The 139072-nt window shown below is 43.8% G+C and overlaps 16 protein-coding genes and 2 long non-coding RNA genes across 21 annotated transcripts; 10 read left to right on the forward strand and 8 right to left on the reverse strand.

The window, feature by feature from the left end:
* Nucleotides 1-14883: 14883 nt before the first annotated feature.
* Nucleotides 14884-17697, reverse strand: LOC4344077 (probable mediator of RNA polymerase II transcription subunit 26b). The gene is made up of 9 exons (XM_015792375.3): nt 16979-17697; nt 16836-16904; nt 16668-16750; nt 16507-16559; nt 16287-16408; nt 16159-16204; nt 15755-16062; nt 15522-15663; nt 14884-15318 (listed from the first exon to the last, which is right to left on the reverse strand). Exons 1-9 carry the CDS (start codon nt 17375-17377, stop codon nt 15188-15190), a joined length of 1353 nt encoding a protein of 450 aa, XP_015647861.1. The 5' UTR covers nt 17378-17697; the 3' UTR covers nt 14884-15187.
* Nucleotides 17698-28540: 10843 nt separating this feature from the next.
* LOC4344078 (stomatal closure-related actin-binding protein 1) lies at nt 28541-34285 on the forward strand. The gene is made up of 13 exons (XM_015790112.1): nt 28541-28721; nt 29883-30228; nt 30362-30490; nt 30707-30799; nt 31325-31465; nt 31765-31833; nt 31951-32034; nt 32528-32708; nt 32799-32915; nt 32989-33047; nt 33339-33473; nt 33609-33758; nt 33914-34285. The coding sequence occupies exons 2-13, from the start codon at nt 29941-29943 to the stop codon at nt 33950-33952; spliced, it is 1485 nt and encodes a 494-aa protein (XP_015645598.1). The 5' UTR covers nt 28541-28721; nt 29883-29940; the 3' UTR covers nt 33953-34285.
* A 1434-nt stretch (nt 34286-35719) lies between these two features.
* Nucleotides 35720-38843, reverse strand: LOC4344079 (gamma carbonic anhydrase 2, mitochondrial). Its single transcript, XM_015789841.3, has 5 exons — nt 38645-38843; nt 37934-38077; nt 36973-37098; nt 36575-36726; nt 35720-36109 (listed from the first exon to the last, which is right to left on the reverse strand). Exons 1-5 carry the CDS (start codon nt 38757-38759, stop codon nt 35825-35827), a joined length of 822 nt encoding a protein of 273 aa, XP_015645327.1. The 5' UTR covers nt 38760-38843; the 3' UTR covers nt 35720-35824.
* Nucleotides 38844-40185: 1342 nt separating this feature from the next.
* LOC9268360 (probable carboxylesterase 18) lies at nt 40186-41376 on the forward strand. Its single transcript, XM_015789182.3, has one exon. The coding sequence runs from the start codon at nt 40211-40213 to the stop codon at nt 41294-41296; it is 1086 nt and encodes a 361-aa protein (XP_015644668.1). The 5' UTR covers nt 40186-40210; the 3' UTR covers nt 41297-41376.
* Nucleotides 41377-42675: 1299 nt separating this feature from the next.
* LOC4344080 (probable carboxylesterase 18) lies at nt 42676-44955 on the reverse strand. The gene is made up of 2 exons (XM_015789180.3): nt 43627-44955; nt 42676-43021 (listed from the first exon to the last, which is right to left on the reverse strand). The coding sequence occupies exons 1-2, from the start codon at nt 44765-44767 to the stop codon at nt 43008-43010; spliced, it is 1155 nt and encodes a 384-aa protein (XP_015644666.2). The 5' UTR covers nt 44768-44955; the 3' UTR covers nt 42676-43007.
* Nucleotides 44956-51022: 6067 nt separating this feature from the next.
* Nucleotides 51023-52200, reverse strand: LOC4344081 (probable carboxylesterase 18). Its single transcript, XM_015792359.3, has one exon. The coding sequence runs from the start codon at nt 52181-52183 to the stop codon at nt 51116-51118; it is 1068 nt and encodes a 355-aa protein (XP_015647845.1). The 5' UTR covers nt 52184-52200; the 3' UTR covers nt 51023-51115.
* Nucleotides 52201-53250: 1050 nt separating this feature from the next.
* Nucleotides 53251-57696, reverse strand: LOC4344083 (probable carboxylesterase 18). Of its 3 annotated transcripts, none has more exons than XM_066312410.1 (3): nt 56423-57696; nt 55946-56060; nt 53251-54697 (listed from the first exon to the last, which is right to left on the reverse strand). In XM_066312410.1, exon 1 carries the CDS (start codon nt 57602-57604, stop codon nt 56516-56518), a length of 1089 nt encoding a protein of 362 aa, XP_066168507.1. In that variant the 5' UTR covers nt 57605-57696; the 3' UTR covers nt 53251-54697; nt 55946-56060; nt 56423-56515. The 3 variants fall into 3 exon arrangements, with proteins under 3 accessions (XP_066168507.1, XP_066168508.1, XP_015647846.1); XM_066312411.1 differs by having other exon boundaries at nt 55938-56060; nt 56423-56445; XM_015792360.2 differs by having other exon boundaries at nt 54557-56060.
* A 4833-nt stretch (nt 57697-62529) lies between these two features.
* On the forward strand, nt 62530-63610 carry LOC4344084 (dirigent protein 5-like). Its single transcript, XM_066312030.1, has one exon. It carries the CDS (start codon nt 62691-62693, stop codon nt 63288-63290), a length of 600 nt encoding a protein of 199 aa, XP_066168127.1. The 5' UTR covers nt 62530-62690; the 3' UTR covers nt 63291-63610.
* A 1665-nt stretch (nt 63611-65275) lies between these two features.
* On the forward strand, nt 65276-66300 carry LOC107281693 (dirigent protein 5). The gene has a single exon (XM_015790809.3). The coding sequence runs from the start codon at nt 65428-65430 to the stop codon at nt 66049-66051; it is 624 nt and encodes a 207-aa protein (XP_015646295.1). The 5' UTR covers nt 65276-65427; the 3' UTR covers nt 66052-66300.
* Nucleotides 66301-66587: 287 nt separating this feature from the next.
* Nucleotides 66588-69227, reverse strand: LOC4344085 (ATP synthase mitochondrial F1 complex assembly factor 2). Its single transcript, NM_001422990.1, has 4 exons — nt 68808-69227; nt 67435-67609; nt 66998-67275; nt 66588-66921 (listed from the first exon to the last, which is right to left on the reverse strand). Exons 1-4 carry the CDS (start codon nt 69210-69212, stop codon nt 66814-66816), a joined length of 966 nt encoding a protein of 321 aa, NP_001409919.1. The 5' UTR covers nt 69213-69227; the 3' UTR covers nt 66588-66813.
* Nucleotides 69228-69959: 732 nt separating this feature from the next.
* LOC4344086 (bZIP transcription factor 60-like) lies at nt 69960-73416 on the forward strand. The gene is made up of 2 exons (NM_001422991.1): nt 69960-71327; nt 72811-73416. Exons 1-2 carry the CDS (start codon nt 70082-70084, stop codon nt 73269-73271), a joined length of 1707 nt encoding a protein of 568 aa, NP_001409920.1. The 5' UTR covers nt 69960-70081; the 3' UTR covers nt 73272-73416.
* Nucleotides 73417-76163: 2747 nt separating this feature from the next.
* Nucleotides 76164-79304, forward strand: LOC4344087 (uncharacterized). Of its 2 annotated transcripts, none has more exons than XM_015790200.3 (7): nt 76164-76313; nt 76917-77018; nt 77094-77332; nt 77433-77691; nt 78103-78282; nt 78681-78836; nt 78918-79304. In XM_015790200.3, exons 2-7 carry the CDS (start codon nt 77016-77018, stop codon nt 79092-79094), a joined length of 1014 nt encoding a protein of 337 aa, XP_015645686.1. In that variant the 5' UTR covers nt 76164-76313; nt 76917-77015; the 3' UTR covers nt 79095-79304. The 2 variants fall into 2 exon arrangements, with proteins under 2 accessions (XP_015645686.1, XP_015645687.1); XM_015790201.3 differs by having other exon boundaries at nt 76253-76640.
* Nucleotides 79305-79455: 151 nt separating this feature from the next.
* Nucleotides 79456-84446, reverse strand: LOC4344088 (uncharacterized). The gene is made up of 7 exons (XM_015792065.2): nt 83174-84446; nt 82270-82595; nt 81993-82177; nt 81730-81900; nt 80945-81145; nt 80378-80629; nt 79456-80280 (listed from the first exon to the last, which is right to left on the reverse strand). The coding sequence occupies exons 1-7, from the start codon at nt 84373-84375 to the stop codon at nt 79822-79824; spliced, it is 2796 nt and encodes a 931-aa protein (XP_015647551.1). The 5' UTR covers nt 84376-84446; the 3' UTR covers nt 79456-79821.
* Nucleotides 84447-97914: 13468 nt separating this feature from the next.
* Nucleotides 97915-100803, forward strand: LOC136357180 (uncharacterized). The gene is made up of 2 exons (XM_066312143.1): nt 97915-98107; nt 99643-100803. The coding sequence occupies exons 1-2, from the start codon at nt 98071-98073 to the stop codon at nt 100467-100469; spliced, it is 864 nt and encodes a 287-aa protein (XP_066168240.1). The 5' UTR covers nt 97915-98070; the 3' UTR covers nt 100470-100803.
* A 4028-nt stretch (nt 100804-104831) lies between these two features.
* LOC4344089 (uncharacterized) lies at nt 104832-110390 on the forward strand. The gene is made up of 7 exons (XM_015792172.3): nt 104832-105233; nt 107250-107449; nt 107609-108250; nt 108631-108781; nt 109177-109326; nt 109418-109590; nt 109831-110390. The coding sequence occupies exons 1-7, from the start codon at nt 104957-104959 to the stop codon at nt 109936-109938; spliced, it is 1701 nt and encodes a 566-aa protein (XP_015647658.1). The 5' UTR covers nt 104832-104956; the 3' UTR covers nt 109939-110390.
* A 1833-nt stretch (nt 110391-112223) lies between these two features.
* On the forward strand, nt 112224-114843 carry LOC136357461 (uncharacterized). Its single transcript, XM_066312723.1, has 4 exons — nt 112224-112581; nt 112905-113798; nt 114140-114289; nt 114402-114843. Exons 2-4 carry the CDS (start codon nt 113109-113111, stop codon nt 114783-114785), a joined length of 1224 nt encoding a protein of 407 aa, XP_066168820.1. The 5' UTR covers nt 112224-112581; nt 112905-113108; the 3' UTR covers nt 114786-114843.
* A 3726-nt stretch (nt 114844-118569) lies between these two features.
* Nucleotides 118570-120803, forward strand: LOC107281551 (uncharacterized). The gene is made up of 2 exons (XR_001547399.3): nt 118570-119030; nt 120277-120803. It is a non-coding gene; the product is annotated as an uncharacterized lncRNA (long non-coding RNA).
* A 14544-nt stretch (nt 120804-135347) lies between these two features.
* On the reverse strand, nt 135348-137878 carry LOC107281742 (uncharacterized). The gene is made up of 3 exons (XR_001547506.3): nt 137789-137878; nt 136546-136578; nt 135348-135841 (listed from the first exon to the last, which is right to left on the reverse strand). It is a non-coding gene; the product is annotated as an uncharacterized lncRNA (long non-coding RNA).
* Between the last annotated feature and the right edge of the window lie 1194 nt (nt 137879-139072).

Here is a 139072-nt window from a genome sequence, read left to right on the forward strand (position 1 = left end):
TGACGAGGCAATCAATCAATATGCAATAAGTAAACTGATTATATTGAGATATACTCCCTCCGTCCCGTAAAAAACCAACATAATATCATATGTGACACATCCTAATACTTATAGACATACATATGTCCAGATTCGTAACACTAGAATATATCATATCCAGTCCTAGATTTATTTTCTATAGGACACTACTTTACTACTTCCCCGTTCTAAAATGAAACTATTTATATTTTAAAAGGAAGTATTGCTTATTTAACTCCAGAATCCGGATATGTGTACAAGGCTGTTCAAATTGATGCCATTTTAAACCATACAATTTTTTTTGGCAAAGTTGTTAAAGATATGCCTATATATTTAGGTTTTTTTTTTGCCAAACTTTGGCAAATACATAAGAAATCATGCTAAAATTTTGATGATATTATCAACTTACTAAAATTTTGGTATTTGGTAAGATTTATATTGGCTATAATCTGAACAGCCTCTACGTGTCAAACTCTGGATAGTTTTTTTTTAGCTTATGAAGGTTGCATGTTGTAGGCTTGAGAGGACAGTTGTAACGCTCCGCTTTTCGTGAGACGTTAAAAACTAATTTGGCAAAATCTTATATGCGAAAATTTCCGTTCTTTGTGGGCGAGTCTAAGTTGTGCCAAGATCTCAATTCAAATCCGTCCTTGATCCCTCTCGTCACCATCAAAAATTGCCTCCTCGAAATTCCTCTTCCAACTCAAGTCTCCAAATCAAACTCTGAAATTCTATCCCTCTCTTTGAATCATCGCCAAATACTTCCCCAGATCCAAAATATCCAAAACCCCATCTTGAATCCTCCGTCTACTCCTTCCTCTCATCCAGATCCCAATTCCAAAATCTAAGTCAAATTCCAAGTTCAAATTCTCTTCGAATCAATCTCCTCCGAAAAAGTCTATTATGCCTCCCTCGGATTTTTGTGGGCCATTTTCTCCTCGGCCCATCTCCTCTCAGCCGCTCCTCCTCCTCCTCCTCCTCCTCCTCCCCCTCGCACGTGCGTTGCGCGTGTGCGCTCGCTCTCTCCTTCTTCCTCGCTCTCTCTCACCCTTTCTCTCTCTCTCTCTCATTGACTCCCGCCGACGCCGCCCAAAATCCCAGCCACGCTGCCGTTTCTCGCGCGCATGGCCGACCGGCAAGGACGCCGCTCCCACGCGCCTCGCCTGCCCGCCGCCCAAAACGGAAGGGAGAGGCTTCCCTTTCCACCGTCCTCCCTCACTTTTTCCCTTCTAAACCCGGCCTCTCTCCTCTCGCCCTTGTCTTCTTGCGCGCGGAGGCAGAGGACGCCGACAACGTCCTGCCGCGCCTGTGCCCCCACCTTGACCGCGCCACGCCGATGCTCCCGCGCCCGTGATTCAATTCCCGCCGCACGATCCACCGCCTCCACCGCCCCTTCGCATCCTCGCCGTCGCCACGTTTCGCGCAGCCCACGAAAACGCCGCACCCGTCCAAGAGTGGGAGAAGCAGCTGCTCTCCCTCTCCTTCCTTCTTTTCTCGTTTTGGCAAGGGACCAAGCCCCTTTCCCCCTTCTTTTCCCTTTTGCCCGACACCGCCGGCGTCATCACCTGCCGCCGCCTTGGCTGCACGTGTCGACGACCGCCAGCTCGTCGCCCTTGCATCCCTTGACTGCCAATGTCGGTTTTCCTCCTCCAAACCGACCTCTCCCCCTCCGCTATAAAAACCCGAGCCCCCCTCAACGCCTCGACCACCCACTCGTTTCCTCCCACAGCGCCATTGCCGCCGAACCACCATCCCCGCCATGCTGCCGCCGTCCTCGCCTCCCTCCGCCGTCGCGCGTGCTGGTGAAGCCGGCGTGCGCACGAGGAGATGACGCGGACTCCGGCCGCCCTCTCTCCCTCGGCCCGAGACCGAGGTGATCCCGCCTGTGCCGTCGGACACCCTTCCCGGCGATCTCCCGACGTGGTAGCCTCCGTTCTCCCTCCCCACTCTTCCTTCCCCCTAGCTTGCGCGATTGCTAGCCTAGACCTTCCCAAATGCGCGAGGACGCTGCCTCGAGCCCCGCCGCCGCCCGGCATGGCCTCGCCGCCAATGCCGTCCGCTCCCGGAGGCCGCCGCTCGTCGCCAGCTGTCCTCGGTGCTCCTCTGTCCCATCCGGCGCCGAAAACGGATTCCTTGAACCCCGGATATGCTCCCACCCCTTTTAATCGAACCCCCGTTGCTCCGGTGAAGTTTCCCCCTTTTCTCGCCGCCGGCGTACGCCGCCGCGATTCGTCATCGCCGGCCTCCCTCCGGCGAATCCGATCCGGTGGCTCACTTCCTCTCGTCCGTCCCATCGTTCCGGTGTACTCCCTCTCTCTCGAATCGTCGCGACGAGCTCCGGTGAACTCGGCCGCCGTCCGCCGTCCATCTCGGCCGCCCCTTCTTCCTCCTCCCGCCGGCCCGCGTGGCTGCCACGTAGGCGCCACGTCGGCGCCACCTCGGCTTTGACCGAGCCGAGCCGGTCAGCCGCCTCCTTCCTCCCCCCCTCTCGCGCGCGGTCCACGGTGCACCAACCGGCTGCGCGTGGGCCCGCCGCATCCCTGGTCCATCCAGTGCACGCCCGTGAACCGCGCTCACCCGAAACCCTAGCGCTGCCCTCATGCGCCGCTCCCACGGAGAGCCGCGCCACTGACAAGCGGGCCCCACCCGGGACCCCGCAAGGTGGATACGGTCCACCCGGACCCATCCCCCTCTCTCCTCCCGCGCGCCCCGCCCGCTTGGGCCGCGCCTTGCCCGGCCATGGGCCGCCTCCCCGCGCCCGCGCCCGGCCCATTGGCTCGGCCGCGCCGTGCTTATCCCTTGGGCCGTACCCGAGCCGCCCAAAGAAGTCTAAATCCCATCCCTCCTTCCATTTCTTATCCAAAGGATTAATAAATCCTTTTTTTTTCCTTCCTTTGTCCCATAAATCAATTCCTTATTCCCAAAATTCCACAAATCATTTCCTTTGGTCCCGCGCGTCAGTGACTGTCAATAATATTCTTGAGAATATTATTTCTATAAATTCCATAAACCATTTCTCCTATTCCAGAAACTCCAATTAAACTTCCAAAATTCATATCACCTAATTCGCAACTCCGATTGACTCCGTTCCACTTCCAGTAATTCCGTAAAATTGAGATCTATTTATTGGCACTACTAATTAGTCTAAATAGGATCTTTCTTTTGGTCCTTTGTTTAGGTTTTCGATTGTTTGCGTATAGTTGCGGTTATCGGATTTTCGTCGATCGCGGGTTTCCTCGAAGATTCGTGAAGCTTCGTGAAGACCTTGAGCAAGGCAAGTCACCCTTTGATCAATTGCCCCTATAATTGAAAATTCATTATTATTTTGTTTGCAACTTGCATTATTAGAATCACACACTTAACTTGCTTGGCCTCGGTTTGCGTGCCAAAACCGACGGACCTACCCAGTAGTCGCACTAATTTCCGTAGGTCATACTACCCTGATTCCTTGTCGCTCCACCCTTGTGGTACCTCGGTATTCGTGTTCTCTGAGCACGTATACCAAATATCCCACATACACCATTGTTTGTCGAAAACTTGGGAAATGGGTTTGTGAAGCCTTCAAAACCCGACATGTGGTGTCGGTGTATTTGAAAATAAAATGAATTGTGAAAACTCGCGATGCGGGGGTTGTGCCTATGTGGCACTGTCCCGTATTCGCATATAAGGACCGATTCCTGTGGGAAACTCATCGAACATAATCAAAGTGCAACCACAAGGTGGAATGGGACACCCTGGCTAAGTAACTAGTCGGTTCAGGGAAACCTCGCATGCCAATAGTTGGGAACGCCGGGGCGGGGTCGGACAAACCGGGTTCCTGGTAAGGCAAGGACGAGAAGCTTGCTCACTTACCGATCAAGGTGGTTGGAGTTTGATTTGTGAACGCCTAAAATGGCCTATGTTTATGTGAGGATTTGATCCTTCTATGTGGCATGAGGTAACCCTGGGTCGGCTTGGGAAAGGCTTTGTTGCGAACCTCTGATACCGACGGGTGTTCGGAATAAGTTCGTATCTTGTGGGTAAAGTGTACCCCTCTGCAGAGGTTAACTAACTGTTCGAACAGCCGTGCCCACGGTCATGGGCGGATGTGAGGTGGTTCCCGTTGCGTAGATTTGTTTGCCTGTGCTTTGTGAAAAGTTGTTGTGGTGTGGGAATCGTAACCAGAATCAGCCTATGTGGCAGATGGATGACCTGAGTGGTCAGAAACGAATCTGTGTGATTCGGGATGTCTGCGGGCATCATAGACTAGGCTTCCCGAGTGGAAGCGGATTGTTGTGCTGCTAGGCAGCTGGACTCTGGGAGTCCGAGAAAATGAAAAAGGCTCTGGGAGCCGATTAATCAAGTGGAATGGCTCTGGGAGCCGATAAGTAATGATCTGACCCGGGAGGTCGGTACATTACCAAATGAGCTGTTGAAAAACATCTCTTAAAGTCGAATCGAGACGCAAGTCTCTTTTCGGCCCAAACTTAGAAAGAAATAAATCACTTAGTGATTTCAAAATGTCTTCAAATAAAAGATTTGCAAAACAACCTTACCTCTCTTCCAAGCTTGCATTAAACACCTAAGTTCTCGTGACTTGCTGAGTACGAAAGTACTCACCCTTGCTCTATATAAATATATATATATATAGTTCCTCCGCCCTGAAGAGAAGGCAAAGTGAAGTGAATATTAGGGTTTCGTCCTGGTTCCCAGCCGTCGCCTGTGGTGTTGGGTGTTAGACCGTTGGTTCCGCTGCTGCTGCTGCTGGTGGTGTTTCCTCGTCCGCGTCGTCGGTTGTATTCTCGGGCTGTCTGAGCTGCAACCTAAGTTAAGGTAAATAAGTCCTCTATTTATTTTAAGGATTGCTATGATTCATATTTGTCACCGTGGGTACCAGCACTATGTCCTGGGACTGGTACCGAGATCGCGGTTTCGTAGGAAGCGGTTCACGCCGTTTTCCCTACAACACGCTCCTATCAGGTGCCGTTGTACGGCGGTATCAGATTGGGGTGTGACAACAGTTATGCAACTTTTTACAAACTATGGATGGAGATTCACAAATAGACTTGAATAAATGTGTACTTCTTATCTCGGTTTGGTCTTTTATTTTGTTGGGTGTGTTTAATTTTATTTTGAACTATACTCTTCGTTTATAATAATTGACTGTAGTTATGATGAGCAAAGTTCGAAATATTTCATTCCATTATCTTAAAAAAAATATGAAGATGGTGTTAGTAGTAGCATATGTTCGCTCTCGCTCAGATAAACACAAACAATAGTAGGAGTATCGTCGTGGACATGGATAGCACAGTAAAGGATCAGAATTTCAGAAGATATAGACGTGCCAGCCAGGGGCCCCTTGCATCACATGCCGATGGACGCAAAATAATGTGTGTTGAGTTGGTGGCTAAAGGCGCCAAATTCATCGGTGCTGCACACTGCACTACACTGTAACGCTGGCAGTTTGCATTTGCAGCCGACCAAGTCAAAAAGGATGGCATCCGCACCTTCTAATCTCTCACTTTCTCATAGCAAAAGACACCAAGGCCATTGTTTCTCTGATTCTCCAGGCCCTGTTTATTTTTTTTTCCAAGGGGTAAAGGTAGGAGCTCTGCCGATTTCATTAAGGATATTCGGCTCTATTAATTGTTATCTGCAGCTGGTTAGCCATGACTAAAATTTAAATCTAATATCTTATCAGCAGCAGTAGTGCAGCTGACTGGAGAAGTGATGATACAATGTAAATTACCCTGAGATTATTTCCAGGCTTACCTTGATTATGCTTGGGGAGAGACATTACCAGGGAGACAAATGATATTTGGGGCCAGTTCCCTGACGGTTCCAAACTCTGTCACACCATGTAGCTGTCTTTTTACCATGTCAACAGCTAGAACATATGCAGGAGTAGTAAACAATATTGGTACCAAAGCATGCTGGGAGTGGGTTGAGAAATCCAGAGGTTCTCCAATTTCCGCTCTGCGTTGGTGGACACACTCTTGTTGTACTGTGATAATCTGTGATGACTTGTTCCGCAGCAGTTTCTTACGCATCTGCTCTTATAAGCTGATGATATCTGCGTGAACTGGCAAAAGAACTAATCCAACTATTTGCAAACAAATATTCAACATTTACACGACACATAGCTTTGCTTAGTTTCTTTCACCCTTCCCTTAGGAGTCCGCTCGGTTTAGCCAAGTTATTGCATTCTTTGTACCCCCACCCATGTAACCGTCTCGGAGTGTGTACAAATTCTTGCTGTTGTTATTGATGTTGTTCTTATTGTTGCTGCTATCCTATAATTCACCAACTCGTTTTACTCATTATCATCGAACAAATCCAACGGTAAATCGATCATCTACTGTAGAACCCGATCCGGATCATCCAATCGAATAGCAATCAGCTCCGGTTCAGGCAGCCACAAATCCTCCGCTCCAATGGCGAGATGATCGTGAGATAGATATGGGATCTCGCGGCCACTGCAGTGCAGTGAGCTAGTGCGCCGCTGATGTGGCAACACCTTGGGCCGAGTTTAATTAGTTCGGAAATTTTTCTTCAAACTTTCAACTTTTTTATCACATCAAAACTTTCCTACACATACAAATTTTTAACTTTTCCGTCACATCGTTCCAATTTCAACCAAACTTTTAATTTTGACGTGAACTAAACACATCCTCAAGTGGACACAGCTGCTTTAGCTGGGAAAAAAAGAAAAGAAAAAAAAATCTCTTGCGCCTTGTGGTTCACATCGATTTCACGCGCAATTTGACGGATCACGCATCAGTGCTGCTACGTCGTCCACATAGTTAATCCTTGCACAGCTGCTGCTAATTAATCAGATACTCATGAGATCACAAGCTAGCAACGTTTATAGATGGCGGATTTTGGATATCGATTCGCCTTCAACATGATCTAGACATGATGAGGCAACAAATCAGACAATCAGTAATTGCTTCTTTAAGACATTGAATTTTAAAAAGGGAAAATAAGAAAAAAAAACAATGGGATTTTAATATGAATATAAGTATATATCAAAAGGAGGATTATAAGACATGGGAAAAATACAAAAACGAATATTTGATTACATCGCAGAAAAACATATGAATCAGATGAGAGAGAATAAATTTTCAAATGATTTGAGTTTTTACTAACTTTTGTCTAAAATCTGTATAGTATCGTGCATTCTATAGAAATTTTAACGAAAATGATAGGATTTAATTCTTTGTATCAAATACATTTAAAGAAAATTCCCTTATAAGTTTAAAATCTCTAATTTTTTTATGAGATATATATGGGCCTAAACCGATGAGATATATGTGAAGATTATATTCAAGTCAAACTCGCTATCCGACTTGTTACAACAAATCAAAGTTGTACACCTTTCGTCTAAAAAAATTAACTTTTAAAGATAAATCCAAACATGTAGTGGAAGTTTTTTTTATGTGACAGGAAGAGTACGTGGGTACGTGTGAAGGTTTGGTAATAGCATCTACTTGCTAGGATTAACAGAAACAATAACAATACTGTCTTCGTTGACACAGGAAAGGATCAGAATTCAGAAGATGGATATAGACGTGCCAGCCAGGGGCCCCTTGCATCACATGCCGATGCATGCAAATAATGTGTGTTTGAGTTGGTGGCTAAAGGCGCCAAATTCATCGGTGCTGCACTACACTGTAGCGCTGGCAGTTGCATTTGCAGCCAACCAAGTCAAAAAAAAAAAAAAAGATGGCATCCGCACCTTCGAATTTCTCACTTTCTCCTAGCAAAACGCACAAGGGTCCGTTTGGGATAGTTTCTAACTGTTGCAGTTTTTTTCAATCAAAAGATCTTCCAAATAATTTATTTTTTTTAGATTTTAAGAAGATATAGTTATAGAATCTAGAAAATAAACTAGAATCCAGAAGCTGGAAAACCCAGCTTTTTTTTAGTTTCTGAGAAACTGGCTACCACCAGTTACTTTTCAGAATTTTAAGCTCCCTAAACAGTCCTGAAAGCCGGTGCTTCTCAGATTCTCCAGGCCTGTTTAGCATAGATTTTCGGCTCAATTGTCATCTGCAGGCTAGAATAAGACATGTGTTCGCTGTATAGCAAAAATCATCGAGGCAATTAATCTCGCGTGAAAAACATATATAGTACCGATCGATATCGGATTAATTAGTTCATCATATTACTTCTGCTTCACGCTTTGGGTATCACTATCAGCAGTTAACAACACCGTGTGTTAGGTCAGTTGAGTATACGCAGAGGTGATCAAGTACTTGATCAAGGCCACAATTAATTCGAGACACTGTTGGGTGAGAGTGTTGCTACAGTGCTAAATGATACCTACCCACTATACATGCTCCATCAAACAGTTGAAAGGATCATAACAACCAGCTTAATTAAGGCCCTGTTTGGAACATTAGCTCAGGGCTAATTTTGAGAGCTAATGTTTAGTCATGAATTGGTAGGCTAAACATTAGTCTAGGGTGGTATGTTTGGATCCATGGGCTAATTCAAGGCTAAAAGGTGGAAAGGGTAAAAAGAGAGGAGAGAGAAGGAGAGACAGTTGCTTTTTTATGGTCCCACACAAAATTAGCCCCTATAGCACCCTTTGGAGGGGCTAATGTTTTGAGGGGGGCTAATTCATATTAGCTCAAAATTATCCCACTTGTTTGGATCCTGAGGGTTAATTTGAGGCTAAAAGGTGAGGGCTAAACATTAGTCCATAGAAATTTAAAAAAATTTAAAATATAAGTCACGTATAAATTACTATTCATATTATCATCTGATAACAATAAAGTCCTACTCATAAAAAAATTTAAATAAGACAGACGATCAAAGTTGGACACGAAAACTTATATTTGCGCTTAAAATGGGATGGATAGATTACTACTTATATGTAAGTAGAGTCAACAATGAAGCCAAAGATGTCTCATGGAACTAAGACGACGAAGAGCGTATATTTGGTTGTTGGTTAATTTGTCGAGGTGTGTTTTATGTTCAACAGTGGTGGAGCCAGAATTTTTTCAAACCTAGGGCTCAATTAGTTGAATGTATAAAGTTTTACCTTTATCTTCTAGTTTTTAAAAATTTAAAATAAAATTTCAATAAATATTTAGGATCAGGACTAGTGCTACAGCCCTAGCTGCCCTACTCGTGTCTCCGCCCCTAATGTTCAATAGTAGCAACGTCTGCGATGAAGTTCAGATGACCACCCAGTCAGCCCGGGAGCTAGATTCACTACTAAGCATAGAACTAACAACTTTTCTATTTCGTATACAGCTAATTATAACTTAAAACCCGTTATACTTATTAATGATAAAAATAATTTATGTGTAATTTTTTTATATATGTGTTTTTATTTACTCAAAAGTTAATACTATAAATAAATTACAATGAAAAAAAATCAAAATCAACTTTGTAATTAAGTTGGAGTAGATCCTAATCAAAATCAATGTGAGTTGGAAAACTCAACTAAAGAACTTAGCCTTAATTGCTTTTCTCGTTTGATCTGATTCCGTGTTCTAACCGCCCAAGGGAAATTTAATCATCCAGCCCTAGTATCATTGTTCTGAATCTCTCTACACCTGTAAAGTGATCAAGGAAATTAAGAAACACGGTGCACTGATGCATGGTTCATCAACTAACTCTCAGGGACCAGCGATGATGCAGACGTAATATACTCCATCATGCATGTGATACTAGCAATTCTCTCTTCCATTCACTCTCTCGTCTAGTACATTTGAGTTAATCAGTCAGTTTGGAATCACTTTACAACGAAGTTAATCACAGACAAATTCAACATGCTTAAGGACGGACAAAGATGATTATCAAAGACATTAAACTACTACTCTTTGTCATCTGAGGATACTGTAGTTTTATACTGCAATTGCAGCAACATTATACTATTAACGAGACCTGTTTTGTCATTGCGAGATCCACTCCAAAATTTTCAAATGCTCGTGGTTTTGCAAACAAATTGTAACCGAAGACAGACATGGGTGTCAGAGCTGTCGCCGTTGGAAGGTGACATGATCGCAGCCGTCCACTCCATCGGCCGCTGGCTAACCAACCAACCCCGTCCGCCGACATGCTGCTGTCCGCCTCCTGCCGACTTGTTCTTGTCTTCCTCCTATGCTCTTAACTCTGAATTTTGTTAAGAGATAGAAGGACCTGTAGTAATTATTTATCAATAAAATTTTATCAAATTTGTCATATCAAACATCTCGCCACATATTTCCCACAATCAGAGCCCTTTGAATCGTAGGAATGAAAAAACGGAGAAACAGAACAAATATAGGATTCTGACAGGAATGTAAGTGTAAAACAGTGGATGCAAAACACAGGAATGATCGTTTGATTGGATCACAGGAAAAGCACAAGAATCGAATGAAAGAGATAGACTCAAAGAATTCTTACCAAGAGGTTGACCTCTTGCTAAGTTCCCTTCAAAACCTATATGCAATAAGCCATTCCATAGGAATTTTGTAGGATTTGAAAAACTTCAATCATTTGAATCAAAGAGCTACATAGGAAAATTTCCTATAGGATTTCAATCCTATGAAATTCCTTTGATTCAAAGGGGCCCTCAGTTTATTGGAACGGGATCTTGTCACAACTAATGCTCCGTTCGTTACCAGGGGTTCCCAACCTCCCTCCCTCGTTTTTCGCGTGCACGCTTTTCAAACTGCTAAACGGTGCGTTTTTTTGCAAAAAAAAAAATTCTATACGAAAGTTACTTAAAAAATCATATTAATCTATTTTTTAAAAAAAATAGTAAATACTTAATTAATTACTCCCTCCATCTACTTTTGATAGTCATATTTCCAAATCTGAAAATTTTATTTTTGATAGACATATTTCAATCCAACAACTTATCATCTTAATGACTTTCTTGGATTTAATGCATGACTCTTCATTCTTCCACACATGATTGGCTACATGGGCATTGAGAAATGTAAATATTAATGAATCGTTTGTTTACGAGGAATGACTAGTAGCATATTTAAATGGATGATAAGTAGAATTACTTATCCTTGGTCTGTGTGCCAAGATGAAATATGACTATCAAAAGTAGATGGAGGGAGTATATAATAATAGGTGCTTTGTTTTGCGTGCCGGGGAGGAGGGGTTCCCAACCCCTCCTCCCGAACACAGTCTAAGTGCTTCTAGCTATGAAGTTAGGCATGTATTTGTCTTTGTACTGTTAGGCATGTCTTTGTACTCCGTATATAGTTGGCATTATTCTTTTTGGATGAATGGTGTATGTTGTAACCAGGTATATTTCTCTAAGGGTCCTTTGAATCGCAAAAATAAAAAACTGAGGAATAGATAAAAAAACATAGAATTTTGATAGAAATACAAGTGTAAAAGATATGATTAAAAACACAAGGAAGATTGTTTCATTGAAGACAAATAAACGCATGAATCAGATGAGAGACTCAAGAAAAATTTCCCATGAGGTTTGACCTCATGTAAATTTTCCTCCAAAATCTCTATCAAATTATTTCATATAATTTTAAAAGACACATAGAATTTCATAGATTTTTTTATAGGATTGAAATCCCCAATTTTTTTTATATTTTTCAAACTAATTAAGGGCTTCTATGCGTTAAACTTGATTAACATAGGACATGACAGATTGTAGCAAGTTGTTACCGGCAACTAATCAGACCCAAAATGCCACTAGAATTCGCCTCTCCAGTTTAATTAGGATCAAATACTAGTAGCACTAGTTTACAGTACACTTCAGTCCAACAAAGCGACATGTATCATTTTGAAACTTTTTTTTAATTGAAGACCCAACATATTATTACTTGGGTGTGATTTCGACATGAAACTAACGATTATTTTGGTCTATATGATTATAATCGGTTGCTTCTTCTCCAATCCGTGTCCAGCTTTAGTTCTCACTCGAGCTGTCGTGATATAAAAATCAGCTGGATTGTTAGAGCAGAACACCCGTTACTAAAAAACAAGGGCAATTTTCTTTTTTCGTCCAAGAAAAAACACGAAACAGAAAACCGAAAGGAAAGCGACAGCAATCAGCATCCGATGCATTTTCTTAACTAGATGCGATTGCGTATCGTCTATGTTAATTAAAGTGAGAAGAAAATCAAATCCCGTCATTAGGCGGCGAAAAACGAGCGTCATTTGATTTTTGTTTTTTGTTTTTGTTTGTGTTTGGCGTAGCCGTGTGGTGTTTCCAACACGATATCATTATCAAAACTAGTGCGTTCTGCTCCGCCGTCACGAGCTGAAGATATTGACCTGACCTGCAGGATCTCAATCTCTTCGGTGCCCGGCTGGCTGCGAAAAGTTTACTTTCTGGCAAGCATAATACTCCGTTCTTCCCAAATTAATCATTACATAATAAAATTTAAAATTTCTCCAATTGATCGTCATATAACTGAATGGACAAAGATTTTATCAAAATACAATTAATACATGATGGGAGAATATGTGCATGCTAAGATACAATTAGCATAGTGTTTTAATCGATGCATGTATTGTGGAAGAATATGTGCATGATGTTTTAATTGATATGATTTAATTATCCTTAGTCTTGGTGCATAAATATATATGATGATCAATTTATGCATACTATTAGTACAGTATATTCCTTCCTCGGTTTCAAAATATAATAAACTTTTCTTTTAAAAAAAACAGATTTTATTCTAAATATAACAAGATGTAAATGTTATTTTTGCCACTAAATTACCCATACTACACGTACTATTCTTTGACTTTATTATAGTCCGGTCATACACCTCGCCGTTTCAAGAAAGCAAATAAGTATTTTTACTCTTTTTAATACTCGTGTAATCGTATAAAAATTATTATATTTTTAAACGGAGCAAGTACTAATACTATAGTGGGTTTGTTGTTTGCTTCAGCTATTTTGCGACAACCATCTTCTAGCGGCTGCAGAGAAGTTGCAGCCGCAACAATATGCTACTATAGTTGAAATATTCAAGAAATCGTTCGGCATTTAAATCGAGCAACGTCAACAAAAATGCTTCGGAAGAAAAAAGAACAATAAAATGCCGCATATGCTGAACCTGAAGGGAGAGAATATATCAGATCTTTCATTAATTGCAATGGAAATGTACCAGTACTACTCTCCCTTTTTTAAAAAACTTTTAAGAAAGATTTCAAGTACTCCATAAATGCAAATATGCTCAAGTGTATACACTTTCGGCACCATCATTTCGTTTATACGTTGAATAAGCCAAACGGTATATTTGCGAACAAAAAGTAATTTATGAATAGAATTTTTATATACGTGTTCTTTAACATTTTAAAAGCAAAAGCTGAAAAATAAACTTCGATGAAAGAAACCCCAAAATCAGTTTCAAATTTAAAGTTGAAAATTTAAATTTTAGCTGATAAGTATAAGATGATGCATTTTTTTCCATGGCCACACATGGGACACAGAGATAGTGAACACAGATGATCATAGCTGGGAACTTTCAACGCCACAAGTGCAGTGCTTCGAACTTTGAAGCAGCCAAGAGAGCCCCCCCAATGCTGTCCATTCCCTCCATATTTAAACGCACCCCCCGACGTGGTACACACATGACACTGACGGTGGGCCCATACCTAACCGCCGCAGAACTGGGGCCCACCCGGCAGTCACCCGTACAGTGCTAACGCAAGTAGAGCAAGCTCCTCGAAGCAACAGCACAACTGCTGCATGAGTGAATCATGGCCGATGAATGAAATGAATGAATATGATCTGTTTGGATTTATTTTTTGGGGGGTCAAAACAGCCGCAAAAATAGTTTATAGTGTTCACACAAAGCCTGCTCATTCTTACTCTGAACTTGAATTTGGAATCCATCCACAAGAATGGACCGGATTGACTTCTATCCACCGAAATTCAGCCGTCCAAGGTCATTCATTTGGACCCCAACTCCCAAAGGGTGGAACTCAAGTTTCCTTCCAAGTTCCAAGAAGCAGCACAAAGGTACTCCCGCGCTAATAAACGGTGTGATTTTTTAAAAAACTTTCCATGTATAAATTTCTTGTCAATTTTTTTATATCAACTTTATAATTATTGATTCATTTATTTGTACTCCCTTCGTACTCGTAAAGAAAGTCGTTATGGACACAACAGAATTTTGACTTATTGTTTCTATAAAAATATTTATTAAAAAGTTATATATGTATATTTTTATGAAAGTATTTTTCAAGACAAATCTATTTATATAAATTTTATATTTTCAAACTCGACAACCTAATAGTTATTCATGATTTATATTCCCAAAGTTTAGCTTAAATATTGTTCTAGACGACTTCCTTTACGAGTACGAAGGAAGTGCCCTCGAATGGTCATTACAAAATCTTTTGGATATTCAACCATTTTAGGGCCGCATCAATTGGCCTAATAAGACAAAGCAAAAGCTAAAATTTGAATTTTCGAAGTTAATTTTAAGATATTTTCAACGTAATTTGTTTTCAGTATTGACTTTTAAATCGCTATGAACAAATGTATTAAAAAAATCAATAAATTATTTTTTATTTTTAACAAGACAAAAAGACTTACGGAGAGTATGGTCCTACTATTTTTGACAGTGTGATCTTGACCATAGGTAACTTCATAGTTAATTTTTCCTGGCATCAACTAGAATTTTGAATTTACCAAGAAACTTTCACTTGAGGCTATGTACAGTCTGATACGTTGGCGTTCCAGTCCAAGTCTTCGCAGGGGGGACAAGCTACGCTGAATTCAGCGAAAAGACAGACCCCAAAAGGTCTTTGAGCCTGAAAAGCAGGGCGCAGAGACCCAAAGTAGGCAGCAAACATCCTCATTCCGATGGCAGGGTAGAAAGCAATTTGCATTTCAACCGAGGAAACACCAACACAAACAGCAAATTTAGGGGCTCAAGATCAGGATCGGTATTGCAGAAACTCATCTCGGATTGGCAGTAGCACTATCTTTACAAGTTTTTTTGACAAACCACTAGGAAAAAAAAACCAGCCATCGTGATCAAAAGGTTAAAAGAGAGTGCAAACCAGCAACACAGCTCTCAAGAAGTGTTTGTGGTGTGTGTGTGTGGCACTGGAAGCAAGTTTTGAAGGAAAGCCTTATTGCTGTTTATGTACTTGGCTGGACTAACTTTAGCCGAAAAAAGAAGAAAAATTTGGATGGAATTGGGAGATGGGAGTCTATGATCCCTTGGTGCTGGATGATGGAATTGGTGCCTCATCTTGACCAATTCCGGTTGTTGTTGAAGTTGCTGTTATTCCTCGGCCTGCCATTAGGCTGCCAATTCCGGTTCGCTTGTTTCGGCAAATTTTGTGGATCCACCATTTGTATAGTTCTCTGCTTCTTTGCTGCATTTACACAAAAATATAACCATGACTCGTCGCATATAGAAACTCAAATCAATGAAATTTACTGATCAGCAAAAAATAGTAGTAGTACTATAATATTCCAAACAGAGGACAAGATATTGTGGTTCAAGTAAACAAATTCCATGATCCAGTTGATGTTGCAACAAGTGATAATAGACCCAATTTCATGGCGGAACACATACCGTTATCAAATTCTTGGTAGCCTTCCTGAAGTTTTCTCTTTGTCACCTCTAGCTTTGCACTATTCGTGAGTTCAAGCTTTGCATTCTTCGCGAGTTCTAGCTTTGCCCGAACTGAATTTTCATCGTGATGGCTCGCCGATTTCTACAGCCATGGCAAAGAATTAAGACCTCAAACAAGCATTTGCATCAATCAAATAAGCATGTATATTTTGTCGATAAAGCAATATGCTCACATCAGATGGCATAGGTTGCGATCTGCCTTGAGCTGGCGAGGCATCTTGATGCTGCTTAGTCCTCGGTTGAGGTCGCCCAGGACCGGACTCTGGGTTTGAGGGCCTTGCAAGCATCGCCGCGATGAATTGCTCTCTCGTCTGCCCATTGCTCAGTTCCTGTGGTCTCGACTGCCTCATCGCAGATTGTTCTTGCTTCCAGCTCTGGTCTGGATCATATTGCTGGGCCATTGGCGGCAGCGGCCTTCTAGCTGGTTCTTGATTCCTTGTATACAGCCGGCCATTATCCCTGCCGCCATTGCTCCTCGTGTCTACAGATAATCCACAAAACAATCAAGATGTCAAACACCAGCTAAGAAGCCAACAACCATCACAAAAAAATATTGAACAAGGGTCTGATCACTCACTTCCATCATCATCCATACCATCGAAGAACTTGGAACCTTGGTTTTCCTGAGGAAAACTCAGAGGGAGCTGTGTCAGATCATACCAACCAGATATGATTTCGGATGGATGTGCCGACAATTCCAATTACCTCAGATAGGCGGATGGAAGTGCTCGGCGTAGCGAAGAGAGCGCCCTCATCCATGGAAGGAGAAGAGAGCCCCCGTTCATCCTGCTCCAAGCCAGAGGGATGCATGGATTGAGGAGTATGATCTGTGTATCATATCATTGCAGAATGCTTAATTCTCTACTAAATCATGATACAGAGGTTGAAACTTAGAAACGATGAACTGTTCTTGCTTGCTTCCTACCTACAATGGCGTCGCGGCTGCTCATCCACTCATCGACTATGCGCTTCCAACCTCTGCATTCGATTCGCAAACAAACATGTCAACGAATGCAACTGGCTAAGAAAAACAAATTCGATTTGAATATGAACAATCCAAGACGAGATGGGAACACATGGCCATACTCGATGAGCAATCGAACAAGGTGACGAATCTGCTTGGAGTTGTGCTTCCGGTAGCTGCTCACCGCCTTCCCAATCTCGGTAACCTGCAAAGACGAATCCGCATGAACACACTAGTCAACACATGAGCTTGGTTTGGCATGGCTGCGGCGGCGGCGGCGGCGGTCTCACCGTCAAGGTGTCCACCGTGAGCTCCAGCTGCTGCAGTCGCCGGAGCAGCTCGAGCAACGTCGCCTCCGACTGCATCAACATGGCAGAACAGATTCAGTACGAGAAGTGGAGGATGGTGAGAGAGAGAGGAGGAGGAGGAGGACCTTTTCTTGGTCGTTGAGGAGGATGGCCTTGATGCGCTCGGTCTCGGCGGCGACGGGGTCGTCGTCGCGGCGAGGGACGGCGCCGTCGTCGGTGATGACCTCGGCGCGGTCGGAGCTACAGAGGCTAGGGACGCTGGCGGCGCCCTCGGGGTGGAGGAGGAGCTGGGCCGTCGGCGCGTCGGCGGCGGCGGCGCCGCCGCCCGCGGGGGGCCCCGCCGGCGGCGCGCCGGGGACCAGGTGCGCCGTGTAGAGGCGCTCGGCGATGGCGTCCCGCCTCGACCGGAGCGCGGCGGGGTGGTCGGACGCCGCGACGGCGATGGCCGCGTCGATGGCGTCGAAGATGCTGTCCCCGGCGCCGCGGAAGAAGCCGAGCCAGTAATCCATCGACGGCGGCGCCATCGCCGGCCGATCGCCGCCGATCGATCCGCCGCCAAGAAACCACAGATTAATTTACGTTCTCTTTCGATTCGATTCGATTTGATTCTGTTCTTCCGTTAAAAAAAAAAAAAACAAACCCCCAGAGAAACTCCTACAGATTGCCACTCTGCGACGCAAGAACTCGCCACGGATTCGTGGGCGGCATTACCATCTATCTACTCAACGCACGCTGGATTGGAGACGCAACGCAACCAAAGTGAAGAAAGAAAGAAAAGGTTTTTCCTTTTCTTTTTCTTGGTGTTCCTGGGTGCGTGACTAAATTCTGATTGATCCCTCGTCTCGTCGTCCCCCCTACCCTGTGCGTGCCTATCTATCCCAATCCCTCTCGCTCACCACCACCACGCCGAGAGGTAGAGGAGAGAGAAAGAGAAAGAGGGGACACGCCAAATTGCCAACCGAGAGAGAGAGATTGTGGTGGTGGTGGTTGCGAACTTGCGATTGCTCGCAGATTACGAGCCGCAATCTCATCCTGCTTTGCTCCAGCCGATCAGCTGTATCACCTCCCGTGTGGCCGTAGCAATTTACCGTGCCGGTATGGGAATGTGTTTTTCTTACTTGCTCTAGCTATTTTTTTTAAGCGAATCGGTGAGCCGCTAATTTCATTGAATATAGAAAGAATAACTGTACAAAAGAAATAAGCTACACACGCACAAGATAGATCTTTTGGTTTAGACTAACTTGAAATTAAGCCAATCGCTGAGACTTCTCGCGCCGCCAAGGCCCATTGCTCTAACTTGAGCTTAGCCTACAAACGAAATTGCTATGGGCACACACGGATTATTGGAGTTTGAACTGCTTGTGTTGTGGGGAAACCACTGGTGGAAGTGAGGGGAACTGTAGGGGAGAGAGGGAGAGATTGAGAAGGAACAATGTAGCTATGTAAATGGAATATATTTGCTTTACTTTCTCGTTAGTGCGTAACTTTACCACTTGTCGGAATCCGCTACATATCGGGTATTGTTTTGGCTAGTTGCTGTCTGTGTTGCAAATTAGGAATTTTTGTTGAAAGAGAGTTAACGGTCGAAGATAGTCATTGATGATAAGTATAAGACGCTGGATGTGTTTGATTGGTTTCTCATACTTGTCTTTTTCGTGATTAGTGATTGTACTATGGTAATTTCTCATTACCTGTTTGAGATAAAATCGAGAAGAAACGATGTAGTTACATAAATAGAATATATTTGCTACTTTCTTCTTAGTGCACAACTTTACCACTTATCGGAATTTGCTACATATCGGCTATTACTTGGCTAGTTGTTGTCTCCGTAGCAAATTAGAAATTCACGTACTCAGTGAGTTATTTATCAGAGATAGTCATTGATGATAAGTATGAAGCGCTCGATTGATTTATCTTGCCTTTTTTATGGAGTAGTGATTGTAGTGTGATAACACCTTTTTGAGATATAAAAAAATTGATGTGCCTTTTACCACTTGTTGAAATTTGCTATATATCAGCTAATTAGTTGTTGTTCGTACACCAAATTAGCTAGGAATTATTGCTCTCGGAGAGTTACCGATCAATATTGATGATAATTAAGTATGAGATGTCAGGTGTGTTTGATTGATTTATCTTACTTACCGTTTTTATGGAGTAGTGATCGTATACTACGATGATTTCTCATCACCTTTCAGATAAAATCTAGTAAGTCTTTTTAAAGAGAAAAAAGAACTTGTGGTGTGTGATCAAATGGCGTCTAAACATTCAAGACAAATCCTTTTCTACACAATAAGTTACATATGCTATTGGTTCCCGCCAACATTTCAATACTAGATTATTTGTCTCTAATTTGTGAAAAGGAATCTACTGAAAAAGAAAATAACAGGTGAGAGAGCACATGTATTATTTTAGTGGAGCTAATTCATTTCATAACAATTTCAATGTCCATTCTCGCATAAATGCGGCATTTAATTTCGTATATTTGGAGAGGAATAAATCATGATCGAGTTGGTTAGGATCAGAGGACGTTAATATCATCCAATTTTAGTTGGTCCAGTTTGTACGAGGGACCACCGTTTGCCGAACAGCAAACAAGTTCAATTATACTTGTAGTATATTCCAACTGCAAAATGTACTATTATTTTTTTTTGCGGGGATGCAAAATGTACTATTAGTAGTACGATAATTAGGATTAATACCACCGTGAATATCTTTGCATATATACATGGACTTGGTTAGTTTTTTTTTTCATGCGGTTTGACTTCGTGCATCTTCTGCTCAACACACAGTAATGGACGCCTAAGGTTAAAAAAGATCTGTAGAAGCAGTCTGTCAAACATGACATCCAACTATCCGAGAAGCAAAGCAATGCTAGTACTCTGCTTTGACCAAAAGAAAAAAGAAAACGAAATAGTGACCATTGATCAAGGCAAAACCAGATGCAAAAATGCTGGAATACCAGTACAGCATATTTCAGTACTATATTATTATACTTCATCCATTTTAAAATATACTAATACAATTAAACAATATCGAGTGTAATGAATTTATATTCGTTGCAGTAATAGTTTAGTGTCTAAATATGGTGTTAGATAGGAGTAATTAGGAGTGGTAGTACAGTGCTGTATAAATTGATCTTTTTACAGGGAAACGAACCACTGCATGAAAAAGTGGGAGGAGGCCGATTAGAGCAGGTACAATAACAGGCTATAAGCCAGCTGCAAATATATTTTAAGGAGATAACTGAGGAGAGAGAAGGGTAGTGGGCTACAGATTTGTAGCCAGCTGTAGCACGAACTCCAAGACGCAGTGTGTGTATGATAGGTGGGACCATATATTAATAGTGTAGTATGTAACTATTGTATAAATGAGCTATTAGATTGGCTATAGATGAATTGGAGCTGGTAGTGGGCTATACTATTGAACTTGCTCTTATGGCGAGGAGTTATTACTGCTGCCGGTTGTCAAATTTGGGCCTTTTCTAGGTTGACTGACCGCTAGCAGCTACTCCTACTCCCTACTACTGGTCAGCTCACGCCGTGAACCCAACCAACCTGACGTCACCCCCCGTGCCACCGCCACTGCCACCTCCATCCCCACGTCAGAGCAGTGGGCCACTCGCTGCAGCCTTTTGGTTGGACGGCCGCCGGCCCAAGCCCAAACAAACCCCCGCGCGCCGCGCGACGGCGCGGAGTGGCGGTGGCGGTGGGTTTTTTTTCGCCGGGGGGAGCAAACCGCAGCAACCCACATGTCCGTCTCGCTCGCCGCCTCGCGCTCGCGCACGCGCACGCGTACGCGTAGGGCTCCATCGGCTACGCGCTGCTGCTGTGCTGTGGTGTGCTGTGGCAGACTGGGTCGAGGTCGGCGGATGCGCGTGCGCGTGCGTGTGATTCTTGTGACGGTGCGATGGATGGGGTCAGGTCAACACAGGGGACGCGTGTACGGGAGAGTCTCGGCCAGGCAGGCTAGGCTGCCAGGTGTTCCGTGTCTTCCCGCCTATAGATGGCAATGTACCCATAACCCGAGACCCGACGGGTTTTTACTCTATTAGGAGCCAATCATGTTCTAACTCTTATACCCATGGGTCTACTAACGGGTGGGTATGGGTCTGTTTTTTACCCACCCGTACCCACCAACCCGTTGGTAGAAAAAACCCGTTGATTGAATCTAAAACTATTAGTATTATAACTCTCAACGACTACTAAATCATAGCATAAAACTCCTTTCACATCTTAAAGCATTGCTTAGTCTAGTTATATGAAATTATTATTTGATTTCTTGATTATGTAATATGGTTGTATAATTTTTTTACTCGCCTTTGAACACTAATATTAATAGCATTGTTGCTAGAGAAAATATTGATAGTTTACAGCTCTAATATGGCTAATTATAGTACAAAACTATAAATATTACAAGTCAATTATATGGGTATGGGTACCCGTTGGATACCCGTTACCCGCATGGGTATGGGTATGAGGACAGTTTTGTACCCGCGACGGGTGTGGGTATTTAAGTGGGAGTATTTAGACATCGTGGGTGTGGGTATGGGGCAAGAGAACCCGATGTGTCGGGTGGGTGGAGTGTGTACTCCCTCCGTCCCAAAAAAAAAAGACAAACCCTGGTTTCCGTGTCCAACGTTTGACCGTCCGTCTTATTTGAAAAATCAATGAAAAAAATTAAAAAGACAAGTCACGCACAAAGTATTAATCATGTTTTATCATCTAACAACAATAAAAATACGAATTATAAAAAATCTCATATAAGACGAATAGTTAAAGTTGGACACGAAAATTCAGGGTTTGTCTTTTTTTTTTTGAGACGGAGGAAATATGTATCTACCAGTTTCATCAAGCCCCACGAATCTCGGAGTCGCGTTGCGTTGCACAACGGAGCACCACGAGGCAAATACTGTAGGCTACTACTACCTGCCCAGGAAAGAGTTGTGGCTAGAGAAAGAGTTTGTACTCAAAGTCTGAAAGGCCACATCGAAGGTTGGAATAATGGAGAAAGAGTTGTGACCAGAGAAGAATAATGGAGAGTGCCAAATATATACTATACTGAAAGGCCACATTACGATGCTAAACTGCTCAGGTGACTCGCTGACAGTAGTACTTAGGACACCTACAATGGTTATATATAGGCTCTCTACGAGAGATATATGTCAGCATATTTTCCTACTTGGAAGAGATTAAATGAAGAGAGAGAGCAAAGCTATCTACTAACCTGGAGATAGTCTATAGAGAAAAACGAGGCAATGGATTAGAGAGCTATAGATACCCATGTAGACATACTATTGAAGTGGTTTACTATTAATCTAGTATATTGCTGAGATGTACATGTTTTTATAGATAATACCTTACTTTACCATTGCGGGTGCTCTTAGTACTACTAATATGCAATTTATTGTGCTTGCACTTAGAGAGTAAGTTATTCCTGCAGGGGACGGGGCATTGCTTATCTTGCCAAGGAAAACAAAACATGCATGGAACACGTTAACAAAATGGACCAACCGAAGGACATGCGTGCGTGTCGCCCACGTGGTTTCGATGGGACCATCTCTTTCGGTGGAGAAGAAAGCCTAGTACAGTAGTACTAGTTCTTCTAAGTGCAAGTTTAATAGTATATCCAACTACTAGCTTCAAATCATCTATAGCCAATGTAATAGCCAATTCGTACAATAGTTGCTTACTATACTATTAATACCTGGTCCTACCTGTCATACACACATTACGTCTTAAAGTCCGTACTGCAACTAGCTATAGATCTATAGCCCGCTACTTTTCTCTCTCTTTCTTTACTTCTTTAAAATATGTTTATAGCTGGCTTATAGCCTGCTATTATCTACTCTAACACTACTATTCATTATTTGCTCCGCACGAGTACGGCTACACTAGTGTATTCGTGGAATCCGCTACTCCTACGTACCACTGAGCGTGTGATCCGCCGCCGTTTACGCCCAACGGTTCGTTACGCTTTACTACGGAGTATAAACAAAACACAATGAACCACAGTTGCTGAGCTGCTGCGTTCCGTGTACTGCTACTACTGGTCTGCAGTTTTCAGTTTTTCTTTTATAGGGTTTGCAGTTGTAGTTAGTTGAGCTCTTGAGCGACACTGAATTTGTCAATCTTTGACTAAATTTTGCTTACATTATAAAACGGAAATCATATCCTCTAACATTAAACAGTAATATTAAAAAAACATTAAACAATAATATTGTAAGCTGATTTTGTGTCGTTATAAATATAGCAATGTCCCCCATTCCCTGAAACGACGCCCCGCCCCGGGGATGGAAGAGGCTTCTCTGACATAAAGTTAGGGCCTGTTTAGCACAGCTCCAGCTTCACCTCTCCTAGAGCTAGAGCTCAGCCAAATAGTTTCAGCTCCACTAAAACTGGGAGTGGAGCTGGGTGAAGCTCTCTCACAAAATGTACTAGAGTTGTGGAGCTGGGTTTAGGCAGCTCCACAACTCCACTCTAAATTTAACTCTTAAAATTATATTTAGGAGTTGGAACTGTACCAAACAGACCCTTAGAGAAAAGTGGGGCTCTTTCACTTTACGTTAGAGGAGCTCCGTCCCCGGGGACATGGACGGTTGGATGCGGTTTTGCCGCCAATCTCCTCGCGCTGCATGACCAAAGCTTCGGCGGCGGAAACGCCCACGGCGCGGCTCGGCTCGGCTCTGCGGAAACCGGGAAAACTTTCGGTGTTATCAAGGGCAAAGATGCCGGTGGAATCTTAGCCCGTGGCGGTGGCGTGAGTGTGACCAGGAAGAGAGAGAATAATCACGATGCGAATGCGATTGGGCGTGGACGAGCCGGAGCCGTGTGTCCATGGGCTCGATTCTTCTATTCAAGGCTTTATATGGGCCTTATCGAAGCGGGGACCCAGAGAGAAATTAGGAGTATCATGGGCCGAGAGCCCGACAGAGCAATGGGCTGGGCCCTTTCGTACTGTAGATTTAACTTAAAAATTAGGAGTGTGAGTCTGGACGCAAGTTCTTTTCTTTTTTTTCCTTTTTGCAACTTGGAATTTTCGATGTGTAGACTAGTAGTGGTACGCACTTGTAATAGAGTGGGTTCCCTCTGAAATCAAGGTTTACAAAGTTACCAGTATTATAGTGCTTCCTCCGTTTTACAATGTAAGTTATTCTAGCATTTTCCACTATTATAGTACTTCCTCCGTTTCACAATATAAGTCACTCTAGCATTTCTCACATTCATATTGATGTCAATGAATCTAGATAAATATATATGTCTAGATTCATTAACATCAATATAAATATAGGAAATGCTAGAATGATTTACATTGTGAAATGGAGGGAGTACTACACAAACGACGCAAGAACCCAGCCAGTGTTGAAACCTGCTCATCTGGGGAACTCAAGCACATGGTCTCTACCACAAAGCTCTAATTTTTCTCTTGTCATTTTGTCATTGTTTTGTCTTTACGGTTAGATCAATAGTGGTCCTTGGGTTAGGATGATATAAAGCTTGTCTGCTCTTATTCTGACCATTGGTGCTACTGCTATCCTGCATCAGGTTTCCTTCCAACTCCCCCCTCTCTCTGAAGCTCTGGGACTTTGGATTGCTAACAGATTGCAGATATGTAGCAGTAAAAATGCAGTATAGTTGTATTGGACAAATTAGGAGTACACATGGTAGGACATAGAGAATACTGGTTCAGAAAAAAAAAACACTCTGCACGGCATTACCGATTATCATGTACCGATTGTCAATTATGGCACTATAATGGAGAATACTGGTTCAGAACACCTGCAAAGGTACTACAACTACTGTACGTCTGTCACATGGATCACCCCTCAGGTGAAAACTGAAAACCATCTTGGTACTACACTGTGGATTTTTCACATTTTGGTCCTTTTGAAAAACTTATTTCGCAAATAGACCCCTAGAAAAACTTATCCCAAAAATGGTCCTTTTTGGGACGCCAGAGTGGCTGGCGCCGTCGTCCAACAGGATGGCGCCAGCCTCTCTGGCGCCGTCCCCTTGCCGATGTGGCGGGGCGATGCTGAGGTGGCTAGGGAGTGCGCCAGAGTGGCTGGCGCCCCCCCCCCCCGAAATTTTTTATTTTTGTTTTATTTGTTTGATATTTTTTTCACGCTTAGGGACACACAAAAACCAACCATAGAAAAATTGAACTCAAATGGACGTAATATGTGACCTGTAGAATTTTTCCTCTCCTCTCCTCTCTCTCCGAACTAGTGCAAAGGAGAGATGTGCAACTTTTTTATTTTTATTTTATTTTTTTGATATTTTTTTCACACTTAGGAACTCACAGGAATCAACCATGTAAAAAATAAACTCAAACGGACGAAATATGTGGCATGTGGAATTTTCCAAAGTTCTACCGAAAAACTTCTCTCCTCGAAAACACAATCTTGCAAGCGGAATTTGGAGGTTTTAATATCGCCGAACCCAGCAAAGCTGGGAAGAATCGGATGTAACATTTTCTGTAGATGTCCGTGCATATATTATTTGCCTGATTCTGAGTGCGTATGAGAAAGTTACGCCTATTTTAATAGATAACATATTTTGTCCGTTTCGGTAGAGTTTTGGAAAATTCTACAAGTCACATATTTTATCCGTTTGAGTTTATTTTTTATACGGTTGGTTCCTATGTTCTCCTAAGTGTGAAAAAAATATCAAAAAAATGAAATAAAAATAAAAAAAATTGCATCTCTATGTACTGTTTAACTTATATATGTCATTTCATGTGGTTATATTTTGAATTAGATTAAGTAATTTCATATAGTGGTAGAGTGCATTATGTTTAACATGCTGATCAAAGAGTTTTACTAAAGGAATTATGGTCTAATTTTAGTGAAGGTGCAAAGTAGACTAAGTGGTATGCTAGCTATTTTCAGACTTAGTTAAGTGGTAGTTCGAGTTTAAATTTTTTTTGTGGTTGGTTGTATCGTGATCCTAAGTGTGAAAAAACATCCGAAAAAATAAAATAAAAATGACACCGTTGCAACTCTATATAGAGAAACAGGAATGGAGGCGGCGGCGCCAGCATGGCTGGCGCCCTCCTCCTGCCACGTCGGTTCGCGTGCGCCACGGTGGCAGGAGGACGGCGCCATCCTCTCTGGCGCCGTCCTGTTGGATGACGGCGCCAGCCACTCTGGCGTCCAAAAAAGGATCATTTCTGGGATAAGTTTTTTCAGGGGTCTATTTGCGAAATAAGTTTTTCAAAAGGACCAAAATGTGAAAAATCCAGGTACTACACTTGGGCTGTGTTTAGTTTACATCAAAATTAGAAGTTTGGTTGAAATTGGAACGATGTGACGAAAAAGTTGGAAGTTTGTGTGTAGGAAAGTTTTGATGTGATAGAAAAGTTGGAAGTTTGAAAAATTATTTTGGAACTAAACACGGCGTTGATAGATTCAGAATTTATCCTTTCACCTTCTTTTGTCCCACATTGATCTGCCTTCGTTGCCATTATTTATGTACTACCAATGTTGGAGTACATGATTGCTTCAAGTTGAAGTGTTGAACTCAGCTCAGCCAGAAAGATACAGAACCTGAATCACCAAATACTCCAATGTTGGAGTATGTTATTGGAACTTATGATTGTTATCAGTTCAGGACATCGTAGATAATGGACACCCATGACTTCTCTTCAATGGATAATCATCCTCTTCTTAAATCCACGGCCATTTATGCATGATTGCAGACATGACAAGGATTCTTTTTTTTTTTGAAGACACATGACAAAGATTGCTCCTTGATTATTCGACTTGAGTCGTAACATGGCTAATCAGCTACTGTACTAGCTAGAGATGTACTCCTCGATGCTTGTCCAGTTTCATCTCTAGAATTATATTTTAGGGGACAAAGAGAGGATATGCTCGTAGATTATAATATTATTGGTAGAAAGCAACTGAAGCATTTTATAGTGATTGGCTACTCTAGTATAGCTAGTAGTAATTGTATGTCTTGTGTCGAAGAAATGCGTGGTCGCTGTTATGGTGTGACATGGATCGATCGATCGATCGATCGGATCAACACCAGCAGCTGGCGATTGGCGAGCATGGCGGCTTCATGACCCCGGCGTTTGGATTTATCAACAACACATGGTTAATTTCTAAAGAGATATTGTTCATTTACTCTTAAGCTAAATCTATAAGATGTAGTTAAAATTTAAATTTTAAAACTGATTTGATGGTTTTTTAATTATAGTTTTATTTCTTTTAATAAGTGTTATAGCTTATAATCGAGTGCAGGCGAAGCGATTGGGCTAGCACGGCATTCTCAGAGCGAGTACAATAGCATGATACTTCCTCCGTTTCAAAATGTTTGACACCATTGACTTTTTAGTACGTGTTTGACCATTCGTCTTATTCAAAAAATTTAAGTAATTATTTATTCTTTTCATATCATTTGATTCATTGTTAAATATGCTTTCATGTACACATATAGTTTTATATATTTCATAATTTTTTTAATAAGACGAACGGTCAAACATGTGCTAAAAAGTCAACGGTGTCAAACATTTTGAAACGGAGGGAGTAAAGTCAGTTGTAAGCACATGTGGAGTAGAGAAGAGAAGAAAGAAGGAAAGCGATCTACAGATTTATAGCCAACTGCACAACAAACTCCAATACGTTGTGTGTATGAGAGACGTGACCATATTTTTTTTTGATCAAGGGCTGCGCCCCTATTCCGTTACTAGAAATGAGCAGAGCTAAAAGGTTCGAGGCGTGACCATATATTAATGGTTTATAGATAATATAAACAAACTATTAAATTAGATATAGATAATTTAAAGTCAGTAGTTGACTATACTATTAAACTTGCTCTTACTTATGTTAGCAGATTTGCAGATACCAACCGCGCTAGCTACATGTATAGCCCGCTGTTCCCGGGATCGATTCAATCAATCCTGCGAAGTCAAAGCCGAGCACATGCGTAGCACCAACGAGATGCAGCTGCTAACCACATCTATTACTCTTGTTTGAAAAAAAAAGAGGAGAAAAAAATTAAAACCATGTGATTGACGATGCTCTTATTAACTTCTAACTTGACGATGCTCAGAGGCGACGCAATGTCCTTTTTATTTTTGGTGAACTCTTCAGCTTTATAAATAACCACACATGTGGCTTGTGAAGACTGACAACACAACTGAACAAACAACTTCCTACTAGCAAGTTAGCACTACATGAGAACCCTGTGAAAAATCATGCGTCCCAAACGCCCTGAAATCAAATTGAATATTCCAATTTGCAGATGAAGTTCAGCTCCCCTGAAAATTCAATCAAAATGAAAAAAAATACGAAGAAGAAAAATTCGAAGTGCAGACAGAAACAGACAAGAATTATCCCAACTTCCTACTACTACGGAGTACTACCGGTGGAAGGTGTGGGGTCCACGACGCGCCCCGCGCCATCAACGGAACGGTCGCGAAACCCCTTCCCACTATCCTCCGCCGTCCGATCGAGATCCTACGGCCCGCAGCGCCGCCCGGAGGGAATCTCGGGGGGAGCGGAGTCGAGTCGTGTCGTGTCCCCGGATCGCACTTGCCCCTGTGATGACTCTCACCTGACCCGCGATCCTCCGGTGGGCCCACTGACATGTGGGCCCCACTTTTTCCTTGGTAGGGCCCACCCCCGCGTCGCCAGTCGCCACTGCCATTCAAAGCTCGCACCCGCTCGCGAGAGAAGAAGAGAGAAAAGAGAGGAGAGAGAGAGGCAAACCCGCACCAAAATCTCTCTCTCTCCCCCAGATTTGCGCCACATTTTCCTCGCCGAATCAGCCTCGCCGCCGTGGGTGCAGCTGCCGCGGGATCCCGGCGAGCGAGCGCCATTTGAGCCGGCTGCCGGCGGGTTTGCGTTCTGGAAGCTCCTTGGTAAGACCTCTAGCTCCCTCTCCTGTTTTCTCTGTGCGTTTTTTCTTTTTTAGTTTCTCTCTCTCTTTTTCTTTTGTGTGTGTTTTTTGTTTGTTCATCTTTCTACTTACTGCTTTTGAATGGCTGGACGATTGGGAGGCAGATTGGCAGAAGGTTATATTTTTTTTCTCTCTCTCTGTTTATTTTGCTAGTATGAGTCTGCTATAGTGCATTATTTGATGAAAATTTAAGCAAATTATATATATTTTTGAAACAAGAATTGTATAAGGAAATTAGTACGGAATTGCACTCGCATTTGCGTGGAGTGGCGAGGTGGTTAGCGCAGGAGTATATACTAGCAATGATTTGCCAACGAACCTACTAGAAAACATGTCCCGATAGTGAATTGAATTCATGCGCCTTTACTTCAGTTTTAATTTTCGTACGAGTGCCGTGTAGCCAGAAGCCCAGAAGAACTGTGCATGAATTGAATAGCTCTGCTATGTCTAAGCTTAAGTTTACCCATGAATTCTGAACTGTGTTGTTTAGTTTCATTTGTAATAAAATTGCAAAGGTCTTTCAGCTCCAAATTATTTTTGTTGTTCGCAAGATTAGAGTAACTACTATTTTTTGGCTGATGCCAGCTACAATGTTTGAAAATTTCCAACTGTACTTGATGCTACCTGGTGATTGGTTAACCTTTTGTTCCCCACCGATCACTTTAATCATACATGAACGTCCTTTTTCCCTATTCCACTGACAAATTTGCACTAGTAGTTTATAGCTTTACCATCTGGTACTACTAACTGTCCTTCATAGTGGAATTTAAGTGTAACAATTACTTGGTCTGTAGCCTCCAATACAGATTTGTAACTTTGAGTTTAGTGACCAGTATTGTTTATACTTCAATACTTGCGACGCATGAGGTTTGGTTAATTGGTTTGGTGGTAGCACTTGTGTGCAGCTAGATGATACTATGATATCCAGCACTTATTTTGTTTGAAACCGACCAGCACTTGCTTTTGTCTTATATTTTTATTATCTATGGACACTGCATTTTATTTGTACTCTTTCCTTTTTATTTTTTTGATGGTGTTGACTTCCCCTAATGATTATGGATGCACATTTTAAACAAACTATAATTATCGAGCATTTCAACTAATGATAATTTACTGTGGCCAGCTGTAAACTATTGAGGGGTAAAGCCTGCTATTTAGTCAAGGTTGAGGGTGCTGTATAAATGACGCGGGCGTCCACAATTGATTTCGGGCGGAAGACACATAATGATGTCCTCTGGTCAGGGCCATTGCGTCCTGCAAACTTCATCAGAAATAAATTCCCTACATACAAGAAGAGTTTGAATGGGATAGTTATCAAATTGACAGATGATCAAGAAATGCCATCTCTGAAAGAGGCTGTTGCCAAGGAAACAGCAGACCTACTTCATCGGAGTCAGCGCCTTTCAGTCCGTGAGCTTGCTATGAAATTTGAGAAGGGTCTTAACACTGCCACATTGTTGTCTAATGAGGTATGGAACTTTTACCTGTTTTAGGCCCTGTCCTCCTGAATGCTCTTTGACGATTGGCCCAATACTTGAATGAATGGAGTTATATAAATCAAAGTTGTCTATCTGGCCTCACCTTGAAATCTTGAACTCTCAGGTTAAATGGAGACAAGCTGCTTTATTGGAGCGAGACATCCTTCTGAAAAATCTAAAGAGTGTATTAGAATCGCTGAGAAGTCGAGTTGCAGGGAAACATAAGGATGAAATTGAGGAGTCCCTTTCTATGGTTTGTTTCTTGTTATGAACCATATTTTGATTTTTCACCAAGGATTGTTGCTACTCAATTTGTAACTTTTCTAATGGTGTTGCTATTTATCTTTAATTGTGTTGCATGTGTTTTCAAAAGAGGCTACTATTCTGTCCTTTTTTTTCCCTCCAAGCTCCATATGCAAAAATGGTGCCTTTTCTGTGGGCTGTTTTAATAGTTTGGTACTTTCTATAGGTGGATGTTTTAACAGTTCAGCTGTCTAAAAGAGAAGACGAGTTGCTGCAGCAAAAGGCAGAGGTTGCCAAAATTGCAACCTCATTGAAACTGGTGCGTCCAAAATTTCTTGTAGTTCAGTAGTGTATGCATGCTATGAACATCGGTCAACATACTTTTAGCATCTTGTGACATTCACTTTTGGTTTTTTATTGTTATAGCAAAATGTCAGGTTCCATTGTTTTTAAGTGTTCTCTGTTTCGCTAAATTGCTAGTAAGGAAAGTTGAGTTCTTCCTATGAACAATATGCAGTACTAATGAACAATAGAATGCTTCTTATGTTGGGACTGTATTATACTATGGAACTGAACTATTGAAGTACTAGTGGTTTCCCTTCCAAAATACAGAGTGAAATTTCAGTCACATGTAATCACAGCTTATTGAATAACACGTTTTAGGACTTCCACCTGATTTCCTCAATATGGTTCAGATATAAGCATGCTGACAATAATTACTGTTTTTTTACCGGCTTCTTGTAGAATCGTGTTTAATATCGCCTTGGGTAGATCTATCCATTGGTATACCTTCATGTGTTCATCCCTTTTCAATCATTGCTTGTTTTTCTGTATTTTCATACAGGCTTCTGAAGATGCCAGGAGAATTGTTGAAGAAGAAAGATCTAACGCTCGCATAGAGATAGATAATGCTAGAGCTGCTGTACAAAAAGTTGAACAATTAGTTAAAGAGCAAGAAATTGATCCTCAAATAAATGGGAAACAGGTAGGTGGTAGGAACACTATGTTCTTTTATTTTATTGAAATAACTATGAGATATATGCAACATTAAACATTGATGTATGAAGTCATAATAAATCATTTTTGTTGGTAGATATCTTCTTCTTGTTACATTTGTTGTCATTTCCTACATGTCTTAGGCACTTTCAACCCTAAACCCCTAATTTCCAGCTGCCTGTGTCTTGTGATTCATTTATGCTAAGAGAGATTCCATATTTAGAGTTCCTCTAGTTTCAAGCTGAATTGTACATATCTGTTTACCATTTCTTTTTGAAACCTTGTTAGGATGAGGATGAACTTAAGGAAAAGGCTCAAGAAGCACGGAGAGTGAAAATGCTGCATTGTCCCAGCAAGGTAGAATGCACTTATTATGTCACTCTACATGTGAAATTGCAAGCCTATGTTGCATACTTGATCGTATGGTATTATGGTTTCTAAATGACCAATTTCAAGTTTTTAATTATCTTTTAGGCAATGGACATTGAAAATGAGATTGAAGTCCTACGTGAACAATTAGCTGAGAAGTCCTCAAATTGTGTTCATCTTTTGAAAGAGGTATGGTTAACACATGCTGATTTTGGCAATTTCAGTTGTCATTTCTACAGTAGGCCAGATTGAAACCAGCTATTGCAATATGAATTTGCGGTGAATCACACCGTGCACTGTGGAGCATGTTGAAAACAAAACACCGCAAGAGCTCACCAATTCTATGTCAAAGTTTGCGAAGATAGAATCATATATCAACTCTGTAGCTTGCTTTCTTTCTTTTAAACTTGTGCAAATAAGCAGAACGATGCCAAAGAGCGTGTAGTGGTTTGTTATTGCTGCTTCATGCCTACTTTTACTGTCATTGTTTTTCTATAGGAGTTATCTTGCTACTTGGATGATCAGCCGTAAAAGACAAATAATAGTGTCTTTAGATCGAATCGTTTCTTTTATTCTATGTTGCTTCTCAAATCTGTGAAGTTCCCAACATGAATAATTTCGGTATGTAGAGATCAAGATCTGGTATTTATTTCCATGCATGATTGGCTGTCCTTTTTATCAGTTACACCTGCATCAAAGCTATGAGGAAAACGATGTGTCCTCGTATGAGCTGGAGGGCCTTGAAAGCTTAGGCTCAATGTTGCGCATAGTTTCCCAGAGTGATGGATATGTTGATTTATCAAGAAGTACAATACAGTGGTTCCGTGTGCAGCCTGAAGGAAACAAGAAAGAGATAATTTCAGGTGAAACTATTTCCATCAAGCAAAACGATCTTGTTTCTACATACGATGTAACACTGATGACTGTTGCTACTTGCTACCGATCTTCTATAGGTGCCATAAAGCAAGCATATGCTCCAGAACCACATGATGTTGGGCGGTATTTGCAAGCTGAGATCAACCATTGCGGTGAAATCTCTGTCGTGAAGACTGCTGGCCCTGTGGATCCTGGTTAGTTTTCCTGACTGGTAACATTAATGCGCTTTTATTATTATGACATGGCTAACGTTATTTTGTCGAGCAGCTGCAGGATTGGTCGATTACGTAGAGACTCTTCTAAGGAATCCTGAAACTGAATATAATGTAATGGTTTTCCTTCCTTATCCATTTTTGTTTCTGCATTATACCTACATAATTTGTTATAAATCTTGCTATTTACTGAGTCTTGTCAGATATTTTGGTTTTCATAATTTCCCAGTTGGCATGCCATCTGCTGCTTTTATGTCAAGAAATCATTCTATTTGGATGCTTGTATCAAATATTCAGTGTCACTAAAAATAATAAAAGAACTGTGTATTTACTGCTCATGAAGTCAGCTTTACCCACTGTTACTAGTCATTCTTTAAGGACACCTATTTTTGCCCCTTATGGCAGGTTGTTGTTCTTCAAGTGAATGGAATCAAACAGCCTACCGATTCAATTCATGTTCTTTCCATCGGGAAACTGCGGATGAGACTCGCAAAAGGGAAGACAGTAATTGCAAAAGAATTCTACTCCTCAACGATGCAGGTATTCTAGGCAACACTTTTAGCACTCATAAGATGGTGTAGAAACTTGCTTCCATCTCACTGATGATAGCTTTCATTCCACATCATTGGACTATGATATAGTCTAAAATTTGCGTTGCATTGTTGTTCATTTCAGCTATGTGGTATGAGAGGCGGTGGAGATGCTGCACCCCAAGCGATGTACTGGCAACCGAGGAGAGACCTGAGCCTGGTGCTGGGCTTCGAGACGGCCAGAGAACGCAACTCTGCAATCATGCTCGCTCGCAGATTTGCCATCGATTGCAATGTAAGCAACCTGTCTTGGAGGAAGAAAAAAACAACAAGAAGTTGTCGCACTCTGTTGCTCCAGCTCGAGGAATTTTGTTTCTTCCCCAACGTTTTTTTTGGACTGTGTTGTGCGCAATGATCACGGAGTAATTAACTTTGCTTGTCCGAATGCAGATCATACTTGCTGGTCCTGGGGATAAAACTCACTGGTGATTGATGAAGACGAACTGTACCAGCTAACCTCTTGTACGAGCTCAGACCCTGTGTTTGGAATCATTGTACATCTGTGTCGTTGTAGTTAGATACTCTAATACATATCTGATCTGTGAGGTGTATTGTAGTGAGGGGTAGTTTAGTAGTAGTAGGTTCGCCAAGGCATCGTTTTTACTGCCTTGCGGGTCAGTCTAGTTTAGTTGGTACATTATATTTCTCATTTCTGAGAGAGAGACACCCACGCATGTTGTAGCTGTGTCAGTACTCTAGTGTATGTAACTTTGTTCATGAAACTGTTTACCAAACATAATGGACTATCCCCCTTTCTGCTTATCTTGGCTCTCTGTTTGGAGAGCTTATGGTAGATGGTGCTTCTCATAAAATCTCGACCTCTCTTGAATAACTCAGTTTTTTTAATTCTCAATAGCTGTTTTTCGAAATGTAAAGCTCTCCTAAGAGCAAGTTTACCGCGGAACGTGCGTGAAGCGTCATCACTGTTGTGGTGCCGTGCAGCGCAGGGCTCAATACTGGGTGAGTTGGCCCTTGGCCGGTCCTCGGCAAGATGCCAAGATGACCTTTGGGCAAGACTGCCACTTGTTGTGACTGTACCTTGGAAGCAACTGGCTTTGTTCGGTCAATTCCCATGAGGCAGGGATTCGAGGGAAATTATTCCACACCTATTGTGGTGTTGAATTATTCTCCCTCAATCCCCTTCAATCTCCCTCAAACCGAACAAGGTCTTAGGCCCTGTTTGTTTTAGCTTAAGATTATTGTAATCTAGATTATTGAACTAGATTACTATAAGCTAGATTATAATAAGCTAACATAAAATAAGCTGCTAGCTGTTTGTTTCTCTAGATTATTATCTGTTTGTTAACTGTTAGCCACCCATTAATCTAAAAAAAGCACCTTTAGAGTGGCTTACCAGATTATAGTAATTTGACTTATAGATTATAATAATATATTATAATAAGCTATCTGTTTATTTCAGCTTACTTCTAATAATTTAGATTATAATAATACTAAGCTGAATCAAACATGGCCTTAAGCTGGAAAATAATCCTGGGAGAGCAGGTAAAATTAATCCATACTTGAAAAAAACTGGTCTCATAGGATTATTTTCTCTTTTAAGGCCTCGTTTGAAATAAACGAAGAAAACACATGAATAGAAAAAAAATGCAGGAATATGATATAGTGTAAAGTTGATAACTAAGAAATTCAAAACACATGATAGAAGAAGTTTAGGCTGTTTACATGAAAAAAGAGAGAGAGAGAGAGAGAGAGAGAGAGAGAGAGAGAGAGAGAGAGAGAGAGACGGATGGAAGGATGAAGCAAAGGGAATCTTCCTTTGGATCAAAGTAGATGTTTTATATTTCCTAACAAAATGGAGGAAATGTTTTCCGAAGGAATTCAACAACCCCATTCCTTTGTTCCAAACAAGCTCATAGGGAAAAAAAGATCCAAAGGATTGCAAACCTCCAAAAATCCTTTAAAAACCAATGTTCCAAACAGGGCCTATGCTTGTATAGCTCGCTTATTACTCACTGATCAGCAGGGAGCATCTTCCTTCAGATTGCTCGTCTTCCATGACTCCTCTAGTCCTCTTGAACGCAGAAATTTTACAGGAATTTTGCATAAATTAGTTCTGCACCCACGAAAATCCTCAAAATTTCTACTTTCTGAGCTCACTGACTTTTTCACACTACAGCTATTTAGTATCAAATAACTTGAACTTCACATCTATCAAGCAAGCAAGTCAAAAGCAGGGGAACCAATTGACTTCCTTTTCCTCTACGGACAGACAAAACTGTCATAAACAAGTCAACATGTAATAACAGCAAAGCTTCCCAAGCGGGAGCTTTAAGAAAACACTCAGTGAGCAACAGCTTTTTGAGCCTTGTTTGGGAGGATACTGTCCGGGAGGATAAGCTCTGGTGGGATCTCACGGACCACGCCGAGCATCGAATCGTACTCCTCGTCTTTGTGCGCAAACTTCTTCCTCAGCATCTTCTCGAGCTCAATCTCATCGAAGGTCTTGGCATTCTCGGCTGCGTGGACTTGAGCCAAATTGATATAGTTTGTTGCTGACTGTGCAATGAACGCCATCTCCTCTTCAGTAAGCTTTCTTAGGAACTTGGCAGGATTACCAACCCAGACCTAGCAATGTCAGGAAACGATATGGTTTAATAAAGCCATGCAATGTATTAACTTAACCATAAAATATAAATACAAAGCATATTTAAATCTTGCAGCTGTTCACAACAAGTGTGGAACATAAAACATGGACATCAGTATAAACATGCAGCCAGCAGCTTTGTTTAGTAATCCTCCAGTCCCCGATTACAGTTTTATAAATAAGGAAATTCATGCAAAATATGTGTCAACACATCATAACTGTAAATTAAGGGAAAAATGCAGACTAAACCTCTACCTCAGAATCATTCAATTGCATTATTCGAAAACAATTAGGTATTTTTCTGAACAAAGAGCATGCCAATTTTGTAATCATATACCAGCATCTCTGAGAATTACCTCATTACAAAATGTTGGCAGTTGATTGCACATTTCTCATATAGCAAGTGAAAAAAAAAAACTTGCTTAGCAAGAAAATAGGAAGGTAACCTCTCCAGAAGGAATCCTGGTGTTTTGCTTTACAAGGGATCCTGCACCAACCATGCTGTGCTTTTCAACCACCACTCCATCAAGCAGAGTGGCACCCATACCAACAAAAGCTTCATCCTCGACGATGCATGCGTGTAGAACAGCACTGTGACCTGGCAGAAGCTTTATTGTTTAGGTAGGTGCATAGCACAGTGTCACAGTGAATAGTCCATGCGAAATGAAGCTCAGAATTTTAACTCGTAAATCAATCACAAAGCAGCAATGGAAACCATATTTTTACGATTTTATCAGGTATAAATGATGCCATGTGGTTAATGTCTTCCAGAAAAGCCAAATCACAACTTCAATAGCATATCAGAGTGTATATTACGAATTAAGATAGGAAGTGCTCTACTGACCTATTGTAACACTGTTTCCAATTATGGTTGGGAGAACCTTCCCACTGATATTAGCTTTTGAAACATGTACAAGGGAATTGTCTTGTATATTTGTTCCAACTCCAATATGAATGCTGTTGACATCACCTGAGGACAAAAGAATGAAAAGGAGCTAAAATGGTTATCACCGCACCGTGGAAGTATCCAAAGTACAACTTCAACACTATAGTTACTGAAACTTTAAATATCAATATGCTAGGGTTAACCCAGTATGTATGACAGCACAAATGCCTCACACCATGATAAAAGATCATATGGTGTAGGAGGAACGTTATCATGTGAATGAAGCTGCTTGAATCCTTTTTCTACTTGGATTTGGTTGTAAAGGAGACCATACAGGCATTGGTCAAAACCATTCTCACCTAATTGTTTTCTTAAGAGCTACTAGTATGTTACTCCCTCCGTTTCATATTATAAGACTTTCTAGCATTGCCCATATTCATATAGATGTTAATGAATCTAGACACACATATATGTTTAGATTCATTAATGAATATATGAATGTGGACAATACTAGAAAGTCTTATAATATGAAACGGAGGAAGTAGTACTTAATGCTTTATGGTTGGGAGAACCTTCCCACATCATCGTTGAGAGCCCAACACATCATCGTTGCAGGTTAAAAACTCGAACTTCATGTGAAGTGTCAGTTGAGAGCCCAACAATGAAAAGATGAGTGTACTAGAGCTGTTTGATAAAACTGTGCATCTCCGTACGACTGGTGGTTCTGTCAGTTGTCTATGTAGTACCATTCATCATAACAATGAGTGTACTGCAGTCAGAAGCAAGTTTATTCCAAAAACAAAAATGTACAGTAAACAAGGTGTAACAAAGAAAGAAATGGGAAACAAATTATCAAGACAAAGCCCATGCTTACTCACATGTGTAATAATACTACAGTGTATATCGACCAAGAGTTTACCTCTTAAAATGGAGCCATACCAGATTGAGGATCCATGTCCAATCTCAATATCACCAATCACAGCTGCACTGGGAGCAACAAAAACATCCTTGTGGATTCTGGGCTCTTTCTCAAATATGTTCATGATTGTGCGATGCCTTGGCACTGACAAGGGCATACAAAACGGTAACATGATAGTCAGGCTCAACCATAAAGTTTATGTACCTTGCTAAATTCATTAGCTCGTGGTTATTCTAAAATGACCTATCTAGACATAATACCAAAACCTTTTTGATACAATGTCCAATTTATGCTAATTCAAGGCCCTCTACAAGATGCAGCATGGTGGAAATCAATCAACACCAACTACAGCACCACACCTAACTAGAAGGTGGAACAAATGACATTCTTCATGATGCTACGCAACAGAAAATAGATGCATAACCACTCGAAAATTGGCATGCCAAATTGCCAATGTGACACTCCCACAATGGGCAGTATGACCGCAATAACCAATATGCGCAATCCTTGATTTACTTGCTGCAGTTTTCACACACGAGATCGATCACTAGTTGAAAACCTGGAATGCAGAACTTCACAAATAACCGACGATAATTTAGGCTCATTTCGAGACTCCTCGAATCCAGTCACCCCCTATCCATTCCTACCAATTTCTTCCCAATAACAACTGCCAAATTGTCAGAGAGAGAGACGGCGGCTGCTGCTGCTTACGCTGCTCGTCGACGCGGAGGCCGCCCTGGATGGTGGATCCGAGGCGGTCCATGGCCTGCCCCGTGCCGCGGATCCACTTCCCCGCCGTGTAGATCGCCCGCCCCAGGGTCCCCATGCCTCGTCCTCCCCGCTTGCTCCCTCCGCTGTCCGGACCTCGCCGCCGGCCGCCGCCCGCCGCCGAGGTGAGAGGTAACTGTGTGAGAGAGAGAGAGAGGGAGAGGAGGTCAAACAGCTTTTGGCCCAGGTTTTTTATGGGCCTGGATCCGGCCCGATCATCACAGAGGCCTCGCGGCCTATTGAGATTTGGGCCCAGGTTTTTATGGGCCCAGCCTGTTGCGCGAATTCTAGAGTGATCACGGCCGTCCAAAATTCGATTGAATTTTTTTCTTTATGTTTCAAACGATTAAACAGTACTCCATCCGTCCTAAAATATAAGTATTTTTAGCATAGTATCAAGTCAAATATTTGTAACTTTGACTATTAATAGCAAAAGAATAAAAAGGATCAATCATGTAAAATTGATGTTACTAAATTTATCATTAATGTAACTCTTTTTATTTAAAACATATTACTTTTATAGATATTATTGGTCAAAATAGCATCTCATAGACTATGTCAAAGTCTAAAAATACTTATATTTTAGGACGGAAGGATTAGTAATAGGCTCCCTTGTTGGGAACTTCGGATACGGGCTTAAAATTTGAAGTGAAATATTGGCTTACCCACATGATTGGCTAAGAGTTCCAAATCGCTCAAACTTAACGTGACTGATTATGTTGCAGTCATCTACGGACTGCAGGGAACTGGAGTCTTGGATCCTGCTTGCTTTGCATCAACAAAAACAAAAATCTAAAGCTTTTACAACGTGCACGCATTCTGCAGCTGCCGTCTGCCGATCATCCGCACCAGGACTACAGAGAGTGTGCAACCGAACAAAAATAATTGACCCTGTTTGGATGGTGTTACATCGGATGGATGTTTGTACAAAGTATTAAACGTAAGCTATTGACAAAACTTATTCTATCCTAGTTAATTCGCGAGACAAATTTATTGATCCAAATTAATTCATGATTAGCCTATGTGATGTTACAATAAATATGTGTTAATTATGAATTAATTAGGCTTAAAAAATTGTCGCGCGAATTAACACTCATTTATATAATTAGTTTTATTAAGTAGTGTATGTTTCATACTACATCAGTCCCAAAATACTTGTCGCTTTGATTTTTTTCTTGCAACCTTTGACCATTCGTCTTATTTAAAAATTAGTGTAAATATAAAAACGAATAAGTCACACTTAAAGTATTTTTATAATAAAGCAAGTTACAAACAAAATAAACAATAACTCTATAATTTTTGAATAAGACGAATGATCAAAAGTTATGTAAAAAACACAAAACGACAAGTATTTTTGGACGGAGGTAGTATCTAAACATCCTATGTGACCTAGGAGTATGTGACTGGGACGGACAACAGTGTACAACCTTTCGTTGAACAACAGAGACGTACACGTACGCAATGTTGCACGGGTCACAGATATAAAATGCACACGCTACAACGCAGCGGATGTACTCATTGCGTTGGTGCACTGCACGCATGCAGCGAGAGATGCCCGCCGACGCTGACATGACGCGCCGCCGCCGCTCGCCGTCGCTACCGTGCGCGGTGCGCGTGCAGGCGGCCGGCTTCGCGCTCGGGCACCGCCGGGACGGCAGCGTCCGGCGCCTCGTCTTCTCCCTCTTGGACATCCACGTCAGGGCCAAGCGCCGCGCCGGCGTCCGCTCCGTCGACGTCACCATCGACGCCTCACGCGGCCTCTGGGCGCGCGTCTTCTCCCCGCCGCCGACGAAGGGAGAGGCGGCGCAGGCGCTCCCGGTCGTCGTCTTCTTCCACGGCGGCGGCTTCGTGCTCTTCTCCGCCGCCTCCTGCTACTACGACAGGCTCTGCCGCCGCATCTGCCGCGAGCTCCGCGCCGTGGTGGTGTCCGTCAACTACCGCCTCGCCGGCCCCGCGCGCCGCTTCCCCGCCGCCTACGACGACGGCCTCGCCGCGCTCCGCTACCTCGACGCCAACGGCCTCGCGGAGGCCGCCGGCGTCGCCGCCGTCGACCTCTCCAGCTGCTTCCTCGCCGGCGACAGCGCAGGGGGCAACATGGTGCACCACGTGGCCCAGCGCTGGGCGGCGGCGTCCGCCGCCTCACCGTCGTCGTCGACGACGCTCCGGCTCGCCGGCGCCGTGCTGATCCAGCCATTCTTCGGCGGCGAGGAGCGGACGGAGGAGGAGCTGGAGCTCGACAAGGCGGCGCTCACGCTGTCGCTAGCGAGGACGGACTACTACTGGCGGGAGTTCCTGCCGGAGGGCGCCACACGGGACCACCCGGCGGCGCACGTGTGCGGCGGCGGCGAGCACGACGTCGAGGTGGCGGAGGCGTTCCCGGCGGCGATGGTGGCGATCGGAGGGTTCGACCTGCTCAAGGGGTGGCAGGCGAGGTACGTGGAGGCGCTGCGCGGGAAGGGGAAGGCGGTGCGGGTGGTGGAGTACCCGGGCGCCATCCATGGCTTCTGCTTGTTCCCGGAGCTCGCCGACTCCGGCGAGTTCGTGGAGGAGATGAAGCTGTTCGTCCAGGAGCATAGAACCAAGCGTGTGCAGTAGATGGCTTGTTGGCCCAACGCTGTAATTGATCCAGTGATTATGATGATTCCAGCAGAATTTACGAGATTATTTTTCGATTACACGACAGGCTCATATGTATGCACATGTACTCCCCCGTCCCAAAAAAAAAACAATCTAATTAGAGATGGGATATTACCTAGTCCAGCGTATCTAAACAAACATATGTCCGGATACGCTGGACTAGGTAATGTCCCACCTTCATAGGTTGGGTTTTTTTTTTAACGGGAGGAGTATATGACAACACACATAACAACACAATCATACGCCACCAATACTGTGAGAGGCACTACACGAGAAATAAATTTTATTATTCATTCCTAAGGAATACTCGATGGGATGAGAAATAAATAACAACCTTGAAGATGAGTAAATATCATAGAGCAAGTTTTATGTCATTTAAGAGATATGCGAGAAATGAAGACATCACATGGGAGACAAAAATCCATCTGCGGTTATTTGCTGCCTTTTGTTATCATAATGGTTGCCACCTGCTATTCGTTGCCTTTCGTCGATATACGATTATATTACTATAGTGAAGTGTGTGTCGATGGGTTATACCTCAATCACATGATTCGTTCATATACAAATTGTTTGGAGGACGTAGGAATTGATTGTTAGGAGGATACAAACAAATCTGTAAATGGAGCAAGGGGAAAGGGATTTTTATATAGGTAGACCCTTGATGACGAGTAATAGCATTATTTCTGTTGACCGGAGCTGGTGTTGCCATCGTATATCAATCTATCACAAGTACAAAGTAGAGAATAACCTAATCTAGTGTACCAGCGTATCAATGTAAAGCTCGAGTATGGTTAGTCGTTGGTTAGCTATTTTTGGCTTCCTCGAGAATCCATTCGGCGAGATTGGAGGTTGCTCTATATTTTTTTTATTAGGCTTGTCCTTCACTTCTGGGATCTTGTACTTATATTTTTAGGTGTTTCCTTTTTAAGTAGAACTAAGAAGATAAACATAGATACGATCGTCGGTTTTGAGGGCTCTGTATTTATTTTATGTGACTCATTTCTTATCTATTTAGGACTTCCGCTATATGCACGAGAGTTGTTTCCGTACAAATGGTATATGATGGTCTTGCAAAGCTAAATACATGTGTATAGGGTACTACATATTTAGAGCACTCACGGTCTAAATTTAAAGTACTTTTGGTTTTGGCATATATATTTATCTATTCATTTTATTTAAAAATTATGTAAATATGCGAATATAATAAATCATACTTAAAACAACTTCAATAAACAATACAAGTCATAACAAAATAAATAATTTTGTAACTTTTTTTTTAAAAAAATATCAAACATACATTCAATGTCACTGGCGTCCTAGAGTCTCAAAGGTCACTCTAATCTCAAATATTCTTTTCAGCATAAAATATATAGTAAACTGAGACCGAACAGGATGTATCTTTTTACAATGAATACGAATGTGAATAAAAAAATCTATCCAGATTCATGAAATCATTATGTATCTCATCTAATTTCAGGTTGCTATATTTTGAGATCTCCTCTACGTCTTCGTCTCAATCTCCTTGCAAGCGACTACTACCAGAATGGAAAGACTCTACGTAGTCCAGGACACTGCGTGTGATACACTTCTTGTCTATCAGGTGGGTAACTGGGCACGCATGGCAGATAGTTGCTGCCTAGGACTCGCCAAGAACGTGCCACACAGGAGTTCAGAGAAATTCATCTGGAGAAAATGGCAAAACGGTAAAAACAAAAACGAATACGAAACTCACAACTCACAAGGAAAAAGTCTAGGGCCTGTTTTGGGGGAGCTTGTTCCAGCTGCAGTTTTTCCTAAAAACTGATTCTGCTAGAAGTTGCCTCAAACAGTCCACAACTTCTGAGAATCTGTAGTTACAAATTCTGAAAAATGAACTAAAAAATCAGAAGCTGGAGAAGCTGGGTTTCAGAGCTTTTCTAGATTATCAAAAACTAGCTACCAAACAGCTGCTTCTTATAATTTAAAGATCCCAAACAGGCCCTAGGAGTAGTATCTCTCTCATGATTCATTACTTGATACATACAGAAATCATACAACCCCACTAGCTAGTTTATTTAAGTCTATTGCATACTACTCTGTCGAAAAAAAATCCTACCTACGAACCTAAAGCATGTATCCATGTTTATAGGTAGGATTGATTATTTTTTTTTTTGACGGAGGGGTATGTATCTGTAAATATTTAAAATTTTCTCCTAAATTATGCAGAAGCCAGCATGATAGCGTCGAATTCTGCGTGTGATTCGATCAATTGGACACTTAAAAAAAGAACAAATATAATTAAGCCATACGGTTGGAGCTATGCTCCTGGACGAACTGCTTCATCTCCTCCACGAGCTTGCCGGAGTCGGCGAGCTCCGGGAACGCGTGGAAGCCATGGATGGCGTCCGGGTACTCCACCACCCGCACCGCCTTCCCCTTCTCGCGCAGCGCCGCCACGTACCTCGCCTGCCATCCCTTGAGCAGGTCGAACCCGCCGATCACCACCATCGCCGGCGGGAACGCCTCCGCCAGCTCGACGCGCTCGCCGCCGCACACGCGCGCCGCCGCGTGGTCCCGGGTGGCGCCCTCCGGCAGGAACTCCCGCCAGAAGTAGTCCGTCCTCGCCAGCGACAGCGAGAGGCTCGCCTTGTCGAGCCCCACCTCCTCCTCCGTCCGCTCCTCGCCGCCGAAGAAGGGCGATATCAGCACGGCGCCGGCGAGCCGGAGCGACGACGACGGCGAGGTGGTGGACGCCGCCCAGCGCTGGGCCACGTGGTGCACGATGTTCCCGCCCGCGCTGTCGCCGGCGAGGAAGCAGCGGGAGAGGTCGACGGCGGCGCCGAGCTCGGCGGCGGCCTCCGCGAGGCCGTTGGCGTCGAGGTAGCGGAGCGCGGCGAGGCCGTCGTCGTAGGCGGCGGGGAAGCGGTGCTCGGGGGCGAGGCGGTAGTTCACGGACACCACCACGGCTCCGACCCCGCGGGAGATGCGGCGGCAGAGCGCGTCGTAGGGGCGCGACGCCGCGGAGAAGAGCACGAAGCCGCCGCCGTGGAAGTAGACGACGACCGGGAGCTTCACCGCCGCCGTGTTCGTGGGCGGGCAGAACACGCGCGCCCAGAGGCCGCGGGAGGCGTCGATGGTGACGTCGACGGAGCGGACGCCGGCCGCGTCGGGACGGGGGCTGGCCGCGGCGTGGAGGTCGCCGAGGTAGAAGAGGAGGCGCCGCACGCTGCCGTCGGACCGGTGCGCGGCCGAGAGCGCAGCAAGCTGCACGCGCACCGTCCACGGAAGCGGCGGCGGCGACGACGACGACCGGCGGCTGCGGTCAACGCCGGCCATCTCTTGCTGCACCAAGTGTGGAGGAGAGTTTTTTTTTTCTTTTTGAGTGAATTGCAGGAGTGATGTGGTGCTTTGATCTTCGATGTGACCAATGCGACAAATCTGTCGCGCCATTAATTAATGTTTAAGGACAAGTTGTTCGCAAGTTGCACACGGCACAGTGGCTGTGGAGTTATATTTTATTTCAATTTGTTTGTTTAGTTTTACTACTAGTATAAATTATTGTTTGATAAAGCTCAAACTGTAATAAGAGTGCCAAAGTACTGAAAGAGAAGTGCAGATGACTCAAGAGTTGCAAATTTCTGCCATATGTAAAAGCTTCTGTTCTTTATTGTGTAGATATATTTTGACCCTTGAATATTTGAACATTGGTAATGGTAATATGATGTAATCCTAGTTGGCCAAAATCATGTCCAATTAGCTCAAATTCTCTGTCCATATCCCGCAAATTCTCAAATTTCCTTCGTCTCTTCGGTTGCTTCCCGTTCATCTTCTCCATCATCGTCGTCATCGCATCCACAGTCGCTGTCCATAGCCTTCCTCTTCGTCTTCTCCACGACCGGCGTGTGCACAGCCGCAGGTGCAAGGGTTGTCGCCGTTGTCGTCGATCTCGCACTCGACGTAGCCATGGGCAGCGAGCTCCGCCTTGACCCACTCCTGCTGCTCCTTCCAGTACTCGTTCAGGTGCCGTATATATGGCCTCCGCACCGTCGGCGTCCAAGCTGCAGGAGCGCCTCCTCCTCCGCCTCGCTCGCCGCCAGATCTTCGCTCTGTAACACGGTCGCGGGGCGGACATCGTGACAGGATGTGCGGTCGATCTGCTCCTGCAGCATCCTCCACTTCCTCAGCTTCTTCATTATCTTCTTCATCCCTTCGGCTTGCGACGACCAACTCCAGTTCATCGCCGGCAGAATCTGGATTTGTTGGGATTTTTCTGATGGATTCATGGATCGCTACGGGACCACGCCATAAATGGGCCAGAATGCCCGTGTTCTACTCGGCCTCGGGCTCCTAGTTTCCTTTGTGAATTCTCCGCCGCGCCCATGTGTGCCGGCCCAGGCTCCCACCAAATACTTCTCTGTGACTTGTGAGGAGGAAAAAGTACACCGGAGATACCTACTCTTGTCGCCGATTTACAAAATCATCCCTTAACCAAAAAACCAAATACAATGTATCCTCCAACTTTTAAAACCAGTGCAAACAAAATCCTTCGATGGTATTGTCCCCAGTTTCAGCTAACAAGGCACCAATGTGGCTCCTTCGACTAGATCTTCATCTCACATGGCGCTTATGTGACGGTTTCATCAAGAAACAAATTATAAAATAATAAAAATGGGTGGGCCAATTGATCAGATCCCCTTATTCCTTTTCTCTCTTCTTCCTCTCTTTTCTTGCGTCAGACAGGAAGGAAGGACATGAGGACGATGGCGAGGTATGCACCTTGCCCTTCCCCATTTCTCTCCCAAGCTTCTCCACTCCTCCGCGGATGACCCCGCCCATCTCCTCTGCGCCATCCAGCTCCTATTCACCGCCGGTGCCCTCCTCCATGGTATGGTCACCGTGGTTGCCTCCTCTCCCACCTCACCTCGCCAGCCTCCTTCGCTCCCGACGCTTCCCTCTACCCAGCGCCGCCATGTCGCTCGTCGTCGGCCGTCGGACCTCCTCCTCTCCGCACCGGACAGCCAGCCCACCCAAATGACGACAAGAAAAACGAGAAAGGGTAGAAAGGGAGAGAAGAGGATAAGAGAGAGGGTAATGCCGTGGTCACCTTGATATGTGGGGTTCACGTGGGTTCCATGGTGACTCAGTCGTCATGTCGGACAAAACCAGGATCAATGTTGTCTAAGGACCTGGAATGATCTAGTTTTGTAAGTTGAGGGATCTTATACATCTGGTTTTTTTAGTTGAGTGACGATTTTGTAATTCGGTGACAAGATGAGGGACCTCGGACGTACTTTTTCCGTACGAGGACACCTTGTCTCCATATGGCCCATCAAAAGCCCATCACCGTCGTTCTCTTCCTTCTTCCCACCAACGCATCCTCCCTATTCTTCCCCAACGTTCAAGTTCAAAGTTCAAACAAGCAGCCATGGCTACCAAGAAACCTCCAATCATGCTGTTTAACTATTAAAACTGGTAGACAGCAGGCTAGTATTAATCACACATAATCATATTAAAAAATATAATGCAGAAATTATCAGTGATCGAGGTTCCAGCCGTCTAATTTCCCGAACAGATTTTCTTCTCTTCAGTTTCGTCCTCATAACAATCATCGTCTCCTTCTTGTTCTTCTTCTTCTTCTTCCTCCTCATGGTCGGCAGCATAGGCGCAGCCGCAGGTGCAGGGGTTGTCGTCGTCGTCGATCTCGCACTAGACGTAGCCATGGGCGGCGAGCTCGGCCTTGACCCACTCCTGCTGCTCCTTGTGGTACCGGTCCATCTCCCGCTTGGCCACCGCGTCGTCGGCGTCCACCCGCCGCAGCCTCTCCTTGAGCGCGTCGCTGATCTGCAGGCGGCCGATGTCCACGTCGTAGCGCGGCGGCCGGGCTGGCTCCGGCGACCACGACAGGATGAGGTCGATCTGCTCCTGTGGCATCCTCCACTTCCTCAGCTTCTTCTCCTCCTTCTTCTCTTCGCCGACGTTGTTGACCTCGTCGACGGCCATCTCCGTCGTCGCGGCGGTGGTTCGATCGATGCTGGATTAATCTTGGATTGCTTGGGGATTTTTTTTTTCTGCCATAAATAGGGGCAGAAAGGTCTCCATGTTCTTCTTGGTTTCCTTTGCGAATTCGGATGGAATAAGTTCACTTCATGACCCTCAAAAGTGATCGAAATCTAATCCATGACCTCAAATTACAAAACCGGATATCTTGACCCCCAAACTCTTAATACCCGTGCAATTTTACTCCCAGTGCGGTTTTGGAGAGCGGTTTCGCTGACGTGGCGCCTACGTGGCAGCATTGACTCGGTCTTCTTTCCACGTGGTGTTGACGTGGCGCTGAGGTGGCATTAGAAATAAAAAAAATATGCGTGGGACCCATCTGTCATTCACACACAAAATAAAAGTGGGGCCCACTGACATGTGGGCCCCACATGTCATCCTCTCTCTCACTACCCTTCTTCTTCCTCCTCTCTCCGTTGTTTCTCTCTCTCCGTTGACATAAGCCGCCGGCAGGAGGGGGCTCGAGTGCCGGTGGTGGTGGGTGGGTGATGGAGTGGTGGTGGCGGTGGGCGGTGGACGGTGTACCTCCGGCGACGGGCGCAGGAGCAGCTCCTTCTACCGCACTGGGCCTCGGGCGACTGGGCGACGGTAGGCGGTGGACGGTGGGGAGCACGGGCGGCGGGAGCTAAAGAGGCGGCGGCGGCGGCGGACCTCGGGTGTGTAGGCGACGGTGGGCGATAGACGGTGGGGAGCACAGGCGGCGGGAGCTAAAGAGGCGGCGGCGGCGGTGGGCTGGATCGTCCGGCTGCTGCCCGCCCCCTCTATCTCCTCCTCCTCGTAGTCGTCGCCGTCGACCTCCCCGACCATGCAGAGTACCAGATCGAGACCAGCCGTCCGCCGCCCCTCGTACGCCCGCCGCCGCCGCCGCCGCTCTCGTCTCCGACCTTGTCGGCTGCGGCCATAGCCACCACCCACGGGACGCGTCGCCGCCACTCCGGGTCAGCACGCGGCAGCGCTGTCGTGAGCGCGAGTGCGGGAGGAGGCACCGGCGGCGGCGGTGGCGGCGACAACACGAGCTCGGCGGCTCCGCCTCTCCCCTCTCCCTTCCGGCCCTTACACACCGCCGCCTCCTCTCATGTCACCCATCACATCCGTTTCCTCCCTCACCTGCTCTCCTCTCCTCTCCTCTCTCCACTTGGCGAGGCCGCCGCCACCGCTTCAGCTTCCTCCGCCGCTGCCGCCGCTCTGGCGCCCGCCCGCTGCCGCTCCAGCCTCCCATGCTCCCCGCGGCCGGCCGAAGGAGAGAGGAGAAAAAGAAAGAAAGAGAGAAGGGAGGAAGAAGAAAGGGAGATAGAGGATCCCACGCATATTTTTATTTCTAATGCCACCTAAGCGCCACATCAACGCCACGTGGAAAAGAAGACCGAGTCAATACTGCCACGTAGGCGCCACGTCAGCGAAACCGCCCTCCAAAACCGCCCAGGGAGTCAAATTGCACCGGTTTTAAGAGTTTAGGGGTCGAGATATCCGGTTTTGTGGTTTAGGGTCATGGATTAGATTTCGATCACTTTTGAGGGTCATGAAGTGAACTTATTCCAATTCGGATTCGGCCTCTCGAGCAAATGCTATTATGTGGGCCTTGTGTTGATATGGGCCGGTATCTCGGCCCATTAAGAGCCTGTAATAAAAGTACGAAATGTTCTTCAAAATGTACTGCTGTACTTTTGAATTTAGTTTCTCTATATACTCGTGTAAGTCGATCGCTCTCGTTTTAATACTGATTTAATTCTCGTCCCGTTTCCCCTTTTTTTTTGCGACAAAAAAAAGTCTGAAATGTGCCGATGTGCTTGTGCTCCACGTGAACAGAACCGTGTAGTTTATTTTATCCTTAAGAGTGTCACTTTTAAATGTGACAATTAACTCTTTGACATTGGACCCACATATCATGGAGGGGAGGGGCCACCGCGCACCGCTCTCCCCCTTGTTGCCGCGCCGCCACCGGCCTCCTCCTCTCCAGCCAAATCAAAAAGAGGGAGGTGAGGGGAGAGAGTGGGGCAGCCGCCGCCCCTGGCCTCCTCCCCTCCAACCAGATTTGGGAAGGAAGGGGGAGTGGGGCGCTGCCACCGACGCTCCATATGCTGCCTTGCTGCCACCAACCTCCCCTCCTTGACTCCACCAGACTGTCACCCGCGAAAGTCGCCGCCGCCGGATCCACCACACGCTTGACTCGCCGTCACCAGATCTGCCACCCGCTTGATTCGTTGCCGCTGGATCCGTCGGTGAAGACGGAGGAGGGGGGTGTGCACCAGTGAGGAAGGAGGAGGGGTGCACGCCGGTGGGCATCTGCAGGGAAGGAGAAGGAGAGGGGTAGGGAAGGAGTGCGTACCGATAGGGATGGAGAGGGAGTAAAGAGTTAGGTGCGGTGGAGAGAGCTGATCTTTTAATATGGCAGTCCTCTTCAACCGCCAGTGGAAATCGCTAAAGTGAGCCGCCAGCAAAAAGATACACTTTCGTTGGCCAGCGAAGATCCATTTTTGCTGGCGGTCTATAGCCCCATTGTCGCTGGTAGTTTTCACGTATGGCCGCCGGAGAAAATAATAAGGTGACGCCATAAAAGATCGATTTTGTAGTAGCATACGCTCCTAAAGTGTTCGACTTTGGCACACGTGAAAAAAATCATTAAACATTTGTTTTATACAAAACGCCCTCTACTTAATTAGAAAATATCATTAAACAAAAGAGTGTGTTTCATTTTGGACCGTGTAATAGACGACTAAAGTTGGAAATAGAAGTTGTTTAAACTTACGAAATAATTGTATGATAACACAATGATTATATTTTCTGGCCCAATAAGGGTGCGATTGTTTCGGCTGGGGCGGTGGACGGTTTAGTCGCACGCAAAACGAGAAATGCGATTAGTATATGATTAATTAATTATTAATATATAACTTTTTTATGAATAAATTTGTTGGATTTTTTTAACAACTTCTTTATAGAAAGTTTTCGCACGAAATATACCATTTGGCAGTTTGAAAAGCGTGCTAACAGAAAACGAGGAGAATCTAATCCTATAGGCTCAAAACGAGAGCCTGTAAGAAAAGGATAGAACCCTACACGAAAAGTGTTCTTCAAAATAGCTTTTGAATTTGATTTTTTCTATCGACGTGTAATGCGTCGCGTACGTCTCAAAAGTCAGACTGATTTTACTTGTCGCAAAAAGTAATTCTTATCATGTTTCAAGGCTGTGTGTTTAGATCTAAAGTGAATCCAAACTTCAGTCCTTTTCCATCACATCAATCTGTCATACACACATAACTTTTTAGTCACATCATCTTTAATTTCAACCAAAATCTAAACTTTGCACCGAAAACACAGCCTTCCTCTCTCTCTCTCTCTTTTTCTCTTGTCGCGTCAAAAAGAAGTCAGAAATGTGCAGCTGTGCTCGTGCTCCGCGTGAACAGAATCGTATGGTAGGTTAATGTCTCCGTCAGCATCATGGGATCCATGCGATGAAATCGGAATAAAAAATACGCTGCTAGTAAAATCGGTTTTATTTTATTAGGTATGTTTAATTCATTTAAACTACGTTCAGTGTTTGGGTGTTACTTTTATAATAATTGGCTGTAGCTCTGATGAGCAAAAGCCGAGATGTTTTATTTCATTATCTAAAAAAAGTAAAATCTGTTTATTTCACAGAGCAATTCATCATCGCAAAACTTGATCAAATTTCAGCAAAATATATATGAAATAGCAGTCCAGGTTAACATTTTGAAATGCCAAAGGTAAATAAAACGCTTCTAATTAAGCATTCGATTTGGGCGGCGCGTTGCGCTCCATGAACGCCTTCATCTCCTTGACGAGCTCGCCGGAGTCGGCGAGCTCCGGGAAGACGTAGAAGGAGTGGATCGCCGCCGGGTACTCCACCACCTGCACCGCCTTCCCATTCCGCCGCAGCATCCCGGCGTACCGCCGCTGCCAGTCCTGCAGCGTGTCGTACCCTCCGACCACCACCATCGCCGGCGGGAACTCCTCCGCCAGCTCGGCGTTCTCGCCGGTGACGTGCGCCGCCGGGTGGTCGCGGTCGGCGCCCTCCGGCAGGAACGCCCTCCAGCACCAGTCCGCGCGCGCCATGCTCACCACCGGCCCCACGCCGTCCAGCCTCAGCTCCGCCTCCGTCCGCTCCTCGCCGCCGAAGAACGGCTGCAGCAGGACGACGCCGGCGAGGCGGACGCGGCGGCTCGAGGAGGTGGTGGCGGCGGCCCATCGGTGCGCGACGTGGTGGGCGATGTTGCCGCCGGCGCTGTCGCCGACGAGGAAGCAGCGGGTGAGGTCGACGGGGACGGCCGCTACTACGTCGGCGGGGAGGCCGACGGTGGCGAGGTGGCGGAGCACGTCCACGCCGTCGTCGTAGGCGGCGGGGTAGCGGTGCTCGGGGGCGAGGCGGTAGTTGACGGAGACGACGACGGCGCGGAGCTCGCGGCAGAGCCGGCGGCACAAGGCGTCGTACTGGCTGGAGGCGGCGGTGAGGAGCGCGAAGCCGCCGCCGTGGAAGTAGACGACGACGGGGAGCGGCGGGGATTCCACGGCGCTGCTGCTCGCGGGGGAGAACACGCGCGCCCACAGCCCGCGGGACGCGTCGACGGTGACATCGCCGGAGCGGACGCCGTGGGCGTCCGGGCGCGCCGCGGCGGCGCTCTGGCGGTCTGCGAGGGAGAAGAGGAAGCGGTTGACGGTGCCGTCGCCGCGCTGCACGATGTCGACGGCGGTGACGAGGGCGAAGAGCTGGAGCCGCACCGTCCACGGCAACGCCGGCGGCTCGGGCCGCCGGAGCTCGTCGCCGGCCGTTTCTTGCTCCTTCTCGTGCCCCATTTCGCCGGTTTCTGTGCGAGTCATTTCAGTGTCCAGAGGACACTATATATAGGTGAACCGATTAATTTTTTTTGGAAATAAAGGGGGTGTTTAGTAAAGTTTCGGCGTGTCTCATCAGGTATTATATACGGTGTGCCATAAATGTTCGGCACTAATAAAAATACTAATTACAGAATCCGCCGGTAAACCATGAGATGAATTTATTAAGCCTATTTAATCTGTTATTAGTAAATATTTACTGTAGCACAACATTGTCAAATCATGGAACAATTAGGCTTAAAAGATTCATCTCACAAATTAGTCACAATCTATACAATTAGTTATTTTTTAGTCTATATCTAATACCTCATGTAGGTGTTTAAACGTTCGGTGGGATTTGGGGTGGGATCCACACAGGACCAAAATTATCCCTTGATTTTTACGTGAATATTCCAATTTGATAGTAGAAATTTGAAATACCGTGTAACTACTCGTACTACCTAGAATTTAAGTCCCCAGCGCCGAATTTAGCCTAAATTGGCATTCATGAGTCATGACCATATCGTCGAACCAATGAACTCTAGCTGCGTTCAAATTTGACAAATTGGCACTTGATACCTCTCATAATCTCATGTACAGGTATTTTAATGCAATTCCATACGACCATATATAGCTCCGTTGCTTCTGTTTGTTTTGAGTATAATTAGTACGTCTTCAATTTAAGTTTTATAGTTGAACACATTGGTACTACGTACGTACAACCCAATAGCTTCAATGCGATATGATTTTGATCCAATCTCATTATTGTGTACTGCTCAACTGATGAGCACATAGCCACACGTTTGTAGCGATTTTTCTTTGTTTGATTGAAGGATATAATTAATTAATCCAGTAGCCTTTTGCAATGATGTGTATCTGATTATCTGATACGTACATTTGTGGTTGTGGTTAACGTCTCAAGTCTCTCGCAACGACCATGCTTACGTTGATGGCGATGCATGGCTGCCTATTGGGGACTCTTGAGGAATATCTTCTTATTGTTATTGTATATATACTCACATAGTTATAAAAAAGTTTAAAAGGATGTATTAACATGTAATATATCACTTTATAAATATATAATTTAAAATTTAACTTGTACATCTCGCAACTAAAAACAAACTAACAAACTATAGTTGGATCTTTTTTTGCTGAGATGAGCTAAAGCATCATTTTTTTTCCTTCACTTTTTTCTTCATAAAAAACAAACTAAAGATGTTACTCCGATAATTTCCAACGAGACATAGTCCCCATTGGTTGGCAAGAGCTTAGCGGCAAAAATAATTAATGAAATTTTTTTATATATCCATTACTTATCGACTTAAAAGCTAAATAAAAAAAAACTACATTGAGAAAACTTTGAAATTAAATTTAAAATTTTATAGCGATAGGTCAAATGATGAGGCCCTCGTCACTAAGCAGTGGGCTGCTTGGACGTGATGCATTCTTCCACGAACGCCCTGATTTCACCAACGAGCTTCCGGTGATCGTCGGCGAGGAACTCCGGGAAGAAGTAGAAGGAGTGGATGGCCTCCGGGAACTCCACCACCCGCGCCGCCTTCCCCTTCCGCCGCAGCATGGCGGCGTACCGCCGGTCCCAGTCCTGCAGCGGGTCGAGCCCCCCGACGACCACCATCGCCGGCGGGAACGCCTCGTGCAGTTCGGCGTCGTCGTCGTCGTCTCCGGTGACGACGTGCGCCGCCGGGTGGTTCCGGTCGGCCCCCTCCGGCAGGAACGCCTTCCACGACAGGTCCGACCGCCGCGTGTTCAGCACCGGCGCCACGCCGTCGAGCGCGCGCTCGGATTCCGTCCGCTCCTCGCCGCTGAAGCACGGCTGTATGAGTATCACGCCGGCGAGGTGGACGACGGGGTTATCGGTCGTCGTCGTCGTCGTCGTCGCCGTGGCCGTCCATCGCTGGGCCACGTGGTGCGCGATGTTGCCGCCGGCGCTGTCTCCGACGACGAAGCAGGTGGAGACGTCGACCGGGCCGACGTGGTCGGGGAGGCCGGTGGCGCCGAGGTAGCGGAGGACGGCCTCCCCGTCGTCGTACGCGGCGGGAGCCCGGTGCTCGGGGGCGAGGCGGTAGTCGACGGACACGACGACGGCGCAGAGCGTGCGGCAGAGCGCGTCGTAGGCGCGGGAGGCCGCGGAGAACAGCGTGAAGCCGCCGCCGTGGAAGTAGACGACGACGGGGCGCGGCGACGGCGACGGCGAGTAGAAAACGCGCGCCCAGAGGCCGCGCGAAGCGTCGACGGTGATGTCCGTCGAGCTGACGCCGGCGGCGTCCGGCCGCGGGTCGGCCGGCGCCCGGCGGTCGAACAGGGAGAAGAGGAAACGGTTGACGCTGCCGTCTCGGCGCTGCGTCGCGTCAATGGCGGCCTCGAAAACGCAGAGCCTGAGCCTCACCGGCCACGGCAGTGCCACCCGGCGGCGCCGCCCGTGCGCGCCCGCCATTTCTTGGCTACTCCGACGGTTCTACCTTTTCGTTTGGGAGACTGATAAAAAAATGCAGGTTCAGAAACAAAATTCAGAGAAGTTCAGGAATTTTATCTTTCAGTGTGCAGCCACAAAATTCAGAGGTTCAGAAAGTGTTGTTTCAGTGTTCAAGCAGCCACAAAATTCAGTGGTTCAGGAAGCGTGTCTTTCAGTGAGTGTTCAGGCAGGCACAAAATTCAGAGAAGTTTAGGAATTCCTTGGTCTGAAAACAACTTTCAAAGTGATATGAAATTGATATTACGATTGAGGCCTGGATAGAGGTGACATGGAGTTATGGAGATCGCCAATTCTCCGTACTTGAAGATAACGCAGACGCTATCTTTGCGGTCTCACGCCGTAGGATTGTTGTGAGAAGGGTGCAAGCAACACATACGACATGTGACTATATGAGGTCGCAATTTGTTTGTACGCTTATCAGTTATCACATCTCTCTTCCTTTTCGCAAGGCAAATTCAGGTGATTCTTGACTTAAGTATTGAAAACTTAATCTTTTTTGCTGATTCAGTAAGTTCAGTGCGTACTATAGCTTAGTTTACTGAACATTTAGAAGCGTCTGACATGGGATTTTGAAGTTTAACAGGAGCAATATCCTGAAAAATCCCAGATAGTATTAGGCTGATTTTGAATTACACTAGGCCTACACTGTTTGATGAAAAACAGAGTGTGAGTAAGGATGGGTAAGAACAAGGATTTTCTACGCCTAAATGCCATAGCACCCATCATTTACATACGACTTAAATACTTATAGAAAAAATTTAGTAACATTAATTACGATGATATAAATCTATACAGAAACATGCAAGATTATATTTGATCTACAACTAGATAAACCAAAATAATAATCGATATCGTACAACGCAGATAAAATTTATTATTTTTGTTTTTCATGTGTATATCGAATTTAGACTTACATGTTTGTAGTATCTTATATTATCGTAGTCCATCTTATCAAATTTTATGAAATTTTTATATAACTATTTAAACTACATGCATACACCTGAGTGTAGAAAATACATTCCCGAATGCGTAACTATTGGAGGTATGTACTCTTACGAGTCGTCGACTCATACATAATTTCTATACCAAATGCCTTTTTTTTATTTTTTATTTTTGCCAAACACGGTACAAACATACTAATTTGTCAAAAAAAAAACAAACTCTAAAAATGAACCTGGACACACATATATCCAGATTAATAGTTAGGATTGGTTTATTTGGACGGAGGGGGTAAACACTTACATACGTACCCACACTTACTCCTTACTATCTCCAAGGACTGCACCGGTGTAAACCCACTCTCTATCCGTATGAACATCTCCAAAGACTGATCCAACATCTTTCAGTATAAAGCGGGTATGACACCTACCATTAAAAAAAGGGTAAAAATAGTTAGCTGCAAATACGAACACCCTAGTAAGTCTATGACATGTTGGGGTGAGCATGTTTTCAACACATGAAACTTAGCCAAGTGATCTTACACTCGCTTCGTATGAAATGCCAAAATTTCATCGCGGTGGCAATGCATGATCATACAACTTTCATCTTAATTCATACAACTTTCACATGACACTTAGCTGTGACCTCAATTTTTCATTTTTGAATTAAAAACCGTTCAAATTCAAATTTAAAACTTTCATATGAAAACTTAAAACCTTCATACTCAAATTATACAGTTTTCAACATAAAATCATACGAAACTTTTAACTGCGGCCTTAAACTTTCACCTTGAATCACAGAAATCCCAATTCAAAATCTCAAGTATATGAAGTGTACGACGCGTGTACGGTACGAAGCAGATCAAACTCTCGAATCTCAATTCAGGCGGTGGCGCGCGCCGCCCTGTTGCTCTGGACGAACACCTTGATGTCCTGCAAGACCTTGCCGGCGTCGGCGAGCTCCGGGAAGCCGTAGAAGCCATGGAAGGCGTCGGGGAACTCCGCCACCTCCACCGCCTTCCCCTTCCGCCGCAGCACGTCGACGTACCGCCGCTGCCAGTCCTGCAGCGGGTCGAACCCTCCGATCACCACCATCGCCGGCGGGAACGCCTCCGCCAGCTCGGCGTTCTCGTCGGTGACGTGCGCCGCCGGGTGGTCGCGGTCGGCGCCCACCGGCAGGAACGCCTTCCACGAGAAGTCCGACCGCCGGAGGTTCACCACCGGCGCCACGCCGTCGAGCGCCAGCTCGGAGGGCGTCCTCTCCTCGCCGCCGAAGTACGGCTGCACGGGGATCATCCCAGCGAGGCGGAGGTTCTTGGCCGTGGGCTGCCACGTGGCCGCCCAGCGGTTGGCCACTTGGTGCACGATGTTGCCGCCGGCGCTCTCCCCGGCGAGGAAGCAGCTGGCGAGGTCGACGGGGACGACGTCGCCGTCGAGGCCCGGGATGCCGTTCCCGTCGAGGAAGCGGAGCGCGTCCACGCCGTCGTCGTAGGCGGCGGGGTAGCGGTGCTCGGGCGCGAGGCGGTAGTTGACGGAGACGACGACGACGCCAACGTCGCCGCACAGCCTGCGGCACACGCCGTCGAACGGCGCCACCGCCGGCGAGAACAGCGCGAACCCGCCGCCGTGGTAGTACACCATCACCGGCATCGGCGCCGCCGCCTGCGCCGCCGCCGCGGGCGCGAACACGCGCGCCCAGAGGCCGCGCGCGGCGTCGATGGTGAAGTCGAAGGAGCGGACGGCGCCGGTGGCGGCGTCCGGGGACGGGTCGGCGCGGACGCTCATCAGGTGTTCGACGAGGACGGAGTAGAGCGCGCGGTTGACCGTCCCGTCGCGCCGCTCCACCGCGTCGATCGCCGCCGAGAGCCCGATCAGCTGGAGCCTCAGGCCCAGCGGCATAGGCGGCGGCGGCGGCGGGCGGCGGTTGCTCTCGCCGCCGGCGGCCACGTCCTTGCCCATCTTCCCTCCCATTCGCGAGCTTGACGAACACTCTCGTTTTCTTCTCTCGCTTTTTCGGTGTGGATTTGTGAGTCGTGATCACGCAACGCTGTTTCCGAAATGGGCACGTTATCGCCGTCCCGTAAATGAGGAGTACAGTGATTGTACTAACGTGTCGCTGTCGGCGATGGGACACGTTCCAAAAAAAAAATATTTTTCCATCCATTTCACATGTATCAATACAAAACCAAAACCAAAAGAAAATTTAAAATAATCATCGCTTCATCAAATCCTAATACAGTTATTTATCTACTCCTAATACATTTATTCTTTACTTCCTCCGTCCCATTTTCAGTGTAGCCATGATTTTTTACGTCCAACTTTGATCGTCCGTATTATTTAAATTTTCTTAAAAAAAATTGAAAACATAAGTCACGAGTAAAGTGCTATTCATATTTTATCATCTTATAACTACAAAAATATTAATTATAAAAATTTTTCAAATAAAACGGACGATCAAAGTTAAGCGCGAAAACTTATGGTTGCACTTAAAATGGGACAGAGGGAGTATTTTTCACAAATTTCGGTGTGCTAACGGTAAACGGGAAAGTTGAAGTTTGGAATTGAGAAAAAAGAACTGAGGCCTTATTTTGGGATAAATGGGAGAGAAAAAAAATTTGTCCTCAAACAGTGGAAGTACTAGTAAGAAATTGCTTTAGTAGAAAATTGAACTCGGAATTGTTAGAGGACAGTGGCTGTTTAGGTGCTGAACCTGTCCAGTCAGTCGTGGCTGCGCCTGCGCCGCAAGTTCATCAGTCAATTGCGGCATCTGGAAATCCATGGCAAGAACAGAGCTAACACTGCCAAAAGCCCAAAACACAACTAGAGCATAAAACGGTGGGGTTCGGAGGATGAAACTCCGACTCCCCTTTGATCTCTCTCTTTCAGCTTATTTTCTGCAGTTTTCTTTTGTTCGTCGTTCAGGTGCCCAGACGCAAAATTCATACCGTTTAAATTAAAGCCGTCTGATACGGATGAAATGATCTGTTATAAGAAAGAGGAAATGCAATTTTCAGTGTTATTCCAAGATGAGAGTAGATCACTGAACAGAAGAGCAGAGGAATGAACTCAAATATGGATTCTGATTTCAGAAACCATGAGATGGCTAAAAGGATTGTGGGATGAGGTCATATGAGTCCGTAGAGGGTTTAACTGAAGATCTCTGAATATTAACAGGTGAGCAGGTGACTGACAAGATGACGCCGCCGGCTGTTCTTTTGCGCTGTCGGTGGCGAGCAATCATTTTGTGCATTAGTTTAAAGCTTGCATGTGAATCATTTTCATCTAATATAATACTTCTCCATTATTCTTGGGATAAGATAATCCACTAATAAATTGGTCGTTGAGGATCGTGCCTGCGCCGCAAGTTCATCAGTCAATTGCCCGATCAACTGAGAACCGCATGATCACTTTCAAATAGCAACTTTCCTTACGGCAATTTAATTTGGGTGCATCTTTTTTTCTTACTGGAGGAGTCAAAACAAACTGAATCAAAGTTCAGTGCAAACTTTGCTGAAAATTGAACCCAAGTTCAGTGTATAATACAGAGTAGCATGATTTACTGAGCATTTAGAAGCATATAACATTTTTTTTGTGAAGTTTAACAGGAGCATTCATCCAGATTCCAGCCTGATTCATTATATTGAGAGTGCTCCTATTGATTCATTGCGAAGAGAATTAACATTTCCCAAGCAGTGGCACTAGGCAGTTATGAAACCATCAAACATCGTCTGCCATTTACACTTTTGGTCTTGCCATGATTTGAAATTTTAATTCTTTGAACACTACAGACCAACAAACGAGAGGATATCAGCTGCTGCTATGAATCAACGCTTCTCTAAACTGCTTAGCACTTGGTACCCCTGCAAAGGAGACGCAGTATGCGATAGGAGTGGGGTCCGGAGTTTAAACTCCGAACCTCTTTGGTCTCCTTTTTTTTTTCCTCAAGGTAATTTTCTACAATTTTTTTTCATCGTTCATGTGATCAGACGCAAATTGAACCTGTTAAAATTCGTCTGATACGGGTGAAATGATCTAATAAAAGAATTTAATAAATTGCAATTTGCAGTTATTTCAACAAACGGAAGGAAAAAAATATTTGATGATTCCTTTTCAAATGGATTTCGCTGCTTTGCACTTGGACAACACCTCCAATCTGAACTTCTCTGCAGGATGATTAAGGTCTAAGGAGTAAGGAACAACGAAAGGGTGGAAACGAGCCGGCTCGGCTCGCAGTGGCTCGCAACAAACAAGGCTTGGCTTGGCTCGACTCAGTTAGGGAAACAAGTAAAACTTGAGCACGGCTCGGCTCGGCTCGTTTCCTGGCTAGCATTCATGTTGAAACACCTCTTCATATATATTTTATAATTATTAAAAAAAAGCAAGAACAATCATCAACATGTAAAATTTAAATAAGTTTCAATTCTTCAAAATCTTAATGGTAAATTTCAAGTTGACAAATAATATCTCCATAAAAAAAATAAAATAATCGATATAAACACATGATGGTCTAGGCTCGCGAGCCAAAAGAAGTTGCTCGCAAGCCAGCTCGGGCTCGGCTCATTTCAGCAATGAGATGAAAAGAAGGCTTGGCTTGGCTCGTTTTGCTTACGAGCCGAGCTAAGCCAACCAAGGTTGAGCCAAGCCCGAGCTGAGCTCATGAGCCTAAGCTTTTTTTTTTTCCACCACTAGCTAGGAGTGGAGCGACCGGAGCGAGCGAGGAGACGGAGTTTGTGATGGGAAAGGGGTTGGAGTTTCAAACTCCGACAGACCGACATCCTTTGGTCTCCTTCTTTTCAGTTAACGTTCTGAATTTTTTTTCTTCGTTCATTATTTTGATCAGACGCAAATTAAACCTGTTCAAAGCCGTACGATCTGTTAAAACAGAAAACCTATTTTGCGGTCATTCCAGTCTTCCAGATGAGGCTAAGCAACGAACTGCCGAACTGCTAGGAGTTCTTATTCGGAAAAAAAAAACGAACTGCGAGGAGTGAGGAATACAGGAATGAACTCAAATATCGATTCTGATTTCAGGAACCATGAGAGGACTAAAGCCTAAAGGTAGGGGGAAGAGTTCGCATGAATCAGTAGAGGTTTTAACTGAAAATCTCAGAACATAATGGCCAAATATTTAAAGTGAAATGCTGATAAGTACCAAAAACTACAAGTTTCAGAATTTTAATTTCATTGTCAATTTGTAATTGGTAGTTGGAATTGAACCTGCCTCACAGGAGAAGGGAATACTATGCACAATGATGCTATACTTTTGTAATCTTTGTACTTCATTTTAGATAGCGTAGCACCTAAAAAAATCCTCCTTAATATTTATGTGATTTTTTTAAACTTTTAATTCAGCTAGCCATCTTTTTTAGAGGAGTTGGGGACCTGTCCCATCACACGATAATTTTTGTTTTCTCAGATGGCTGAGATGTAAATAATTTCCATTATTAAAAGAAATTGAACCATCCCCAATAACTGAACAGTACTAGACAGTTCTGAAACCATCAAACACTATCTGTAATTTACACTTGTCTTGTCATCATGCCATGGTTTGAAATTTTGATTCCTTAAATCCTACAGACCGACAAGCGAGAGAAAATCATCTGCTGCTACGAAACATGAATCAACACTTCGCTCTTCCAGTTTGATGATTCTTTTTCAGATGGATTTTCGCAGCTTTGCACTTGGAGTGGGGGTCGGAGGACTCCGATCCCCTTTGATCTCTTTTTTTTTCAGGCCATGTTCTGCATTTTGTTCGTCGTTCATGTGAGCAGACGCAAATTTATACCTGTTGAAAGCCGTCTGATACGAGCGAAATGATCTGCTAAAGAAAACAATTTGCTGCATGAACTGAAGAGCAGAGGAATGAACTCAAATATGGATTTTGATTTCAGAAACCATGAGTGGGCTAAAGTGTAGGGTGGTGAGGTCAAATAAACCATTAGTGGGTTGGACTGAACATAGTGACCAAATATTATCGGTTGAAATACCGATTAATATCGGAAATTAGAAATTTCAGGGTCAATATTACTGTTAATAGTAATTGGTACTGTTGAACTTATTAGCGTGCTCCCCAATAAAATCCATTAGACCCCTCCCCCTGATGAAGCAAATCAGATTGATTGGTCCACAACAAGGAAGAAATTAAGGCCTGATTTCACTAATGATTTCGACTGCATGGACTTTTGTGGAAGCACGTGTGTGGCGGCGTTTTGCAGAAATTAACCAATCAAGCACTTGGCTAGCATAATTCCTTTGTTGTTTTCTTCCTTTAGGTGATCCATCTTCTTTGTAACATTTCTTATCTTTCATGTAATTCACCAACTCTTCTTATAATATATATATTTTGGTAACCCTCCATTGAAGCTAGCCTTTTGCAGCCTCTATGTTCATGAATGTACGTACAGTAATTAACCTGTATGAGCATCAGCATCAGATCATCATTGGAATCAAAGCAATATTCAAGCAACAAACCCCAAGAAAAGCGAAGGGAATGACAATATTATAGTTGTGCCTCAGCCCCTCTAAGTCTAAGGTTTGCCTCTCAGCCACCCTAAAATTTAAATATTAAAATTTAATTTTGAAGTTGATTTTAGAGTTTGTCGTAGTAGTTTATTTTTGACACCGGCTTTCAAATTGTTAAACATGCATATATAAAAAATGTATTCACAAACTATTTTTTTCTTTAATAAATAGTTGTAGGTGAAATGATGGTAGTCTCACTATCCCTCTTGATCCAAACAACTCCAGCTTGCAAAGACATTTTGCCAGATAATTGGCATGCATGCAGCCTACCATTTTCAATATTTTAAATAGCGGGCTAAGATATTTAGCGGTTAGCTTCTAAAACTGCTATAGCGGGCTAAATGGAGCTATACCGGCTAAATTGTACATGAAAGCAAATAGCTAGAACCCTCTCAAACAGCTATAGCTGAAGACCCTGACCATTTCTCATCTCTATAAATAGAAGTGCAAATCTCGAGCTCCTAATCACAGGCAGCTGCAGCTAGCTAGCTAAGCTTGGATAACAGTGCAAGGGCGCCGGACGGCTACTTGGTCCATGGCGTCTCTGACGATCGTCGTCGCCACCATCTTCCTGCTCAGCCTCACCTCGGCGAGCGTCGCCGTCCATGGCCGGAGCAGCAGGAGGAGGTTCGTCAGGAGCTACGACGAGCCGTGCATGGAGATGAGGCTGTACCTCCACGACATCCTCTACGACTACAGCAACAGCACCTCCAACTCCACGGCGGCGGCGGCCACCAAGCCGACGGCGCTGGCCAACGCCGTGCCGTCGACCGGCGGCACCTTCTTCGGCGAGGTGGTGGTGTTCAACGACCCGGTGACGGAGGGGAGGGCGCTGCCGCCGTCGCTGGAGGAGACGGCGGTGAGGGCGCAGGGGCTCTACCTCTACAACAGCAAGGAGGCGTTCAACGCGTGGCTCGCCTTCTCCATCGTGTTCAACTCCACGGGGCGCCGCGGCACGCTCAACCTCATGGGCGCCGACATCATCGCCGAGAAGACGAGGGACATCTCCGTCGTGGGCGGCACCGGCGACTTCTTCATGTCGCGCGGCGTCGCCACCCTCCGCACCGACGCTTTCGAGGGCTTCACCTACTTCAGGCTGCAGATGGACATCAAGCTCTACGAGTGCTACGTATGATGCATCCATCCATGGTCGTATAATATATACTCCATCCGTTCTAAAATATAAGTATTTTTAGCTATGAACGCTTATATTTTAAGACGGAGGGAGTACCAAACACTATTCATTATTGTCGATGCAAATTTCAGTGAAGATGTGACATCTTTGGTCAGGGAGACAAATGATCAGCCAATTGACAAGGTGATCTGATGCTCCTAGCTTCGTCTACCTATAGATTTATTTGTTGCTGCTCCCATCATCAGATCAGACCACCAGCTGTATGAGTATATACACAGTTTGTATGCTAAATTCTTTCTAAATAAACATCCTTATGCAAATGTGTTGATAATGAATCTATCTATTATATACTAAAAGTCCATTAAACTCCCTATAAACACTCTAAAGCCACCACGTGAGACTCCTACAAACGCTCCTAGATTGCCACGTGCCGCTTTAATAAATCTTACAAATTCTAAGAAAAAAGCAAAACATCTAGCCATCAATTTTCATTTAATTTGGTGGATCCACCACCAACTGCAGCCGCCGCCCCACCACCTTCAATCCCTGCCACCACCACCACCAACTGCCGGCTGCCGCCGCCACCTCACGCCGACCCTCCGCCGGTGGCCTCCCCACCAGATCCGGCCGCGGCGGCCCGGATCTGGGCGGTCTTCACTGTCTACTGCGCGGCCCTCCACCGCCGACGGGAGAGGGAGACGAAGATGACGAAGCCCCGCCGCCGCCGTCCTTGCGGCCGCGCGGCTTTGCCGATGGCCGCTTGGGCAGCGGCGATGCGGCGGAAGGAGGAGGGGGGGGGGGGAGCAGGCGGCGCCGGCGGTTTCCGCCTCCCGTGTCGCCCATGAGGGAGGACGACGCGGGAGCGGGCGACGCTTTTTGAACTACGCCTTCTTGGTAGCATGTTTAATCAAAATAAAAATCTTCTTTTCATTAAACAATAAAAGTTGACAAGAACATTGTATATAAAAAAGAGAGATTTAATTAGATTGTTTATGAGATAGGATTTTGTAGGATTATTGCAGGAATGACTCCAATTTTCTCCTAAACAGTTAATTTATGCCATTGGAATGATTTTGAAAATAACATATTATAATAGTATATGTCTTACGATTGCAAATTTTGTTCCCATTTCTACTTTTAGAATTTCTTATATACAAAACATAATTGTATCTATGAAAATAAAAATTATAGTTAATTATATACATATTATTATATTATGTTTTTAAATCTGGTTTGGCGCAAATTAAATTGCATGGGGAAAAACTTGCTAATCTCATCAATGATTTTTGACTGCTCAGATTTGCTAATCTTCTAGACAAGCTCACCTCCGGGATCCGGCTATTATGCCGGGTTTCAGGAGATTAAGCGATTGGCTAGGCGTAGATCACTTTTCTTCCTTTACGACTTTAAGCACTCCCTCTTCTATAGATACATGTAACATCGATCTCATTAATTCACCCACTCTAATTTCTTATAATATTTTAATAGACATGCGACCAGATCTGTCAGAATTTTTTTTTCTGGTAACCCTCCCTTGAAGCCTTTGCATACCTCCATACTGCTCATAATAACATGTTACAATACCCTGCATCAGCATCAGAAATTCAGAATCAAGCATTCGAGCAAACAGTCCAAAGTAAAGAGAAGGGAATAACAATATAAATATATAAATATAATAGAGTAGCCTTTGCTTATATCTCACTCCCTCTTGATCCAACCAACTATAGGATATGAGATTTGCTCCGATCCAACAAAAAGTACTTTGAGTTACCAGTACCTCACGGTACCAAATCATTTTCGATCATTGGATCTAACAGTACCCATTCTGTCCAGTTAGATTCAACGGTCGAAAATGATTTGATACCGTAAAGCACCGGTACCTTGAGATACTTGTTGTTGGACCAGAGCAAATCTCAGAACCTACAGCAACACATTTTGCCAGGCATGAACATGCATATATTATTCCATTTCACACCTCTATAAATAGAGATGCAAAACTCGAGCTCCATCACAGCTGCAGCAAATTAAGCCAGCAACACTTGCTAAGTGGAGTGGAGTAGCTAGCTTCTCCAGCTAGTTAGTGAATTAAGCTCATTAAGCTGAGTTAATTGCACTAACTTACTACTCCAAGATAGCAATGGCGACTTGGTCCAATCCCTCCCTGATCGTCGCCGCCATCTTCCTCGTCATCAGCCTCACCTCGGCGACCGTCGCCAATGGCGGCCGTAGCGGCGGCGGCAGGAGGCTCGTCAGGAGCTACGACGAGCCGTGCAAGAAGATGACGCTCTACTTCCACGACATCCTCTACGACTACAGCAACAGCACCGCCAACTCCACGTCGGCGGCGGCCGCCAAGCCGACGGCGCTGGCCACCGCCGTGTCGCCGAACGGCACCTTCTTCGGCGAGGTGGTGGTGTTCGACGACCCGATGACGGAGGGGACGAGGGCGCTGCCGCCGCCGTCGTCGCTGAGGGAGACGGCGGCGGCGCGCGCGCAGGGGGTCTACCTCTACGACAGCAAGGAGGTGTACGACGCGTGGTTCGCCTTCTCCGTCGTGTTCAACTCCACGGGGCGCCGCGGCACGCTCAACCTGATGGGCGCCGACCTCATGTCGGAGAAGACGAGGGACATCTCCGTCGTCGGCGGCACCGGCGACTTCTTCATGTCCCGCGGCGTCGCCACGCTCCGCACCGACGCCGTCGAGGGATTGGTGTACTTCAGGCTGCAGATGGACATCAAGCTCTATGAATGCTACATCTGATCATTACATGCATGTTTTTTTTAAAAAAACAAATTGAATTTCCATTTTTTTTTAAAAAAAGGTGAATTTCCATCTCGATATATAGTTGCTTGATTTGCGTGACGAGTTATATGCACCGACGAGTGTGCAAAATGTATCCCAAACACAGTTTTATTTTCCCCCTAATTTGTGTGTGTAGAATGTATCAAACTATTATCGCACTTTTATTTCATTCAATAAAGACTAACCACATAATCGTGTTTTGCGCGACTTTTTATCCTGTTTAAGAACTTTTGTATGTGGTCTATTAGTTTACCTTAGCTCTTAATAAGGTTTTGATATAAGTTAATTTATTTATAAAGTATCTATTATCCTAGCCAACAATAGAACTTCCTTCGTCCCATAATATAAGGGAATTTGGGTGGATGTGACACATCCTAGTGCCTCTCGAGGGTCGGCGCCGACCCTAGGTGCCACATCGGCGCACCAGATAGACCAAGAGGCCAGGGTGGCAGCGGGGAAGATGCCAGCATTCGTTGCTGCTTGCAAAAATAGTTCCACAAAAAAAATGATAAGTATTCCACAGGTTGAGTTTTTATATCTTAACAAACATACTGTTTGAGACACCAGAATCCAACAGATTAAATTCTGGAGCTCTGTCTCCCTATTAACCATCTGCAGGGAAGTCTTATTCTACCAGTCGTCACAAAAGTTGATACAAGCTCGAAAGTCGAGATCAAACAAAAAAAAACCAACCGATCCGTAGATTCGCTACATAAGTAACTATAGTTGCCATGAAAGTAAAAGAAACACAACAGCTGATGACATTTGCACTTTGAGATCGGCAATATCAACATCATGACCTCCTTCAACCAAGCCCCATCTATCAACCTGGGGGAATTAAACACCATAAGACAAGAGAAAAGTAAATAGCCTTAATAAAGATAGACAATGGTTGCAGAATAACCTGGTGATCTTCTTCAAGTCTGATCAATTCAATTGCCTGCTCAATTCCCAGCTTCCCTCTGAATATTGCGAGAGGGATTACCAGGGAATGGGCTGCTGCTGCCATAGCATCAATAGATGCCAACTCAAAGTCGGTGGTATTCTTCAAAACAGTTTCTACAGCATTAGCTAACCCTTCATCTTGCTTTCCACCAAAAAAGCTTGTGTATACAACAGGCTTGAAGCCAAACTCAGTGTTTACCCAGTCTAGTATAGGGTCAATTTTCTCCTTCTGTCTTTCTGCACACACACACACACACACAAGAAGCATAAGAAAGACATTGCTGGAGGGAAATGAAGAGAAGACATCGCTAACCAAAATGTATGGAGTTATATGCTCACAACACTATGAATTCATATGGACGTCATTGCATACACAGTCAAGAGGAAACAACTTACGATAAACTCCTACAGTCAGCTCATTATCATCAGGTGAACGGCAGAATACCAAATCTTGGTGGAATTTCTTCATCAAATTATCAATTATTTTTTTTCGTGTCAATGGAACTCGTTCCAGTGCAGTGCAAGCAAGCTTCATAAGAGGCATTGTAAAAGGCCGGATTCCATCTGCTTCCTATGATGTCAAGAAAGTTTGGTATCAGTATATGTTACATAAGAAACTAGAAAATCAAATACATAAAGAAGAGACTTGCAAAGAAGTTAAATTCAAATATAATTCTGGGCTGTGTAGATGAGAAGCACATCAAGTAAACAGAATTCGTTGTAACATCTCCTGTCACTTGTAAAATAGATGATGTTTGATTGCAGCAATTCAGCCATGAACATATGTTACAGTTGAAGGCAGTAATCAATATTAATTGGATGCACACCCGTGATGCTAATATAACCAAAGAACAAACAAAACCGATTACTTATGACATGACAGATCTTTTAATTCACATATGCAATATGGAAGTATAGAGCAGCTGACTACTTCCTAAGTTTACCCACCGCAACATATAAGTACAGACATACATACATTTTAAGGGTTGCCATGTGAATATGTGATGCAAATGCAAAGGCGCAATTGCCTTATGAAGTTTGCTTTTACTTAGCTGCTGGAATCAACCTGATAAATTTGAATACAGTCCATCTTGTGGTAGTACTATTATAGGGATGATAAGATAAGAACCAGACAACAAAATAACTCTAAATGCTGCATTCTTCATATCCTACTGAAACAATAACTCTATAATACCAGTATCCGAATTAATTAGGAGTCCTGGTCATCTTCTTTGCTACTTCCCCCGTTTCACAATGTAAGACTTTCTAGCATTTCCCACATTCATATAGATGTTAATGAATCTAGGTATGTATATGTGTCTGGATTCATTAACATCTATATGAGTATAGACAATGCTAGAAAGTCTTACAATATGAAACGGAAACTATTCTTTAAAGCTGAACAATATTTGTAGTTATTCTAGCTGCTCTAGCCGCAACAGGGAGAAAGAAAAGAAATGTAATGCCAAAACCACCTCTAATTGCACGATCTAAATCATCGATGCCACTGCCACTGAATAGTACACTATGGCAAGCGAGATTCACTGATTGAATAGATTTAAATTGCACAAAATCCTTCCGCAACTCATTACAGTTCTGGGTTAAACTGAACTTACAAGATTAAGATCGACCTAAGCGCTACTAGTCACCCAATTTCCATTTCGAATCATTTGATTTACCATCTTCCATCCGAATTTGAGTAATCTTACACTACAGTTGAGCAGCATAACCAATCGAGGGCCAATCAAACAGAAGATGGGGATCATGACCTGGTACTCCCACTCGGCGGCGATGGCCATGGCGAGCGTCCGCGACTGCAGCTTGAGCGGCCGCTTCGCCGGCGACTTGAGGGTGCGGTAGTCGAGCATCACCGACCACCCGTTGCCGTCGTCGGCGCGCCGCACGGTGGCCTCCCGGTAGAACCGCTTCCCCACCACCGACCCCGTCATGAACGACATCGGCATCGCCACCGACGTCTCGTCCCGCGTCGTTACCGCCGCCGCCGCCGCCGGCTTCTTCAGGTAGATCTCATCTCCCCCTCCCCCGCCCGCCTCTTCCCTCCCTCCCGGAGAGGAGGACGCCTCCGCCGCCGTCCCCAGCAGCCGCCACCTCCCCCCCGCCGCCGCCGCGGATCGCTGCAGGAGGAGGCGGCGGCCTGCGAGTGTCGCCGCCATGACTGGTCTCGCTCCGCTGTTTGGGCCTAAGCTGCTGTTCTAGTAGAGGCAAATAAGTCTGTTTCGTCTCCCTCATCTCTTGCTCCTGTAAATCGTCTCCCTCAACTGCAAAACCGGATATAGCGCCGCTCCCGGAAGGCTTTTTTTGTCTTCGGAAAGTAGTGAAAATCAACTCCTTCGATCGTTTTGGAAGTGGTTTCTACTGACATGACAGTTTGACCACGGTTTAACTTGCTAAGTCAGTAGATGGGATCCACGTGTCAGCGACTTTCATGTCACCTCATCTTCTTCATCATCTCTCTCTCTTTCGGGCTCATTCGGTTTAAAGGATTTTTATAGGATTATTGTAGGAATTCAAACATTAGGATTTTTTTCCTATATGCCTCATTCCTTCCATTCCTATAAAATCCTATCAAATACCTAAGGATTATAGCCTTACAAGCTTATTCCATATGATTCTTATTATCATGAGATAAGACCTCTTAGAAAAATTCCTAAGAAATAAGATGCATCTAACATCCTAATTCTTTACCTTCCCTGTACCTTTGATTTGGGAATCCTATAAACCGAATTAGCCTTCCATCTGTCCCCCCCCCCCCCTCTCTCTATCATCAGGCTCAATAACTAGGCCCATCCGCAAAATCGGCCCGATGTTTGAGGCCCAACTAGGCCCAGAGAAGGTTCGAGACGCGTGGAGCAGCTTCGTCTCCGCGGCGACCTAAAATCGCGAGGACTACGACCAAATCACGCACCTTCGCTCTCTTTTCCATTGCAGAGCCCTCACGCTTCCGCAACCACCACCGCGTCCGTGATCCCATCCACCTCCATCGCCGCCGCCGCCGCGTATGCGCCGCCGGTGACCGGGATCCATGGCGGAGCCGGACCTACTCGCGCCCTTCGCCGACCTCCCCTTCCCCCCCGGCGACGATTTCCCCGACTTCCCGACCCTCGGGGATGACGCCTTCGCGCTGGAGGATTTCGATCTCGACGATCTGGACTTCGACTTCGATGTGGATCTCTTCCCGCCGGATGCGCCGCCGCCGGTGACGACGTCGTCGTCGTCCTCGGCCGCCGGATCGCCGGAAGCGGGGACGTCGTCGGCCGGCGACGGGGGTTCCAAGAACGAGGAGTCCGCGGATTCGTCGTCGCCGTCGAGGAGCGGGAGTGACGGCGGCGGCGGCAAGGATGGGAAGGATGATGAGGCGAAGCGGCGCGCGCGGCTGGTGCGCAACCGGGAGAGCGCGCACCAGTCGCGGCAGAGGAAGAAGCAGTACGTGGAGGAGCTGGAGGGGAAGGTGAAGGTGATGCAGGCCACCATCGCCGACCTCACCGCCAGGATCTCCTGCGTCACGGCCGAGAACGCCGCCCTCAAGCAGCAATTGGGTGGCGCCGCCGGTGCTGGTGCCGCCGCGCCACCGCCGCCAATGCCCATGTACCCTGCGGTTTACCCATTGCCGATGCCATGGATCCACCCAGCCTACGCAATGCGTGGCTCGCAGGTGCCGCTTGTGCCGATACCCCGGCTCAAGACGCAGCAGCCTGCGTCCACACCGGAGCCACCGGCCAAGAAGGCCCGGAAGACCAAGAAGGTTGCAGGTGTTAGCCTGCTTGGATTGCTGTTCTTGATGATGGTCTGCGGGTGTTTGGTTCCTGCGGTAAATCGGATGTATGGTGCAGCGTACACTGGGGAAGGCGCTGCGATTGTTCCGTCACATCATGGGAGAATTCTGGCTGTTGAAGGGCCACAAAATAGTGTCTCAAATGGTGTTGATCCGAAGGTACCTCAGAATGGAAGCGAAACGCTGCCAGCTTTGTTATATTTGCCGAGGAATGGGAAGCATGTGAAGATCAATGGAAATCTGGTTATTAAGTCCATTGTTGCGAGTGAGAAAGCCTCTTCCCGTTTGTCTAACTATGGCGAGAAGGGTTCTGGAAACCAAGGAAAGGAGGAGACTAGCTTAGCAATCCCTGGCTATGTAGCTCCGTTAGAAGCTGGAGAAGTCATGGATTCTGCTAAAGGAATGAATGAACTGATGGCTCTGGCTCCTGGAGATGGAAGCATATACAGGGAGGATGATGGGATGCTGCCGCAGTGGTTTAGTGAAGCAATGTCAGGTAAGAATGCTGCATAATGTCGCACGCACACCCTATTTAATTTAAATGAACAATACTGTATATGCCTTGTTGGTGTTTGTAGGACAATGTGGCACTTAGTGCGATGAATTGTTTGGAGTATAACACTTACTATCTGCTAGAGCTAGCGATCTTAATAGATGAATGTAGTGCTTATTCAGTGCTGGAAGTAGAAGATATCTGCATATATTACATGTTCTTTTGCCGTGGTAAAGTTGTAAACTTATTGTGGGTTTAGTATGCCACTCGGGTGGATGATTACCAATATACCATGATACATAGGAGGCGATCATAGACTTTTGGGTCAGTGGTTCATTGTTTAGTCACCATTGTGAAAAGCTCAATGTTGTAGTTTTTTCCGTTGCGGTATGCTATTGGAGAAGGTACCATTGCAGCATATATAATTAACTGCTCAATGCATATATTTTGTTGACTGGAATGTTATGTTCTGAATTACTGCTAATTCTGTATATTTTATGATATTTAATTTACTATTGTACAGTATACTATTTATGTACATTAGTTTGACGAGTAAATTGCATTGCCGGTACACGAACTTGTAAAATGCTCGTTTTGGTGCTTGAATTTGTCTGGTGCATGCGGAGGAAGGCAAAAAGGACACAACATGGCTAATCTTATTAATTTAGGGGCTCATTAGGAAATTATGTAAACATATATCTGAGAAGGTTTGCTATTAGACATACACCTCTTCAATAAAAATAGAATGGATATAGTGATCGTAGAAAAAGATAAAAAAAACAAACAATGATATAAGGGTTAGAAATATATGAAATTCATCACTTTCATGATGAAGGATAAAGTAGAGACCACATTTATAAATATTGCATGTCTTATGTACACTCACTACACGTATGCACGTCACATCCTAATCAACATTAGCTTCGTAAAATTAACATTGCCAAGCTATTTTGGTCCTCATTCGCACGAACTAGACAAGTTTGTGTATCGAAACAAGCATTTCACAAGTTTATGTACTAAATTGCACCCACCTAACAAGTTTGTGTACTACCAATGCAATTTACTCTTAGTTTGACCTTATAAACTTCCTCTGGACAAAAAGTCACTGATCGAATGAATTGATTATATCCTTAGCTGCCTCTGTATAGTTGAATTCAACCTTACATGTATAACCATCACAAGTAGGTATTTCCTTTGTTTGCTGAAATTCTTCCATTACACATGTCCTGTTTATGGACATATGGCACAATTGAATAATATACTGGTTTTTCTAAATTGTGTAGTGAGGTAGTACTTAGATTTGTGCATATGTGAAGCACTTATTCTCTTTTTTGTTGATGGATTAGTAGAGTGATGAAACATTTGTGCCTTGTGATGTAGCTTTGACCCTAACCTTTTAATTCCTCGGCTGATAGTTGTTATAAGTAGTTTGATGACTTGGTCCTTCATTTACTGAAGTTAACCCTGTCTATTGATTATTTTCCAGGTCCCATGTTGAACTCCGGGATGTGCACTGAAGTATTCCAATTTGATTTATCTCCAACAACAGCTGATGCAAATGGCATTGTGCCTGTCTACTCTGGGTCAGTGACTAACACGTCACAAAATTATACTGAAAATCTTCCTTCTGGCCCTGTTCAGAAGGTGAAGAACAGAAGGATTTCGTACTCAGAAGCCATCCCTTTACGAGGTTCGACATCCAATGACACGGATCATTTCAAAGCACCCCCCAAGAACCATAGTCAGAGCCATGCTGGTCGTAAGCCAGTTTCGTCCGTTGTAGTCTCTGTCCTGGCTGATCCAAGGGAAGCGAGCGATAGGGATGGTGAGGGGAGGATCTCCTCAAATTCTCTGTCCCGCATCTTCGTTGTCGTTCTTATAGATAGTGTAAAGTATGTAACATACTCTTGCGTCCTTCCTTTCAAAAGCCATAGCCCTCACTTGTAATGTAAGCAAGTTTTACAACGTAATCTGTAACAGAACGGATCTCCAAATGAGCTGACTTTATTGTGCGATGTTGATAGACATATAGAGCCTTTTTTTTTTCTTTTTACTGGATTACCAGTTTATTGACAGGAATGAGTGTTGGTTCCTTGTCTCTGTGCTTGTGTTTCCATGCCTTTGTGATGCATGGTCTTGTTTGGAATGCTGGGATGTCGAAATTTCTCTGAGGTTTTCGCGTTCCAAGGAGGCATAATTCATTGTTGCATCACCGCATGGCTCTCTGGTTCTTGTAGATTGCTGGCAGTTGGCAGTAAAAGGTAGTTTCTTTTTATTACTACAACATAACTTGCATGTACTCCTTTTCCTTTTGTTATCTGTCTTTCAGGTAGGTGATTTGCGTATTTTCTTGAAACAAGTGGCATTGTTTTGTTCTCATGCCATGCTACTCTTAGCAGGATGTCAGGGATATCATTTTCATGTCGATGTTTATGATCACTACCAATTGTTTGTTTCACAGATATGTCCTCACCACTTACTTTTGTTGGCTTGTTTCTGTTAGTTTTTGCTTGTACATATCGTAGACCTGTTTTCATTGATAGGAAGCAAAACCTACAGAAAATTGTTGCTTCATAAGAGGATTTAAGCATTCGCAGTTTTTTGTAATCCCGAGTCTGAATAAAGCAAAGGTAACCTTTCTACTTCCATCATGGACTCACTTGAGGTGTGGTTAGAGAGTCTTGACCAATGCAACCCAGGCCCTAGAGCTGCTGACATTATCCATCCTGTCAAGTCCTGAATACACTTTTATCTGCTCCTTTTCATCAGAGGCCAAAAGCCTGGTTTAGTTCCCAACTTTTTCTTCAAACTTCCAACTTTTCCATCATATCAAAACTTTCCTACACACAAACTTTCAATTTTTCCGTCACATCGTTCCAATTTCAATCAAACTTCCAATTTTAACGGGTACTAAACACACGTATTACCTACATATTTTCTGTGGCTTCTCCAAAAAGAGGATCATGTTGCTTGATCTGTGTGTAGCGTGTGTTGCTCACTTGTGTGTGCTATTAAAGACACTAAACAACCATTGCGGATAGCATTAAGTTGTGATTTGACATTCCAACTGATGATTCATTGGCGCCCTCGTTACCTACTGGACTACTGTGGATCCTTCCTGTGATCATGTCCTGGTCTTTCTGATCATGCACACCTACTTGTCTTTTGTACCGGCTTACTCCGTATGAATGGATTGGTGAGATCCGTTGTTGATTGGGATTCCATCACCTAATTCGTACGTAGACCACTTTGATCTCGTCAGTGAGACCTTTGTTGATTTTGTCAGTGTTTTTGCTGGATGGAACACTCTGTTGTCGGTCAGATTATTGGAAGAAATAGCAGCGCTCCTGGTTCAGGCTGCTGTCATAGTGCTGCCTGAACTTGCAACATTTAGGCCCGGATGCAAATCGTCTGCTGGACCGCACCTGCAGTAGGTGTCACTGACATGTGGGTCCCACCTACTTCGGGCCCACTTGTAAGTGGCACCTACTGCATATGCAGTACAGCACAGGATCTCCGCACTCTTAGGCCCCCTTTGATTTGCAAGATAGAGAAAACATAGGATTGGAGAAAACACGTGATTTTAAATTTTGGTTTGCGTGATAGAGAAAACATAGGATTGGAGAAAACGCGTGATTTAAAATGGTACCCTTCTCTAATCATATAGAAATGAAACCCATGCAAAAATAATAGAAGGCCCCTTAAATGCCATAGGAAAAATGAAGAAAAATAATAAAGAAAAGGTGAGACCTCTAGGTAATTTTCCGATTAAAATGAAATGTACAAATATAATAATATGGAAAGTTTTCTTCCTTTTCCAAGTTTAATGTAAGAAAAAATATTTTCACTAGAATTTGAATTCTATGAAAATCTTTTGCCAATCCTTAGTAGCTTCAGATCAAGCAAGTTTTGTTTAACTATAACATTTTTAGAACGGAAGGCTTATCAATTGAATGATCAAGTAATAAATAATAAATTTGGGAAGCACCCGTGGTGACTTCATGACAACCAAGGTTCAAATCCTGATACACGAGTCAGGGTGTGCATTTGCAAGTATATGAGTGAGGTATGCGTGTTTGATGATATACACGTGCGTATATGTCTACCGTACAATAACGATAAAAAAGAGAGTAAAGGTCTGTTCACTTTGATGCCAGGTTGCTAAAAAAAATAGCTATATTTAGTTTGCTGTCAAATTTTAATAAATATAAAAGAAAACCTACCAAAATTTTGGTAACTATACTAAAATTTTGGCATTAAGGTTTTTTTTACATCAAAGTGAACATGCCCTATATAACAAAATCCTTCCGCGAAATTCAGTTGAACAGCATCGCCATCTCTGCACAAAATTCAGCGAATCAGCGAGAGAAGGACCAGTTCCAACTCCGAAGTTTACGCGGTCCACAAAGACCAAGTGCACCGAAATATGTCCCCCCATGCTGACTTCGTGCTCTTCTTTTAGGGCCCGTTTAGTTCCCTAAAATTTTTTCTCAAAAACATCACATCGAATCTTTGGACACGTGTATGAAGCATTAAATATAGATAAATAGAAAAACTAATTGCACAGTTATAGAGAAAATCGCGAGGCAAATCTTTTAAGCCTAAGTAGTCCGTGATTAGCCATAAGTGCTACAGTAACCCACATGTGCTAATGACGGCTTAATTAGTCTCAAAAGATTCGTCTCGTGGTTTCCAGGCGAGTTCTGAAATTAGTTTTTTCATTCGTGTCCGAAAATCCCTTCCGACATCCGGTCAAACGTTTGATGTTACACCCAAAATTTTTCTTTTCCCCAACTAAACACACCCTAATACTTCGTCTGCATCTTGAGTTCAAAGCTGCCTCTGTGTTAGCCCTTTGCTTAGCTACTAATCATCCCACATATTTCAAACCATTTAAAATCCAAATAGTCCTAATAACCTACTGCATTAACGTCACTACTAGAGATAGTGAGAGAAGATAACAAAGTGTGTTCTCGCTGACGAACCAAGGTGATTTCTTCTATATATATTTTGCGTTTTTATATGATTTTTTAAGTTCGTTGCTAGGTTGCATCTGCTATTTTTTTGCCCCCAATTTTTGATGGTTCTACCAATATCCGAAGCCTCAAAACCCTATCTTTGTCACTCTCCTGCTTGATTCTGCCTACGCATCCGAATCTTGGCCGCTTTGTAAGCTGAATGTCGCCTGGGTTTTCTCGAGCGGAGTAACTGGGTTTGGATCTTTGTTCTTCTTTTGGTCGCCATTTTGGAGTTGAATCTCTTCACCGCGTCGGACTTCTTCCCTCTCCTGGGGATTCTTTGTGCCGCAAGTTCTTGGTGAGCCATTGTTTGAGCATTTCAGGGTTTTCTCGTCTGCGCCTTCCTTTCCCCCCCATTTTTGGTGCTCAATCCTGCTTGAGGTTTTTATTTTTTATTTCCCCTCTATTTAGGGTTCTTGATTTCCATCCAATTGTTGTTTGCTGCTCTTTTTGAAGCGTTTCGGTGAACAGATTGTTGTCATTAGCACTTCGTTTGTAGGTTCACTAAGTTTCTTTTTTTTCTTGGTTTCATTTTGCAAGTTGTTGCTAACTGCAAGAATCTGTAACTTACCAGAATGCAGTGTCACTCATCCACAAATGGTGATGCTTGTTTGCTGCGGACAACCGGAAGAAGCAGAATTCGGCCGATATAGTACCAAATTGCAATAAGAAAATGGTACTGCATGATTCTAGTTTTGTATCTCTGATATCTGATAGCAACAATATTTGATCATAGTTTTCGTATTCGCAGCATCCATATTCACTTAAAAGTTCCAAGGGAGCACCGTTTCCACCGCGACCGATTCTTGTCTTCCTCATTGCAATATTTGGATTCTATGTATGCTACATCTCCTTTAACCAGATAACACTAGAGAATAGATCTGAGGAGAACAGTGGAGAAGTGCAGGCAGAAATTCATTGCCGAAAGCCTCATCTTCCTCATGAGGAGCTGCGTTATGTGCACTTTCCGAAACCTGAGAGTTATAGCAGGTAATTTTCCTCTAGAGTAGAATTATTATCTCTTAGTACGCCCCTGTTATGGATGTGCATTTTCTGATTCATGTTGCTTCAAATTTTCCTTCTTCCATAGGGGAGAGTGTTCCTGCAATCTGGTTCGATCCTTTGTGCTTGTATCTATGCAACGGTCGGGAAGTGGATGGTTTGAGACTTTGCTGAACAGCCACCCTAACATCAGCTCAAATGGTGAAATATTTAACAGGGTGGATAGAAGAGAGAATATCTCATCTATCTTACAGACCCTTGACAAATTGTATAATTTGGATTGGTTCACCAGTGCAGCAAAGAATGAGTGCACGGCTGCATTTGGATTGAAGTGGATGCTAAATCAGGTATATTTCAGCTTTTCTTGGTCCATGTGAATATTAGAGGGTTAGCTCTCTGTTACATTGAACTTCAGAAATCGCACACCTTTCTCTGAAACTTACCATAGTCCATAGTTACCGACAGTGTGCACTAGTCCTGTTCTTGGGCAATCCAGTTCATATAGTCTATTCGCTTGCTAAAATTTTAGAGGTATAGCTAGAATTTTTAACAGAACTACAGGGTAATATGCTTGCAATTCCCAATGATATGTTCTGGCTGCTCTTTGTAGTTGTACAACACAAACTGGTCAGCTATGATTATTGATGTTGGCATTTGTGTGTTCAATCTCATTCATCAAGCATTATTGCATGGGTAAAATTATGCCTACAACTTACAAAGTTATGCATGGCTTTGACTGCCATCATTGTGTTCTCCAGGGGTTTATGGACCATCATGATGATATAGCTAGTTATTTAAACAAGAAGGGTGTTTCCGTGATATTTCTCTTCAGGAGAAATACATTGCGCAGGCTTATCTCTGTTTTGGCTAATGATTACGACAGAGATGCGAAGCAGCTGAATGGAACCCACAAATCCCATGTACACTCAAAAGAAGAGGTTATATCCATGCAACAGTTTATGTCCTCTCCTTACTATTTTCAGTTCATATTTTTCACATTGAACATGGTTTCATACTAGGTGCACTTTTGATGAAATATGACCATAGTATATTTGAATGCATATGGGAAATATTGTATCAATATTGGAGGAATGACTATATTGCATTTGGAAGGAGCCATTTTCTCTACATATAAAAGGGCTCCTCCTTTCCGAACTTGTACCCTTATATTAGGTTATATTATAGAATATAGACAACTACTGGACTTCTGGTATAGATATTTTGGTGAAACTTAAATCCTACATATTTCCATTCCAAGAGAAATGTAACATCACTATCAATCATGTTGGCAAGGAAGAAAAAAAAAATGAAATGCTTATATATTTTTTCTGAGCAGGCTGAGATATTAGCGAAATTCAAGCCGGTGCTGGATGTGTCAAATCTGATTCCAAACATCAGAAATGCCGAGAAATACATCAGAGATTGCTTGGACCACTTCAACACCACACGGCACATGATCCTCTACTACGAGGATATTGTCCGCAACAGAAATGTACTAAAACATATTCAAATGCTGTAACGAAGGATCAATGATAACCCTCGCTTTGCTAAAATATCATCTCTATGAATGCAGGCATTGTTCCAGGTACAAGAATTCCTCGGAGTTCCGGTGAGAAAGCTGGTCAGCAGGCAGGTGAAAATTCACACTAGTCCTCTTCCAGGCCTTGTCAGGAACTGGGATGATGTGAGCAACAAACTGAATGGGACACAGTATGCTCATTTTCTTGACGGTGCAGATTATGTCAGGTGATCTACATGGATGTGAGCGACAGGATTTTTTTTTTCATATGGGGTTTTAGTTGCCATATGATTGATTCTTTTGGTACAAATGAGTTGGTAAAAGAAAGGGATAACGATAAATAGATCAAGATGAGAGACCTTGTGATCAAATTGTACATGCTTTCCACTACTCATTACCTTCAGAGCTCAAATTGCAAATATATGCTCAAAATTGCTGACAGTTTTGTGATGGTTATTTTGTGATCAAAGGAATACACTATTTTGGTTCACTTGGAAGAATCCGAATTAACGAAATTTGTAGTTTTGTTCACCTATCACCATCATTATATTACTCGGTCTATAAGCCGTAGCTCAACTAATAACTTTGCAAATGAAAGGCTAAACCACAGGAGACAGCAACAGAAATGCAGTCTCCCAGTTCCATTTTTCAGGTTTCAACACTCCAGTAGCAGTGTACACTTTCGAAATCAAATAATGTTTCCTCGCAAAAAAGAAAAAGAATTGAATAATGCATCATGCATGATTGCCTTCTAGCCTAAAAGAGGGAATAAAAAGCGGGGAATGTACCCAATAGTTAGTACACGAAAAAATGGTCGCAGATCAACAACGGATTAATAACTCCCGTAAATTCTTGTACAAGAGCAAAAACACCACTCAAAATCATGTTTACAAGTTGTTACAGCTACAACATCGTTAAGGGCACCAGCTAATGGTGTGGGCATCTTGACAGTGGCAGATCATTGACGCCTTCGCTTAATCCTCTCAAGGGCGCCAAGCTGCTCATTCTCCTGGGCACCAGAGCTTTCCTCCTCCCTGTTCTCTGCAGCTCTCTTGCCGAGCTCTCCAAACACCGCAGCGGGAACACTCTTCTCCGCAATTTGGACATCGTCTTCCTCCTCGTCGCTCTCATCGGGCAGCTCAATGTCCTCATTGTTAGTAGCAGCAGCCTGTTGTTGCCTGCTGCTGCTCTCAGCCTGTGCCTGCACTCCAGCACTGACAAAGTTCATCATCCGGTTAGCAGGAGCAGTAGCAGTGCTTGGAGCTGGTGGAGCCGTGGAAGGTCCTGGCGCTAGTTGCCTTTCTAGGTTAGCCATCTCATCCTCAGGAACACCGGCTCGTTTCAGAGTGTCAACTGCCTCATCGAGGTTCAGCCTCTGGTCCCTCTGCATCAAGTACTCTGGGAGTATGAAATGAGTCTGCACATGAAACGAAATACATCATTTTAGTTTACTAACTCACAAGATGATCATTGATAATACCAAACTGCCTATAAGGTTGGCCCTTGTGACATACCTGACTGCGGCTAGCAGCCACAGTACGCTTGATGCGAAGCATCTCCCTGAATGTATCTTCGTTACCATGCTGAATCTCAAATTCATTCCATTTATTCCAAAATTCAGGATGAGAGTTTGGATCAGCATAGTTGGATGCGTGGACATAAATGGCACGGGCACGATCAATTTCTCCAAGGTTTCTTTCAAGTTCTGCAAATTTCATGCACATTGTCATGACATCTCTGTCTGGGAGTCCAGATTCAATTGCTTGCTGCAGCACAAAGGAATAAAGTTAGAATCATTTACAGTTGTGCATACCTAAAGTGTGACTCAACTAAAATCTAGAACATACTATACAGAAAAATAGTATCTGGATTTTTCATAAGTATATGGGTTGTTACAGCGAGTGCAGAATGAGTTCTTTGATTCATACGAACAGTTAGCAAAAAAAAAAAAAAAGGCAAGGCTGTTGGAATGTAATAAAACCCACATTAATTTTGTCTTAAAACAGCAAAATGTAAAACTGGATCTCAAAACAAGCACACGATATAACCAGTATTAGTAAGAACCAAGATAACACACTCACCTCATATATCTGTCTTGTTCTTGGAACACCAAATAGCTCCGCAGCCCGTGCAATATATATTTCGTACATACTCATCTTTTCGCTGTTAGGAACAGCCCTTACAGCTTCGTCGTATACATTCATTGCACGTTTCGCAAGGCCATAGTCTTCCTCCAGCTTAGCATACTGCAAATACAATACCTTCTTTTCTTGTGGAGGAGCCTGATCAAACAAAACAAAATGTAAGTACTGAAGCAATATAGGAAAAACATCATTTTCAAAACAGCATCGATGCAGGAAAAAGGAACACGAAATAATCAACCAAAGGTTTGGAATCTAAACAAGCAAGCAAGCAAATGCAAAATATCGCATGACATGATATCAGCAAGCAGAGACAAGGTTCTTAAAGGAAGAAGAAAGCAGGCGCAACAAGAATCGCCCTGAACTTATTCGTATGAAGCAAGGACAAAATTTCTGATTGCCAGTTATACCCAAAAAGCATTTGGTAACATGTTAACTAAAACAAGTCCCAACTCCAACTAGATTAAACATGATTCAACTTAGCACATTTTATCCGGTGAACAAGAACAGTACTTAGGGACACATGCATTCAGTGTTTCAAAAGTTAAATGTAGATATATTCATAACTACTTTCATGATTTTACAAAATTATTGTGTTGTGGAGATGGTGTCTCTATCCAAACTGTTACTCTTTTGTGACTACAGCAGCATGCCACAAATATTGCTTACATGCAAGCATTGCATACAACTATATGTAAGAAACATGTGGGTGAAATTCTAGTTACCTGTTTGACAGCTTCATCGAACAGTTCTCTTGCCCGCTCTAACTTGCTTCTCTGATACCTTCTTACAAACTTTGTGAGGTAGGTCACCCAAATGTCTTTAACATGGGGATATTTAAAAATTTTCACACCACGCTCATACACTTTAAACGCATCTTCGAAATACTTGTTTTCCTGTGGAAAGAGGAAATGTCATGATATTAGCATATGCACGATAAAATAGTTTACTCGAATTTTGGAAATGCGGAGTTAACAAATAATCCTACCTCAAGAAGATATGCATAATTGAGAACTATTTGGGGAGTGGCAATTCGTAAATCCAATATTCTCTCATAAACTGCACGAGTTGATTCCAATGTTCCAAGACTTTCCTCCAGGTCCACATAGAAGCTCCACAGTTTCAGGGATTTATGTACTTTCAATTGGACAGGTTCATCCCCCTCAGCAGCAGCTGCACAGGACATATTGCATTACTGTTAGAAAATATGAACAGTAAAACACACAACAAAAAATAAGATGGTAAATATATATATATATATATACCTCGCCTCTTAACCTCAACAGAGGGTTCTGCAGTAGCTTGCCTCATCAGCTCAATAGCCTTGTCAAAATTACTGTGCCTCAGCTCCATCTCTGCCCACTCACACCAAATACTGGCTAAGTGGTCAACTGCCTTGTAGTTCACCTGTGTTGCTTTTTTAAAGATCTCTTCAGCACTATCTAGACGATTATGTTTCTCATACATCTTTGCGAATGCCACCCATAGAGTATGTGGTTTTCCAGCTGCCTTCATAGGGTCTACGGTTTTCACAGCTTCAACATATGTGGCTACTTGCCTTGTAGGATCCTTCTCAAAAAGTTTCACCCTCCTGCAAACATAATCGTATTGTTAGCCAATTCCATCAAGTATGAGAATGGAAAACACAAAAGGGAACTGCCAACATACTAGTACATTGCTAGGCTGAGAAATGAAAACACCTGCCACTAGATTGATACATTCCACAGTATACATGTTTTGAATTAAAATTTACCACAGCCACTTACTGCACTAAAGAATCCAAAACTTGTCGCTGGAAAGAAATATGTACTACAAAAACAGTAAATTGCAACTACAATAAAACAGTAAAAATACATAGACCGTATACTTACAACCATATGTAATAGTCCAGTGGGGTCTTGCATTAGTCATTTAATATATCACCTAAAATATGAGAAGGGACCAAACTTTTTGCAGTAACAGTACATTTGGTTTGCTGGTTTAACATGAATTATCCAAATCAAAATTGTTCTACTAGGCTGGAATATTGAGATGCTACTAAGTTAAGATGTTGATGTTGAAAAAATAAACAGCATGTACATGAAGTGAACTAAAGAGCAAATTAGTGTTTACTATTGTCAAAACACATGAAAAAGAATAAATCAATGTGATCAATCAAGTGAGTCTCACCTGTGCCATTCCTCCACATTATGCGGATTCTGTCGCAGCAGGACACTGCTGAGGAGCTCTGGCCGGCGATCCAACAGCCGCTCAAACCTTGCCAGCCTCAAATCAGTATCATCCTCATCATTCAGCCAGCAATCTGCGAGGAATTTCTTCGACAGCTTGTCCATCCCATTCTTCCTGCCCGCTTCCTCTTCCCCCTCACTCCCCGCACCCTCCTCCTCGGCTGCCTCCAGCTTTGCCGCAAGCATACTCTGCTCGAATTGTGTGTACGCCTCAAACACCACGCTGAATTCCTGCACCGTCATCACCGAAGCAACCCCCTCTTCGAAGACATCCCTCGCCTTCTCATACAAGGTTCTTCTGACGTAGTAATCGGCCAGGGAGGTCCACAGCTTGCCAACCTCATCGGTGAACTTGCGAATGCCGCCCCGCAGTATAGCGTCCACCTTGAGCCCCGCAACCTCATCGGCATGCTTGGTGAGGATTTCGCAGAGCTCAAGCCAGAGCTGGTGCTGGGTCTTACCCTTGACGGAGCGGAAGCCGTCATCGTTGAGCACGGACGCGAGGCGGTCGGCGGCCTCCTGCCAGCGGTTTGCGGAGATGAGGAAATCGATGAAGTCCTCAGCGTGGGAGGGGTCGTACTGGAGGTATCGTCGGAAGACGCGGAGCGAGGTCTCGACGGGGCAGGCCGGGAGCGAGGCGAGGCGGAGGTAGAGCGGCCAGATGCGGTCGTGCTGCGTGACGGGGAGCGCGCGCAGCGCGCGGTCGAAGGCGCGGCGCGCGCGCGTGAGCAGGCGCTGGTCGAGCAGCGAGGTGAGGTAGAGCACCCAGACGCGGGGCATCTTGTGCATGGTGGCGAGGGCGCGCTCGAAGGTGTTGTTGAGGGAGGCGTAGGCGTGGTGGGAGATGGGGTGCGGGCGCGCGTGGTCGAGGCGCTCGCGGAGGTAGGCGTGCCACAGCTTGTAGCTCCCCGGGAGCGCCTTGAGCGCGCGCTCGTAGATGACGGCGCGCTTGGCGAACGGCGCGGCGGCGCGGGCGACGAGGTAGCGCCACCACCCCTTGAGCTTGAACGGCTCGCGCAGGATCTCCTCCTCGTACGCCAGGTCGTCCTCCGTCGGGTACATCTCCGGCGAGATCCCCAGCGCCTCCGCCGCCGCCGCAGACGCCGCCGCCACGGCCACCGGACCCCCCGCAGGCGACGGCATCTCTCGCTAGGGTTTAGTGCTCCGCCGCGGCGAGGAGGATTTGCGCCGGAGAGAGAGAGAGAGATCGAGTCGAGACGGAGAGGCTGGCTTGGCTTGGCTTGGCCAGGCCGGCGCGTCGTTTTGTTGGGCCGATGAGTTGGAACCCGAGTAGGCAAGGGCTTGAGTGGTTTTGGTGGGCCTTCAGGGATTTTGGGCTGAACTTTTTTACGGAGGAATTGGGCTTATTTGGTATTTGAGTAATTGGGCCGAGTTTTGTCTGAACCAGAGCCCAACCGTCAGTCATCTGCTTCTGCTACTCTACTCAAATATTTCTTTCCCCGATTTTGGTATACATTTGTCAATTTTTTTGTTAAAAAAACTACAATTATACTGTATTTATATTTGACTACAGATATATAGATAGTCCTTTTTTTCCTGAACAGAAACTTTAAGTTTTTTTTCTTAGAGAAGAAACTAAAGATAAAATATTACTATTTAATTATGTGATTACGTGTAAGAGTTATTTGCTGCAATGCAAATGTTGAAGTATAGTCGTGCTACGGTTTCTTTATATGCCACAGACCAGGAAAAACTTGGCAAGAGAAAATAGGGTGCTTTTTTGGATAGATGTCGAATCATGCCGCACCTGAATTAGGCAGACTGACTAGTGAGTAGTGACTACCATCACTGATACAACAAATCTTGGCGTTGGACATTATCCGTACGAGTTCTTCTCAACAATATTCTCCCTTGGTCCAAAAAAACCAATCTAGATGGGGATGAAATACCACCTAGAACAACGAATCTGATATTCCATCCCCACTTAGGTTGGATTTTTTTTAGACGGAGGGAGTAGCTGAACAACGAAAATGTTAGCCCCTCTATTTTTTTGGGATAATAGGCAGTGATCCCAGTATATGCTGAATAAAAGAGGGGCAAAAACCACAATGTTAATGAGACTAGATCCTAGGTGGTTGCGCGCACGCGAAGGAACGGACGACCTCCTACGTGCAGCGGGAGGGAGGGAACGGAAGGAAGAAGAACGGCTTCGTTTTTAAAATAGTAGAGATATCACGTACAAACTGCCAGTATACCACTAAGGCGACATCTAAATACATTTCAGCATGCTCCCATAAAACTTCATTGTCAAGGACAAGAGGTTTGGTATACTTCGAAGTTCGAAAGAAAACCAACATTGTTACATTACCGGACTTCTGCTAATTAAGGCTCAATCTTGCACAACAATTCATCTATGGAAAGAAAAAAGGAGCCATTAGCTCATAACTCCAGATTATTTAATCAATAATATGAAAACTATATGATTGATGATGACCAACAAAATCAATGGAAAGCCTCTATCAGATTCAGAGAGCTCACATCATTCGTGTGCTTTTCACCTTGCTCCTGACCAATCCTCCATTCCAGGAGTCTATCAGAATTCAGAGAGCTCACATCACTTTTGTGCTTTCACCTTGCTCTCGACCAAACCTCCATTCCAGGAGGCGCACGTGCATCTGCATAATCTGCATATTGCCGAACCAACTGAGCACGATTTCAGGTGAGCTTAACAGAATCTGTTCTTGAACAAGAAAACCAAGAAATGTCACTGCCAAACTTGCCAGGTCCTGATGAAGGCAACAGAGGAGGAACCCTGCCTTTTGCCTGTCCACACAGAGATACACACCCAAGGCCGTGATTAGTTGCATTTTTTTTTCAAACTTCTAACTTTTCCATCCCATCAAAACTTTCCTACAATCATAAACTTCTAACTTTTACGTCACATCGTTTCAATTTCAACCAAACTTTTAATTTTGGTGTGAACTAAACACATCCCAAATCGTCTCTGCTTCTTGCTCTCCACGGAGAAGGGAGATCACCGGCGCTTCCACGAGTTGCTCCTCGCCGGCTCGCCGCTGGTCGCCTCGGCCGCCGCCGCCGCTGCAGTTCGCGAGAAGCACTTGGGGTGCTAGTGTTTGGGCCCAAATGGAAACAACTGCACGAGGCCCATGTAGTCCGGCCCAATATGTATAGCCAGTATAATTCGATCCTTTATATTTGTGGTCGGAGGTGGTGAGATTAAGCTGCACCGCCATTTTAGATTAGTACGTTGTCAGCATCGGTAGCGCCTTCACTTTTAATACTTACCCGTGTCTCCATCGCAAAATATAATAAGTTTTGATTAGATAAGATACATCCTAATATTATAAATCTAGATAGATCGTTTATCCGGATTCGTGGTATTAGGATATGTTCTATCTAATCAGAACTTCTTATATATTTTGGGTAGAGGAAGTACTTGCTCTATCCACTCCAAAGAAAAGCTTAGGGCATGTTTACTTTGATACCATTTTCAACCTTACCAAATTTTGGTAAAGTTGTCAAAAAAAAGTGGCTACATTTAGTTTGCTGCTAAATTTTGGTAACTATACAAGAAATCCTATCAAAATTTTAGCAATTTGCCAAAATTTTAGTAACTATGCCAAAATTTGGTAAGATTTTTTTTTTCATCAAAGTAAACAGGCCCTTAATTCTAGTTATAGAACTGGATGGGTGCTTATCAAGTTCATAGATAGAATTAAATTATTATTGTTTTTATAATAACAGGTCTACTCTCTCCATCTCAAAATAACTCAATTTGTGATAGTAATGTAACATAAACTAGATTCATTGTTCGAGTCACTTGGGAAGGAGGAAGTATAGCTCAGGAACGGGAGAAATTCTTGGCGTGCGGCAGAGGAAAGCTGTCATTGCCTTCGTCGATGATGTGTGCTGCTAATGTCCATTGCACAACACTGATTAATTTATCAGCTCATTGACTTCAATACATTCAAGTATTCAATCACATCCTAAATTAATGGATACAAGGGCACGTGTCCAGCTGTCGTTGGTTCAGGAGCTGATGGCCTGGTGCTGATCGAGACGCTAGCTCAGCTGCAACTGCAAGAATGTAAAACAATTAATTAGCCAAGCTGACTGTAATCACTGGTTCAGAAACTGATCCTGAAGATCTATTCACATCTCAAATACTCCCTCCGTCTTGAGTTTTTCTTGCACTGTTTGACTACTCGTCTTATTAAAAAAATTGAAATTATTATTTACTAGCAAATATGTCCGTGCGTTGCAACGGGTGAAAAAACGTAATGATAATATACGTTTTTCATGCATAACCATGTCGATAACAATCAGAAAATTAGAACTACGAAACTTTATTTTCTAGCGCGTTTTCTTTTGTGCTTTTTTCTGACATTTTTCCCTCACGTGGTTTTTTAAACCGTTTTTATTTTCTGGCGCATTTTTTCCTTTTTTAATATACTGTAGAAACTTCTCTTTTTATAGTTAGATTAGATTAGATTAGAGATAAAGAAGATATATAAATGGACTAAAAAACGACGAATATAAATTTGACTTTTTTCCTCCGCGCTTTTTTCCGTCCTTTTAATTTTTTTTCTCGTGCATTTCTTTTACGAAGGGTTTTTTTCACCACTTTCACATAGTGTCAAACCTTTCTAGATATAATAGGATTCGATTTTTTTTACCGCATCACGTATAATTCCTTTTTCTTTAGAAACAGACAATTTTTTCGCCCTTTTTTATCGCGTCAACGGAGTCGGAATCGTTTTGATTTTTTCCCTTTTTTTGGATCGGACAGATTTTTTTTTGCCCGGTTTATTTCGCCCGATCGATTTTTTTTACCGCGTCACATATAATTCCTTTTACTTTGGATTTTTTTCGCCCTTTTTTTACCGCGTCGACGGAGTCGGATTCGTTTTGATTTTTTTTCTCCATTTACTTTGGAATTTTTTCGCCCTGTTTTCACCACGTCGACGGAGTCGGATTCGTTTTTATTTTTCCCCTTTTTGGCTTTTTTTGTATAGGACAGATTTGTTTTTTTTTCGCCCCGTTTTTTTATCGGACTTTTATCTTTTTTTTCGCCTGGTTTTTTTATTTTTTTTACCGCGTCACATATAATTCCTTTTTCTTTATCGGAAAGTTTTTTTTCGCCTTTTTTTACCGCGTCGATGGAGTCAGATTCTTTTCAGCTTTTTCCTTTTCTTTTATCGGACAAATTTTTTTTTCGCCCATTTTTTTTTCTCCTGTTTTTTTCGGATCGGACTATTTTTTTCTTTTTTCGCCCGGTCGATTTTTTTACCACGATATATATAATTCCTTTTTCTTTGGAATAGGACAGTTTTCTTTTTATTTTTTTAAACTCTTTTTACCGCGTCGATGTAGTCGGATTCGTTTCGATTTTTTTCCTTTTTTTGCTTTCTTTTTTGTCGGACAGATTTGTTTTTTTTCCACCCGGTTTTTTTCCGCCCAGGTTTTTTTATCGGACTTTTCTTTTTTTTTTTGCTCCACGATACATATAATTCATTTTTCTTTGGAATAGGACAGTTTTCTTTTTATTTTTTAAACTCTTTTTACCGTGTCGATGTAGTCGGATTCGTTTCGGTATTTTTTTCCTTTTTTTTGTCGGACATATTTGTTTTTTTTCCGCCCGGTTTTTTTTCGCCAGGTTTTTTTATCGGACTTTTCTTTTTTTTTCGCTCGGTTTTTTTCTCCCGTTTTTTGACGGACGACAGAAGCACCTAGAGAATTTTCTTTTCTCCAATCCAATACAGATCGGATCTCTTCCAGGGAAATCAGATTTTTTTTCTCCAGGGAATCGGACTCTTTTTTTTCGCTTTTTTTATTCATTAAACGGTTTGTCTCTCGGACTTTTTTTTCCCTTTTTAAGGGATCGGGTGTTTTTTTTGCCAGGGACGGGTGTTTTTTTCGCCCGGTTTTTTTTTCACTTTTTTTTTGATCGGACTTTTTTTTTCGTCCGGTTTTTTTATCGGACAAACTTGGTTTTTTCTGCCCGGTTTTTTTTCACCCGGTTTTTTTGACGGACGATGGAAGCACCTCTTATTTTTTAAGTAGTAGTAGATTTATTTTATGACTTACTTTATTATCCAAAGTATTTTAAGCACAACTTTTTATTTTTTTTATATTTGCATAAATTTTTTAAATAAGACGAGTGGTCAAACAATGCAAATAAAATCTCAAAATCCCTTATATTATGGGACGGAGAGAGTGTATGTAGTACTACTTAATTAGTCAGATAATTCAGAGCTGCTGCTCGAGGTCGTCGTTGATGTCGGTCAGGCTGATCTGCCCGGCCGGAGAGAGGTCGTACGTCACCGGTGAAACACCTGATGACCTGAATGGTGATGCTGCTGCTGTCCAGCTTCTCCAACTTCCGCATCCGTGTCATCTCGACCCATATTTGCTGTGTGCAGCGCATTGCCAAAAAAGAAAAAAAAAACAGAGAGAGACCAATTGACAGATATGTGCAGCCTGAGCTGATTTGAGTTCTAAACTAACAATATTCAGTTCAATTCAGGGGCGGATCCAACGTGGGTGAGTCCTCCCTACACCCACAAGACCCATGGATACCCCGGAGCACCTCATTCAATTTTTTCGCCATAAATGATAAACTAAAGGTCTCTAAATGGCTGGAGGTTAAAGAAACTGTTTTATTAACCCCCCCCCCCCCCCCCCCCCGCCCCTGGTTCAATTCAATCTCTTATTCGAAAAAATATTCAGTTCAATCAGATGGTTTTATTTTGTGAGTTGTGCTAGCTACCTCATTGCGGTTGATCTCCTCGAGTCGTCAATAGTGAGTACTCGTGACGGTTTAGTACTGATCAATGGTCGAAGACTTGAATTTTACAACTTAATTTAAGTTAATTTTAGAGGTTTATTGTTGTACTCCATTTTTAGTATTGTCTTTTAAATCACGAATAATTAATACATGAGTAAAAATTGTACCGTGATTTTTTTCTTCATTTATATTTCTATAGCTTATTAGCTATAGCTGAACCAATCAGAGCATAAGACACACTCCCTCCATTTACTATCGATGTATTAATCAAATGATATAAATTAATTAGTTACTCCCTCCATTTCATTTTAGGTTATAAGACGTTTTGGTCAAAGTCAAACTACTCTAAGTTTGACTAATTTTTTTTAAAAGTAATAATATGTTTAACCCAAGAAAAATATATTATGAAAGTTTATTCAATTATAGATTTAATGAAACTATGCTGATATTATAAATATTACTATTTGTTTATACAGAATTAGTCAAACTCAAAATAGTTTAACTTTGAACAAAGTCAAAACGTCTAACCTGAAACTGAGGGAGTAGTTTTCTAGAAAATGGGATAAACCCAGCCTCTTCATCCAATCGGATGTAGAATTTTTTTGAGAATTAATATCATTTTTATGGAAAATCGCAAAAGTAGTGGTCAACCGGGGAAAATCGCGAAAGTAGGTCCCTGTCGAACGGGTGCAGTTCGATAGGGCGCCTATCGAACGGCCAGAGCGCGACTGGCGAGGAGATCGGAAGGCTGCCGTTCGACAGGTCCTGTCGAACAGCCCCTGTTCGACAGGCAGGGCTGTCGAACTGCCCCTGTTCGACAGGATATCCGTCGAACTGGCGCAGTTCGACAGGGTCGTGTTCTCCATTTATTTGTAATAATAATTTTTTTTAATAATATGTAATTTATTTTAGTGTGTAAGAAAGGAAAATATTTTTGTAATGTTATATGTATATGATTTAGGGTTTTGATAATGTTTGGTCAGAAATTGTAGTATTTATTTGTTGGTTAAAATATTTGAATTATTTAGTTTCATTATTTTTATATTTGAATGATAATTTGTCATGATTCATTCGAAGGGTATGCTACTGAGTAATTATCCGAAGAAGTTTATGAAATAGTACTGATAGTACTAAGTTAATCGTAAAGTGTTTCTCAAATAGTACGGACAGAACATAAATGACTAAAAGTTTAATACAAATATATAAGTCAAGGACGATCAGTGCCCTTCGCACGCTTGCTAGGTCCTCCCTTCTTCCTACGCCTAATCTGCTCAGTAGGATATGTCAAATTATCAGGGGGGTGCCTATCTCTAGCTGCCTGCTGTGGTGTCACGTCTGGCCCCTGACCGGCCTCCGTCTCCTGCGTCGGCTGTGTGACCTGAGGTGCTGCGTGCCAGTAATCCATCCCTACTTCTCCCTGGGGAGGATCAGTGGAAAAGAAGTCCTCAATGAATGCTGTGCGAGGGGAGTAAGCAGGCATTCCGTGATGCGTCGACGCCGAACCGTACTCATCGTCTGTTTGCACAAGAGGGAGAAACCAAAAAATATGGCGTAGTTAGTAACGATACATATAATTAGAAACTAAAGCGTGTTATTGTTTAAAATGACTTACATGTGTGCGGTGTGTGGCCCTGCTCTGGCGCACGCGGAGTGATATGAAGTCCCCATGCTGATGTGTTCAACACGTTGTCCCCCGTTGGCATGTAAGGGAAGTGTGCCGACCCAGATACTCCCTGCGTGGGGTGAACATAAGGCAGAGTTTGACCCCTCACTGGCCACACGGCATTTATGACAAATTTATCGTGCACTGGATCTACCCCAAACATATTATACAACCACCCTAACACGTCGTTCAAACCCATATGCTCCGGTGCATTCAGACTAGTATCATGGAAGGCATATACAGTCAAATCCACCCCGCTATCACATATTTGTATAGGAGCATCGCCATAATACAGACGAATGGGCATATCACCTAACATCCTGATAAAACATGACAAATAGTCTCACGTTTAATCATTTAATCATTCGATAATTACCCTATTACAACTTATACTACATTGCCGTGTACTAATTTACAACTATTAGTAACAAACAACTAGTTTAATAATCCAAATAAAATATAACACCTTTGTACCTATTTTAACACACAACATATCAATAATATGTACTAACTAAGAACTAATTTAACCATACAATTACTTAAATACCTCTACCAACATTTAGCAATAACAAATATGTGCTAACCATACATACTAACATCGAACAATGCGAAACAATTAACAACTCTTAAACCAATTTTTTATTAAACTTTCATATGCATTGTACTTAGGGATTACTAATGTATACCTTAACTTCACTGCTGGAGGGCGTCGCCAACCCTTTCCTCCCGGCCGGCGCCTCCTCGGCCTCCTCTCCGGCCTGCTATCCCCTCCCCTCGCTCCCTCCGGCGCTCACGGCGACGATGTGGCGACTCTCGGCGGCGGCTGGCGATGTGGTCCTCAAACAAATCGAACAAGCATCGCGGCCTGGGTGGACGGGGCTTTAAACCGGCCTGTCGAATGCCCATTGTTCGACAGGGTCGGTGGAGGGCCCTGTCGAACGCCCCCGGTTCGACAGGCCTCGCGGCGCCGGGTGATGGGCCCTGTCGAACTCCCTCCGTTCGACAGGTGAGCTTGTCGAACTCCAGCCGTTCGATAGGGATTTGTCGACTGCCCGTCGTTCGATAGGTGCCCTATCGAACTGCACCCGTTCGACAGGGAGCTACTTTCGCAATTTTCCCCGGTTGGCCACTACTTTTGCGATTTTCCATAAAAATAATATTAATTCTCAAAAAAATTCTCGGATGTACACCACCAAAGATAATTAGTTAGTTATTGATACTTTCATGCAAACAAATTAAACCTACCAAATATTATATAGCTCTACCTTGTCCTCTCTCCTACTAGTTCGTAAAATCGTACTACCGTTCTGGGGTCTTGAGAAAAGACCACCATAGAAGTTTCTCATTTTGAATGGGATAGATGATTTTAAAGGTGCAAATTGCACAGTGAGGACTGATTCATCAACCTACCACCTACCTGTGTCACATATTTATCATTTTCTCATTCAAACCACTCATACTATTTTGTCATGCGAAATCCCAGAATAAAGTTTACATCTTAGGTGGTGTTTGGTCGGAGGGACTAAAGTGGGGCTAAACTTTAGTCCCTCTCACAGAAACATAAGGGGCTAAACTTTAGTCCCTCCAACCAAACACCACCTTATTCCTGTCTTATGCTAATTTCTGGATTTTAGTGAGATTGAAGATGTACCGCTAATTTCTGTCTTATACTCCATCCGTTCCCGATTGTTTGATGTTTTACCCCCTAACATTTATGCATGAATAATTAACGTTTTGACGTATTGCTTGTATAAGTGCCACTACTTAATTCTATGCTTAAAATATTTCCTGTGTGGCTTACTCCCTCCGTAAAAAAAGAAAACATAACTTAAAAATGAAATGTGACACAGTCAACTACAACGAATCTGACACATCATATCCTAGGTTATCTTTTTTTTTTAAAAAAATGGAGGGAGTACTTGGTTGGTGCCATTTGTGCTAATTCCCTGATTAAAATGACCACATACAACCAATACCAATAATAATTTAGGATAATTTATTAATTTTCACCTTTAGCTGATGTAGCTCACCAATTATAGAACGATCAACATATTGGACAGAGGAAGTAAAACATATATTCGGAAGCACATTCATAGGGATATAAATATGTTGTTGCGTGTGTGCGTATAAGTCTACCATGTAATCGAAAAAAATAAAGAAATACTGTATTACGTGTGTAGTGCATGTGAGTTTACGGTGTAATAAAAAAATTCCATCTTAAAAAAAGAAAAAAAATGCAAAACGCTGCATAATAAAACTAGTACTACTAGTACTCCATAAACTAAAGATGTGGACATCACGGAGAGGTGGGTCCCACGGTTCAATCAGGGAGGCCAACACGCACATGGCCACATGGGCCATGGCCGCTGGTGTTAGCTCACGGCACTCGTCTGCGCGCAACACGTGTCCCCTTCCCCCCCGCCTATCTGTTGCTTGGCGGTCTCCATGTGGGCCCCGCGCCCTTCCTTTCCGTGTCTCGGATAAGTGGGCCCACGTCACTCGTCCCACCACCACCTCTAACCCACACAGGGCCCCACGCAGACTAGACAAAACCATAGTTATTGAGACCGGACTGGTAATCGAACCGGTGAGGCTGTCGGTTCAATGGTTCACTGGTTCAACCGGTTGGATCGGTGGTCTAATCCGGTTCAATAAATACTAAATACATTGATCATTCAGTGTAAACACAAAGAGCCAAGTAGTCTGGTGGTGGAGGAGTTTAACTAACTCCCACGTGGTCGTGGGTTCGAATCCCACCCACGCCAACCACCACCAGGCCGGTTCAAAGCGGTTTTATACCCCGGTTTAATAGCGGTTTTTAAGCAAAACCGGGCGGTCTAACCGGTTTATAGCCGGATCGATTGCATGCCGGTCTTTTACCTGGACCGGACCGGTGGGGCTCTGGTTCTGGTTTTTTCCGGTCCGACCGCCGGTCCGGTCCGGTCTTAATAACTGTGGACAAAACACAAACAAGCAAGCACTGTAGAAGCTAATATCTTGGGCCGGCCAACTGCTCAAAAGAAAAGAAAAAGAAAAAAAAAAGAAAAACTGATATTGGTAGTCAAAGTTTATTGTTCATGCTGTCTTATTCATAATTGGTGCTATTACGAGAGAAGATTTGCAAGTGTTCGCCCATTTGCACGGATGCTTTGGACAGTTTGTCTGACGAAAAACAGCTGCTGCAGCTTTGCCTGTTTTGCGAGCAGAGCTTTCTATGGAGTATTATCCATCACATTCATATATACTCCTCTGCTACTCCCTCCGTCCCAAAAAAAGACAAACCCTGGTTTCCGTGTCCAATGTTTGACCATTCGTCTTATTTAAAAAAATTATGAAAAAAATTAAAAAGATAAGTCGCATATAAAGTATTCATCATGTTTTATCATCTAACAACAATAAAAATACTAATTATAAAAAAATTTCATATAAGACGGACAGTTAAACGTTGGCACGTAAACCCGTGGTTTGCCTTTTTTTTTTGGGACGGAGGGAGTATGCTGCATTTCTCTCTGCATTATGTGTGTGTTCCCTGATTTCCATGTCGGAAATGCCAGTGACACTTGCATTCATCTGCCATCGGTTTTTGGAACAACCATTGCTGTCTGTCTGAAAAATGCAGATGCAGAGCTTATCCTGAACGAAACGACGCAGCAGTTTTTGGGTTTCCAGCCGCTGTTTCATCAAGTGGCCGAGCAAGCAGAAGCAGCGGTTTGTGAATGAAATCCACGCGCCACTCATATTCATGGCTGATCCTGAACTGAATTCAATGTGTCCCACAGCTTAGCACTAGCTTATCATGCACCGATCGATCCAGTCAGTGGCGGAGCCAACGATGTCATCAAACCCAAACGATAATATGTATTTCTTACTTATTAGTAATGGCGGAGCCACGTTCAACTCAAGTGGTGCACACGAATCCCAGATCCAAAATTTCTTACTTAAGAACACTAAAATGTGCAGTGCTACATTGATTTTTTTTCTAGGCTTTTAATGATGAGAAAATTCCCTATCTAGCATCAGAAAAAAAATTGCTCTTCCCTCTATAGCACCCAACTTTCAAAAGTTCCCTATCTATGCACCATCAAAATTTTTGTTCCCTATCTAACACTTCCGTTACTCCCGTTAGCCTCCACCGTCAAAACAATCATGGACCCACCCTCAGGAATTTTTTTCGTCGCTCTTTCTCTAGGACAGAGCGCGAGCGCGACCTGCTTTCCCCAACCCGCGTGCGCCTCTCAGCAAAACCCTAGATCGCCGTCGCCCCCATGGATGGAGACCCCCCGGGCGGCGAGGACGGCGAATCAGCCGTGCAGCGAGGATGGCGACCCCCTGGGCGGCCATTGGCGCCGGCGGGCTCCCCCGGACGGCCAGCGCCGGCGGCACGGGAGGCCATCCCTAGGCCTGCTCGGCCGGCTAATCCCAGGCGGGCGCAGGACAGGCAGCTCATGGCCACGGCGGCACATGCAGGCAGCTCCCAGGCGGGCACGGACAGCAACCCCCTAGATGGTGCGGGCAAACAGTCCGGCATGGCGATGAACACAACCTTTTTCTTGCTTTTGCCCTGGATGTGAATTTGGATGATTTGGATGGTTATGGTTATCTATGGATGTGAATTTGGATGCTCTCTAAAATTTATTTGGTTCATTATTGTGTTGCAAACATGCTGTTGTTGCAGACATGCTGTCAAATTTCTCTAAAAATTTTAGATATAGAAAGGTTAAAAAACTGTGAACAAAATGAAAAAAAGACGTACAGACATCTGGACACTAAATGAAAAAAAATAAAGAACAAAAAAAAATTGTGAACAGAGAGAGGGAAAAAATGTATAAAATACAGAAGGGCAAAACCGTCTTTCCTCATGCAACTTAACACCGTCACCCTCAAAACTAACGGAAGTGTTAGATGGGGAACAAAAATTTTGATGGTGCATAGATAGGGAACTTTTGAAGTTTGGGTGCTATAGAGGGAAGAGCAATTTTTCTTGATGCTAGATAGGGAATTTTCTCTTTAATGATAGTGCACCACCTCTGTTTGGACGCTAGCTTCGCCCCTGCTCATTAGTAACATTTTACAAGTATTTTCGATAATTAACAATGGTGATCTCACTAAGATATCTGAACTGTAAAAGGCTTTAGTTAGTTAGTTTTAGTTAGTAATCTGTTCTTGTCCCACTACAGGCGCTGAAGCTTTTGGTTACCATCCAGACTTTGAGTGGACTAAGTAGGTCGGATGCGATTAACAATTTACTAATTGGATATCTGAAGAGAGCGATCATGAGTGAGCATATCGCGGTGCAGTGCAGTTTGCATCTTTGTTCAGGTCGCTGTCCATCGATTTTAATTTCGCACAAGTCAAACCCTTTTAAAACAATGCAGCATAGTGATCGCCGAAAGAGAGCCATGCTGCCTTTACTGCCAAGTTAATTATGATATATTATTAGCACTAGAGTTCATGCCAGTTGACTTGAGGTTGTCAGATTTTAATCGATTTGGTGCTGATTTGTGGCACGGATCATCGCAGCAAGTCAAAGCAAAAATCGAAAAGTAAGTTTAAAAAATTTTCAAAGTTCAGTAGAGTAATGGGTGGGCTAGGATCACAGGGGACACATAATCGCGTGGGAAAATCCTTGAATATTCGGCGCGAAATAAGGGATCCATCGATCAGTAGACGCATGATCTTCATGAGCTTGCTTTGAAGCAACTGGATGCTGCCCAAAAGCAACATTTCCGGTGCATGATCTCCAGTTAATTTGATGCATGGGTTTCTTGATCTGACAGTGTTTTTTTCATAAAAAAATTGGAAGAGAACTGGATCTGATGATATGTGTCCCTATCTTGAGATGACGTGTATGTGTCTGTCAATTTCTTGAAACAATTTTTTTTTTGCCTTTTTTACATTCACAGAGGCATTGACTTGGTGTGTACAATTAGCTGCATCTGAAAAGAGGGGGAAGAAATGTGTGAAAATCTTTTTTTTTATCTACCTGATAGTTACACTTGCGTTGCTGTCTGAATTGATAATTGCCTAAAAGTCAGGTCATGTGTGCTGAAACTGTTAGATGGATCTCCCTCCCCTTGAGCCCAACGGCTCAAGGGGGCCTTGACCCGCGCCCTGATCGGGGGCGCCCAGCCCAATGGCTGGTGGGCCCCCGTCACACTGTGCCATATAAAGAGGGGTGGAGGACGGGACGGCATAACGACACAAGGAACGAGGTTCGTCGCCGCCGCCGCCACTCCACCCAAAAACCCTAACCGATCGAGGGGGCGCAGCCAGTGACGGGAAGACTCCACCGCCGCGCCACGACCTCGCCGGGATCCCCTACGACCACCACTGCCGCGCAGCACCGTCGCCGTCACGACCGCCATCGCCGCCGCCGCCCACGTCAAGCAGAGCGACGACAACGACGATGGCTGGGACTTCCTCTTCATCCAACGCGTCAACCGGTCACATCCCTAAACCCTTTCCCTTATTCTCTATTGTTGTTCAATCATCCATCGCAAATAGAACCACCCGACTAGATCTAAACCTAGGTGATCCAATAGACAACACTAACAATGGTATCAGAGCAATCCTAGCGTTTAGATTGGTTGGGGAAAGAAATCCAAAAGAAAGGCAAAGAAAAGCAAACGATCCAACGGATCGAAAAGATCGAAACCCTAACCCTAATCTTACCTCGTCGCCGGCCGTCGTTGACGCCGGCCACGGAGGGGGAGAGGGGCAAAGAGGCACCGCCGAGGAGCCACTCGACAGCCGCGTGCGCACCCGCGGGTGCACGCGCGCGCCGGCGAGGGGGCCCGCGGCGGCGCCACCATCTCCGTCGTCGCCGGTCTCTCACTCTTCACTCGCGTGGAGGGGTGAGACGGTGGGGGGGGAGAAGAGAAAAGAATAGAGGGCGTGGCGGCGCGAGGGCGTCGGCCATGGCGCGGCGGCGCGAAGGCTGCCGGCGTCGGCGACGCCGCTCGGCACGGCGCACGCCCGCAAGAGAAAGGAGAGGGCGCCGCGGCACAACCGCTCGACGGCGGCGCACTCACCCTTGAGTGAGTGCGCGCATCGGCGAAGGGGAGTGCGATGGCGCCGCCGTGTCGCCATGCCGCCGCCGGCGCTGTGCTAGGGTTTCGGCGACGGCGACGCCGCTCCGTGCAACCGCAAGAGAAAGAAGAGAAGAGGAGCTAGGGTTTCGGCGCCGGCGGCCGGGGGCGGTTTTGTTTGCCCGATCCGCCCGCGCGACCGTCCGATCGAAACCCTAGCGATCGGACGGCCGACGGCGGCCGGACCGAAATCGGCCCATGTGGGAGCGCACGGCGAGCCACTTTCCCGGCCCAGGCCCAGGTTGCGGCCTGGGGAAAGGGGAGGGGGCGCCCGCCCGCGCGCAAGGCGGCCGTGGGCCAACTGGCAAAGGCCGAAAAAGTTCATTTTAGGTCCCTCGGGGCCGAATCAAAAGAAAGGAAGTTTAATAAAAGTCCCTCGGCCGAAGGAAGCATTTTCAATATGTTTAATGATTGTGTTTATTTCTAAGCAATTTGAACCAACGTGAAAATTGTTTAGAGAATAGATAAATGTGAGAAATGCTTCTGAACATGTATTTTGTATTTTTTCATGCAAATTACAATAGAATTTTGAATTGTCTTACATGTTTTATCTCTGTTTAAATTTGAACCAACGGGAGAATTTTACAGAGCGTAAACAACAGAGTTTTGTTACAATTTATATGAATTGTATATAGATCTTCCGCTGCAAATAGATGAAATTGATGAAAATTAGTGTTTCTAAAATTAAATTTCGAACCAACGGGAGATTTTAATTTTAGGAACATTAATTATGTGCTATGATGTTGTAATTTTTCTGACCAACGTTGATAATTGCAATGTTATAGTTATGGCTTTATGTGTTATGTCTATTTTCTGCCCAACGGTGATGTAGACTTAATACATAATAATTTTAATGTTAATTTTGTTCTCACAATACATGATTATCTTAGGTGGCTACTCCTTGATGGGTTACATTAAAGATATTCCGACCCTGAAAGGAGATAACTACGAAGAATGGAAAAGAGAACTCGACCTTGCTTTTATCTTGGGAGAGGTGGACTGGGTGTTGACTACCCCATGTCCTATAGAACCTGCTGAAATTTTCAGAGGTGAAAAAGAGTCAGATGCTGAATGGCAAAAGAGAGAGAGGGACAATGCTTCCCTCATCATGTCGTATGACATTGAGCATGCGAAATGGTCTTCAGCCAACAAGAATTGTTTGGCTGCGGTAAAGAACACGATTGAGCCAACCATATTGGGCTCAATCCCAGAGTATGACACTGTCTCTAAGTACCTCGAAAGTATAAAGAGCCAGTTTAGTGGTTCTTCAAAGTTTTATACGACACAGCTGATAAAGCAGCTTGTTACAGAGAGGTACCATGGAGGTGGTGTAAAATACCACATTCTTAGGATGAGCAATATGGCTTCCAAATTGAAGCAAAAAGATTTGGGCATCTCAGATGACTTTCTGGTCCATCTGGTTTTGTCCTCATTGCCAAAGAACTTTGACAACCTTGTTGTCAACTACAAAATAAGTACAGAGAATTGGAATATTGAAGAGCTCATCTCTAATTGTGTGCAAGAGGAGGAAAGACACAAAGAGACCAATGGTGACTCCATTAACCTTGTCAAAGATAACAAGGAAAAGAGCCACAGGTCACCCTCCTCAAAAGAAAAACAGCCTCAGCATCTGCCTCAGAAACAACAGTTTACAGTTGAGACAAGATCAGTGTCTACACTGCAAGAAGACAAGACATTCCAAGAAAGATCATCTTGACTTCCTGACAGTGATCATGGCAAAGAAAGGTGAGAACATTATTACATTTGTAAAGAATCTCATTATGATTGGTTATTCTAGATCCACATGGTGGATTGATTCTGGAGCAACTATTCATGTGTGTAATTGTTTAAAGGGATTCCGTTCAATGAGGACTACGCAAAGAAGTGAAAGATCCATTAGAGTTGCCAATGGAGTTGAAGCAAAAGTTGAGGCTGTTGGAGATCTTCGCCTAGAACTCGCGAATGGCTTCACACTTTTACTTCCAGACGTTTTTATGTCCCTTCTTTGCAAAGAAACTTGATAATAAGTGTATCCAAATTGGATTTTGATAGATATGATTGCCATTTTGGAAATGGCAAATGTGAACTATGGTATAATAATGAATGTATTGGTCTTGTGTTGCAAGATCAGCTTTATTTCTTTCTGAGAATGTGAATGTTGTGTCCTCGTTGACAAAAGAAAAGAAAGCGAACTTCTGATGTCTCATCGAAATTATGGCACTGTTGTTTATGCCATATTTCGAGGGGGAGAATTGAGAGACTGGTTAAGAATGTAGTTCTTCCTCCATTGGAGTTCTCAGTTTTAGAACGATGCATACAATGTATAGAATGCATCGGTGCCCAAAACACCATATGAGCTATGGATCCTCCGTGTGTGGGGGAGTCCTGCAAAGGATAAAGTATTTAACCCAAAACAGTAAGCTGCCATTTTATTGGCTAATTCTGAAAGATCAAAGGGTCATCGTTTCTACTGTCCAAACAGTTATACAAAGTTTGTAGAAACAAGACACGTCGTCTTCTTGGAAGACGAAATGATTAGGGGGAGCTCGGTAATTCGAGAAATTGATCTTGAGGAGAGGCGGGTGTCTGTACCCGCTCCGTCGACTCAGGAACCTTTCTAATGTTGTGCCAGCAATGCATGACGTTGCGGTACCAACACCTGTTGTTATCTCTCCTGTGGCAACAATGAATGAAAGTGAAGAACCTATTCTACAGGATTCAACAGAAATTATTGCCACATCAGAGGAGGAGCTGCACCAGCCTCAAACATATAATGTGCCAGAATAGGAGGCCCCTAGAAGGCCTGAAAGAGTCGCATATCGAGGATGATCCCATCTCATATGAAGAGGCCATGAGAAGCCATGAAAGATGAAATGAAATCAATGAAATTAAATGATGTCTGGGATTTAGAAGAAATTCCTAAAGGAGCCAAAACAGTAGGCTGTAAATGGGTCTACAAAACCAAATATGACTCCAGAGGGAATATAGAAAAGTTTAAAGTGCGACTTGTGGCAAAAAGGCTTCACGCAACAAGAAGGGATTGATTACAATGAGACATTTTCTCCAGTCTCTTGTAAAGATTCCTTCAGGATTATAATGGCACTAGTGGCACATTATGATTTGGAATTACATCAGATGGATGTAAAAACAGAATTTCTAAATGGTGATTTGGAGGAAAAAGTATACATGGCGCAACCGAAAGGTTTTGTCATGAAAGGAAACGAAAATATGGGATGCCGTATAAAGAGATCCATTTATGGGTTAAAGAAAAGCTTCGAGACAATGCTACTTGAAGTTTGATGGAACAATAAAGAAATTTGGGTTTTCAAGAGAATGTAGAGGACAACTGTATTGATTCAAAGTTAAGAATGGGAGACTCATTTTCCTAATTCTGTATGTAGATGACGTTCTACTGGCTAGTAGTGATGTCAATCTACTGCAGGAAATAAAGAAATTCTTGTCCTCAAACTTTGACATGAAAGACCTCGGTGAGGCTTCATATGTTTTGGGCATAGAGATTCACCGAAATAGAACAAAGTATGCATTGGGATTTTCTCAAAAGGCATATATATAGAAAAGGTGTTGAAGAAATTCAATATGTACAGATGCAGTGCTACACCTGCTCCTATAGTCAAAGGCGAAAAGTATGGGGCATCGCAATGTCCCAGAAATCAGTATGAGCTCAATAAAATGAAAACAAAGCCATATGCGTCAGCTGTAGGAAGCCTACAGTACGCGCAAGTGTGCACACGACCTGACTTGGCATTTGTTACCGGGTTATTTGGCAGATTTCAAAGTAATCCAGGCCTAGAGCACTGGAAATTGGTATAGAAAGTCTTGCGTGATTGCAAGGAACAAAAGGCCTCATCATGTCTTACAGAAAAGCAGAATCGCTCCAGATAGTGGGGTATTCGGATTCTGACTTTGCAAAAGATAATACAAAGTTAACATCGGGATACATGTTTACCCTGGCAGTAGGAGCTATTTCATGGAAAAGCTCAAAACAGACGACCACTGCAGGGTCTACCATGTATGCCGAGTTTATAGCATGCCATGAGGCTACGGGGCAGGTGAACTGGCTAATGAAGTTCATACCCGGTTTTAAAGGTGGTTGATAGTATTGAGAAACCACTAAAGTTATACTGCGATAAAGAACCCACAGTAATGTACTCTCACAACAATTAGTCAAGTGGTGCTGCCAAACACATTGACATAAAGTACTATGTTGTGAAAGACAAAGTCTGGGATCAAACAATCAGTCTTGAGCACATAAGAACAGAAAGGATGCTCGCGGATCCGCTCATGAAAGGCCTACCTCCCAACATGTTCAAGGAACATGTAGCATGCATGGGTTTTAAGGGAAGCCTTATGAATCCTGGACTATAGGGCCCAAAAGTTAAAGTATCTGTTTCTGAATAGAGATGTGTATAGTGGCTGTCGAATCCATCGGTAATTAACCGTGACGATGAAACATGCTCTATATGTAAATCTGTGATGGAATAGAAAAAGCTAAAGGAAATAGTGAGATCAAGGGGGAGAATGTTAGATGGATCTCCCTCCCCTTGAGCCCAATGGCTCAAGGGGGCCTTGACCCGCGCCCTGATCGGGGGCGCCCAGCCCAATGGCTGGTGGGCCCCCGTCACACTGTGCCATATAAAGAGGGGTGGAGGACGGGACGGCATAACGACACAAGGAACGAGGTTCGTCGCCGCCGCCGCCACTCCACCCCAAAAACCCTAACCGATCGAGGGGGCGCAGCCAGTGACGGGAAGACTCCACCGCCGCGCCACGACCTCGCCGGGATCCCCTACGACCACCACTGCCGCGCAGCACCGTCGCCGTCACGACCGCCATCGCCGCCGCCGCCCACGTCAAGCAGAGCGACGACAACGACGATGGCTGGGACTTCCTCTTCATCCAACGCGTCAACCGGTCACATCCCTAAACCCTTTCCCTTATTCTCTATTGTTGTTCAATCATCCATCGCAAATAGAACCACCCGACTAGATCTAAACCTAGGTGATCCAATAGACAACACTAACAGAAACTAGGCCCGTTTGGTTGTTCTCGAGCTCACAAATTAGTACTATTTCTTTAAAAATAACTTTTTTTTAATTATAAAACAACATATCAACTTTGTAGTGGGTACTTTATTGATGCCTTCAAAATTATCATAAACTTAGAGTAATCCATCATTAAAAAAAATTAATCGTTTCGGCTATAACTAAGCTTATCATCAATGAGAAAATGATTCATGGGTAAAAATTTTATATATGTATTCTTACCAATTTTATATAAAACTAATACGAAGTAATACACAACGGTAAAAATCAGCTCTAAAAATTAAATTTAACAAAGGATGGCGTGTGTTACATATTTCGCTTTTTTAACTTCCACTCCTATTATTTTTTGTGCGCTACCCAAACAGTTAAACGATATTTTTTTTTTGCAAAATTTGATAGCAACGCTGTGTCTGAAAAATCATATTAACCATTTTCTTAATTTTTAGCTAATAATTACTAATTACTAAGTAATACTTCCTCTGTTTCACAATGTAAGACTTTCTAGCACTGCCCACATTCATTTAGATGTTAATGAATCTAGACATATGTATGTGTTTGGATTCATTAACATCTATATGCATGTGAGCAGTGCTAAAAAGTCTTACATTGTGAAACGAAGGGAGTAGTAATTTGTTAATCCTCTGTTTCATTTTTGCTTAGGGATAGATTTGCAATTAAAAATACTCCCTCCATTCTGTAATATAAGAAACAACCACTTTTCTTAGATGTTCCATGATAAAAGGCATACAATTAATTATGGTATCTTTTCCATTAAATTATTACCTTTTAAATCCTCCACTCCCATGTTATCTAATTCTATTGAATGCATGTATTATATTATTAGGATGATTCAAACTATAAGATAATAATAATTATTTCTTGATTTTTGAGTTAAGGATGGTTGTGCCTTATATTTTAAAATGGAGGGAGTAGTTGGACCAGATGAGAAGTATTACCAGGTCTGAGGCCTGTGGTGCGCAGATCTTTTTCTCCAGGGAGCCGTAGGCGAATGTTCCATCTCTCCTCTCCTCTTCTCCTCTTTATTACTGCACGCAGAGAGCTCCAGCTCGCGCTGCTCCGACCACCGCCGCGCCGCTCGCCGCCTCCGCCACCGCCTCCGCCGGCAAACCACCCCCTCGCCATGGCCTCCCCCTGCGAGCACCACGTCCCGTACACCCTCCTGGGCGCGCTCCTCAGCGGCGGCGGCCCCCACGCCGCCGCGTGCGGCGGCGCCGCCTTCCTCCGCGACTACGCGGAGCGGGGCACCAACGCGCTGCTGTGGGCGGCCCTCCTCGCCGTCACGTGGCTGCTCGTCCTCCGCCTCGCCGCGCTGCTCCGCCTCTGGGCCCTCGGCGCCCGCCTCCCCGGCCCGCCCGCCTTCCCCGCCGACCCTGGCCTCGCCGCCGGTGACATCACCGGTAGGTTTCCGTCGTCCTCCTCCTCCTTCCTCCCTTCTCTTCCCTGTTCGTGCGAGTAGCGGTTGGTTTGGTGGTAGTTCCGGTGGGTACGGATGCGGAGCTACTGTGGAATTGGATTTGGCGCGAGTTCGGCGCCTTCGCAGGGTAGAATTATTGGGCATATGGCCTTCTCTTTTTATGCTTGCTCGGGTTTCCGTGGGAACTGTTCGATTGGGAGGAACGTTGCCGCAGTTTGATTCGAGATTCAGCAACTCATCATCCTCCAGTTGCTACGCGAGCGACCTGAGTACGGTGATTTGGGAATCTGTTCTTATTTTGATTAATTGATGTGGGATTTGATTTAGTTGGGCGCTGATCTGGGTGGAGTTCGATTAGAATGTCAAATCGGCTGATTTGGACTGTGTCGAATTATTTGATCTGTTTTACGACAGATTCGTGCCCAAATTTGTAGCTTCAGTGGCTGTAAGCCTGTAATATTTCCGTTCCTCTTTGAGGAAGTGGAACCTGCTGGTATGAGGTAGGGGAAGACAAAAAAAAAAGAAGCTAGTGATTGAGGTATGAACTGTTTTTGGCGGATCTGTTTTCCAGCAACTGAGCGTGACCTATAAATTGTTGCTTAATTTGTTTTGCCGTTTAGATTCTAGAGTACTTTTTACTTTTTATGTGAGGTTGTTTTTGCTGAATTTTCATATTTTGTAAGTCAGCAAGGGAACTGAATTATTACCAAGTTGACCTTGATTTGGGATATATTTCCAAAGGATTGGACGGTGTAGAGATCTGCTACGTATTACTTTGAGGTTTGTCTGATTATATGAATATAGTAGAATTCCCAGGAGAATTGAATTAATACTCTGTTTCCTGAGAAAAAAAAACACATTTCTCATGGGCTCATGGCAATCGGATCAAATCAAATCTGTCATCAGTGTATGCTGATCTTCATGTCAATTGTCTAGATCTAATCCTCCGCTCTTCAATACATCTTGGCTATTGGTGCTAGAGAACAATATCGGTGCATCATGTACCCTATCAAAAACACCTGCAAATGGTCATTAAAAAGTGTGAGGTAATTTGAAAACAATGATACTGCATGGATCTACGCTGCCACAGTTTCTAAATTAGTTTAACACAGGGCAGAAAATTGAATAGACAGATTTTAGTAAACAATAATATAGTACCATCCTCTTTTTTTTTCAATTATCCTCTTTCAGTTGATTTTGCTTCTTTATTTCACCTTCCATGACAAAGTTCGATTTTAAACTATGTATAATGAATTGTGGTCTGGTATATCCATTGTGCCTGAATGTTTTCAGTTTTTCTTTAAAATAAACATTTACACCTTATTTTGAATACGATGTACATGAAGGTAGGATGAACCGTCCTACCCTGACCTGCGCCAAACTATGATTTAGGAAATATTGGACAAAAATTGCTGAAATAACCTATCTGGATGAAAAAAAACATCTCCCTTATATGAATAAGTTGTTCATTACGATTTTGCCAGATGAGGATTGAGTTACTAACAGAATTCGCTGTGCATAAGGTAGGTGTTTTGCATATAAATATAGGAATAGATAGGCATCACACGAGTATTTTACTAACTTTAATACGGATAACTTTTTTTTTTTTGCAGGGAAATACGGATAACTTTTTGATACCATGCTGTCCTATGTTTGTGGCATCATATTGTATTTCTCATTTTTCCTGTTTAGTCAAATGAGCATGTGCGTAGACTGGCCTAGCTCAACTCTGTAGTCTTTAGGGCCCGATTATACAATGCTCTAGCACATGGTGCATCAAATACTCTACATAACAGATAGTCGGTTGTACATTGTTACGCATAAAAATTCTGGAAAGAAATAGCTAATGCAGATTTTGAGCAGATTCATAATTGCGATCTACCAGTATTTGTTGAGTAAAACACTAAAACTGTGGATGGTTTGATTTCTGATCATATTCCCCTGAACTGCTGTATTTCACCACTGATCATATGTTCCTTTCAACTGCATTATTAAACAGGCTACCTATCGAAGTTACATGGCAGTTATGGCCCAGTTGTTCGACTGTGGCTCGGACCCTCTCAACTGCTTGTCTCAGTTAAAGATTCTAGGGTAATTAAAGAGTTGCTAACAAAGGCTGAAGATAAGTTGCCGTTGACTGGGAAGACATATAATTTGGCTTGTGGAAAACTTGGTCTGTTCATTTCCTCGTTCGAGAAGGTTTGTGTCTCAAATGTGATAAAATACCATATGCAGTCTGCTGTATTAATTTGTCTCGTTTGCCTTGCATATTTTTGGTGATAGTTATCATTCAGATGGCACATACAATTGCTGATTCATCTCCGCTATTCTTTTAATGCTTTTCTCCTGCATTTTCAGGTCAAAAGTAGGAGGGAATCACTGAAGTCATTCCTGGATGAAAAACTTAGTGTTGGTACTGGTGGAAGTTCCTTCAAGATCATTCAAATTGTCCTTGATAGAGTTGACTCCATTATGGCCAGGGATTTTCTGGACTGCAGATATTTTTCCCAACACATGGCATTTAACATTGTTGGCTCGGCTCTTTTTGGTGATGCTTTCTTTGATTGGTCTGATGCTTCTGCCTATGAGGAGCTGATGATGACGGTTGCAAAGGATGCTTGTTTCTGGGCTTCTTATGCAGTTCCCCCATTTTGGAAACCTGATTATAGGAGGTACAGAACACTATGTGCTCGATTGAAGCTATTAACACAAGGCATCGTTGCAAAATCAAGAAACCAAAATGGTGTACTTAGCCTTATTGATCTGAGTTCCTGTCAGAGAAGTGAAAGGATGATAAAAGATCCATGCAGAGGCTTTTCTCTGCTTGATGGTGTGATTTCAAGTCGTTGTCTCAACGAGGCAGCTGAAGGGCCTCTCAGCTCAGAAGAAGAAATATGTGGTAACATTATGGGTTTAATGTTGCATGGAATTTCCACGTGTGCTAACCTAATTGGCAACATCCTAACAAGGCTTGCCTTGTACCCAAACTTGCAATGCCAGGTACACATTATTTGCTTTATTTCTCTGTTGCAAACAATCCTGGTTGCTCTTTATGTGATGATTGGTGCTTGTTACTGCTTTTTTGTTTCAATAGGTAGTTCCTTTACCTAAACAGATCTCTCCCAGTTATATATATGTTACAATGTTGCATATTGTCCAGTATTGCTCCTTGTTCTTTGCTTATGCAATATATTTCTGCCCTTCATGTAGTATCATGATAGTCTCAAGTTATTCTGGTTTTGTTATAGCATTCCTTTGTTAATTTGACAAGGCTGAACTTGTTTCTTCATTTATCTTCGTTGACATGGAAACTGCTTCTTTCAGGCGGTTGCATTGTATTTATGCTGTTTCTCTGACTTACATGTGCTGTTTTCCTACAGCTGCATTCGGAGATAGTTTCAGGTCACAGTGAATCATCTGAGCTTAAGATAGATGATGTGCTTAGGATGAAATTCCTACTTGCTACTGTATGTGAATCTGCTCGACTTTTGCCTGCTGGACCTCTTCTCCAGAGATGTTCTTTGCAACAAGGTATACATATCTTTTCAATAAAACTTAAAAAGTACCGATCAATGAAAAATGAAAAAATATTAATAGTGTACATAGCACCACGTTTCATACCCTGTATTTCTTGAGGCCATTTTTATTAATATATAAATTTTCTTATATGTCCTGAAATGTCATCCATATCATATTATCATATGATTTTAAATGGAGATGTCTTTTCTTCATCCTGATCTTGCTGTACTGTATTGAGATTATGCTTTGGTTCTGAGGTTCCTTAATATATCCATTATCCAGTTGTAGGAGAAATCAGGTGTACTTTTATTTCATTTATTTTTAGCTCTTGTGTGAAGTGTGAGCTCTAGACCTTTTGGATTACCTGCTGTACATTATTGATCTCCTTACAATTTCCTTGAGTGCAGATGTTAATCTTAATTCCAGCATCACAATACCAGCTGGAGCAATATTGGTTATTCCTTTGCATCTCGTGCAAATGGAAGCTTCTACATGGGGAAATGATGCTTGCCAGTTCAACCCTAATCGTTTCCTCAAAAAGGAAATTAATTTTGAAGGTCTCTCCCTCTGCTCCCTTCATTTTCCTTTCCGCTTGTTCATTTGTGCATTATCTCAATATGTTTTCTTCTTTTACTTGTTTTACTGCAGAGATATTAGCGGCAGCACATAAAGGCTCAAATGGGATCAACCTCTTCACTGACGAGTGTGATAAGACTGAATCATTCCTTCCATTTGGCTCTGGGAGTCGAGCATGTGTTGGGCAGAAGTTTGCGGTTCTTGGGATCGCAATGTTGATTGCTTCTCTGCTTCGCAGTTACGAGGTTAGATGTGATAATTTTTTCTGTATCTTGGCATGGCCATGTGAAGAGACACGGCCACGAACTCTGTTATTTATTACCCTAAAAAAACTGTTATTTATTTCTATTCACTATGAGCTCAGCGAGTTTCTTTAGAACAATTCCTGACTAAATTATGGTTACACCCCCCTTGAGTTATAAAATTTGGCCCTTATTAAGGTTGTATTCTAAACTTGTGATGTTGCTTGGAATTCGAACCTGCAGGTACAACCTCATCCAGCTTTATCCCAAGAAATGGAATCATTAGTTGACAGCAACAGCCTTCACCATATTCCGAACCCAAAGATCATCCTCAAGAAAAGGAGCATCTGAAGCAGCACCTTGACAAATTAAAGCTTGACGCATTTACCCTTGATTACAATATATGTTTTTTACTGGTGGCATGCCAGGATATGGTCTCTGTTTTTTTTCAGAAGCAATATGGTCTCCAAGCTTGCTTTCTTTCCATCGCAGAAACCGCGACGTGGATGGTTTTTTCCTCCAGATTTTTAACGGCCCCAGTGAGCTTTTCTAGACCTAGTTTCCATTAATTAGCGTTTTGAGGCACTTGTGGGCGGTTAAATCACAGGAGGTGTGTACCGATGTGCATAAACCAATAGTAGCTTCTTCTTTTTTCTTTTTTTTTTCCGGTTGGTGTTTTCTTCTCCTTCTGGAGGAATGTAATGTTTTATGATGCACTGTATGGCTGTATCGTGCGCGGGAGCGCAGAATCTGTTACTGAGTTTAGTGTACCATGTACCTATATATATGGTCACATTGTATTATTGTTGATTGTTTCTTCCACCGTAACTGGTGAAGTTTCTCAAAAAGAACATTGGAATTTGTATTGCCTGGTTTGTGGACAAAACATCAACAAAAAAAAGAGAGAAGAAAAAACCTGGTGACTTTGAGTAGTACGTTATCGAATTATGATATTTTACCATCGTCGTCGTCTCATAGTAGTATACCGTAGTGGTAGTATACTACTAGTAGTGTGAGTGTGTATTATTTTACAGAGAGTCCGTGCTTGGATTGCATAGGCGCTGTTTTTGGCTTCGTCTCGAGCTGCATTGCCTGCATCCTCTTCAAATCTTCAGAGATGAGAGAGGCAACGGCGCAGAGCAGCCAAGCATGGACGGAGCCAGTCGGTGGTGTATACGTCCAAGTGTCCAAGCCGAAAGCTGCCTCACCATCTCCCTATACTGCTTTGATTTTTTGTTTTTGGTTAATTGTTTGTTTTTGGGATGCAAGTCATGCAACCTGCACTGTGGCAGTGGCAGTGGCTAGCAGGCGAGTGTGCCGCTAGCGCGCACTTCCCACTTAACTATCTCTATTAGTTAACATTAATAACAGTAATTAGGAATTTTTTTAAAGATTTTATCTTTTTTTTAGATTTTTTTATTAACAGATTGACAAAAATTTAAACTAAATTTGAAACTTTTGATTTAAGATTCAAATTTTAAAGTCAAATTTTGAAAACTTTTAACTCAGATTTGAAACTTTCAACTTGACAAGTTGATATTCGAAAACTTTAAAGTCCAGGTTTGAAAATTTTGAAAACTTTCAGCTTAAGATTTGAAAATTTTTAACTCGAGATTCGAAAACTTTCAACTCGAGATTTGAAAACTTTCAAGTTCAGATTTGAAAATTTTGAAAACTTTCAACTTGAGATTTAAAAATTTTTAACTCGAGGTTTGAAAACTTTCAACTCGAGATTTGAAAACTTTCAAGACCAAATCTGAAAATTTTTAAGTTAAGATTTAAAAATTACTAGTAAACTAATTATGATTTTTTCTCCTACCCGTGCGACATCGAACTGTGAAAAAAAAAGGAAGAAACATGGCGGTAGCAAATGGGGGATTTACAATTATGACACTGCAAACATTAACTGCGCCAAAAAAAAAAGAGAAAAAGAAACACGTGTGTGGGCCGGAAGTACGCGTTGACGGCGCATACGCGGGAATTAGGAATTCTGCTGGCGGTCCGGCCTGCACGGTGAGTTACCACGTTGGCTGTTGATCGAGAGATTCTCCGGTCAGAATTTTCTCTGAGAAAAAGAAATCTGAGGATGCCCGGCCCAATATATGGGGCCCAAAACAAGCGAGCTTTTATGGGCCGTGACGAGTAGCCATCGGCCCATCTCCGCTTTCCCTTGTTGAGGTCAGGAGGCCGTGGCCCGTGTGTGCGACATGGTCGCACTTCCAGCCCCATCTTTTGCTTATCAGCCAAAATTTAAATTTTTAACATTTAATTTAGAGTTGGTTTTGGGATTTTTTTCACCTAAGTTTATTTTTTAGCCTCTACTTTTGGATCGTTAAGAATACGTATATAAAAGTTGTATTCACAAATTATTTTTTTTATGTAAATATATGAATAAGCCAAACGATGAAGCCTCTCCCCTCGCCCATCTCCCGACGGTCGTCTCCTCCTTCCTCTTAGGCTCGTCGGTCGCCAATCCCCCCATCTCCCGCCGCGCGCCCGCCGCCGCTCCGCCCGTCACCACCCTGCCCGGCGTCTACCACGCTAAGATTTCCGAACTACGGTATGGTACGCCGCCGCTCGCCTGTGGTTACTCTACTCATCTTCTCGCTTTCATATACTATTGTCGGTTATTTTTGAGTATCCTTTCTCCTGCCTCCTCCGAGGAGAAAGTGTGCTATTTCCAGGGGCAGATTGTCGGATCGGCGGCGACTATTGGAACCAAGAAAATTTGGGAATATTTGGGAGCCCTTGGGCATATCATTATTCTAGTCGGACTCTCAATGCTCATGTCCCCCCCACAAAAGGGCAGCCGAACCTTTGTCATGAACAACAAACACGAGCATTGGGTTTCTTGGCTTCCTAGGCGCATAAAGGGCTCTTAACTTCGTTGCTGCATAAAAGAGTCAGGTCGTAAGCTTTGGGCTTTCAACATAGCAGCTTCGCTGCAGAAGGCAAGTCAGATTCCACATGGAGATAGATAATGGACACACCTTTGTAAGTTCTTGGTTTCAATTATAAGTACTACATCCGTTTTTTAATAGATGACGCCGTTAACTTTTTCTCACATGTTTGACCATTCGTCTTATTAAAAAATTTTATGCAAATGTATAAGATATAAATCACACTTAAAGTACTATGAGTGATAAAACAACCCATAATAAAATAAATTATAATTACGTAAATTTTTTGAATAAGACGAACGGTCAAACATGTAAGAAAAAGTCAACGGCGTTATCTATTAAAAAACAGAGGGAGTATTCTTTAGAGTTTTAATGCTTCAAGCCACTAACATATTTTGTGTAATCTAATTATTGTAGCAAGCGGAGGAGGGCGATAGGCTCAGCAATCTACCTGACGATATTTTGTTGGATATCTTGGCGAGACTCAACATTAGTACGGTTGCAAAGACAAGCGCCCTGTCAACGCGGTGGAGGCACCTACCTTGGTAGTTAACTAAGCTGGATTTGGATGTTGCAGAATTCCTACATGCCCCAGCGTTCAGTAGCATAACGACTGTGCACATGGATCAAGCTATGTCAGCTCTCACCAAAGCAGCTACGAGTTTGCTATCTGTGCCACAGAGAGACACCTCCATCAGAAACCTATGCCTCAAACTCTACATGATGGGCAGCCACTCAAGCAATATAGGATCAGTATTAAGTCAAGCAATTGAAGCTGGGATAGTAAAAGAATTGGACCTTGCTGTTTTGCACGAGAAGAGACATATAGATTGCAATGACGATGATATGCTTCATCAAGCCAGAGCTGTGAAGGTCTTTGCTGGTGCTTTTCCTCGTGTGATTTGTTGCATCACAAGGCTCTCTCTGTACAATGTGCACCTCGATGGAGACATTCATCGTATTCTTTTCGATTGTTGCACTCAGTTGGACTATCTGAATCTCGAGCATTGCGATGATGGGAGCCGCGATGTTTGGAAGATAAATGCGCCAAATTCAAAGCTCCGGCATTTGGAGCTTGCAGTGTGCTTCTTTGGGAGGCTCGATTTAGTCTGCCTCCCAAAACTCGAGTACATTTACTGGGAAATTTGGTTCACTCCTTATGCCCCCTTGTCATTCGGCTCAGTCCCAAGCCTTAGGGAATTACGTCTCGCATGTCCTGCCCAATCTGACTTCCAAGGCTTGAAGTTAAGCAAAGTTTTACAAGGTGTCCCGAACTTGCATACTTTGACAATAGATTTCCAAGGAGAAAAGGTAATTGCATAATCATTTGTTATGATCTGCTTTTCTATTATTGGTACAACTGTTACGTTGCGGCATGTTACTCAGAATGAGGATCTAGCACTAAAATGCTGTGATAGTTTCAGCTGGCTCAGTTCAACCACTTAGGTGTATTTACCTTCAATTTAAAAATGAGAAAACCTGTGAGGTGGTCAAGTGTGCAACCACACCCTCCTAAATTTTGGTTTAACCCCTCTTTTGCTTGTAATTGCCCGCAAGGATTTTATTATTTAGGAGTAATCTTGTTTGTGCAATGGATTCATATATATTTGGCAATCACTCACGTGCTTCATTTCTGCCTTTTGTTTTTTCAGTTATGGATGCAACCTGAACAAAAACAGCTCTGCCCTGCATTCAACAATCTAAAGAAGTTATCTATTCTTTGCATTCATGTTGAATTTGACCTGTTATGGACTATAAACCTCCTTGAAGCTGCACCATCCGTTGAGCTCCTTTGTATTGATGTAAGTTTCCTTTTTTTTTAATAGAGCGCAACAATAGCATATGACAGTAACTGCAACTGGACTATCATTATGTGCACAAATTAACATAACCAAGTGCTCATACTAAATGTAGACCTGGGAACATGTATGCTTGGTAAACAAAGAGGATGAAGATGGAAGAAAGCTTGTTCATGGAGAAACAACACATCCTTCATGGGAGATATCTGAGTTCACTGGCACCAGAAATTGGCAATTGAAAGAACTCCAGTTCACTGGCTTTAGGCCACTCAAGCAACAATTGGTCTTTTTAAAGGCCATCATGGAGCAAGCTCGCAACCTGCAGACTGTTATTCTGAAAGAGGAAGAACCATGCGAGGACTGTGAGGCATTAGGCACGCCTCTTTCTTGTATAAAAGATCATGACTTCCCAAAGTCGAAGGATGAGCAAGACAATGTAGTCGAGCAGCTCAGAGAGAAGATTTCTTCGGATTCGCAAATAATTTTCCAGTGTTTGTAACATCCCCTTCCCAAATTATTTTCCTATAGTTTTGGAAAATGAATATATCCTATGTACATCCCCGTGTACTTGCTACTTGCAACGGAGGAGTTGTTTGTCACTGAATAAATATCTGGAATTTCTATTTTAGCTTCATCCTGATATCCAAATACGTGTGGAAGTAGTTCAATGCCATACGTACTGGTAGCATTAAGAAGAACCATTGTAAATCTAACCAAAGATATTACTACCTCCGTCCCAAAATAAGTGCAGCTGTAAATATTCGTGCTCAACGTTTGACCGTCCGTCTTATTTAAAAAATTTGTGAAAAATTTGAAAACATTTAGTCACACATAAAGTACTATTCATGTTTTATCATCTAATAGCAATAAAAATACTAATCATAAAAAATTTTGAGTAAGGTGTATTGGCGATCCTTAAACTTGTAGGGTTATATCATATAGTTCCCTAAACTCTCAAAATGCATATCCAGATCCTAGAACTTGTCAAAGTGTATCATCTGGGTCCCAAATTAACTCATCCCCTCTAGGATCCTACGTGACGCTGATGTGGCAATGCCACATGGACGTGACGTGTCCTTTTCTCTTTTTTTCTTCTTTTCTTTTTAGTTTTCTTCTCATTCTTTTTTTTCCTTTTTTCTGTACGGTCCACAGCGAAAGGAGAAGAAAGGGGAAAAAAAAGAGGAAAAAAAGAAAAAGAAAAAAATTAAATGGGTCCCATTTGTCAATCAAAATAATGCCATGTCATGTCCGTGTGGCATGCCACATCAACGCCACGTAGGATCCTGAAGGGGTTGTGGCGATTTGGGACCTAGATGACACAATATGACAAGTTCTGGGATTTAGATATGTATTTTGAGAGTTTAGGGATCTAGATGACACAACCCTACAAGTTTAAGAACCGACCGTACACTTTACTCAAAAATTTTCAGATAAGATGAACAGTCAAACGTTGAACGTGAATAGTGCAAAACTATACTTATTTTGGGACGGAGGGAGTAACAGATAAAAATAATCATTACGTTTATGTTGCCAATGAATCTCTCTCTAGTCACTTTTCATCGGCAAACATAAAATGCCTACCAACAAGATTAGCTAAAAAGAAAATAGACGGTGTACTACAACAGCACATACCACTAGGAATGGGCTGGGTGTGAATCTATCCTAAAATTACTGCTCCTTTTGCTACGAAAAACCCCACAAGTTGAGCCCGTGGGTCGGTGTGCCTGATGTCCCACATCTTGTCACGCCCTTTCGATCTCCTGGGTGCGCACATATGCGAATTCTCCGCCCAATTCCGCATCTTCCCCGACGCTCTAACGCCGCCACCTGATCTCCTGCCCCGATGCACCGCCTCATCTCTTCTCCCTCTCTCATGGCATCTGCAGCGGCTAGCTGGTGGTCACCATTGCTTGCTCGAGGAGGACCTGTCCGTCGTGTTTCCGGTGTGTTTTCTTGTCACTCGACGATTTCAATCCTGACTGATGGTACCATCTTATTTATTTTAGATGTTGACTAGGTAGGTGTCTGTGCGTTGCAACGGGTAAAAAATATACACCAATTTAAAATCACAAAGTAAAATGATGTTGAATAATTAAATTTGTTAGGATGAAAACCTTATTATTGCACGAACAATAATTTCATCACATCCTTATAAGTTTTCACAGGTTAGTAATACAAACAGCCAAAAAATTCAAGAATAGAATGGCACAATAGGTCTCTTAGGGCACGTTCAACGGTTGAGCCCGCCATGGACTCTTGAATAGGCTATGTCAGAGAAAAACAATAGTTCTACAAAGGCTGGCTTTCCGATCGTCTCTCCACTAATATGCAGTAATTAAATTTTTGTAGCAATGGTGTCGTGATTTTCTGCATTTTGGATCTAAATACGTGACTTTTCTTGAAGATGGACTATACAACGGCCATTGGTTATCTCGTCTGCTCGTGTTTTTCTCATTGTGAGCCGATGTCAGGCCGATTGCATGCAAAACATCGATGCATCTCCATTCTTTTTTCTCTCTCTTCCACATCATCAAATCTGCTTCCATGGCAATAAAGAGAGCCCACTAATTAATACCTTTGTACATGCCCTAGTACCTCCTGGCCCTCTTCCATAGATCCTGCACGCACAAATAAATGAAGAATAACTGTGCAGTAATGCAGGAAGTAAATTAAGCTGAATCAAGTTGTATAGATGAGATAGGTTTATTTAAACCATCAAGATTAATATTTGTAGCATCATGGTTGCATGATCTTCCAAATTCAACCTGTAGCTTCGATCGAAACCAAACCTGTACAAATGGTCTTCCCAGTTAAAGAAATTTCAGGCTGTGCTACTTATTTCAAACTGAAAATTTCCAACCTTTGAAAAATATACTAATTTAAATGAGACAACCGATTTAAGTGGTTCATAGCTAGAAACACCATACCTTGATTTTTCCTAATAATTATGTAATAGACTAATAGTTAACAGATTGAGCCACAAAACTCTATTGTAATAAATTGCTAGATTCCCCAAATTTAATCACTAAGTGCATTAGTTACTTGTAACGGACTCAATTTCAGGGGAAAAATTTTTACGAAATATTTTAGTTGCACTCTTCTCAATTCTTCTTTTGAAGTGATCTTGCCTTCTCTTAATTTCTTTTAACTTGGATTTAGACTTTATTTGCAAAGTTAATCGCGCTCTTTTAAATTTTGCAAAACATTTCTATTATTTTCTTTAATCTCTAACTTTGGCTCTAGATTATTTTTCCTTTGAATCCATTCCCGAACATCTCCAACAAATACTATTTCAATTCCCACTCAACCATCTCTAGAGTACAGGAAAAGTTGATACCTTTCCTTTGGACCCCCAAATATTTCCCCTTTGAAATCTCGTTCATCTAAATTATCCATTCAAGATTTTAAAGTCTACTATTTAGCTTGGGCCAATAATTCCCGATTGACCCGACTCTTTGTTATATTCCATTAACCATTTTATCCTTGGGACTAAACCAGTATAATTTCCTTTTTGCTGGAATTTATTCTAGATCAAACCCTTGATCTAGACCTATCTTTAGAAATCCTTGTTCTCTTTCATACAACACCTTCCACAAACTCCTCTAGATGTTCCACTTCTTCTATCTATAAATTAAACCGCCAGTTTGATTCCCAAGGTTTGATTCTTTCTAGCACAAGAATAATATTTCCAGAATAATTGTTCTTGTGCTAACAAACCTTTTCAATCCCTCCTATTCAAAAGGTCCAAAACTCCTTTAAAACCTATTTAAAACCCTCCCGTCAAAATTCCCTTAGTTTTCAATTCCTTAAATTCTATTTAAATTTCTTGTCCAAAATTCAAAAGGTTCACAAATATCTTCCTTTATAATTTTTCCCCTTTGAATTCTAGTCAAATTCAAAAAGTCCACAAACATTTCTTCCTATAGATTTCATCTCCTTTGAATTCCATTCAAAATCCTCTACACAAAAATTCCAAAGGTTTCTATTCAAATCGGGCTGAAATTCCTTTTTCTTCTCCCCTCAGCCCATCTCCCTCCTCAGCCCAAGCGACCCAGCCCCAGCTGAGCCGCCTCCTTCCTCTTCCCTGTGGGCCTGCCGCCGCCGCCGTCTGCAACCACAGCGTCGTCGCCGTCTCGCCCCTTCCAGATGTGCCGCCGCCGACGCCGTGCTCCTCTTCTCCACGCCACCGTCACCGTGGCCAAGTCGCCGACTGCCTTCGCAACCGTCATTCGCCACCGCCTCTCACCGCCTATATAAGAAGACGAACCCCCTCCATTTTCCACACACCAATCGAGCTCTTCGAGCTCTGCCTCTCTCTCTCTCTCCTGCCATGTCCGGCTGCCACCTACCGTCGGCCGATCTCCCTCACCGGAATTCCACTAATTAAATCCTTGCGCCATCGGGTTTGCCTCGACGAGGTGAACTCATTTTCCTAGTTTCCCCTTCCTTTACCCTTCCGAAACCAACCACCACAGCCACCTCCTCTTGTTGCCAGAGCTATACTCTTGCCTGCGCCGTTCCGGCCATCTCCTTCACTCCCTTTGCCAACCACCGACTTCCCCGGATGCGCATCGTTCGGGAACACCATCCTCTACCGGCGCAGTCATATCTTAGCCACCACAGCATCGGCGCCCTTCCTCTCCTCCTCTCGGTTCCCTGGCTAACAGAGAGGAAGAAAACGAAGCAAGGAGAGAAGAACCGGAGGAAGAAGAGACATATGACATGTGGGCCCCACTTCTATAAAGTAAATCTTTTTCCTTTAATTTCCATTTCAATCTTCAAGCACCCATGTCTCTCCAACCACAGATCCCATCCCAGTGAGACCTTGACCTAAATTCTTCTAATTTCAAACTCTTTTGTTTTGATATCAAATTCCTATTTTAAAATTTTATTTAAATTTCTTTATTTGAATACCTTTTTAATTTAAACCTATTTGATTTATCTTAAATACCTTTAATTTTAAATTTCTTATTTTATTTAAAAACCTTTTCCTTATTTATTTATTTATTTATTTACTTTCTAATTTTAAATTATTTTAATTAACCTTTAAAAATTATTTTACATCCCTTTAATTTTAAATTTCTTGTTTTATTTAAAAACCTTTTTTAAATTTTAATTATCCTTTAGTTTCTTTAAATACCCTTTTCTTTACCATTTTAAATTTTATTTATTTAATCTATTTAAAACCCCTTTTTAATTTAAATTCCTTTGATTTATTTAAATACCCTTTTTATTTCTAAATCATTCCCATACCATCCCTTAGCCACTAAAAATCCGCCGATAGAACTTTACGCCTTCCATGGAGACGTTCGTGTGGTCTCAAACCCCGACGTCAAACCGTTGGTCGTAAATCCTGGCATAACCTAATCCTAAGGTCGAAGTGTTGCTCTTCGCACCCTACGCCTCAACGCGTACAGTGGTCAGAGCCTCACTACTCCCTCGACCTCTACAGCATGCCACACACTAGCTTTCGGATTCTGTGCGATCCAAGCCGCTCTGCTGCCACTCACGGCTGTAGGGTAACACTTTCCACCCACAAACCTACATAAACCCTCCCAACTCTCTAGTCGTTGTGCCACTTGATTGTAGCATCGACTAGATGGGCCGATATTTAGCCGTTATGCCTTAACATCGGCTAACCACTCCAAATATCTAGCCGTTGTGCTGCGTTACTCTAGGACCGACTAGAAAACCAAATCCACCAAATAAACCCTACCTATCCATTCTATCCTTTCTTTGTTTTTATTTGATTCCCAACCTATAGAAACCAAAAACCTCTCTTTTGTTTTCAAATTAAAATTTATTTTGAACTCATTCCTTTTTCCTCTCGCCTCGCTCCAATTTTATTTATTCCTTGGCTTTATCATTTCTTTGTAGCAATTTGCTTATAGGCTTTATTTGTTATCTTTTCGTATTCGTACATTAGACCGTACAGTAAGTTTTATCAGTAACTTGGATAAGGAAATCCGTCTCTTTGATGGTGTCATCAGTGAGTCACGTGGTTTAAAGAGGTCGGTGGTTGCTGTAAGGAGGGATTCTTTCATAGATTTGAAGTTCGAAGTGGGCGCGTTTCCATCCAGTTTCGACCAGCATTATGTTTCCTTCAAGGAGAAAATCCATGGCTATGATACTCAAGAAATAAAGACTGATTTTGCGTTAATCTCAGTAAAGGTGACTTGGTCGGCTTTGCTTTCTGGACTAGAGTGATACCTCTGTTTCTGTAACAGAGTGGGCCAAGAGTGGCTAAAAACCTGCGGCTTACTAAACCTAGGTGCGGCAAACTTGGATAGTAAAGTATTGTAATAAATCTGTCATTGTAATTAAGCCCTCCGTCCCTGAAAAAAAGTACTTTTAGTAATGCATCTGAATAAGTGTTTGTTGAGATGCATAGTCGGTCAATCTCTCCGTCCCTGAAAAACTGAACAAGAACTTTTAGACATGCATAATTAGTTTCGTCTCTGTATTATTACTTCAGCACTAGGGGTTGTATTAATTATATGGAGGAATCTTCAAGGCACAACCGTAGAGTGGCTTCTCTGTGATTTCTGCATTTCTGAATCGTATGTTTTGTGGTTATAGTTATGGTTTTGGTACTAGTGCATACACGTAAGTTCTCATTTTATCACAACTTTTGCGACACTATGGATGTGCAAAGTTTCAAAAATTTTCAGAACATTTGTGCCATTTTCACATATGACTAGCTTATTAAGTCGCGCGTTCGCGCGACTATAACCTTTCTTTCTATTTAAATGTGTGGATACGTTGTTTAATTAGTTTAAATAAGTGTCTGTGAAACATACTTTGCAATAATTGCAGCTATAAGGGAACAAATTTATCTTGATCTTTTTCATGAATAGCATTATTATAAAAATAAATTACTTACATTTATGAATGTGTCATTTGTAATATTGCAAGTAGACTTGTAATATGAAATGTCAGCCCTTCTTTCGGCTTAACAAAATAGTAACATGTACTCTGTAATGGCTAGGGTTAAAAACTTAAGGTTTCTATTCATCTTCGCCATTGTTTCGCTCTCACTATGTGTGCAATCATAAGCTCTCTTTCTGTTGCGCCTATCATCTAGGCACCATATTCGCTGATGCACTACCCCATCCTCCTCTTATGCATTTCATTCATCCTCTTGTTTAGCAAATTTAATTTAATTTTAAAGTAAATTGCGTTGACGGTACAATAACTTGGCAGGTGGGTGCGATTAGGTGTAAAAACTTGAAAATACACTGTCCAGCGTAGCGGTACAATAACTTGGCTAGGTGGGTGCGCCCATAGTGCATAAGTTGCCACGTAAACAAAAATTGCCATGTTACCATTCCACCTTATCACAATTGCCGCATCGGCTTTGACACGAAAGACCTATCTCATTTTATAGAAAACCACTTAATATCATTTCTTGACGTACACATATCTCCTTTCATCTTTCTTAACGTGATCTTGAGGTGGTTGCGCTGGTGGCGGTGGCGACGCAGCGGCGGTGTTCAAGCCCTAAACCAGTAACCAAACCAATTCAAGTGTCGACGTGATCGCTGCAAGCTTTGGGATGGCTCCGACTCGGCGAGTTTTTGGAGCATCTGCTCCTTGTTTTGGTAAATCACTTGCTGATGGTTGTAGATTTCTATTTCTTGTTCAATTGATGGATGGTCGCAAAGACATCAGCCAACACTGAGAAGTGGCACTTCGTCAGTCCCAAAATAGCTCACCAGATTTGCTAACCCCTGCAACCCTTGCAGCTTGTTCTTCAGAATAAGCTCCTAGAAAAAGCAAAAATCAGATACAAGATAAAATAAAAGTGCAGGTAATTTGTCGTAGCTTCAAAGTCATGCTAGTGCTAGTACAGATGAGGCCGCTGCAACAGCTGATTTGAGTCCCACCGAGGGCACGACCACCATCGCTTGCTCTGAAACCTTATGAGTGATGATCGTCGCCGCCAACTGCGAGCCCAAACCGTCGCGGACTATAGTAGTGTGGAGATTATGGGTAACCCATATCTACACGGAGACGGTATTTGGATTGGGTACCGGATACCTAATGTAGATAGAATATCTTATTTGTATCTTGGGTTTGTTTCTTAACTTGTGTATCAAGGAAACACCCTGAAATTTAGTCGGTTACGACTGTATCTTACCTATATTTTCATATTCCGTTAGGGATATAGATTATCTTTTGTAACCCGGACTCCTTCCCATATATAAGGGGGGTCCGGGCGCCTCTAGGGGCAGTTGTTGATTTTTCCCGAATCATACAATTAATAATACACTCGGCGGATTCATCCCCGGACAGGAGTAGGGTATTACTTCTTTTTTAAGAAGGCCTGAACCTGTATAAATCTTTTGTCTCCGAACCCATACACTTTCCAAGCTTGATAGCCACCCCCTTTTATTATTGCCGAAATCTAGTTTCGACAGTTGGCGCGCCAGGTAGGGGTTGCGTCAAGCTTTTCGCCGATCAGTGCAATGGGTCCCGTCACCGGCATCGACGACCTCGTCTTCCCACCCGGGCAGGCGTTTCGGTTCGGCAGCCTCGACTTCATCACCAGCAACTTCGGCAAGATTTCTCTCCTTGACTCGGAATCGAACCAGTCGGGAGAGAACCGGATCTCAGTCCCGTTTGGATTCCCAAACGCGGCTGAAACCTACTTCAAGACCATCTCACTCGAGTCGGCTTCAAACCACTCGGCCGAGATCGCATCTTCTCCAACGACACCAGATCAAGATGATGGGGCTTACCCACCAGTCCTGATGAAGCTCCCCGACGATTTAGCGGCCGTCTTCACCACAACAGCGTCTTCATCCCGTAGGCCTAGGCGGAAGTCAGCTTCAACACCGATTTCGCCTAGCTTCAGGGAAGTCGGCGTCATCCTCCAACCACTCGGCACGGTTTCGACGGATCAGCTAGATGACTACAACAGCTCTCCCACCGTCGACTCGCGCCCCACCGACATCGTGGAGTACGATGAGTTTAGCTCTCGCTACCACGACCCAGATCTCGACGACTTCGACGGAAGCCTAGATGACAACTACACCCCTCTCTACTTTGGCGTTTTCATGGCCAATAACGAGACGGAGGAGCAACGCCAAGCCCGGGAGACTGAAGAACGTCGCCGACTGGAGGAGGAGCGTCAAGCACAAGAACAAGAACGGCTACGGCGTGAGCAGCAGGACCGTGAGCGGATCGCCAAGGAAGCTGAAGATCGACGTCAGCGAGCTTTGGAAGCAGGGCGCCGAGCGCGTGATCTCATCGGCCAACAAGACGTCGAAGGGACGCCGGTTTTCCGCACCCCTCAGCAGAATGCGGTTGCCGCGATCACCCTACTCGACACCCTCCTCAACCAAAACGAGCTCAATCGATCCGACCACGTCGTCAACATCTTGAACCAGACCAAGACCATGATTGCGGCCTCGGTTCCAGTTAACTCTGAAAGCGTCCACACGCCGACTGGTAGCCGAGTTCCACACTTCCGGTCTCAAGACTACCGTCATCCAAGCCTCAGCATCACCGGCGCAGGATCCAATCGCAGGAGCAGGGGTCACGACGAGCGGTCTGTTCACTCACCTCCCGACCTTCATAGGGAGCGCCGAGTGGAACGGCCTCGCTCACCACCTCGTCGCCGCCCCATCGATCTTCGCGATACAATCATACAGCGCCGAGCAGCTCGAGGCTACCATCACTCGCTGGACCGCCACGACGACGACCTTGACGGAGTAGCAGCCTTCACCGACGACCTGCGTCGAGTGGATTGGCCAGCCGGCTTCAAACCGACTGGAATCGAGAAGTACGACGGTACCACTAACCCAGAATCGTGGCTTACCGTCTACGGTCTCGCAATCCGCGCAGCAGGAGGTGACAATAAGGCCATGGCGAACTATTTACCAGTGGCTTTAGCGGATTCCGCCCGATCTTGGCTCCATGGACTGCCCCGTGGTACGATCGGATCTTGGGCCGAATTACGCGACCACTTCATCGCCAACTTCCAAGGCACCTTCGAGCGTCCCGGCACACAATATGATCTCTACAACGTCATTCAGAAATCCGGAGAATCCCTTCGGGAGTATATCCGACGATTTTCTGAACAACGTAACAAGATCTCCGACATCTCCGACGACGTCATCATCGCCGCATTCACCAAAGGGATTCGCCACGAAGAATTGGTCGGCAAATTTGGGCGCAAACCTCCCAGAACAGTCAAGCTCATGTTCGAAAAAGCCAACGAGTACGCCAAAGCCGAAGACGCCGTTACCGCATCGAAGCAGTCGGGTCCCAGTTGGAAGCCGAAAAATACGCCGGCTACGGGAGGAGGTGGAAGTAACAATCATAAGGACCGCAAGCGTAAGCCTGAGGAACTTGTTGCAACCGCCGCTCATTCTTCTCGACAGCGTTCGCGCGTCAACACCTTCGACAAGATCATGAACTCCCAATGCCCGCATCATCCAAACTCCAACCACGTGGCCAAAGAGTGCTTCATCTACAAGCAGTTCGCGGAGCAGTACACCAAGTCTACTCGGAAGAACTCCGACGAGGAACAAAGCACGTCAAGGAAGAAGGACGACGGCGACACCCCGGCTGGATTTCAAGACCACCGCAAGGAGCTCAACCATATTTTCGGCGGCCCCATGGCTTATGAGTCTAAACGGAAGCAAAAGTTGACTGAACGGGAGATCAACGCTGTTCAACCCGACACGCCCCAGTATCTTCGATGGTCAGAGATTGCAATCAAGTTTGACCGCTCGGATCATCCTGACCGAGTGGTCCACCCGGGGCGGTACCCCCTGGTACTAGACCCAGTGGTCCGTAACGTCAAGCTTCGCAGAACCCTCATTGATGGCGGCAGTGCACTCAATATCCTCTTCGCCAAAACCTTGGATGATATGCAGATCCCTCGCTCCGAGCTGAAACCAAGCAATGCGCCTTTTCACGGAGTAATCCCAGGATTATCTGCAACTCCACTCGGCCAGATCACTCTTCCGGTCACTTTTGGCACTCGGGAAAACTTCCGCACAGAGAATATCAGCTTTGAAGTTGCCGATTTCGAGACAGCATACCACGCCATACTCGGACGCCCGGCGTTAGCCAAGTTCATGGCCGTCCCGCACTACACGTACATGATGATGAAGATGCCTGGTCCCCGAGGAGTCCTATCCCTACGGAGCGACATTAAGCAAGCCGTCACATGCGACAAGGAGAGTTGCGACATGGCCCAAACTCGCGAGATGGCGTCTGCCCGAGAGGAAATCCGACTGGCTGCAACCACGGTGAGCGAAGGAGAAGTGCCCACCGCCAAGATTTCAAAAAGTGGGGAAACCGAAGCCAAGACTAAAAAGATTCCCTTAGATCCTTCTGATCCTACCAAAACTGCTGTAATAGGCGCCGAGTTAGATTGTAAATAGGAAAGCGCGCTCATCACCTTTCTTCAAAATAATAAAGATATCTTTGCGTGGAAACCTTCGGATATGCCCGGTATTCCCAGAGAGGTGATTGAGCACTCCTTACATGTCAAAGAAGACGCCAAGCCTATTAAACAACGACTCCGTCGATTTGCACAAGACAGGAAGGACGCGATCAAGGAGGAATTAACCAAGCTGTTAGCAGCAGGCTTCATCAAAGAAGTCCTTCATCCCGACTGGCTGGCAAACCCGGTTCTAGTTCGGAAGAAAACAGGGCAATGGCGCATGTGTGTTGATTACACTGATCTCAACAAATCATGCCCTAAAGATCCTTGCGGGTTGCCTCGCATTGACCAGGTAGTTGACTCAACCGCTGGCTGCGAGCTTCTCAGTTTTCTGGATTGCTACTCGGGGTATCATCAGATCCGACTGAAGGAATCCGACTGCTTGAAAACTTCATTCATCACGCCTTTTGGGGCATACTGCTACGTCACCATGCCGTTTGGATTAAAAAATGCAGGAGCAACTTATCAACGTATGATTCAGAGATGCTTCTCAACACAAATCGGCCGCAACGTTGAAGCCTATGTGGATGATGTAGTCGTCAAGACCAAGCAAAAGGATGATCTGATCTCGGATCTAGAAGAAACCTTTGCGAGCATCCGTGCTTTCAGGATGAAATTAAACCCTGAAAAGTGCACCTTCGGAGTACCGTCAGGGAAGCTGCTTGGCTTTATGGTGTCTCATAGGGGCATCCAAGCCAACCCGGAGAAAGTTACTGCTATCCTCAACATGAAACCGCCAAGCACCCAGAAAGATGTTCAGAAGCTGACTGGATGCATGGCGGCGCTCAGCCGATTCGTTTCAAGACTTGGCGAGCGGGGGATGCCCTTCTTCAAGCTACTGAAGAAAACAGATAATTTCCAATGGGGACCCGAAGCACAGAAGGCCTTCGAAGATTTCAAACAACTCCTCACCAAGCCACCGGTCTTAGCTTCACCACACCCGCAGGAGCCGTTGTTGCTGTATGTATCAGCCACCTCCCAGGTCGTGAGCACAGTCTTGGTTGTCGAGCGTGAGGAAGAAGGCCATGTCCAGAAAGTTCAGCGACCAATCTACTTCGTCAGCGAGGTCCTCGCCGACTCCAAAACAAGGTATCCTCAGGTTCAGAAGCTGTTATATGGTATTTTAATTACTACCAGGAAGCTGTCTCATTATTTTCAAGGTCACTCGGTAACGGTGGTCACATCATTTCCACTCGGCGATGTACTGCACAACCGCGAAGCAAATGGGCGGATTGCTAAGTGGGCTTTGGAGTTGATGTCTTTGGACATATCATTCAAGCCCCGCACTTCAATCAAGTCTCAAGCGCTAGCTGATTTTGTCGCCGAGTGGACCGAGTGCCAAGAGGATACCCCCGCGGAGAAAATAGAGCACTGGACCATGCATTTCGACGGGTCAAAAAGGCTTTCGGGCACTGGAGCTGGAGTGGTTTTAATTTCCCCGACTGGAGAAAGACTAAGTTATGTGCTTTGGATACATTTTTCGGCGTCCCACAACGTCGCCGAGTATGAAGCCCTCCTTCATGGGCTACGGATTGCAATTTCCCTAGGGATAAAGCGTTTAATAGTTCGAGGCGATTCACAGCTGGTTGTTAACCAAGTTATGAAAGAGTGGTCCTGCATTGACGACAACATGATGGCATATCGACAAGAGGTACGCAAACTGGAGGATAAGTTCGATGGACTCGAGCTCAGTCATGTTCTTCGACACAACAATGAAGCCGCCGACAGACTTGCCAATTTTGGATCCAAACGTGAGGCGGCGCCCTCAGACGTTTTCGTCGAACACCTTTATACACCGACCGTGCCTCATAAAGATACTACTCAAGATGCGGACACTCATGACATAGCCATGGTTGAAGCCGACTGGCGAGAGCCCTTCATACGATTTTTAACTTCTCAAGAGCTCCCTCAAGATAAAGATGAAGCCGAGCGGATTTCAAGGCGGAGCAAACTTTATGTTATGCACGAATCTGAGTTATACAAGAAAAGCCCTTCAGGAATTCTGCAACGCTGCGTATCTTTAGAGGAAGGGAGACAATTGCTGAAAGACATACATTCTGGGATATGCGGAAACCACGCTGCTGCGCGCACCATTGTCGGCAAAGCTTACCGGCAGGGTTTTTTCTGGCCTACTGCAGTATCCGACGCTGACAAAATTGTGCGCACATGTGAAGGTTGCCAATTTTTCGCCAGACAAATTCATCTACCAGCTCAAGAGTTGCAAACTATCCCGCTGTCTTGGCCGTTTGCGGTTTGGGGGCTCGATATGGTCGGCCCGTTTAAAAAGGCAGTCGGCGGTTACACGCATCTCTTTGTGGCCATTGATAAATTTTCCAAGTGGATTGAAGCTAAGCCTGTTGTCACGATTACAGCAGATAATGCTCGTGATTTCTTCATCAACATTGTGCACAGATTCGGAGTACCCAATCGCATCATCACCGATAATGGCACACAATTCACCGGCGGAGTTTTCAAAGACTTTTGTGAAGACTTTGGAATCAAGATTTGCTACGCCTCAGTGGCACACCCCATGAGCAATGGACAGGTGGAGCGAGCCAATGGCATGATACTTCAAGGGATTAAAGCACGTGTTTTTGACCGGCTAAAACCCTATGCCGGCAAATGGGTGCAACAATTGCCATCAGTACTTTGGTCTTTGCGAACTACACCCAGTCGGGCCACAGGCCAGTCACCTTTTTTCCTTGTCTATGGGGCAGAAGCAATGTTGCCGAGTGAGGTTGAATTTGAGTCTTTGTGCTTTCGAAATTTCCGTGAAGAACGCTACGAAGAGGACCGAGTGGATGACTTGCACCGATTGGAAGAAGCCCGCGAAGCAGCTTTAATTCAGTCAGCTCGGTACTTACAAGGGTTGCGACGTTATCATAATCGCAATGTTCGATCTCGTGCCTTTCTAGTCGGCGACCTGGTTTTACGGAAAATCCAAGCCACACGAGATCGGCACAAGTTATCTCCTCTATGGGAAGGGCCATTCATTATCTCTGAAGTTACCCGGCCAGGTTCATATCGACTCAAGCGCGAAGACGGCACTCTCGTTGACAACTCTTGGAACATTGAACATCTTCGTCGTTTCTACGCTTAACTTCATCATTGTATTTCCCTATTTTGACTGTCAACATCAAGTTTTCTTCTTGCCGTTGTCAGTCGGGGGCTATCATCATAATAATGGAGTATGATTTTTTATCAATTCAGTTTGCTTACTTGGTTTATCATTGCCTTGTTTGGTTTTTCTACTTAGTTTGCGAGGACTGAAAGTTTTTAATAGCTTCTTTGGGTTTTAGGCTCAACCAAGCTTAGCAAAAACTTTTAAGAAATCAAAAACTTCGCAAGAATCATCAAGCACAGCATAAATACACCAGTATTGTACAAATTGAGCCTCCATGTATTACATCCAAACTCAATCAGAGTCAGTCCTTTCGTCATCAGAGTCATCATTACTCGGCTGGAGGTCGTTGTTGCGAAATTGTTCCACAACATCACTCGCAATTTTGTCAGCCGCAGTTTGCGCACTACTGATAAGATCTAGGGCAGCTTCTTCACTTGTCCCGTCTGCAAACCCATCAATGGTGTCGACTTCAATTCTCGGGTACAAGGATTTTGTCATCGCCAAGGCCATGCCAGCTCCCATGCTTCCAGCCTTCTTGATATTCTTGAAATATACTTCCGGAGCAACACTCAGCTTGTCAAATATTTCGGTTGCGTCGAGTGTACTCGGACCACCATTATTGAGGAACATGGCTTGGATAATTGGTGCAGCGGCATTGGCGACGTCATCCCTTGCTCCTTCAAGCCTCTTGATCTTACCAACTAGGACGTCAAACTGAGCTTGAGACTTGATTTTCCGGTCTACAAAACACATTTATAATCAGAATCTACTGCATTTAAAAGAGGAAAGTTCAGATCATCAGCCGGCAGTACCTTCAACTTCTTTCAAGGCTGAGTCCCTTTCTGCAGCCAGTTCTGTTTTGTCTTTTTTCAAGGCTTCAATCTGTTTTTCCATCTGAGCTATTCTGGTGGCTTGCGCTGTTTGAAATCCAAGTGTTTGAGGATGCAATTATGACAGCATAAATCAATGGAACAGATCTGGATGATTACCTTTGGATGAACCACTCAGCTCATAGTTTGAATCTTGGAGCTGAGCGATTCGGTCCCTTAACTCTTTTTCCGTCTTTTTGGCGCACTCCTTGGCCTCATGCAGCTGGTCCCTAACTGCTTCTAGTGTTCCCAAATGAGGAACCAGCTTTTCCAAAGTTGTAGTCTTGGCCTCATTGCGAAGATGGATTCTCTGCATGATGGATCATGGTTCAGTTCTGCTAAAAAGAAAACAAAGTTACCGAAGGCCATCACTCGGAAGACTTACGTTTACAATACGAGTGGCTTCTCCGAGCGCTTTCTTCAGCTGGCACACTTCTTCATCTTCTTTCTGACGGTTTATGACTATACCGGCGGCTTGTGAGTTCTCGTCCCACCATTTGATCAAGATAGGAGGACGAGAGTCGTCGGTCGCCTTTATGCGAGGGATTTCTTCTCCGTCATCACCTGATGGTCCTGATGTGTTTCCAAGACATTAGACGGGTACACTGAGGTTATTTAAATCGCCATTGTTTGAGAAGACAACTAACCTGAAGATGTGCCTAGCTGGGCGTGAGGTGATCTTTGTTCTTTACCTGAAGACCCAGCTATCGAGTCGTTACCAGCCTCCGGTCCTTGCGAAGTCGTCGTCTGCGCTTCTACTTCGGGAATCTCTTGATCAGGGCCTGCGTCCGACTGGTTTCCAGTCGGGGGCTCTTGAGTTGTTGCCGTTTCAGTTGTTGCCGACTGGTTTCCAGTCGGCGGCGGGTCACTCGGATTGGCTCTATCGCACGAAGCATGGGCGCCAGTCGGCTGACTTTCAGCGGTCGGCTGGTTTTCAGCAGTCGGCTCGGGGTCCTTGGATATACTCTGCTCTGTCATGGCAGGATCGGGGTCTTTTCCAGATGGATCTATATCAGATGGTTTCCTGCAAAGTGTTCTTTCGGTATTCAGCATCATTTTTATGAGCAAAACATGCCGAAGCGGAATCATATCGAGAGATCTAATACCTGGAAGATGTTCTGATCTTTGGCATTGCACGGCCGGCCAGTTTTTTCCTGGGCATGGTACGCTTTGGGGGTTTATTAGGCGAACCTTTATCCCCAGATTTATCATCGTCGCCTTCATCATCATCAAGTACCAGCTTTCTCTTGCGAGGACCTGTTTGACCAGCCAATTTGGAAGTCTGAGGTTGCGGATCTGGTCTGATTGTTGGCCCTCCACCTCCCTGAGTGGTGTGTTGGCGAGGAGACCGGCGCTGAGAGATTGGTGGATCTGACTTCATCAATGCATATTCCTACACAAGATGCTTCCATAGTTAGTCAATTCAGCATGAAGATAAAACTATGTTCTGATCATGGTTTGAGGGTTTCCGATGCATACCTGTGGAGGCGGATTGAATGCATTATATGGCACGACTGGCAGTTGGTGAGAGTAGCTGACTACAATTGCATTTGAGAAGATTTTGTACATCCTCTCCTTCATGATTTTGAAATCCAAGGAGTCTGGTTCTTCACGGTTGGGATCATGTTTGCCGTCGAACTCGAATGCTGTGCGGGATCTTTCCTTGATTGGCGCCAGTCGGCATTTGATGAAGTGCCGAGTGATTTGCTCTCCCTGTAAGCCTTGTTCTTTAAGGTTTAACATACGATCCAACAACTCCAAGGCTTGTACTGCTTCATCTCCGATCGGAAGAGAGTTCCAAGTGTCTTGGTACATTGGAGGAAGACAAGAGTACCCGGGAAGAGCAGGCTCGGGATTCTGAACATAGAACCAGTTCGCATGCCATCCTTTGTTCGAAGTCTTGAAGGGCATCGAGAAATATTTTTGGCTTAGAGTTCCCCTTAGTTGGAATCCTGCCCCCCCGACTACACACGGTTTGTTCTTGTTTGGTTGGGGTTTGAGGAAGAAGATTCGGCGGAATAGGGCAAAGTGAGGTTTGATCCCCAAAAAGGCTTCACAAGCATGGACGAAATTGGCGATATGCACTATGGAATTCGGGTTTAGGTGATGCAAGCTGATTCCATAGAAATTCAAGATCCCGCGGAAAAATTTTGAGGTCGGAAGAGCAAAGCCGCCGTAGAAGAAATGCGAGAAGACCACGATCTCATGAGTATCCGGAGACGGGAAAGCCTCACCGTGCGCTGGTCGCCACCCGATGATTTCCTTGGCAGGAAGAACGCCGTGCGCCACCATCTCCTTCAGATTTTCTTCTGTCACGTCGGATGTCGCCCATTGGCTTTCGAAGCTTTCTCCCTCTTCCGCCATCGGTTTCACTCAAATGTGCTGATTTGATTCGAGGGATGGCTTGGGAGAGGTGAGGGATTGAGGCGGTGGATCACGGGAAGGATTTTGATGCACTTTTTTGAGGTGGATTTGGCCGGAGTTGTGAACCCTAGTTCGCCGGCGCAGCTTTGCACTGTAGCAGGGAGTGGGGAAAATGGCGAGAGTTCCGGCGGGGAAGACGAAGCGTCGCTTGGATATAGGATTTTTCAGTTTAGGGTATCGGAGGTGCTAATGGGCCTAGGCCTGAACAGTACTTCAGCCCAATACTTTTAACAGCGTGGCCCATTGTGTTCCTTAGGGACTTAGGCATATTTTGCTTTGGCAATATTATGCGCACAACAGTGTTGCCCAATGCTGCTCAAATCCTTTTTATGCGGTCATATAATTCTTTGGAATTATTGCAATGCAAATTAAAAAGGTGCCCGACAGAAAGGCGTTATGCTATTTTTGCAAGCTTTTTTAGGCTACAAAAGCTGTTTGGGTTAACTAGGAATGACTTGTTTTTATTATAGTCATTTCCTTGGCGTGTTATATGCCTGTTTTCACGGTAAATAGTCATGGCCTAGGCTATTTGACTTTTTTATTACCATAATCTTTATAATACTTGATGGGTAATCTTTAGAGTTTTTATATTCGGATACCTGTCAAGTGTGTTCATTCGTGAACTTTTTAGAGTGTAAACCACTCGGATTTCTTTTATTATGGCTAAAAAGCAGTCGGCTAACATGCCTATTTAGGCGCCGCATACGCTTTTGTCATATAATGCACAACTGTGTTATTATTTTGTCTTTCAACTATATGTTTAGTTTGTTAACTAATCACATAGTTGGGGGCTACACCTAATTAGGTGCATCTATTCGATGCACCATATTCTTTTTCTTTTCGCCCTTTACAGTCCACTTGGCAGGTTTTGGCTTGAAGAGTTAGAAGTACTCGGATTATTATCTTTGAGAAGGCTATGATGGTCGACTGCAAAGGACTCGGGGGCTACTGTGGAGATTATGGGTAACCCATATCTACACGGAGACGGTATTTGGATTGGGTACCGGATACCTAATGTAGATAGAATATCTTATTTGTATCTTGGGTTTGTTTCTTAACTTGTGTATCAAGGAAACACCCTGAAATTTAGTCGGTTACGACTGTATCTTACCTATATTTTCATATTCCGTTAGGGATATAGATTATCTTTTGTAACCCGGACTCCTTCCCATATATAAGGGGGGTCCGGGCGCCTCTAGGGGCAGTTGTTGATTTTTCCCGAATCATACAATTAATAATACACTCGGCGGATTCATCCCCGGACAGGAGTAGGGTATTACTTCTTTTTTAAGAAGGCCTGAACCTGTATAAATCTTTTGTCTCCGAACCCATACACTTTCCAAGCTTGATAGCCACCCCCTTTTATTATTGCCGAAATCTAGTTTCGACAAGTAGGGTGAGGCATAGCTCCTGCAGCTGCTGGTTGCTTGTCGTGCGCGATAGGAGGTCCGGCGGGGATCCCCTGCACTCGTCGTGTCCGGCGGAGGCGGCGCCGCTGGCTGTGGACGAGGAGGGGAACAGGGACTTGACGTTGTCAGAGACTCGATCTGCGCCCAGCGAATGTGGAAGGAATGAGCCAGCAGCGGACGCGGAGCTGGTCATGGCGCTGCCGGTGTTGCCGAATCCGTAGGACGTCGAGGTCGCCTGCTCGGTGGCCTCTGGCTGCTCCGTCGACGCCACGTCGGGTGGTGGTGGGGCCTCAGCGCAGTCGATCGGGGAGCTCGTCGATGGCGGCCTTGGCGTTGCACATGAGCCAGTCGACGACCTTGCGGGGCTGGTCGTAGAACCGAATGGCAGTGTGCCAGTGTGCGCGGCGAGGCGGATGCGCCGGTCCCCGCTGCGTGTCCCAACCGTTGTCCCTCTTCAAGGATCCATCGCCAGTTGTTTACTAGCCGCGCTGCCGCTGCCACGACCACCGCCGTCTCCGCGGCTTCCTCCAGATCTTTCCCATCTTTCTGCCAAACAATGGGAAAACAGATGAATTTGAAAAAGAAGTAACTGGAATATAAAAATTACTATGGACTTTTTTTTGTAAAATGAGATGGTCAATGCTAATGTGGCACTTTCGCTGAGGTGGAACAATGGCGTGGCAACTTTTGCATCATGAGCGCACCCACCTAGCCAAGTTTTTGTACCGCTACGCTCGGTTTTCAAGTTTTTGCACCTAATCGCACCCACCTGCCAAGGTCTTGTACCGTCAACGCAAATTTTACATGCTTGAATAGATGTTTGGAGAACCTATTTGATAGGAAGTCTAGATATGACACAGAGAAATTTATTTTGATCCATGATAAATGAATCGAATAATGATAATAAATTATTTACTCTGGCTACATTAAACCTATGGAATTTATCGTAAAAAACAAAATTATAAATTTTCCTATATGCATATATATCATGTTATCATTTTTTTCTATATTATGCGTATGTATCTGCGCATTCTACCAAATTTCTTATAATAATATGTTGTACTAAATGTCTTAGGTATTAATTTATATCTCTAGAATATGCCTAATTATTTAATAACATTGACATATATGCATTTTGTAACTTATGGGGTTAGTTTGTAGATTATATTTTATTATAGGACTAAAATGCAAAAAGGTCATTACATCCCCATTCCCCCATTGTACCTCTACACTTCCACAGCCCTCCTTTTCCTTTCCATTGCTGTAGCTGTTCCTCATTCTTTTTTCTCTCCCGCTAATCTGTTATCTGTGGAGGACTCCAGATGATAAAATGATGTGGAATTGTTTGACCGACTTCCTCCTTTTACATCGGACGGTTAATATCCATTCCACCTTTTCTTTGCTTCTTAATCCAATGGCTATGAATTAATACATGACGTGGCTCAGTGTTGTGAAATCTTGAAATTTACTTTTCACAAATGTAGATATGCACAGTTTATAGTCGACCTTTAGATTCAGTCCTCATTGTTTCGCAGTTCATGTTATGATAGATAAGGGCTGCTGAATAATAACCTGGTGATCTTAAAGTCTAATCAATTCAATTGCCTGCTCAATTCCTAGCTTGCCTCTAAATATTTTGAGAGGGATTACCAGGGAATTGAATGGGCTGCTGCTGCCATAGCATCACACCCCAATTTTCGTTCGGGATTAAAAATCATTTAATAATTTATTTTCTAGAAATTAAATTAAAATTAAAAGCAATTTAACAGGTGAATTTAATGAGGGAAATAAAATTTACTTTTAAAATCATGGCTGGAAATATTTTTGTAATATTCTCCATGCCCTAAAATAGTCTCTAGAATTTCCCGTGGATTTTTGGAGGTCAAGAAGTATTTTTAAAAGCACAAACATCACTTAATCAATTAATTAAATTGAAAAACAAATAAAAATCTCCTTCTTTCTATTTGGGCCATTTGGACTAAGTCCACTTCGCCTCCCTTGGGCCCGTCCCCTTCTCTCTTCTCCCGGCCGGCTTCGTCCCTCCCTAGTGGGCCTCAAGCCCGCTAGCCTCCTCCCTTTTCCTCTAAGTCGAATTGACGTCCCTCCTTCTTTCGTGTCGCCAACAGGAAGAGCCCACCTGTGGGGCTCACCTTTAACCTGCAGGCACCTCTCCCGAAACTGCCGGCGTTCCGTGCCTCTTCTCCGCACCCCATGGAATTGGTGCGGACGCGGGTCACCTCCCTTCCTCCAACTTTTTGCCCCCATGTCCTGCACTGAGGCCCTGTTTAGTTAGTAAAAAAAAAAGTTTTGGCTTTATGTGCCACATCGAATATATAGACACACATTTGAAGTATTAAACGTAGTCTAATAATAAAACAAAATGCATATTCCACCTGTAAACCGCGAGACGAATTTATTAAACCTAATTAATCAGTCATTAGCAAATGTTTACTATAGCACCACTCTGTCAAATTATGGCGCAATTAGGTTTAAAAGATTCGTCTCGCAATTTACACGCAATCTGTGTGATTGATTTTTTTTTCTACATTTAATACTCCATGCATATGTACAAACATTCGATATAATAGCGTAAAAAGTTTCTGCGTGAGAACTAAACAGGGCCTGAATCAAAGAGAACCAACACTATCTGTGCTTGCTGATGCATGGTAATGTGGACTCTTTTGCGGTTCTATACTAGAAATTTTGTGGACTTGATTACTACGAGAAACTTTGTGGCAAGATCATGTTATGTTGAAAACCATCCGTGTAGTAGTAATTTATTTACTAAGAGAAATCTTGTGGTGATACCAATACGTTAACTCTAAGTAATTTATTTACTAAGAGAAGGTGTACAAACCAATTAGGAGTACTACTATCCTAAGTAATTTATTTACTAAAGAAGAGCTGAGAACGAACTAAGAGTAATTCATTTACTAAGAGGAGGAATCAAATTGAGAAGGGTTGAAAACAACCTGGGAGTAATACATTTACCTGGTGCAGCTGACCTGCAAAGAATGCAAACATCAAAAAAGACCAGCAACGCATAACATGGCTACTAAAAGTATAATTACATCCAGAAAGTATGAGATTGGGCAGTTAGCCATGAAAGCAAGATTGCATTCTAGAAATTAGTCACCTTCTTTTCACCCATGCTCTATTGAACATGCAATTATATCTGTGCTTATGTTAACTTTTTCTGTGACACACTAGATTGAACCTAAAACAGTATAGTTAATGCTTATGTTACATTGCTGGAAAGCAGCATGAGTGAATGCTTTTTAATAAGTAGGCTAGCACCAGATTTTATGATATCTCAGGATTAGATTTCACAATTATTCATCATTGTTTTCATCCTGAGAAAACTAACGAGTGAAAGAACCTTAAACATGTGTCCTCTCGGCTCTCGGCCACAGCAGGAGGCATATATGTATGAAGCAAAAACATACTAGTCAATAGGCATTAATCGATAAGCAATAACGCAATCAACAGTACGGTAGAGGACATGCGCATGGTAAGAACGCAATCAAATTAGGCCAAGTTTTAGTTCCAAAATTTTTCTTCAAACTTCTAACTTTTCCATCACATCAAAACTTTCCTACACACACGAACTTGCAACTTTTCCGTCACATTGTTCCAATTTCAACCAAACTTTCAATTTTAGCGTGAACTAAACACACCCTTAACCAAATGATGTAAATACTCTACAGGAAGGAATGCCCACAATCCAGCAGTACGGAATGCCACAACCAAATTCACACATAGCCACAAATCAAAAATCAAATAAAATCTAGCCACCAAGCAAGCACACGACCAAAAATATACATCGTGTACGATCCTATCCGTGCTCCCTCACCTCACCGGCCAATCCCCCCCAAGCCCTAGTTTCCCCACACGGACACACAACATTAATTAATGCACGAACAATCTCGGTGCGCCGCGCCCCGGTGAGTTCATCCCCGGCCGCGCGCGCCGCTCACCATCGATCCTCGTCTCCGGAGGAATCAATCGCCTTCACCGCCGCCCCCCCCCCCCCCCTCCCCCTAACCGCTCTCTCGTCTCCTCCTTCCTCTCCCCCACCGATCGACCTCCACCGTATACCACCGCGCGCGAGCTAGCGATCAACAACCTCGCTCTCCGGTCTGGAGAACAACACCTACACACCATTTCGAGACGAGATCCAATCCAGGAAGGCAGATTAGCCGGAGGAGAACTCACTTTCCCATGGCAGCGACGAAGGTGGCCGGTGACGATTGCGAGCGATTCGCTCGAGGTGGTGGGGGTTTCTGGGGTTTCTCTCTCTCTCTCGTCTCTCCCCCTTCTCTCACAAGTCAGAACTCACCAGCGGTCGAGGCTATATATTTGAATTCTCGATCGTTCAGATCCGAACGTGCGGCAGCGATGCCATCGGCTCACCGCGGCGCACGCGGGAATGGGCCCACCTGCTTACCTTTGTGTAATTCCGGTTTGGCTGTGCAGGCGCGGCAAATATGGGAATTTCTTTTTACTACTTTACTGTAGATACATCTCAGCTACTGTTGTCGCTGGTTGTAAAGCAGCACTACTTAGTTTCTACCAGCCATGTTAGGGGAGTTTCTACCGGCCACAGCTTCTCAGATAATCTCAGCTTCCCTAAACAACCCAGATTATCAACCAGATTTTAAAAATTTATAATTATAGAATCTATAAAATAATTAGAAATCGGAATGGATAACCTAGCTTCTCTAGAAATAGGGTCTTGGTTGTGTTGTTCCCACTCCTTTCCCAACTAATCTCCTCGTTTTTCGTGCGCACACTTCCCAAACTACTAAACAATGTATTTTTTAAAAAAGTTTTTATACGAAAAATTCTTAAAAAATCATATTAATTTTTTAACTAATACTTAATTAATTATGAAAATAAACCACCGTGTGTTTCCATTCAATCCCGAACACAACCTAAATAAACTGGTTTAATTCGTTAGCATGTAAAAAAAGTAAATTTCACAAAACTACAGAATTTTTATCAAATTATCACTAAACTACATATTTAGTGTGATATATTATAAAACTACATACTTAACACTAAATTTCTCACATAACTACATCTTTAAGGTGGAGTATCGTAAAACTACATATTTAGTAACAAAATTATTACAAAACTATATGTTTAGTGACAATTTAATCTAAAGTTACATGTTTATAACTCAAACATAACACTAGTGCGAAGGACTTAAACTCTAAAATCTATAGTTTCGTGATAACTTTGTTATTAAATCTGCAGTTTTGTGATACTCCACTTTACATCTGTTGTTTTGTGATAAATTTAGTGTTAAATCTGTAGTTTTGTGATACATCATCTTAAATATATAGTTTTGTGATAATTTGATCAAAGTTTTGTGATACGTAGTTTTGTGAAATTTACTTAAAAAAAGTTTCAATTCGTCGATAGAGGTTCCCTCACCTCTCCCGGTCGCCCACATTGCCTGAGCTTGAGCTTAATCGGTTCCCTCACCTTCCTCTT

Source organism: Oryza sativa, chromosome 7 (genome assembly GCF_034140825.1).
Source record: "Oryza sativa Japonica Group chromosome 7, ASM3414082v1".
NCBI classification, from domain to species: Eukaryota; Viridiplantae; Streptophyta; class Magnoliopsida; order Poales; family Poaceae; genus Oryza; species Oryza sativa.

Excerpts from the sequence above, each read along its gene's own strand:
- LOC4344077 (XM_015792375.3), bottom strand. The coding sequence starts at position 17,377 with ATGGCGCCGCCGTCGATGGATTACTGGCTCGGCTTCTTCCGCGGCGCC. Across the intron at positions 16,905-16,978 it reads TCCTCAACGACCAAGAAAAG|TCGGAGGCGACGTTGCTCGA; the intron begins GTCCTCCTCCTC and ends ATGTTGATGCAG. Across the intron at positions 16,751-16,835 it reads TCACGGTGGACACCTTGACG|GTTACCGAGATTGGGAAGGC; the intron begins GTGAGACCGCCG and ends TCGTCTTTGCAG.
- LOC4344078 (XM_015790112.1), top strand. The coding sequence starts at position 29,941 with ATGACGCGGGCGTCCACAATTGATTTCGGGCGGAAGACACATAATGAT. Across the intron at positions 31,466-31,764 it reads CTCAAATAAATGGGAAACAG|GATGAGGATGAACTTAAGGA; the intron begins GTAGGTGGTAGG and ends AAACCTTGTTAG. Across the intron at positions 32,916-32,988 it reads TGCTGGCCCTGTGGATCCTG|CTGCAGGATTGGTCGATTAC; the intron begins GTTAGTTTTCCT and ends TTTGTCGAGCAG.
- LOC4344079 (XM_015789841.3), bottom strand. The coding sequence starts at position 38,759 with ATGGGGACCCTGGGGCGGGCGATCTACACGGCGGGGAAGTGGATCCGC. Across the intron at positions 38,078-38,644 it reads CCTCCGCGTCGACGAGCAGC|TGCCAAGGCATCGCACAATC; the intron begins GTAAGCAGCAGC and ends TGCCCTTGTCAG. Across the intron at positions 36,110-36,574 it reads CCAGGATTCCTTCTGGAGAG|GTCTGGGTTGGTAATCCTGC; the intron begins GTTACCTTCCTA and ends TGACATTGCTAG.
- LOC9268360 (XM_015789182.3), top strand. The coding sequence starts at position 40,211 with ATGTACTCATTGCGTTGGTGCACTGCACGCATGCAGCGAGAGATGCCC.
- LOC4344080 (XM_015789180.3), bottom strand. The coding sequence starts at position 44,767 with ATGGCGCGACAGATTTGTCGCATTGGTCACATCGAAGATCAAAGCACC.
- LOC4344081 (XM_015792359.3), bottom strand. The coding sequence starts at position 52,183 with ATGGGGCACGAGAAGGAGCAAGAAACGGCCGGCGACGAGCTCCGGCGG.
- LOC4344083 (XM_066312410.1), bottom strand. The coding sequence starts at position 57,604 with ATGGGAGGGAAGATGGGCAAGGACGTGGCCGCCGGCGGCGAGAGCAAC.
- LOC4344084 (XM_066312030.1), top strand. The coding sequence starts at position 62,691 with ATGGCGTCTCTGACGATCGTCGTCGCCACCATCTTCCTGCTCAGCCTC.
- LOC107281693 (XM_015790809.3), top strand. The coding sequence starts at position 65,428 with ATGGCGACTTGGTCCAATCCCTCCCTGATCGTCGCCGCCATCTTCCTC.
- LOC4344085 (NM_001422990.1), bottom strand. The coding sequence starts at position 69,212 with ATGGCGGCGACACTCGCAGGCCGCCGCCTCCTCCTGCAGCGATCCGCG. Across the intron at positions 67,610-68,807 it reads CCGCCGAGTGGGAGTACCAG|GAAGCAGATGGAATCCGGCC; the intron begins GTCATGATCCCC and ends TTGACATCATAG. Across the intron at positions 67,276-67,434 it reads GCTGACTGTAGGAGTTTATC|AAAGACAGAAGGAGAAAATT; the intron begins GTAAGTTGTTTC and ends GTGTGTGTGCAG.
- LOC4344086 (NM_001422991.1), top strand. The coding sequence starts at position 70,082 with ATGGCGGAGCCGGACCTACTCGCGCCCTTCGCCGACCTCCCCTTCCCC. Across the intron at positions 71,328-72,810 it reads GTTTAGTGAAGCAATGTCAG|GTCCCATGTTGAACTCCGGG; the intron begins GTAAGAATGCTG and ends ATTATTTTCCAG.
- LOC4344087 (XM_015790200.3), top strand. Across the intron at positions 77,692-78,102 it reads TGAAGTGGATGCTAAATCAG|GGGTTTATGGACCATCATGA; the intron begins GTATATTTCAGC and ends TGTGTTCTCCAG. Across the intron at positions 78,837-78,917 it reads ATATTGTCCGCAACAGAAAT|GCATTGTTCCAGGTACAAGA; the intron begins GTACTAAAACAT and ends CTATGAATGCAG.
- LOC4344088 (XM_015792065.2), bottom strand. The coding sequence starts at position 84,375 with ATGCCGTCGCCTGCGGGGGGTCCGGTGGCCGTGGCGGCGGCGTCTGCG. Across the intron at positions 82,596-83,173 it reads AATGTGGAGGAATGGCACAG|GAGGGTGAAACTTTTTGAGA; the intron begins GTGAGACTCACT and ends TTATGTTTGCAG. Across the intron at positions 81,146-81,729 it reads TCGATGAAGCTGTCAAACAG|GCTCCTCCACAAGAAAAGAA; the intron begins GTAACTAGAATT and ends TTGTTTGATCAG.
- LOC136357180 (XM_066312143.1), top strand. The coding sequence starts at position 98,071 with ATGGCTGGGACTTCCTCTTCATCCAACGCGTCAACCG. Across the intron at positions 98,108-99,642 it reads TTCATCCAACGCGTCAACCG|GTGGCTACTCCTTGATGGGT; the intron begins GTCACATCCCTA and ends TGATTATCTTAG.
- LOC4344089 (XM_015792172.3), top strand. The coding sequence starts at position 104,957 with ATGGCCTCCCCCTGCGAGCACCACGTCCCGTACACCCTCCTGGGCGCG. Across the intron at positions 108,251-108,630 it reads ACCCAAACTTGCAATGCCAG|CTGCATTCGGAGATAGTTTC; the intron begins GTACACATTATT and ends GTTTTCCTACAG. Across the intron at positions 108,782-109,176 it reads GAGATGTTCTTTGCAACAAG|ATGTTAATCTTAATTCCAGC; the intron begins GTATACATATCT and ends CCTTGAGTGCAG.
- LOC136357461 (XM_066312723.1), top strand. The coding sequence starts at position 113,109 with ATGGATCAAGCTATGTCAGCTCTCACCAAAGCAGCTACGAGTTTGCTA. Across the intron at positions 113,799-114,139 it reads TAGATTTCCAAGGAGAAAAG|TTATGGATGCAACCTGAACA; the intron begins GTAATTGCATAA and ends TTGTTTTTTCAG. Across the intron at positions 114,290-114,401 it reads TTGAGCTCCTTTGTATTGAT|ACCTGGGAACATGTATGCTT; the intron begins GTAAGTTTCCTT and ends TACTAAATGTAG.